At 44.7% G+C, this 119,547-nt stretch overlaps 3 protein-coding genes across 5 annotated transcripts; 2 read left to right on the forward strand and 1 right to left on the reverse strand.

Moving 5' to 3' along the window:
- Positions 1-7,318: 7,318 nt before the first annotated feature.
- On the reverse strand, positions 7,319-23,991 carry LOC119376561 (RNA-binding protein NOB1). The gene is made up of 8 exons (XM_037646353.2): positions 23,814-23,991; positions 23,589-23,721; positions 23,376-23,512; positions 23,242-23,307; positions 21,632-21,856; positions 19,632-19,729; positions 18,159-18,300; positions 7,319-7,610 (listed from the first exon to the last, which is right to left on the reverse strand). The coding sequence occupies exons 1-8, from the start codon at positions 23,898-23,900 to the stop codon at positions 7,341-7,343; spliced, it is 1,158 nt and encodes a 385-aa protein (XP_037502281.1). The 5' UTR covers positions 23,901-23,991; the 3' UTR covers positions 7,319-7,340.
- A 647-nt stretch (positions 23,992-24,638) lies between these two features.
- On the forward strand, positions 24,639-96,065 carry LOC119376571 (E3 ubiquitin-protein ligase wwp-1). 3 transcript variants are annotated; one of them, XM_037646366.2, is made up of 22 exons: positions 24,639-24,797; positions 28,212-28,288; positions 37,690-37,752; positions 37,829-37,970; positions 39,107-39,231; positions 43,398-43,550; positions 49,477-49,854; positions 62,840-63,131; positions 65,898-65,993; positions 69,768-69,933; positions 71,649-71,703; positions 71,863-71,947; positions 72,022-72,132; positions 80,344-80,425; positions 80,513-80,584; positions 81,844-81,932; positions 81,995-82,154; positions 82,252-82,385; positions 82,465-82,605; positions 82,672-82,792; positions 90,247-90,448; positions 95,143-96,065. In XM_037646366.2, the coding sequence occupies exons 3-22, from the start codon at positions 37,704-37,706 to the stop codon at positions 95,313-95,315; spliced, it is 2,826 nt and encodes a 941-aa protein (XP_037502294.1). In that variant the 5' UTR covers positions 24,639-24,797; positions 28,212-28,288; positions 37,690-37,703; the 3' UTR covers positions 95,316-96,065. The 3 variants fall into 3 exon arrangements, with proteins under 3 accessions (XP_037502294.1, XP_037502290.1, XP_037502318.1); XM_037646362.2 differs by having other exon boundaries at positions 24,643-24,797; positions 37,684-37,752; XM_037646390.2 differs by having other exon boundaries at positions 24,643-24,797; positions 37,684-37,752; positions 49,480-49,854.
- Positions 96,066-114,192: 18,127 nt separating this feature from the next.
- Positions 114,193-117,210, forward strand: LOC119376613 (coatomer subunit beta'). The gene has a single exon (XM_037646396.2). It carries the CDS (start codon positions 114,313-114,315, stop codon positions 117,094-117,096), a length of 2,784 nt encoding a protein of 927 aa, XP_037502324.1. The 5' UTR covers positions 114,193-114,312; the 3' UTR covers positions 117,097-117,210.
- The last annotated feature ends 2,337 nt before the right edge of the window (positions 117,211-119,547 follow it).

Genomic DNA, 119,547 nt, shown 5'->3' on the forward strand with positions numbered 1-119,547 from the left:
CAGAACTGAATAAGTAGTATTTTGAATTGTCCCGCAGGGTCCTCCATTTCTAGGCAAGACGTGTTCTTTTACTGTACGACAAGTAATACAGCTAAATTTAAAAATTGTCTTCAATCCTGTGTCATTGGAAAATACTTATTACTGTAATGCGCAGTATCAACCAAACCAAATTAAGCAATTACATGTTACGGATGCTCTATGTTGAGCAAAATTTCTCGCGCTGGTTTCCTTTGAGGCACAGAAAGCAAACTCGAACTCTAAAAAAAAGCCTCTGCAATAAGGAAGTTATTGGTACACACAGCACCAGATGGAGCATTGGAAATGACTAAGCATATCAGCTAACAACAGTGGACCGTTTTTTGTTTCAGTCGCAAAAAAAGAAGCAAAAAAAAAACAGGGTCCCTCATGCATGTGCCTAAGGCTTCTCCATGGTGAAAGCCACGATCAGAAGGCGAGTGTCCAGGCACGCTAGCAGAGCATAGCATAGCCTTGCATGGTACAGTAAAGCAAGGGGGGTGGGAAAAGAAGGTGAGTGTGAGGAGTAGAGAAGGTGGGGGCGGGAGGGGAGAGTAAAGCATAGCATAGAAAAAATAATAAGAGATAAATAGAAAGAAAAGCAGAGAAAACGAGAGAGAAAGAAAGAAGAAATAGAAATGCATACAAAAAGACAGAAAAACAAAAAAGAAAGACACGAAGAAAGAAAGAAAAAGAGAAATAAAGCCCAGCTCCGTGCTTCCTTCATGCTTGGCACCACTAGTGCGAAGCTGCCTTGATTTTTTCTCAGATGCATGTAACATGAAATTCTCCCTTCACTTAAAATGTTTGAACCATAGAGTGTTAAGTGACTCAAACTGTTATACATTGAAGTGGCAATATAGTTCGAGGTGACTTATTTTGTGTATTAAGTATAGTGTGAAAGAGCCAGGTTTGGTTTTAGCATCGAGTAACAAAGTTAAGAAACTTGGATGACAAGAAAGAGGCGCCTCCTTCCTGTCATCTCAGTTTCCTAACTTTGTTACTTGGCGCTACAACCAAACTCAGCGATGAAGCACACTAGCCTGCACCGGCACCCTTGTCCAGTTAAAGAACCCATGTCGCAGTGGTGACGACGTTGTCCATGAGAGAAAAATTCTGATGGATGCAAAAGGTTCGAGCTGGAATCAAACCCAGACGCTCTGCATGGCAGCTGATTATTCTGGCACAGAGCCACGCCAGTACTTGAAACTGCTTTGGAAAGAGACCCTGTACAGTCATCATGTCGGGTGAGAAGTCACCAGATGTAATAGTGCGTGACAGAAGCGAACAATCACACCAGGTGGTAACGAGTCAGTGGCTTAAAGCCGCTCACCCATTACAAAGGACTCATACATAATTAGTTATCATTATCATCAGTCACATCATCAACAAAGTGTGGCACTAAGTAGACGTGCATATTGCCTTACAGATGCATAGTGGATACTTTGCGACTTAGCAAAATGGTGAATGATGGCCTAAGGGGTACTTCACAACTGTACTTGCAATAGGCACCCAGGAGAGTTCACAATGCGCGCAGACTTTCTTTCCTATGTGGCATGGTTGAGGTGTCTAAGCAAGGTATGGTAAGTGAATGAGAAAGCATTGCAAATGGGCTGATAACACTATTGCATTCCACTCTTAAAGGTGAAGCTTAAGTTACTAAGGCTGCAACAGGGGCTAGTTGGTATGTCTTCACCTTGTGATGTGCTGCCAGCTATGACACGAACCGAAAAAACAAGATGATGTACATCACCCTGTGTTGTCTCTCGTTTTTTTCGGTCCGTGTCATACCTGGCAGTGCATCACATGATGATGAAGCTTAAGCGTCCTTCAAGATTTTTTCTACAGTACTTTATGCATTTGAGCAACAGTATCAATTTTATTTTTTTTTGTTGTGCTAAAATATATTTGTAGTTGGCCATATCAGGATTTTGAACAGTTTTGTGACATTTCAAAAAGATAATTTTTTTTTTATACAAGTACCTCACGTGTTCCACGTGGGAACAATGAGTGAGGGGGGAGGGGTACATTTTGTTTTGTTTTACAAAGAGCGATCAAGACAAATGCAAAGTGAAAAAATAATTAGTAAACAATATGCTTGTACATACGCAAAGTCTTGGCTGCGCAAATTGAAACAACCAAACGAAACGGCAAACAATAACATTATACAATTTGAACGGTAATACATAAATATATAATACAATTGATGAAATATTTTTCAATGAAAGCCACAAAGTAAATGGGGATCAAGCATTACACAATATTAAGGGCGACCTATCCAGATTAAGAATCAGAAACTAGCCACAGTACTTAGATAAGATACACACCTCTAAAGTTCAAGAGGCAGTTTTTCAAGCAGCCTCCTAAAGATCTCGGTCTCTTTGATGTTAGCTATATTCTCAGGAAGATTGTTCCACGGTACAATGGCACGTGGTAATGTAGATAAATTAAAGGCGTTAGTGTGACCGTATAGACGCTGAAAACTGAGGTTATGCTGCAAACGACGGGAACATAGATGAGGTTTGAGAAGTGGCAAAGAAGAACGATGCTTGCTGATGATGATGTGACTGTATGCCAGACACATATTCCAGCCTGGGTGGATGAAATTTCAGAACCTAAGCTTGCATTTGTCAGCCAGCCTGGCGTTTTCAATACTTTTACAGTTTTTATTTGTATTTGTGTTGACCACAAGGGGTTAGGTGTTAAATTAGAGCCAAATTTGCAGGACATAGCTGAGAGTGCTTTATCAACAGAAAAGTTATGAATAAATCAAATATTTACAGCTGAAATTTATAACTTTCATTTATCAGTAGGCCCGTTTGATTCACCTGCTTTTAGTGAACTAGTTCAGGCATTGCTACACTCTACCATTAGTTTCACAGGTCCAACTGCAGTGCCCATTGCACAGCACTGTTCACGTGAAAAGTGCAGTAATTGATGTACCTGCAGTGATGGAGTAGTAGACGAAGCTCCAAGAAATATGGGCGTGTTGCTGAATGTTGTACACGCAGCAAGTGTACTGTCATGCCGCAACGACAGCACTCATGTCCATATGAGAAGCCCTTGAAAGTGTCTCAAAACATGTGAAAGAAACGCTTCAACTAATTAAAAGTAGTTGCTTGCCACCTCTTCATAATACAAATATATTATGAAGAGGTGGCAACTTCTTTTCCATCTTGCGAGCTTACATTCCAGCATTGCAACTAGACAGTCACACTCCCTGTTTTCACTGTCTAAATCCAGAAGCACTATGGTGGCTTGAAGAAGTTTTGGCAAAGAGCCACTGCCCAGCAGTTTTCTTGCAGCATGGCAACCACGAAGCTGACAAAAATGGTCATGTACAAAAGAATTGCAGCACATGCCCAACAACACCAGCAAGAACAAGCACATAAGATGCAAACACAGAAGCAGAAGAACTGCACAACATATTGGCACTTTTGCATTAGTTTCTAGAAGATACTGATGTGCCGCATGAGGTTGCATCAATTCAAAAATAAGCATGCCAAATAAATGTTCAAACTCATGTATGTTGACCGGTGTCCAATGGCATAGGTTCCCCCTTTGCCCGGAGGGATGTGGGTGGGTCACCAGAACTAACTGTCCCCGTGAAGGGGGCATAGAAAATAACTCCATCATTGTTTCGGTCGAACTATGGAAGTACGTATGGTTCATTCCAGAAATGTAATTACATGTCTAGAACAAAATGCAGCTCTTAATTGAGGCTGCAGACGCATGCGGCCCGGGGCAGTCAACAACAGAAATCCCATACAAAAGTACAGCACTGTACTACATGTATCCACCCGCGGCTTACCGCCACATTCGATATATCTAATGCTGCACTGTGCCACTGCAGGCGTGCTTCTCCTAACTGGCGAACAAAAACTTGCACCATTGGAAATGTTCATGCTGACGAATCGACACTGTTTTTGACAGATGCTGTCAAACACGGCGTTGAATTTGAAGGGCAGTGCAAGCCATGAAGGAGGAAAATGAGCATGTCTCAAAATAGTAACGGCTATTGCAGCAGACAAAACAGCACTGTCCAATGCATACATTGCATACCCTGATCCAATGTATACATTACACAAGGCGTGGATGAACAATGAGTATTAAACAAACATTTATGTGTTTGACGCAGTCCTGGAGTAACAAATCAGTAAATTCCTGTGTTTAACAATCTCAAGAAACTCTCCCAGACATGTGGAGTTTTTAGATAAGCATCAGATAGCCATATTTTTCAGAGAACCTATATATCACCTTTGTGCCAAAAGACACAGGACCCAGGTGGGTGGCATTTGTACAGTAGGCATCAATCATCGGGGTCCTGGTCCAATCGTCACTTTTCCTGCTTGTGGTCTCACGTACACAATGAAACAACTCCACGCATTCATGAACTTAGCATGCAGCCATCCGTTATACTATTCCTCGCAGCCCACGGCATCAATTGAGTTACAACTGCGCAGACATTGCACATTCTCCAACAATGAAAAACCAATTTGTTGGCACAATAACAAGAAAGCTCTCCACAGCTTTTATGTACTTTTATGGGTTCTTATAAATTGCATTTTCGGCAGTTCCACATTAATTTTGCACAGCATGTACACATATTTGCAGAAAGGAAAATTCACGCCCTTGATTTAGCCTTACTTGCTCCCATAAGCTTCAACTATAGTTCTAACACAACACGCACTGTGTCCTGTTTAAGGACCCATGACGCCAAAGTTGAAACCTTGCGATGTTTGTGTTGTTTTATTGTCCTGTATACGTGGGCACTTCTGACTGATAATTAGTGGCGAACATTAGTTTTAAGATATTTTAATTGGTTTTGAAGTAAGCTTGAGTGCTCAATTGAGTTGGCTGCACCTCACGACATTGCCACTGCTATGACGTAGATCGAGGGCCCCTGTGGCATTCCAAGAGTAAAGCAAGTATTGTTGATGTCACAGATTTGTGGGATGCACGCAATACAAGGTTCGTACAGGTTTCAAAGGAGAAAATTCAAGGGTATTCAAGGAATTTCAAGGACCTGTCGCACATCTTTCAAGGACTTAAAAATGGCATCCCAATGAGGATTTTTAACAGCGAAGCTGTCCTAGCTCGGTGTATAATGTCTGTCGTGACCCAATACTATCACCATCACGAACTGGCCCGCACTCTCTTCAACCTCTTCTGCTTCGCTACCAGGACACATGCACCAATTTCTCCGGCGTGGCCTGTAATAACCCGGATGGGTGAGAGAACGAGTACAGAGAGAGAGAGAGAGAGAAAGAAAGAAATTCTTGCCAAAAACAAATTCTTCACGAGGCAGGTTTTGAATCCGCGTACCCTCGATCCGAAGGCAAGCGTCCTAACCACTTGGCTATACAGGCACGCTAGCAGAGCACAGCATAGCCTTGTATAGTATAGTGTAGCAAGGGGGTGGGAAAGGGAAGTGAGCATGAGGAGGAATGAGAGAGAAATGGAGAGAAAGAAATGCAGAAAGAGAAGATCAATGAAAGAGATAGAAAGAAAGGGATGAAAGAGGAAGAAAAATAAGAGAAAGATAAATAGAAAAATAGAAATAAACAGAAAAAAGACATAAAATACAGAGAGGAAGAAAGAAATGGAGAGGGAAATAAATAGAAATAAACAGAGAGAAGAAAAAAAGAAAGAAAACTAACAAAACAGCAAAGACCAGAACTACATAAATGCTTGTCAGCTCTGCTGTCTCTTTAGCATTGTGCCTTTAGTGCAAGCTACGCTATGCCTGTACACATAGAAGAATTATTGGTCGAAGCATTTAATGATGACGAAGATCTTCCAGAAGAATTCCCGGTGCTGCATAGATGATACGATGAAGATGACGAACATGATAAAGATGACTACTACTAGATTCATCCAGATTGTGTGAATAAAACGGGTCTGCCACTGACACTGTCTTGGCGATTCATTTTTAAAAAATGCGGGAAGTTTGCACTAAGTCGCGCAAAGCTTGGCACAGCGAAGATGGTCGATCCTCAAGCAAAACCTACTTGCAACATAGGAAAACAAAGTTTTCCGCAAATTTGCGGTGAAATCGGGATCGGGAAAATACAGGACTGTAGAAATCCTTTGAATTAAGTGGGATTTTGAAATAACAGAGCTCTAATTAATGAGGTTTTACTGTATTATTAGTAGAGGGCGGATTTTAGGTAAATGTCTATTTTGTTCCTTGCACTCCTATCGCGCCATTTTGATATATGAGCATGAATTAGAGGTTAAGAAGGGCTTTTATAGTGTTCTTATAGTGCCTATAAATGCCTGTTTTTGGCGTTCGTGCCTAAATGCTTACAAATGCCTATAAATGCCTATTTTCAAAATTGGCGCTTATATGACCGCTATTTAGCCTCAATTTATGCTCCCGGGTGCTGTTTGAGACCGTTATTCATGTTACCGTGTAAGATTGACTGTTGGGAACTATGGGGTTCAACCTAGTCCTCTAGTTCAACCAACCAACAACCGCTAGCAGCAGTGAAGCGGGACACGCCGGCGAGCATTCGCCGTGGACTGTGAACTTTAGACTGCGCTGGTCCCGAAATTCAGGGGTTTTCAAGGACAGAATACAAATCCCAGACCGTCAAGAGTCTTGAAACTGTACTTTTCAAATTCAAGGGTTTTCAAGGTTTTCAAGGACATGTACGAACTCTCTAATGCCACGACTGGCACCCGGCAAGGGCTACTGTTCCTCACCCCTCTAGCTCCGTTGTCGGACTGCTCTCAGAGCAGTTCTGGCTGCTTAGACCAGGAATGCTTTTTTTTCCTGAGGGGACATGCGCTTAACAAGCTTAACTCATATTGAAGTACCCACATCGTTTCAATCTTTAACGCAAGCGGGGCCCCGATTCGAAAACTGCACTTTTAAAGTGACCAAAGCTTCAGTGCACGTTATCTTAGGCACTCCCCCGCTGTGGGGCACTGGTTTCTTATGGTTTTAGGCAGGTGTTTCGAAGTGACACAAAACTGGTCGCAATTAACAATGCCAGCATTAATTATATGATACGATAGAGCATTTACGACTGAATTTTGGGATTACCAGACACAAAGCTACAAATTACAGTAAAAAGCTCAGAACAAAAGTCTCAGTGTCAGGGGTCTGTTTAGCTGAATTATCACATTGGCACACATTTATTTCGGACAGCAAAACTAGAATGCTGGTTGTGCTGCGTTAGCATGCATAGAATCACATCAAGAAACTTGTATAATCATCAGCTATATTTATTTTGTTACAATATAAGGAAGCCAAGTTGCGCTGTCAGACACCTAATTAAATTATTTCACCTCATTGTGGGCTGCTCTTATGAGTGTGTTCAATTCCTTCGTTTCTTATGATTTCCTGTGTTGCGCTTTACTTGGTTGGGGTTTCGAGATCCTTGAGAACCAGCTCGCATGTGGAGGTGAGCAGAACGGGAATACACATCATTAATTTTGAATGGTGAGTTTCTAGAGAGATAGTCTGCATCCAGTACATCAACCCGGCTCATGGCCATTTTTGATAACCGGTTCTGTGGGACTGGTTGGTCTTCACACAAAATGGGATCTGTTGAATGTTTCCCTCCTTTAGGCATGGGAAGGGAGTACTGCAAAAGGAGAGTGAAGCCAGTCAGGGAACCGACATCTCAACAAATGCAGCTGAAAAACAATGTACAATCACCAATAGCTCAAGTAATAAAGTTGTAGGTCAGAATGGAAAGACGTCATAGCATTCGTGACTGCATAGCAGGCATGAGGATGGCTTGTTCAAATGGGGCAAGAAGATAAGCATCATTGATGCACTATTCGTTTCTCTTGAGTGCTGCCTAAAGAGTGCATGCCATGGCACCCCCAACAATTCTTTTGTAATGCTTTGGTTGGCTATAGCTTATGACTGTTGGGTTCCCATTTTGCAAATGCAACATATTACCTCTGAAATTGCTAATTAAAACTTGGCAAAACATGATTGTTTGTTAGCCATATTTGGCACAATTCCATGTTTCCTAACCACTACAAACGTGATGATATTCATATGCAACATACTTTGAAAATCTGATGTAAATAAAAGTACAACCTCTATAAGCATGCTAATTCACCACCCCCGTTTGAGCTCGGATTTTGCAGCAATTCCATTTTCCATTCTTTACATTCTTCACAAATAACTTGCACAAAGCTTCACAGTGACGTTTGGTATGATGAGCTATTTAGTGGCACAGATCATTAGAAAGGAATAGAACTGAATGAAAAGAATCCTTATAAAATGTGGTGCCTGATTGAGAAAGATGGTATGCTGATGGTATGCTGGATGGTATGCTGGTAGTCTGATGTGGGAAAAAGTGAGCAGCACTAAAAATTTGTGCAAATTTTGGGCAGCTTTTATGTGCGGATCGGCGGCCAAGGTACAGAGGTCTGCTGAATATTTTCTTCAGGCTTAGTTGCAATAACTGGAGCAGAGCTGCTGTATGCTGGGCTTCCATACATAAGTGCAGACACACGTTTTTGCAGCTTAATGAATTGTGCCATCAATTTCAGGCATTTCGCTCCTTAATTCGAGGCACCGAAGCTGCAGTGCAACGAGTAGTGACACGGGAAACTGAAATGACAGTGCATGCCTTGCATTGGTTCCTGGCATAGCTATCTATTTACATGCATTATGTGCTCCAAGCCAAGGAGGTTAAAAAAAAACTTCTGGAGTGGAGGTCCCCTATACGCGCCCATGCGAGCGGGTGAAGCCTGGGAAACCGGTTGGCAGCCATTTTGCTCCGGGCAAGAGGCAGCGCAACTTGAGCGCGGACAGCGTAATTGTGAGCTTCCGTGGGGGCGTTTCAGCGTGAGAACTGGATAGTTAGTGTCACTTATTTGGCCGAATTTTTTTGTTGTCCTGCAGGATTGAAGAAGGCAGTTTTTTACACCATTATACATGGGCTGAAGCGTGCATGATAACACGTAGAATTCCCTTCCAGCATTCCCGAAATGAAGCACATGGAGGAGTTAATAAGTGGTACATAAAATTTTATTCACCCCCGGCTTTTACACAACTTCAAAAGAAAAAAGAAGAATATACAATGTGGTTTATACGTGAATCGATAAAGCAACAAATCCAAAATAACTTCAAAATGCATCATAATGCACACAGTCATGAAACCGTATGAAACACGCGCCCTTAACACTTTCGTGACCGCGGAAAAATCGGTTGTTTTTGGCTAGTCTAGGAAATATTTTTTTCCTGCCAAAGAATAATAATTGATGCTAAAGTGAAGGGTATGAAATGATGGAGGAAGAGCTGGTCTTTCCAACAATATTTATTTCAAACAACGGTTTTATTTCTAATAAAATAAAAAATTATCAAACAAAGAAAAATGCATCAAAAAGAAAGATTCATAAAAACATCGATGCTACTCCCCCTGCAAAGGTTAAACATTAAAAAAATCGAAATATACGTTTTGAACGCAAAGCCCTCGTAGAATAATAGTGGAAATATAAGTTCTGTAAGTACAAAGATTATTTACATAAATACAAGAATATAGGCACTAGTGCCTATCATGCCACCGCGCGATGCAGGTTCTCGACGCGATGAAACAAAGGCTGGCTGCGCATGTTTCGGGAAAAAAATTTTTTTTTCTGTTCAGCTTTCCTAGCATAGTTTGCAGTTCTGGTATTTTTCAATTTTCCTGTGTATTTGTTAAAATGAACAGTGTAGCCTGTTCCAAATCTGCAAAAATTCATAATTGTACTCTCATTTGACCTCTTTCTCGCTCATATACTGCCGAATACCATACCGACCTTCACATTTCACCATTTTCTCATTCACTGAAAGGTTCCGACGAGGTTAAAAGATAGCGTAGAAAAATCGTTCATGTGTTGCAATAGAGAGGACACGTGCTGAAGATTCTCGTGGGATGCGACGGTCGTCTTCTTCAGATCTGACACACTCAAGAAGCCTTGAACCTTTTCCGTGGCATCACTGACGGTAGACGAAGGCCTGGAAATACGTGTCGTCGACCCCAACACCAATGCAAGCGCGGGACTTCAACGATTACCATGTACACATGGAGTGAGACGAACTTGCTCATCTTCTCTTCAGTAACCTCCCTCCGTGGATCCGTCCCTTTCACTGTATGTTGGCTTCTCGAAAGTATCCATCCACGCATACTTATCTGTGTAGTTGCATGTCTCTCTGACGACTTCTGCGGTAAAAAACAACGCGAAGACGCTGCCGCGCAGCACACCGGAGCGTTGGGTCAAAGTCCGCTGCACGCCGTCTTCGCGTCTTCGCGAAGAGAACTGCACTCTTTCTGCAGCCGGCGCCAAATGCTCCCGCCCGAATGAAGTTAACACCTTGCAGATAAGAGCTGTTAAGGTTAGAACACACCGGATACGTTTACATCGACGCGCGGCAGCGATAAAACGACCCGAGGAGAAGACGAAACTTACCGGCAGATAGCTGCTGATGTTCCGGGGAGGTTTGACGCACTTTCGCCGTCCGTATGACTTCGCCTGGCGAATCGAAGTCGTCTTTCGTGTCTCTGCTGCTACCATCACCCAGAGATTCCCGCTCATATTAATTGGAATCCGTCGAAATTCGCCGTTTCCGTGGAGCACCCACGAGCGGCGACGACGCGAAGTCTGAAACAACGAGCGCTCACCTACCCGACTGCGAACGAGCTTTAAAAATCTCCCCGCGGTGGAAAAAACAAACTCGCAAACAAAACTGATAAAAAACATGTTATTTTATGCTTTGTATTGCGTTAGCTGTCCAGAACCGCTCAGAGAGTGCCAAAACTTGATCTTGAAGTCATCGATAACATACTATCCCGCGGTAAACACAGCAAAAGAAAAGATACAAAAGCAAAAACAAACTCGACAATCACGAAAAAACATATGAAACACGAGTGATACGAAAACAGATTAATTGACTAGCTTGCTGCAGCTCTTGTTTTACATGTCTATAAATTTTTTGTCCTTAACCCTTTAATGCTGAATTTGAAAGCGCCGAAGAAAAAAATTGTTTTTCATTTTTGCGCAACCTTAACTTAAATCAGCAGTTGTCGTTAATGAATACTTTTAGGTAGAATTCGCGACAACCTACAGGGGCGTAGCCCTTCAAACCCCCCCCGAAATTTTTCAATTTTTGAATGTGTACAGTAGAATCTCGATGATATCCCGCGGGGTCACGAAAAATATTCGTATTAGCCGAAATCGATCACCGAAACACATGTAAAACTAGCTAGTCAGAGGCAAACTCATTTTTAGGAACACATAAAAAAAACATTTATTTCTTGCAGAAAAATCTCTAATGTCTTTCTGCTTCTTTTTTTTCGCGAAGTCACTCAGCAGACTTCTTTGAAACGAAACGTGTCGTCGCTGATTTCATCAGCGGCCATAACTCCTACGTCGAAGCGTTTCAGCCGATCACCAAAATCGCTGGAAAACCTCGCATGTGGCCTCCTCAACAATATCCTCCACCGTGCGCGCACCACAAGTAGTTGTCATCCGCCGTGCAGAAGTCTTCAGCTGTACACCCAGCTGCAGTTCCCAACCCTCAATTGGCTCTTCCTGCTCGCATGAAGAAGCCGCATGCAGACAATCACGAAACTAACCATATGAACACGCACCCTTGAAATGAAGGTCCAGCGTCAACACAGCAAAAAGTCAAGAGATACGTCAAAGCGACAGAAATTCTTCGAACAGGGCCGCCGTCATCCACGCCTTTTTGTTTGCGCGATGACTAGCTTGCTGCAGCTCTTGTTTACACGCTTCGCCTTTTCGTCTATAAAGCCTCGTCTTTTCATAAAAAATAACAGTCCTTAACCCTTTAATGCCTGAATTATGAAAGCGCCGAAGAAAAAAATTTGTTTTTCATTTTTCAGCTTTAAATAGCAACCTTAACTTAAATCAGCAGTTGTATTATCCAAAATGCAACGTTAATGAATACTTTTAGGTATGTCGCGAATTCGCGACAACCGGTAGTACAGGGGCGTAGCCAAGGGGGGGGGGTTGGGGGGGGTTCAAACCCCCCCCCGAAATTTTTCAATTTTGCATGTGTATATATACACGCACACATACAAATGCACGCACGAACATACATAAAGTATGGTTGAACCCCCCCCCCGAAAAAAATTTCTGGCTACGCCCCTGCAATAGTAGCTCAATATGTTCAATGCAACGCAATTATGGCATCGCCGCATCAATGAAGCAGATCTCTTCAGGGCGACGGAACTTGGCGTTGTCATTGTTGTTAAATGTAAGTTTGACTTTATTTCCTCCTACCAATCACGTGACATCGTGTCGGCCATCCTGTGTGCCCTAGACTCCGCCGCCCAGTATAGCCAACTTCTTCAGAGCCGACAGAATGACATGAAGGTGACGGCACCGAGAAATAGATCTAGCTCACCACGAGACAGAGCCAGTCCTTTGTTCGGATTTTTCTGCGTCGCAAACAGGTTGCTCTGCTGAACGATGTGTTCGGTGAAGGTGTCATAAAAATTCCTTGAAATATTCAATAGCAGCTTGGACAGTGTCACATTGAGGATGAGCGGTTTTCCAGTGTGGCGCTTCCCGCTGTTCTTGAAAGTCTTTTTTTTCCACCGCACTGCATGTTTTAGAGAGGCACTAGCTTGGCTGGTCTACCACATCTTCGTCTTCATCCTCACTGCTCGATGAAGACACTCGTGCTTCTGCATGAGGATCGACATCGTCGTCTTCGCTGTCACTGAGACAGCTGTCGTCACTTTTATCTTCAGGTGGCAAGCGCATGCGAAGCCTTTTTTTCCCATAAAATCAGCGAAAGTCTATCATGAACTTGTCATACCGGCAGTCATCACTGACTGACTCAAATGCCGGATGTCGCGAATTCGCGACATACCACAGAAGCGAGGATCGCGCAGGAAATAACGTACTTCAAAACAACGTGACATGTCGTGTGCAACCTCTTGTATGCGTGCACGCCAAAAAAATTTTATAGGAGATGGAACTTACGTTCTCGGGCAGAAAACAACGAAGACGTGAGAGCTGTTGCACGTGCTTCGCGCTCTCCGGCAACAGATACAGAACACTGGGTTCCAGCTTGCAATACCTTACATGCAATGGCGCTAGATGTCTCGTGCTGAAAGCTATGTTCGCCGCGAATACGTGACAGCCACCGGTGAAGGCATCAACGCCTTTCGTGTGTTACTTACCTAATTGGCGTCTTTCGGTATGTCGCGAATTCGCGACAACCGGCAGTAAAGGGTTAATTGTCAGCCGCGTTCTTACTCCGCTCTGGGATTTTTAAATGCTAGGCGTTTCTTAGCGAACCTTTGGCACATTCGGCGTTTTTATCTACAAATCTACCTACCTAGCCACCTACGCCGAGGTGCTCTCATGATCGCCTCCTTAACTTGGTGCAGACCAAGATCGGCATGGGAGGGTAAGAGGATTTGACGGATATGGCTGTCGTATCATGACATGAATAACAGGAAAATCCTGTCGCGTAGGTCGTCAAACCCTTTCCTCCAGACACGTGGCACATAGCCGTTTACCACTGGCCGTGGTGTACGGGTACGCGCCACATGTGATTGACAGTTTATATCTACCCAGGAACGGCGAAAACAGACATTGGTACTTTAAATGCGAGAGCGTTAAGAAAAACCGACATCGGGAGCGTTGACCCGACGAATGGAAAGAATAAATATTAAGATCACAGCAGGAATGTAACCCAAGTATTCTGTGTGGCAATCAAGTATTCTACCACAGAGGTACGTCAGGTATATAGACTGGTTTGGAAAAAGAGCCTATGCAGGCGTAATTTCGGTGCAATGTCAAGTGTGGTTGTGGTGCTGGCTATCTAATTTTGCAAGAAAGCAATGCACAGTACGTATGTACTCCTACGATACAGGCGTCATATCAGATTAACGTCTGCGGTTCCAGTGTTGGCTCCGCTTTTATAGCAGTGTAATAAACATTACATTTGCATTCCTCTGTTTCAGCAAGCTATATTGAAGCATTGCTCGACCCAGAGGAATACATTAACGAAAGTTACGTATCATATCCACATGATTGTACCATAATGTGCACTTAGTTTCGATAATACTGACCTATGTACTCTTACGTGAGGGCTGGCGTTACGCTGCACCATAAGTTACCCTTTAAACGCCAGTGTTGTCGACGTGCCTGGTAAGCCCACGATGTGGACACAGCTACTACACTTACAAAAACACGTTGATCCACCTCGTAACACTTGGCTCACAGCCATAAAATACAGCATAGAAGTACTCGCTGACTGCTTCGCACGAAACAGATTTCCACAACGCGTGGGATCTGCTAATTTTCTTCTGGTTGATTTCTTTTGAAATGTGGTGAAGCCTGATTTTACAGCGAAAGCTGTTATCAGATCACAACGGCTGTGGGGTGGTTGTCCGTTGCCGCCGCCGGTGTCCGTAACTACTATCGCGAGAAATAAGAAAAATGAAATAAATAATAATGAACAGGCTCATATGGGATTTGAAGCCCGGTCCTCTCTATGGGAGTCGAGTATTCTACCACAGAGCCACGCTAGTGACTGGAACTCCTTTGCAAAAACATCCTTACAGGCGTCATGTCGGGCAAGGAATTGCGTTAAATGTGTAATATAGCGTGTCAGAAGAGTAAAATAACCACCAGGCGTCACATAATGCTAATTGCGCAACAAGTGACCGGATCGTTAATTGCTTCAAATCCATTACAAAAGGCTCGGCCATAATTCTTCATCCAGCAACCACAGGCAGCATCAACAAAGTTCACATAATGCCTTACAGATGTGTAGCGGGTACCTCGCTTATCCGCAGAAAGACGAATAATGGCATAGTGATTGCTTCCGTACTTCACAAAAATTATGAATTGCGGCGTAGTGGGTACCTTGCAAGTGTACTTGTATTAGTTCCCCCAAGAGAGTTAGAACGGGATCTAGAAAGGCTGCTCTTCCAGCTTTCGTTGTGACTGTGCTGCGCGCAGGCCCGGCGTTTTTTATGTACAGCTTGGCAGTCTTCGACAAATTGTAAATGTGGTTATCGAGTGGATCGCAGTCCAAAAAATGATACATCCACAACACTCGCTTGTCATCAAAAGAATGGAGAAATTTGCCATGGAACTTCCGCGTGGGCTCAAGCGACGACCCACACGTTTTCTGCCTGGAGCAATATGGTACTCCACTACAGAAGTTTTTTTTCAACCTCCTTGCTCCAAGCACATCACTGCGATTTCACCTTAGTGCATTACCATCATTTATACTGCTGCAATGCGCTGATTTCGATATTCATGTAGCTCCTAATTGGGGAAGTCCGAGTTGCCATGGGCAGTTCAAAGTGCCCTTCTTGGAATATTGCTTTCACATGACTTCCTGAGCCCCATACACTTCACTCATTCCTATTTTCTAGTTAAACACCTCATTTTTAATTCCAGTGAGGCCTCTATTAGCATATTTGGGCACATTTAACCCTTTGAGGGTCGAATTTTTTCGCGAAATACAGTAAAAAAATGTGTAATTTTTTTATTGCTGAAATAAATTCTTCAGACGATTCTATTTTAAAAAAATTGTCGAAAATTTTTTTCGTGACCATAAAGTGACAAAAAAAATAATTTTTGCTGTTACATACGCATGGTTTATTCGTAGGAAAATCAAGCAAAATCCTAAAAAAAACTTTAACAGTTTCTTATAAATAAAAATTCTGCATTGTATTAAACATAGCTCACAGACATACAAAAATAAGCGCACCAGAGTACTGTTCCGGTTAAAAATGTTCGTGCTCTAAAACTAAAATCTTTTCAACGTGTGATAGTCTTTGAAGCATGACTCGCCGCACACGCTTTTCACATGTCGCTCCTTGATCGTCATCGGAGTCTGAACTCGTCAAAAAATCCTCGTCTGACAAACTGAAATCCAATGAATGAGATTCTGATTTGGCACTTGGGGAATAGCCCGCATCGGAAGAACCGCTGCTCGACTCACCGGCAGCAGAGCAACCGGCACGCGCTTCCATAGCGTAACCGAAGTGCATCAGTGAGCGCACGGAAGAAAACTCTATGGTCGTGCGCCCATTCGGAAAGCAAAGCGAGTGAAAAAGCTACAGTAATCCTTCGTCTTATCGCGAACAAGGCGTAGTTAGTTTTTCCGAGACCTCAAAACAGGAAATGCAATCACGGCGGCGTCGTTTGTACTATAATTTAGCGCCGCACGGAAACAGATGTAATCGCGCCCCGGGGAGCAATAAACGAGAGAGTAACAAGCGGTCACCCTTTGAGAGATTAGAAACCAAAGAGCCATCAGCTTTGCGGGCGCAAGAAGCGAAAACCACCCAAAGGATGAAACCGAAACCTGCTGGACCGCACGTGCGCGTTCTGATGAGATTTCCAGTTGTTATTTCAATCCTTTTATGGTCCCTCTGGAGTTTATTCTGAAGAGCACCAAACGAGTAAAAACTTGTCTTCATTGAAAGTGGTAACATTCGTACACCATTGACACCCTTCACTGGACTAAACAGAATGTCGAAATACAACTTGTGTGCAGCTACAGAGTTCCATCGCAGGCGACGCACAGTTCCTTCGAAGCTTTCTCATTTACACTCCACATGTACTCATGCTGCCACAGTTAAAAAATGGCACATAAATAAATTGTTTGGATGAGTTCTAACAGTTGCCATATAAAAAAGTCATTTATGAGAACTAGGCATCTGTCAATGCCAGGTAACGAAGTCCACAAAGCATGTTTAGTCTACTGGCCCCGTTTGCTGGCGTGGCAGTGCATGTGTGCTGGCTTTTCATGAAATAAGCATTACAATATGCTACTCACAAGTCTTTGGCAAAGCACAAACACTGTCACAAATTACCGCACCTGAGTGCAGCAGAATGCAGGATTGAGTGGCGCAACACATGATGACTGCGTTAGCAAAACCTTGGCCACCTGGCTATTTACCTAGCTTCCACTTCCCTAAAAAACTTGGCCAAGTACAAATACTTGGCAATTGCACTCAGTGGCTCAGCAGCTCTAGTGCAATTCGAAGCCCTTTTGCGATTTTGAGGCAGCAAGTTGAAAACGTAGCAGTCTTCTGCGAATGGCGCAGCTGTACCACCCCTGAACATTATATCCTGTCCTATTACTCCTTTTTGTATTTAACCCAAAAGCGTCGCAAATACTTGAGTACAACACTATTCCTCATTTATGTTAATGACACACATTTAAACTGGCATGGAACCAGGTGTTACAGTGAGGCTCTTTGCAGACTGTGTAATATACACACTAGCTAATAAAGTGGCAGACCAAGTAAACCTCAAAGGGGCCCGCCAACACTTCTGAAGAACCTCTTTTTTTTTGGGTGTTTAGTGTAGACTGATGGCTGGGGATAATTTTAGCATAGGTCAAAGCATCGATATCTATTGATTTAGTATTTTTGCCTCTTTCCGCACACGCGGTAGGCTCTTGATTGTTGTTGAAGCGGTGCAAGTAATAGTCTTCGTTGAATGACCTTGTAGTTCGTCATGCAGCTCACCGAACAACCCGCGTAGGAGCGACCGTGTTTCACTGCCCTTGCCGCACCCCGAAATCCCTTCTCAGAATGAGAGGAGGGAATGACATGGAATGTAACTGTAAGGAACCGCAGACAAAGCCTCACCAGTCTCGCTTCAAAGCAGTTGCGCCCGCTCAAGTTCTGACAAGTCAGGCGTCAGGCATCACATTTGTTACTATGGCACGAACATCAACAATACGTTGGAAAGGACAAGCAACAATGGTGTGCCACCCCCTGGCTACACCACTGCTGTCCGTACTTCAGTCTACGCAACCCACGAGTAAAAAATGGGGCGTCGATGAGTGTAGGAGGGCCCCTTTAACAAATCCTTGGAGAATATTGGCAACCGGTGTAATAAATATGGCAGGCAAATTAACACTGATAAAGCAATGTGCATTATGATTAGTACTCATAGAAAGGCATCTCTCCATTTTGAGTACAGTACCCAGAAATTGAAACCCGACCTCATTTTTTTTTTTAGGTAGAACAACTGCTATGAGCAAGTGCTCGTGATAACTTTGTCATGTCACTGAAAATCTGGCTGCTAAATGTAACGCTGGCTCTGATGTAAGTGTTCGAGTCAAAATTACGGCAATATGACACGAACTGTAGACACTGGAAATGAAAGCATCTTACCCGTGTTCCACGAATATTTATAGGTCTTTTGTAGTTTATGTAGAGCTTTGTAGAGCCATCCTCTGCTACATCCACTGAGACGCGCTTCAGCGTCTTATTGCCACAAGCCGGACAAAACTGTTTGGTCATTACTTTTGTAATGCTGCAATAGGAAAGCATACAAGTCATCCATACAAGGCTGACTTCAAACAAACATGAATGGTCACCTTGAACACATTTGTACCTGGTGCGTCTTACGACTGTGGCACCCAAGATAACTTCCGATGAAATAGTAATTTCATTCATGTGTACACTCAAACCTCGTTATAATGAACACGGATATAACGAATTATCGGTTATAACGAAGTAAATGAAGAATAGTCTTGTCATAGCTACAGTGTTACAAATAAACATTTATAACGAATTTTTGGATATAACGAAGTTATTTTCGTGGCAGATGCGACTGTTATAATGATGTTTGAGTGTATGTAATAAAAGCTGCATACAGAACTATAGTTGGGTACACCTTAAGAAGGCAGCTGACGCCCTACCAAGATGACCGAAGCGCGCCAACTGATTGCCTCCGCGATGTGACCACATGACTGCGTTCATGTGCTACCATTTTGCAGCACACTCAGCCATGCGTTGAGCCAAAGAGCCTTACGCACGGACCGTCAACCTATCACTTATCAGGGACAACAGCAGTTCCTTTCCCTGTGCCACCATCACAAATGCTGACAATCTGTGAAGCCGACGCCAAGAGCCATGGTCACTCATTCCGCCACGGTCCGCGCACACGGCTCTTCTGCTCGAAGCATGGTTGAGAGTGCTGCAATACAGCAGCACAGTTCGCATTCAAGCGAGTGCCACCGCGAATGTTGGCACTTGCTTGTTGGAGGACCAGCAATGACTGAAAGTTGCATCTGTTGTGGCAAGGTGTGGTGGTTCTGCTGCAAGTTCTCATACACATGCCAGTGGCGGTCCATGGTACTGAATACGATACACTGACATCATCCTAGAGCTACCATGTTGGAGCACCACTACAGTGGGACATTGTGTCTTATGTCATGTGCAAGCCATCTTGTGCTTTACAAGCTAAAATGCTCCACCCACAGGAGCCGCTTGTCATCCACACCGCCACTCTACATGCGGCTTGTCGTGGTCATTGAGTCTCTGTTCATATGGGTCTGGTCACACTGCAACACACGTGCTTACTTTGCAAACTCATGTTTACTACAATTCATATTCCTCCTAAAGCTCCTAGCCTTCGTACAACATTCCAATTTGTCGTTGTTGCTTTCATAGCTTTACCCTTGCGGTGAAACAGTGTCTTAAAATACCTCCATATCTGTTTCGAGATGTAAAACTGAAGTGTGATGTCCTGCAAATGACAACGAGATAAGACCATACAAGCATGTACAAGCAGAGTGCTGCAAGAATGTTTTACGCCCGGGACAGCATGCAAAAGTATAATGAAAACATGCATTTGCTTACGTGAAGCATGCATGGCAGCGCAGGACGAATGTTCTTGCATGCCTGATAGCCATCCCATCAACAGAAACAGCTTTTAGACCCATCTGAATCAGAACATTCTTAAAAAAAAAAAAAAAAAAGAAAGATGTTGATGCCTTTAAGCAATGAAACCTGCACGAGCACAATTTTAATGACATGCAACGCCTGTACAAAATGTAAGACAGAAGACTGGGCGCACAATGATGACAGTATTATTTATAGAAGAATTGGGTAGCAATGCAAGGAATGGGACAAAATGGCAGAGAGACGAAGCGCTGTTACCCAATCCTTCTAGTATGCATCAACTAGCACAAGTTAACACCTTACTGACAGTGTTTTTTTTTTTCTCAAGAACATTAAGTTGCTCCCAATTGAACCAGACATGTTTGGCAGACACAATAATCGATCGTCCATCCATAACTAGAGGGCTTGTAAACAGTTCTATAATGTATGCCTCATCTTTACATTGACAACATTCGCATCCACATGAAATATTAATGCCTATGCAACATTATGTGTGGCTTTCAGTGATCAATGAGTGCTAGATGGCTTCCAAGTTGCAAAAAGCTGTTTTCGTCCTGCGTCTGTACATTAATATGCAAATCCAGTACCACCAAGGGGAATAAAATGTTAGGTTATTTAGAGCATCTTGACACCTGCCAGTGTTATTACTAGTTTAGGGCACCTTCACATAACGTAGAAAAGTGACCAGTCAGAAATGTTGGGTATGTACTCCTTCAAGAAAGAAAGTAATGCCAACAAAGGAAAAAAAGGTGTTTACCAGAGACAGAGACCTGGTACATATATCTGAATTTCTATGAATAACAAAACATGTTCTCTTTACTCCACAGTACAATTTGCTATGCAGTTTTCTCAGCTACCCATTTGTAAACAACCCATGTACAACTTTTGTGCAGTAACACGCAATGCTTCTTCGTACTCCCAGCGCTCATATGAATGGCCTTTTTAAGGCAAAAGCCTTAGATGCCTTATCAAACGCGAAAATTGACCATCGGCAGCGACAGCATGAGTGATGTAAAAAATAATCATCACATGACGACGCCACAGATCGTTAAAATTTGTGACATCATCATGGCATCATTATGACCTTATCACATGACATTGTCACTTGGTCAAAAGTGGGCTGATCACGGAGGCAGCGCAATACCAGGCGAGGTGCAAAAAGCTTGCAATGGCTCCGATCATGGAGGTAGTTCAAGACCACGTTAGGTGCAGAAAGCTTTCGGAGGGGGGCGGGGGAGGGTCACTACATCGACCGAGAAGAAAAAGAAGACAGCTTTCGCCTTCAAGTCATCTTAAGCAATGCATAAGAGGCCCTGCGAGTTTTTTTGCTAATAAAAAGAGCTATAAATGTAATGTCATTACTGACCATGAACCTGTAGTAGCTATGCACAACTCCCAGTGAATTAACTCATTAATTTGAACAGGTCAAACATTGGCTCACACAGAATACATAAGCAATGAAATCCTGGAAGAAGAGAGAGAGATGTGGATGAAGTAAGCTCAATTAAGAAACTGCAGTCATGCCAGCTTGAACAATCATCAAAACAATGACAGTGTTTTCACTTCACACAGCAGGAGGAGAAGAGAGAGAAAAAGAGAGAGAAAAAGAGAGAGGGGCAAGCTTTTGCTTTTGGAGGTAGGTCGCCAGACTTTATATAAATCTAATGTGCACACCTAAACATTTCATGTTTACCATTCAGCACTTAGCATGCAGAAATGATAATGGCATGGAGCGCTGGCAGAAAAGCACCACTGCACCCAAGGACCATGTCACTGAGTATTTTGTCTGGAATGGCTATCTGGTACAGCTCTAGTTGATGGTCACTGCTTTACTAAAAATGCATCCATTTCATGCAAATAATGAACTTAGCAGCAAAACCATATGCAACATTATAAAACAGTACCAAAGTACAGCAACATCTTAGTTGTAAGCATGCCAACAAGGTTATGTTCCATACCTGAACAGCAAAATCTGTTGATATACATGCAACTGGTATTGGCACCTCTTCCAAAGTTAACAAGCCCATTTCTTTCTTTATCTCTGTGATGTTGCTCGGCGTAATCCACTCATCATCGCTTGAGTCTTCTTCTGCTGAATCTATTCCATCCTCACTGCAGTTTTCCTCATTGCAGTCATCCGGAGATGCAGCAGGCTCCACAGGCTCAGACTTTTGTGCATCTGCCTGTAAATTATTGATACAACAATGTTAGAGCAATAGGTACACTTTCACAACATACAAGTGATATGATACACTGCCTTTTAAGATTCCCTTACCAAACTAGCCACTACAAATGTGCAAACCCACTGCATAGACCATGCAGAAGTGACTGCATCTGCACTGTATAACAATGACATACACTGCAAAAGTAGGTGACCATTAAAATAGTAGCATGTGTATCCTTCGTTTCAGAGTAGCTACTGCCTCCACGAGTAGAGATGACGTCACAAATGCCACCTTTGCACCACAAAACTTGCCCACAGCGTAAAAATAGCCAGCAGCCAACACAAGCATGCAAAACCAGGAATACTGCACAGACACACTGCCCATCAGGCATTGGAAACAGTGCCTGATGGGCAGTGTTTGAAGCATGAGCAGAGATTGAAGCATATTCATCGTTCAGCAAAGCATGAACACTGAATATGCTTCAATCTCTGCTGTTACTAAATCATTTTAAAAAATTCTCGTGGTAAAACATTACCTGGATGGTGCTTCACTATATAATATACCTGAAATTGCAGGTGGTGCCTGGTGAGGAGACCTTATAGATCCATTACTACCAGGAAGGTAAACAGTTCAAACTTATTCCATGCATTAAAATAAAATATGGTTGCTGCAGTGACTAAAAAAGGAGGTTCTAGAAATTTCGAAAGAGAATAATAGCACAATGGCAACATATTGTGGAGCATGAAAACGTCAAGGGTTCGAGCTGCACCCAGTTTCCCCTTGGAATGGCCAGGAAGAGTGCTCCTTGCAAGGTTTCAATGATCGAGCCAACGCGTCAGGATCCACTGCCAGCAAAATGTTGACTGCTCGTTTGTTACCCGTAACTATGGTGGCTTGGCTACTGTCACTGTGCTGAACCACCATAGCATTTTATGGTGAAAGTGCCGGCCAAGAAATTGATTGATCAATCATGCCTTGACAGATGAGACGCTATATACTGCAGTTCACCAAATCATATTAAAATAATATATATATATATATATATATATATATATATATATATATATATATAGGTTTCGAAAGAATGTTCCTGGCTATTGGTTTAATTATATGAAAGAAAACTAGTCACAGTGAAAAACATAACAACATTTATTCTGAGCTTTCGGCCGGGGACCGGCCGAAAGCTCAGAATAAATGTTATGTTTTTCACTGTGACTAGTTTTCTTTCATATATATATATATATATATATATATATATATATATATACTTATTTATGTGGCTGCAACACCACGAGTCTTATATTAAACCTAATTACAGTGAATATTTTGTAATAAATAAAATGCTTATCACGAACAGCAAACAAGTGTTACACTAGCATAGAACCTTAACAAATTATACTTACAACCGCGTGGGTGCCGAAGAAACCCGGAGAAGAAAGTGAATCTCTCGGGGCCCCAGTTCTCTGCACCTACACGAAAGGATATACATAAAAATTTGCCATTCTTACGAGCGGAAACTGGCTAACTGATGTGTTACCTCAATACTCTTCGGTTTCTCGGAAAGATGGTCTGTCCCCACGTGCTCCTTCTCCAACATGTACGTGAGAGCAAGCACCTTGATGTCAACTGCTGACAAACTTGGGTAGTCTCCAGTGAGCTTAGAAAACTCCGTCACTGCAGTAAGTAAAGTGTAATCGTGAGCACGCCAAGCCGCTGCATTGTAGAATTGTCAAGCGGTCTGCTAACTCACTGATCTTTATTGCTTCCGGCGATGGAACTCTGTAGTTCAACTTATACGGAAGAACTTGGAGCCTCTGTTTCGTCGCTTTGTCCTTTATTTCACTCACAACTTCGGCCAGTGTGTAGATATTTTCGCCGATTTCCTGGAAAATAAATTACAGTCATTACATACCACACAGTGATTACAAAACTGCCTCTAGCTACAATCGCAAACAACAATCAACTCTTTCCATACCTGCAGAGCCGCATTCTTTATAAAACCTCCTGAATCAACGACCAAATGTTTCACGCGTGCACTTGATGACAATTTGACAGGATCCATCACTGACACCGGAGCGTACACCGCTGGCAAAACACGCACAGACTGCACACGTGAAATACGCAAAACAGCTACTGACTTGCATCTGGCTTGGCTTAGGAAACTCTATGGCTGCTACTGACGAGGCGCCGCGTCACGGCCGGTGAACGTATATTCGAGTTTATGGCACGTTTATAGCCATATTATGTCGAAGTGGCCGAAGTGTAGCAGACGAGCTACTGCCGATCGCCTTTGCAGCTATGAACACAAATTTATTTGCCTGTCGGCAAGGGCTACATGTGTCGTATTTTAACCTCCTTGGTCGTTGTTGCGTAGAAGGCGCTCAACTTTACTGAAAAGAAATATTCTCTGCTGAACGGCCCGACGAGCAGTTGCAGCTTGGTCGGCGCGTTTTAGACATATCTTGATTATGCCACACAAGTAATGTTTTTATTATGTTTCTTGAAATCAACCTCGTTACGAGGTAATTTCATCGTTTGCAGAATGACAAAGTATCTCACAAGCAGCACATAAACTGTATTTCTTTTTCCTTCCACGAGCCCTGTCCGCCTTTTATAATTGCTGCCCATCTACAGAAAAAGCTTAGCGCTGTCAACGGGCCTTTTGATTTTCGGCGCTTTCACTCTACCAACGATGACAATTAACGCAACTATGAACGCAACAAAGCAAAATGTTGCATTGCAAGTAATTGCAAGCAACGCACATGACGAGATTTCGCGAGATGTTTTCCGAGAACAGGAAGCGCAGGAAGTCGAGAATAATCACGTGATAACAAATGGTGGGTTCTTATCGTCTTGCGAAGGGAGTTGCGATGATGTGACCATTTGTTCAGAATTTAAATGGTTCGGAGCTCGATCACACTGTTTAGGCCCATGTTTTCGAATTTCCCGAAAATGCAAGGTAAGATAACGGTCATGTTGCGGCTTTCGCTTCTGATCGGCGTTTCGCGCTGTCTTCTCATTCTGCGGAATCCAAGGTTACACTTTAACAATATATTTGCTTTTTTTTTATTGGCCGCAGTGGGTGTGAAATACCTTACGGGTTGTATGTATTTTGGATTTAGAAATGTTTTCGAGATCTTACGCGAACGTACGGTGAGGTGAATCGTCACAGTCGCGTAGCAGAACCAGGCAGAACTGTTCCAGATATATATATATATATGTATGTATATACGAGCTGATTGGGAGGAAGGGGAAGAGAACGCTTCGGGGAGGCCGCATAGCGCCGTTGTGTTTCCGCCTTGAGCCGTAAAAGCTAGTCAGCTAATCATTCAACCTTGCAGTTAGGGGCAACCGCAGCGATGTTCGCGCGCCCGTAGCACCACTTGCGCATCGGCCCTCAACACTTTCGTAGCTGCTCGCATTGCGGCCAGATTAGGCCTAAACGATGTCAGGATATTCTGCTCGGATTTCTTGATTTTTCATCTTATAGGTCGAAACGACATAACTGCTCGCCCACTGTGCTATACTGTCCGTGAACATAGAGTTAGTTATTGCACCCGGTGAAGCGCCAGATGCTGTGTCGTTGCCGTTGTACCTATAGAGCAAGTTTCAACGCCTGTCGCCGCGATGAGCAGCTGACCTGCACGGGTACGTTATCTGCTGGCAAACATCCTTCATGTAACTCTAGCCGACTGATCAAGGTTCGTCGTCGGCACGCATACATGACATTTTTCGCTGCATTGTAATCGTAACGCGTCAGCGTTGTAGCCACTTGTAGAAGTTTAGATATGCAGCTTCGTCGAATTCAGTTGTGTGATCTCTGTGCCGCATAAGATCTTATTGGTCCAAGCTATGCGAGTTGTGAAAAGGAAACCGTTATACATATAACGGTTTCCTCTTCTATGCTCTATGCGCTGCTATGTATGTGAAATCAATTAAGGTTTTCTTGATGTGAAACCAAACTTTTTTTTTTATGATAAAGGCTTATGGTTGTCACTAAGCGATAGAAATGCCAGAGCAACGTATGATCTAGAAAGCTTTATTTTCCTAAAGTGGAAACGTTAAACGTACTTTGCTGGAGAGGTATAACAGTGAAACAGTAATTCCTCTACTGAAACACTTACGCAGTGACATATGCAGTGGTCATGAAGTATAAACACGGCTGTCATTGTTTTTATGTACAACAGTGCATAACCAGAGAGGGGGGTTCGAGGAATCCAAATTCCTCTCGAAATGTTACTTGTTACTATTTGTATGTGTATGTATGCATGTGTACATGCAGACTACAGTGCTGATGCTCTGCTTCACAACAGCTTCCTAGGTACTATATGTTCAGTGCCTGCGATTTTTCTGTAATTGCGTGATTTTGAAATGTACAATACACTTTATCTGAAGGCAAATGTGGTGTATGCCATCGAAAAGTACGATATTTCAAGCAATGTGTGTGGAACGGCAGCTTTGTGTGTACATATATATATATATGTATATACCCCCCTTAATATGTTCGCCCCCTTCATGCGATTACCTGTGAATCCGTTTCAATAATAAGTTTTGTGCGTGTGTATTTTTATATATATATACATATATACAAAGATGCTTAGCCAGAGTGTAAAAAATATGCTGATGCACTCTATGACGACGCGACCAAATCCATGTGGTTGACTATTGCAGGAGTAAGTCGCACTATTTTTATGTTCTGCTTAATTGCTTAATTAGGCATGTTTAATTAACTAACTTTTGAAGCGATGAAGATGGCCAAACAATTCCAATCAGAAAGTTGTAGATCGGTTTGCAAAATACCCGATTAGACAGTTTCTAACTTTCTATCCATTAAGTAATAGTGTTTTTCTGCTAATTATAGTTGCCCGCAAAATAAAAAAAAAGAAAACACATTGCATGCCGCTTGCTCTCCTGTGTGCAGTGCTTGATTGCAGTGCTCCCTAACGTTCCGCTTGCAAACGACCATAGCATTTAGCCGGGTGTGCTACTGCGACAGGGTAGCGATGACGGTGGTGGCTGTTCGGTGAAGCATGATTTGCTAGCAGCAGCACAAGCGATAACCACTGTGTCTGCTTATCACTGTCATGATCTGCCGCAAGGGAAGCATATCGTTTGTATGCGGAACCTTAGAGAGCACTGCAATCACGGCACGCAAGCGGACATGTCACATGGTATTCTGTATTTTGCGCGCATCTGTAGTAAGCAGAAAAACACTAATATACTTAATAGATGTTAAATTAGAAACTGTCTAATTGGGCATTTTGTGAACTGATCTACAACTTTCTCATTGGAATTTTTCACCCAGCTTCGGCGTTTCAAAAGATAGTTAATTAAATATGCCTAATTATGCTGAACACAAAAAAGAGTGCGACTTACTCCATACAATAGTCAGCAACATGCATTTGGTCGCATCGGCATATTTTTGAACTCTAGGCAACGTGTGTGTGTGTGTGTGTGTGTGCGTGTGCGTGTGTGTGTGTGCGTGCGTGTGTGTGTGTGTGTGTGGTGTGTGTGTGTGTGTGTGTGTGTGTGTGTGTGTGTGACACTTCACACCCTGTTATGCATCAAGAACAGAACATTTATTACACTTTTTAAAAACCTTATATCTCCATCAATTAAGATGTGTCGCTAATCCTGTTGACCTCTTGGACTGACATGTCTAGAATTGTATATCAAGATTGCAGTGTAGAAACAGGTAAAAGCCTATTTCTGCACTAGAAAGCAGTTCAGGAGATAGTTCAGCCAGTATTGTCACGTCAGCCAAGCTTCTCGCTGTTAAAACTGGCAATTTTCATTCTTCAGTTGTTGCTTAGCTGACGAGCATCTCTGATAAAAGGGTGTGCCACGGTGCTTGTGTAGTGTGTATTACTGTCTAGTTTCCGACTACAACAAGCATGTCATTTCTGACAATTGTAGGAGCCGGTAATTTTCAAATAATATGTGTGTATAGATGCAGCTGCTTATTATTACTATATAGCAGAAAACATGATCATGCCGGGTAGTATATCCTAGGTGTGACCTGCCACCTAGAGGGCACCTTAAGGCAAAATAAAAATAGAAGCATTTTGAATTGTAGCAAAGATAGATTGGTGTATGCTCGAACCTGTGACAGAAAACCATTCTCTGTTCTCCTTTCTCCAAGCCTGTTCATTCATTCAACCTCTGCCACAGAGATGTGCACTTTCTTTTTGAGCCTCATAAGTATTTCTTTTTTTGTCAATACTTAGAAGGCTTGAACACTTTTGACTAGGCTTTTTTTAAGGCTTTTTGACCGACGGCATGACAGCAAAGCTGCAATCTTCATTGAAATGTGTCCAACAAACTAGCTCATATGGTTATTATTTTTCTTCATGCACTTTTTGCCCCCTTCTAGCTTGCTGGCCAGTATGAACTACAGCTGTACTCTACAGTTTCCTTTGGCAACACCCCTGCTTTACTGACGGAATTTAGGCAAGTAGTACTTTTCAGATTACCATTGTCTGTTTGACCATGCTAAGCTCACGAAGTAGAAAACAAGCTGTGTAGAGTTGTCCAATGTGGGCTATATGAGTGCTCCTAACAATTCAGGTGTTGACAAGGCGTGAGCTACATGTACATGTACTGTGACTTGACGTGTAGGCTGACGTCACTATTAAGGTTTGAAAACAAAAATGAACATTGTAAGCACTCTTCCACTTGGCTTGAGACGGATGTGTATGCTGGAAGTAGTAGTTCCACGTTCCTTCAACTGGTGTGCATTATTTTCCAAGGGCCAAAACTAGTCTACGTGATGGTTTCCCAGATGTTACTAAACGGTCTGTTCTTTTTACATGTACATAATGTATACGTGATGTGCATGCTTGTCTTAAAAAAGCAACTTTGTTAAACGAGGTACAAAGATTGATATTTTTATTTCTGTAATATTTCAATTGAAAAAATGTGCACCTGTCTGTAATTTGTGCTTTTATTTCTTAGATTGTTTTTGCTTGTCATGATATAGCTTGCACAAGGCTAAACTGGTTTTTACTGCAGCTGCCTTCTTGTAAAGATAAGGGAAGGGGGATGCTTTTCAGCCTGAGAATCACCATTTATGGTTTTTATGTTAAAGTTAAACATCCCTCTTGCAATTTTTACTGTTTCGTTCACTGTTTTTATTCGCCCAACGAGGGTGAACGACAGTGAAAGCATACATATTCAATAAAGCATTTAAAGGGACTGTCTACCGCTCGGAAAATTTTTTTTGATTGTGGTGAAAATGAGAAGATCGTTCGTCACATCGGCGGCAACGAGCGCGCTTTCGTCCCATAAAAAAAGAATTATAATTTTAATCTGATGTTGAAAACCGTGAAAGAATGACCGCTAGCGTCACCCAACAGCAAAGTGGTCGCAATTCCCGCAATCTATAGGTGTGACAGACTATCCACGCAGGTGGACTTATTTTGCTTAAAAACAAACATGTAGAACTTGAGAGTGTATTTTCCGCTCTTGAAACAGCTTTCGATTGCGTCAAAAAGTAATTTTTGCTGTTTTTTTATCTCGCGCGTTCAAAAAGACGCCTGGCGGCGCTGCCGACGCCGCCGCTTTCGAGTTCGTCTGCTTCAACACCCCGTGCTGGTTGTAGCGTTACGCTGCACTGTCGTTAGGATGTCTCGTGCGTGCTGCGCTGTGAAGGCATACGTTTATCATCGCTACATCAGTACAGGAGTTTCGTTACATCGTTTGCCTGCAACAGCATACGCACTCTATTGCTGTGGGCATTGCAGTGCAGCGTTTGCAACGACACCTGCGTGACAGGTTTGCATGAATTAGAACCCAGTCGTTCAGTGCCTACTTAACAGTCGACATTTCTAAGGCGCCTCGCTTGCGGTGACGGAGGCGTGTCAAAGTCTGGGTCATCGCTTGTGCTGGCGCTACTCGAAGAATCATCGCGGTCCGGTGCGTCGACATAGGGGTCTAAGTTGTGTTCCCTCATGCGTTCCAAATTCTCTTTTCTAATTCGCTTAGGTTTCCCAACGGCATGTCTCGTCTTTTGATACGGTCTGCGACAGCGCCAAAAGCGCTGTTTTGTTTTTCCCGGGTCGACTTGGCTTGGATTGCGGCAGCAGTGCTAAAATAAACGCATAGACTGCAATCATAGCAAAGCGAGTGTTCTGTAATCGTATATTAAGGCTTCATTTAACCAATGGCGCGCTTAAAATGACTGTTACATTCATTGCATTAGTGTTCAGCGAAAATAAAGAAATCCTACAGAAATATGACATGTGCTTTCGGTTTTAAGTTTTACCGGCACTACAATCGTCATCGCGTCCACCAACCAGTGTTATGGGGCGTATTCACACCAATGGAAGAAGACCGAACGCAGATCGAAAAATTCTGTTTTAAAATTTTCTACTCACTTTCCACAGAAACCACTGCAAGGTTGAACACTTCAGGCGGTATTCTTTCTATCGCGGTACAAAACTGAATAGCGATGAAGGATGGTAGACAGTCCCTTTAATTGAAAACATGTGCGGCTTTTCCGCCGCCATCTTGAATTTTGATCCGTGACGAAGCAAGCCCCCCCCCCCTTCAAATCTTGTCGGATTTTTTTTTCACCTTGGGGGGGGGGGGGGGGGGGGGGCTTGCTCAGGAAATTGCAGTATATTGAATTTTCGTCTCATCGTGGTTAAAGTGCAATGCAGACTTGTTGCATGATTAAATGCATCAGCCTTATTTCTTGTCATTTCCATTTACCATTGTCTCACAAAAGAATTCAAAATTTTATTTGAGCGAATAAAATCGTGACAGTTCATTGCTGGCACAGAAAATATTACATTAAATTCTGGGATTTTGTGTGTCAAATTCAAGGTATGCCATAGTGGAACGGCTTTGATGTAGTGCGAAAGGGCACATGGACACCAGAAGGCACATATGGACACCACACAGCGCTTCTAGCAACAACATGTTTATTTTGAAAATTCAGGCAGCTTTTATACCACCATTGCCAGGCAGACAGTTGAACACGTGGGAACGCTTGGAACACGCTCAAAAAAGGCCACTCTACCTAAGCGAAATCACGATGAGGAAACTACTGTAAGTCAGCGCATGCACAAGAACCCCAACTCGTTAGGGGACAGTGCATTCGATGCTTTACTAACACACAACTCACCAAGTCCATCGATAAGTTTGGCTTCAACAATCAGACAGGTGATCTCTTCTTTATATCGACCAGGCCAGGATCCAGCAGGGATGCAACAGCTGCACCAATTGTGCCAATTTGATACCATTCTTTATTTTTGTGCCAAGCTGAGCCAAAACGGTGAAATTTGTTAAAATTGTGCCGCGCTGCGCCAAAATGCCCGACCAGCTTAAAATTTTCTCAGTTGTGCAAATTTGAGCGAGAAATGGAGGCTTGCTTGGTCATCTGCAGTGTGGGCATCGTCATCCAGTACAGACGCGCAGACCCTAACCCTAACCCGCCGCGAAAGAAAAAGAAAAAAGTCAGTTTCACCGGAAGGACGAAGCAATGAATGCGATAGCAACAAATTGTAATGCTATACGAAGTGAGGCTGGCAGCAAACTCTTTTGTATCTGATCTCGCATAACTCTACAAAACGTTGGTGTATGAGAATACGGCGTTTCCAGGGAAAGATGCTCTTTCTGCACAGTGTCTTCGCATTGAGAGCGCAGCGCGTAGCAGGATATACGACCCGCCCGCTGATGGCTGCCGAGATAGCGCGCGCGCCAGCGATCGCGACCGTGCCCTTAGAATCAATGTAAGTCCAAAAGTTGTTGCTCAAGTGATGGCCCCTCCCCGCCCCCCTCTCGCGTCTTTTTATGCTCGTTCAAATCGGGCGGGCCGTTTCCTCTATGCTTCGATGGCAGGCTTCCCGAGCGGAGTGGTGTTATCGCATGCGCCCTCCGAGCGACGATGATGGGCTGCCTCGTTTGATATCTGCTTCAGCCGCGTTCGTCGCACACACTCGCGTGCTTTTGTACACGGTAGAACATACTATGCACAGGGATATGTTATCAATTTGGACTTTATAAGGGAGATGACGGCAAAAGAGTGTCCATATAGTTGCTATCGCAATAGAAAAGGACAGTAGTTCTCAAATTTCCTGATGCTTGTTTTATTGCGTGCAGAACGCTTTTTAAGCCACTTTTGCTGCAGTACACTGGTGTCCTGCGGAAAAGCATACTGAGATTTAGAAGGGGCTATTAGTACTAGCTGTCAGGGACACAGTACATTTTGTTCCTTAATTACTCATTCGTGCATGCACCGTGTAATTACGAGTACTAGTATGATCACTGTCATCTAAAAAATTATTGCCAATCATTTGGAGCTGCTGTGTATGGCGTTTCTGTGTCCTTGAGAAACAATAGACAAAAGCGTATGCCAGTTTTCTTTTTTCGCTACCCCCACTTGCTCCTTCTTTACGAATCTCCCAAATTTCCAGGTTGCCAGGTTCGCAGGTCCACATTAGCATTTTCAGTGCCTGTCGAATTATTTGACAGGTCCTGCAAATTCTAATGTGGACTTAGTCATTGTTTGCACTGACTTAGTCATTGTTCGCACTGTGGGTGGCTCAGCGCACTGCTTTTATTGAAATAGCAGTGTTCACGTGCACTGTGCACGAATTAGGTGATGTTGAATGGCTTTTACATATTTTTGTTTTCTTTTCTAAAAGTAAGCCTTCTTTGTTATACTGCTCCAGATTTGGGATTTCGGGCTAAAAAATTCAGTTTTTTTTTTTTTTGCACAACCTGCTCCAAATTTGGATTTTTATGCTCCAAAAGCAACCTTTTGCTGCTCCAAAAATTGCTCCAAATCGTATTTTGGCTGTTGCACACCTGGATCCAGGTCAGGATAGCCAGATTCTTTCAAGCATGAAATCTGGTTCTGGAAGCTATGCATCATTAGGTGGGCACAAGACTTGTGCAATGCGTTGCTGAGGCATGCCGTTGCGATACCTCCCTTGGTCAATTTGGAATGATTAGAATGAAACGGGAGCAAAGCTTTTCGAGCAGTAGTTCATAGCTCCAGCGTAGCTGGTTGTCAAAGCAAACGAGCCTTAAAGGGGTGGTGCCACTAAATTTGTGGCTTGCGCATCCTTTGCTGTACGCGTTTCCTATAGCTCCAGGAAGCATGATACACGCACCAAGATTCATCTATTCTCGCTAAATAATGTAATATCGCATTTGGATGTGGACAACTTTCGGTTTCGGTTTCTGGGCACCGAGGTTGGGCAGTGACGTAGAAGTGTAGGAGGCGTGGCCACGTGACCACACAAGGCTGTGACGCACTTAGCCAGGAAGCGATCGAAACTCGGCGAGTGATGTAGCAACCGATGCTTTGCCGGTGCTATAGTGAATTAGAATATATTCTAGTTCACTACAGCCTGTACGTACGTTGCGGAAGTGGCGGAGGTCCGGAGGTCACTCACGTTACTGCAGCAGACTTGGTGTGACGTCACTACAACTTTCGTTGACCATCCTACAGATCTACGTCAGTGTTGGCGCGCTAGCGATGGGTTTCGATCGGGAGAATGGGCATTTAGGTACACTTTGGAAGTGAATTAAAATATGTTCTAAACGTTTGCAGTGTCCGACCCTTCGTGTGGAATGTCCTTGCATACAGAGGAAACCCACAACAGGCTTGTTATAGCCTCGAAATTTGACGGCACCACCCCTTTTAAGTCTAAAAATCTAATACGCCCCTTGTTCGGCCATTCAACTGTCACTTCTAGGGGATCAAGACCATCGCGAAACACATCCAACACATTGGCACTCTCACTTTTCAAAGTTTTTCCAGGAGTGTGGTGTCCTTGTGCACCTTCTCGTGTCCGTGTGCCCTTTTGTGCTACATCAAAGCCGTTCAATGATTCACTTACAAGCCTACATTGCAACCCTCATCGCCATAGTGGAGTACTTGAGATTAATCTGGGCCCCCTTGGGTTCTTTAATTTGCACCTAAACCTAAGCACAGAGATGTTTTTACATTTTGGCTCTGTTGAAATGTGGCTGCCGTGGCCAGGTATTGAACATCTGGCCTTGCGCTTATCTACACCATAGCAGCTAAGCCTCCCCAGTAGGTTGGTTGTTGGCACATCTGTGGTGTCTTTTATTGCCAATTTCTCTGCAATTCGCTTCGTAGGTCATCATATGTTTCATGCACTACCTGTAACGCATAACGGTGGTTTATGGACATCACTGATTTTTTTGTAGATAGGGCCACCCTCGAAGAGATTTTAACATGAAATTGATGGCCCATTTTTGTTTGACCAGTAAGAATGACAAGGGCAAAGATTGCATCAACAAGGGGGAAAAATATAGATTCAAGAAGGATAAATTTAAGTAGTCTGCTATTTTTTCTTAGCTCTTATGGTTTCACTTCATATGGTCATCCATTATGTGTTGCCACATGTGCCACCCTCTAAAAGCAAAGAACCACATTGCTTGGCTATACTGTACATATGTCATTGGTTCCTTGGGCGTAATAATGGAAGGCAACTGCAGAGTTGGTCTGCCTCTTGGCACTGCTCAGCATACACTCTTAACCCTTTGCGGTCCAAAACCTTTACCCACTTTCCGGCTCTAGCGGTCCGAAACTATTTCGCCAGTTTCTGGCGCCGCGAATAAAAACACAAGCTGTGGAAGAGAAACGCACAGGATATTTATTTTGCTCCTGCATTCTGCAGGCAACTCTTTTAGTGATATTTGGGCAACGTATGATACCGCTCAAAGCATTCCCCTGTGTGCAGGCCAGGGTTATTACTGCAGGTTTCCACCGCCGCCGTCGTCGTCTTCGTCACTCACTTCTGTCGAATCACTGTCATCACTGTCTGGTGGAGGCACGTAATTCTCTTCCTCACTAAAGTCATCCTCGCTTTCGCTAAAAGCACCGCCGTAAAACGCACGCGGTGAAAACGTGGCCATGCTTCTCAGCGAACCGCGCGCGCGAGTGGGTACGCTCTAGGCCCCGTGCTGATCATAGTGCTGCACCCTAGTGTCAAAAAAGTAAAACCTCAACAAACAAAGCTCACTTATTCCTCAAGAGATGGCCCTTCATGTATACAAAAAATGCGCGCGACTCGCGGTGAGAAAACAGCGAAATTTAAACCACGAACCCCTTGTCGGGCGGGGCCCGACAGCGGACCGCTACGGCCGTGTTGCGTTGTCGGGCGCTGCCCGACAACGGACCGCAAAGGGTTAACACAGCCATAAGTGTGTATTAATAAACTCAAAGCCGAATGCAGAAAAGTATTCAGAGGGTTTTTTTTTTAAGGCTATACAGATTTTTTATAAAAATGCTATTACAGTCAGGCCCGTGTTGTCTTCGCTAACGAACTCTACGCCGAGGTGTAAAAACTTTGCTGCACCTAAAGTTGCATTAAAATGAGTAATTAACAAAAACTTGTTAATCGGCTTTTTTAATTATTAACTTTAGGGCCGTAGTTTCAAAATTCATGGCATGCCCATTTTTTAAAAAAATAACTAAATACACACGTAATTTGAGATAATACCCATCGAAATTCAAGGCCACGATCGAAGCGATACCCAAAGTGAGTGCACCGGCCGCGCAGGAAATCCGTCGTCTGGGTTACGTCAGGCCATGAGCTCATGTGATGAACTTTGAAAGAGGCGCGTCCCAGCAGAACGTGATCAGGAAAAACGGCAAGCCATCTCAAATACCCAATTGGACCGCTTATTTTTTGTTTGGTATGTAGTGCTTATCCATTTCTCTGTTAAACTCGAAAGAAGTGCAAAGGCTTGTCTGCGAGAAGTAGCGCCGCCGTGGCTGCCGTCTAGGTTTAGGCTGCACAGCACAAGGAAAGGTCGAAACTGTGGTTTTCTCGGGTACAGCGCAAAAGAAACGAATAAGCACTACACACCAAATGCAAAGAATAAACGCTCTATTTGGGTATTTTGTACGGCTTGCCATTTTTCCTGATCATGTTGTGCTGCGACACGCCTTTTTTCAAAGTTCGTCACATGAGCTACCGCTCTGATGTAACACTGATGACAGATTTCTCGCTTGCCTGGTGCGCTCCGTTTCGGTATTGCCTCAATCGGGGCCTTGAATTTCGAGGATTATTATCTCAAATTACTTGAGTTTCTTGCGATTTTTAAAAAATGGGCATGTCATAAGTTGTCACATCCTTCAACTCTTCCATATAAACAACAGCCCTCAAGTTAATTAAAAAAAATTTGTTAATTACTCATTTGAATGTAACTTTAGGTACGACAAGGTTTTTCCACCTCGGTGTAGAGTTCGCTTACGAAAACAATGGGCTGTCACACCATTTTTATAAAAAGTGCTGTCATAGCATTTTTATAAAAAGTCTGTATTGTCTAAAAAAAAAGACACCCTTTATAAAAGGTAATGATATACTACATCACGTCAGTTTGTTGAGAGTAAAATAAAAGTTTAAAGACATACCAATGCAGTTCTGTAAATTAGTTAAGGCTAAGACAAAAAGAAAAAGATCTGAAAGAAGTACTTTGCTTTTAATTGCGCTTAAAGGGACACTAAAGGGAAATAACAATTTATGTCAGAGTGAAAGCCCAATGTATGGCAACTTCTAAAATGGCAATATTATCAACAGCAGTGCCCTACTTACCGAGAAATTAAGCTAAATGTATCACATGATGAGCGCCACGAGTGGGACATTTTCGAAGTGATCCCGATGACGTATGGAAGTCGGCCTACAATAAAGCACTAGTAATCAAGCTAGCAGCAGTAAAAAAAGAACATTCCGAGCATCAAAAGACGTAATAAAACGCTGTTTGTTCGTTTCCGCTTGATTCATGGAAAACAAAACCTCCGTGGCGTTGCCATGGGGAACGGCGCGCGTGGTTGAAAGGTTCCGTTTTCGCCGAACTGCGCCTCGCCCGTCTCAGTGGTAGTTTCGGGATCGCGTACTGCCGTGTGTATTTTGTGCGCTCGTGAAAATCGCTCTGACAGAAAGTTCGTCAAAATGCCGCATGCGTGTGATATTGCCGGATGCCCGAACGGTGCACAACGCCAGTGCTGCAGCAAGGAAACCGGTGTGTCTTTTCACTGGGTGCCGCGGAATGAACCCTTACGCTCGAAGTGGCTTAGTGTCATGCCATTGTGCCAGTGTGCTAAGCAGTCAAAACCTCTGCGTGTGTGCTCGCTGCACTTTCGTACTGAGGATTACGAGACCAACCGCAACTTGAAGGCTTTGAATGTGCCCATCCAAGCAAGCCTTTGCCGCAGCGCCGTTGTTGCTACTATGGGTCCCGCTACTTCCGCTTGGCTGCTACTAGTGTCGGCGGTCGCGCAGTAAAAGCGGGCAACGTTGGGCATGGCAGCAGTGACGTATGAAAGTCGTATTTTCAGGCGGGAGATTTGAAGCGCGCTAACGCGATGCGGACCACTAAAAACGTGATTTTATTTCAAAATAAGCACTTCCTTGGCACAAAAGCAGCACTACGAGGTTTCTGGACCACTATTTCAACAATCAACGTTGACTTAATATTTGCCTTTAGTGTCCCTTTAAGGAAACATATCAGTGGCAGGCTTTCAGGAGCATTCAGAGTTGGCTATTGCGTTTTTCTATAGTTAATGGTAAAAAAATTTTGTAAGTCTGTTTGGCTGGTGATTTAGTGGGAATTAATGAATGGTTATATCTGACTTATGGCACTGTGGGAGGGCAGCAACACCACCACCTCTTAGGCTTGAAATGAAACATGGATGATACTGCTATTGTCTGCAACTGAAACAAACAACTTTGTGCCAGGAACAGGCTTCAACAGCCACCACATAATAAACATGCACTTTTTGGGCAAACATGAGTATATATTACCTAAACCTCATGACATGTGCTTTTGCTTCCTTCAATGATTTTTTTTTTTTCCAGTCGTAGGTGGAAATTGGAAAATGTCAGAAGGCTCTTCAAGTGGGTCTCTTTTTGAACTTAATGTGACAGGCAAGTTTTTGGTTTCATTGTTGGCTTGTTCTGTTCCTCCGCTTACTGACGCTTTTTCTTTAATTGTGCCATGCAGTTGTTTCAGCAAAGTTGAATTCATCTGGAATACTGTTCAAGCCAGACCCTTATGTTGAGCTCAGTGTTGATGGTGGAGTTCCTGTCAAAACAGAGTACAGCAAAAGTACCTGCAATCCCAAATGGGACGAGCAATTTCCGGTGTAAGTACTTCTTTCTTGGAATTTTCTCTCCATTTTTACATTTTTCCTGGTATACAGTGTGGCGATTGGTGTACCAGGTATGCTGTGGTAAAGTTATGCATATTTGATGAAATGCTAAGTATGATCAGTGTACAAAGCCAGTGTTGAATATACTACTCAACTTACTACAGCACTGGGCCATAGTGTGTGCTAATGCATCGGTAATATTTGGTACCACAAGACTGCCATAAAAAATTTCGATGACAATTTTTTAGTTTTGTTTTTCACATGCTTTTGAACTGGTCACATAAATATTTGTGGTGCTTTCAGGGAATTGAAGCTCCTTAGCTTATTCATTAGAGGTTCAAATTCTCAAGACAGTGCTTAGAGGCAGCATACAAAAAAAAAAGCTGCACACGTAGCACAATGTGTGCGTTGCTTTTTTTTTTTTTTTTTTTCACGGTGCTCTTTCCTCAGAATTGGAACTCTGCTGTACCAAGTGACCAAAGTTTCTACTGAACCGATGTAATCACTGAAACAATAAAAATGAGACAGATTATTCATTGATATTAATTTGAAGCCATTATGGACATGTCTTGATTTATTGGAACCTAACTACGGCTGTGCAGCTGTGCTTTACTTTAGCCCTTTTAACACCCAAATTCTTGTGTGAAGATTGTACAAATTTTTCTCTTTTTTCTTTCTCTAATTTTTTCATTCTGATTCTGAAAATGTATATTTTTTTATTCCTTACTGGTTACAATATACACACAAATTTAAAAAAAAAACTGCTCATAATGGGAGCTTTCCTCAATGCATGCCATAGTAATAGGATACAACATACTGAAAAATCCTGGTTTGCACTAACTGCTAGCTGCTACATCTTGGTAGCATTTCTAAGTGGTAGTCGTACATTTTTACATTGTATATTTCACCATGCATGCTTTTAACATTTCCTTAATTTTTGTACTGAAGCTAACTTGTCTTTTCTGCACTGAAGTGGGTGATGTGTGTCCATGCTAATTTAAGTCTGGTAAACAGCAGAGTGAGGTCTTTTATTTTTATTTTTTTATTATTATTTTGCTTCACCTTACGATTTTTCGGGCACTTAAAATATAAAGTAGAATTCCACATGTACTTCTGCTTCATTTCTACAGGTTGGTGACCCCATATTCGAAGCTCCATTTTCGTGTTTTCAACCACAACTCCCTAATGAAAGATGCACTCCTTGGTGAAGGCTGTCTTGAACTCTACCATGTATTGGAAAAGGCTGATGGAAAATGTAAGTTATCTAATTATATGTTCCATTATTTTCTGTTTCCTGTTATTATGGATCACTGTGATGCATTTCACACAAGATTTTTTTCAACCCTTTGAGGGTCGATTTTTTTCACGAAATGCGTCTTCCCAGTGTGTGTTTTTTTTATTGCTGAATTAAATGAATCTGTTTAAGAAAAAAATTGTCTAAAATTTTTGGGGGGGGGGGGGACTGTAAAGTGACGAAAAAATAATTTGTGTTGTTACATACACATGGTTTATTAGTAACAGCAAGAAGAATTCTATAAAAAAAAAACCTTTACGACTTAAAAAATTATGCGTTGAAATAAACACCTGGTAGTTCCATAGGTCGGCAATATAATTTCCCATAGGTCGGCAATATAATTGGAGCTCACTCAGACTCACTCAAGAAATATATTTTGCTCTGAAGGCTCGCTCGGACTCGGACTTGCCAAAAGTTTCCTCAACCGGACTCACTCGGACTCGGACTCGCTAAACTTTTTTTCAGCCGGACTCACTCAGACTCAAGCTCACCAACATATTATTCAGCCGGACTCACTCAGACTCATACTCACGGCTTCATCTGAGTCTGAGTGAGTTGACTCATGAGTCCGTTGGCAAAAAATTAGCTTTTTCGATCATGATGTCAGTGCTCTTTAACGCCCATATCTCCCATAATCAGTGCTCTACCATATGCCTTTTGATCTTGTACCTTCAAATACGAGTTATCATCGTATATCATGTCTCGATCCAGTAAGGACATTTTTTTATGAAATACGCGACTAACACGAAATATTTTTATCAAGAACTTCCCATGAAAGAGTTTGCGGGGGGAGGTCATGGCACCCCTTCTCCTAACTCACGCTTCTGATCAATAAATATTGAGGTGGCGCATGAATGCTAGTGTGCTGAGATTTGTGTGAATAGACTTGAGTATAAACGTAAGCCGTTATAAGGCAGATAGTAATGCTGAAGATGAGTAGATGGGACCATAAGTCGGCAACAAAAAGTGGAGCTCACTCGGACTCGCTCAAGAAATATATTTTGTGCTTAGGGCTCGCTCGGACTTAGACTCACCAATATTTTCCTCAACTGGACTCACTTGGACTCACTCGCTAAAAATTTTCCTCAACCAGACTCACTCGGACTCAGACTCGCTAAAATTTTCCTCAACCGGACTGACTCGCTCGGACTCAAACTCACCAAAATATTACTCACCTGGACTCACTCAGACTCACGGCCTCATCTGAGTCTGAGTGAGCCTGAGTGAATCGACTCATGAGTGAGTTCGCCGACCTATGGGTAGTTCACAGACATACAAGAAAAAGTGCACTAAGGGGCATTAAGTGGAAACACGGGGGGTGGAGAAAAGCCATTTTTGATCCAGTCAGCATCGTCTCGCCACGCACGCTTTTGAGATGTCGCTCGCTCAGCAACATCTGAGTCTTGACTCGTAAGTAGCTCCTCATATGACGGGCTGACATTTACTGAAGCAGATTCTGATTCAGCAGTCAAGTGGCGATTCAGAGGAATCGCCATTAGACTCGCTTGCGGCAGAGAAACCGGTGCACGCTTCCATAGTGCAAGCAAACTGTGTGGGTTAGTGGACTGAAGAAAACTGTGTAGTTGTGAGCGTGTCCAGAACGCAAAAAGAAGTCCGAAGCCTATAATAATCATTAGTCTTATCGCCAACGAGACTGAAGCGGTTTTTTGTGAGTCCCTAAAACAGGAAATGCAGCCACAGCGGCATCGTTCGTGTCAGTCAGCGCCTGCACGGAAACAGGCGGAATCGCGTACTAGGGGTCAATAAATGAGAAAGTAACAAATCTGTCGCCTTTTGAAAGAATATAAACTGAAAAGCCATGAGTTTTGCGGGCGCAACATGCGGGAACCGACCAAAGAATGCAAACGAAACTAGCCGGTGCACTGCTATAGTAAAACAAATAGGGAGACACATCGGCGCAAGAAAAAAATTCCATGTATTCCCGCAGTATGGCAGCACATGCCGAGCAAGAGAAATTATCGAAAAAGGCACGCGTTTTAAACATATAGACAATGACGTACATGTACGTTTCTGATCCTCAAAGGGCTAAAATCCTCAAAAGGTCGTCGCCGTCTTCACCGGTTTCCACAAGTTCTGCCGTCACGAAGCATGCCTTCCGGAAGCAGTTGGCCACTGTGTCCGTCTTCACGTCTCGCCAGGCACCTGTCACCATTTGAATGGCACCGAGCAAGTCAACCTTCAGCTCGGTGCCCATGCGGAGGTTGACCAGCAGCCTATGAAGGAGTCGAGCAGTTGCAGCTTCGCTGTCGTGTTGGCCAGCAGAAACTTCAGCTCGATGTTTTTGAGCTTGCAAGGGAGCACGCACACAAAAGAGGAATGCGGTAGTATGCGACAACTCACGGAAGTGAACTCCGCCAACAAAGCGCTCGCGATCAGTCGCGATGGCGGCGATGGCTACCTGGGCGCCCAGGCTACCTGCGAGGGCAGCAGCAATGTACAAAAGGCACGAGCTGTGGATGGCTGAGCAAATACGAAAGTGGCGGGCTGTGGTTGGCTGACTCACAAAACAGCAACAAAAAAAAAAGAAAAAGCGAAAGGAGGAGGCCGCCGGCTCCTTCTTTCCTGCTCTCCGAGCCGAGGGTAACGCGGAGCAAGCATGAGAAAGAGAGAGAGAAACAAAAGGAAAAAAAAAGTCGTTCCACAAGTTTGAGAATGCGCCCAACAGGAGTACAGTCCGAGCCCTCTCGCCCTCATGTTTTTCAATCGTTTCGGGTGTCGGCTGAGGCGCGGTGCCGCGAAGTTCGCGGGGCGCAGCAAGTGCCGAAGCGCACCTTCCAGCTCGCGCAGGGTTCGATATATCCGATGGCGGGTAGAAATACCGTTCGATATAGATGTGCGAATTCCTATACTTTTAGAAAGGATTTTCAAGGGGATAATTTACGACTTTGATATAGCCGGAAATTTGATATATGTAGGTTCGATATATCCGTCTTCGACTGTATTACCGTCCAGTGCTCAGTTATGCTGTGTTCCCGAATGTTGGCAGTGCTTTTCTGTATTCCCTGAGAAATATGCGGATGTGTGCGTTACCTTTCTGCTTTGTTTCTACCTTATCGCCTACACGCCCTTGAGAAAGGAGCAGTTTTTTTTTTAAACCAAGCTTTATTCAATGGTTCTTTTGTATGGCATAAGTTTCACCTTTGCGTCTGATAATTAGATGCGATAGAATAACGTTCAAGAACGGTATCTAAACTATTAAATGTTTGGCAAATGAAACATCTCTTTGCGAGCATTGAATTGCATCCTGCTGCCTCAATTCCAACTGAGAGAGTCGTTCCCACTTTCAGATTTGTTTCGGCACGGGAATCACACTTACTTCATAAGCATGTCGAGGAGTGAATTTTTCTGCAGGATAATTTTCAATGAGTGCATTACCAGAAGTCTCAACATTCTGCAGCCTTGTGAAATACTTTAATCAATTTATTTTAAAAGAGTCTGTTTTGCAACTTTTTAACGCTATGTACATATTCGATTTCATATTCAAAGACAGTTTTGTGCATCAGTTGTGTTCTATTCGTATTCGAAATTTTTGATATTCTCACTCTACTAGTTTTAGCCATTGGTATGTTTAGAGTGGGTGTATTAACGAGGTTGTACTGTATACGTAAGCACTTTCTCACTTGTGGCCTTTGTTCCTGGACACAGCCGCAATAAATGACATGCAAGTGGTGCAGAAATGAGGGGCAGGGCAGTCTCTAGTCGGATACAACTTTAGAAGTCCGCGGCATATCCTCCTCAAAGGCGGATGCACACAAGCCCGCACCAGTGGATGCGCACTTCAGACTGGCGTCATGGGCCGGTCGGCCGGTGACTCCGCTTTCAGAGAACATTGCCGAGTGCATGGGTGGGACTATTTAGTCGCGGGGGCAATCGGATGCTGCGCTTCAGTCATCTGGGCGGGACCTCTCCAGACTTCTTAAGTTGTATCCAGCTATAGGAACCTTACAGGGTGTTACATCTTTACAGAAAGTTTCACATCTCTTGATTCAGTATGTTAAACTATCATTTTGGTGTGGCTTCATAAGCGCCTTTAAGTTACCATTAAATAGTTGCCATTAAATGCAAAAACTTGACACTCCCATTTGCTTTCTTTTTTACCTCTTTAGTGGACAAAGTACCACAACCATTGGAATTGAGCTGTGGCAGCAAACCTGGCCGTAGTTACAGCTACTTGCTGACCATTCTGGATGGAATGAATATTGACATGAGCTGGTATCCGCCGAAGGAAGGAATGGCCACAGCACACCCTAGAAGAGAAGGTAACATCCAAAACATAATTTACTGCGTGTAATGCTGAGTGCTGCTCTGGACTATGTATTTTGACAAAAACCTTGTTCTATGCTGTCATTCATAGAGCATGGAACATGGTTGACCGTAACCTACTGTTATTTATATGTGTAGTGACTTCATACTTAACCCATGCAGTTTTTAAGTGCCTTTTCGTTACTCCTGCGGATTGTGCTGAAGATTTCTGGTTGGGGTGCCTCTATACACCAGAGCATGCCTGTCTCGCAACCAGGCTGCTGGTGAGCCGCACGGATACTCTCGTACCCAGACCATATTGTGCTGGGCTGCCAAGGCGCGCATGTGTTGCACCAAGTAAACATGGCAAGCTGCAGCCCTGAGGCTTCGAAGGAGCACTGACATAAATATTTTGCATCTTGTTTTTTCTGTTGCAATACGCAGCTAACGACTCACTTATCACGGTGTTAGTCATTTGCTCGAGCACGTGACGGTTAATTATTAGAGCTGTGCAAATAGCAAAATTTTGGGTGCGAAGCGAATTCGAATATTGAAGTATGAGTGCTAATCGAATCGAATATTTTTCAAATATTTCTCGTATATTTTTCTAATACTTCGAGGCGAAATTGCAGAAAAAAATGTTGTAGAGGATTCCTAAGCATATTCTTATGAGATAGCAACATGAAAGTGTTTCTTTTTGCGAGGTTGATGAAGCGCTGGCAGGATGGTGTTTCATAGTTGTCTTACCAAGAATGAGGCAATGTAGAGGCCAAATTTTATTTATGTACATGATTTCGTGCAACCAAAAGTGTTGCCGACAGCACTTTACACGTGATAGGCAAAGATGCCATTTCCTCTGCCTCTCCTCCTCTTTCAACTTCTGTGGAAGCCTATCTGATGTGGCAAACGAGGGTGTGCTCCCTTCAAGTCCGGAGTTTAGTGATGCAGAACTATCGATGGTACTATCGATACTATCGATAGCTGAGTCACTATCGATGGTATTATATCAACAGTGCGAACTCATTGTAGAATAAACTTGGTTCCCCACGCGCGTGGTACATAGTGGACCCAGAGGAGCAGGCTGAAGGGCAAGAAAGTTGGCATGCTTCGCCGATACATGACCATAAAGTCGTACTATTCAGCTGTAGCGGAAAGGAAGCCGTTAAATGGGATGGAACTGCGCGGCTTCAAATTTATGTTGCATTTTATCATTTCAAAATAAAAAAAAATATCAAGAACTACGTTTTTTTTTTTTTTGGTTAATGTAACTGGTGCTCTTGAATATGAATTTATTGATGGGCATATGCCGCCATTTCCACAGCGGAAATAATTTCTCTCACCAAAAATTTGCTCATCACTTAAAGGGACACTAAAGGCAAATAACAATTTATGTCAGAGTGAAAGCCCAATGTATGACAACTTCTAAAACGGCAATATTATCAACAGCAGTGCCCTACTTACCGAGAAATTAAGCTAAATGTATCACATGATGAGCGCCACGAGTGGGACATTTTCGAAGTGATCCCGATGACGTAGGGAAGTCGGCCTACAATAAATCACTAGTAATCAAACTAGCAGCAGTAAAAAAAGAACATTCCGAGCATCAAAAGACGTAATAAAATGCTGTTTGTTCGTTTCCGCTTGATTCATGGAAAACAAAACCTCCGTGGCGTTGTCATGGGGAACGGCGCGCGTGGTTCAAAGGTTCCGTTTTCACCGAACTGTGCCTCGCCCGTCTCAGCGGTAGTTTCGGGATCGCGTACTGCCGTGCGTGTTTTGCGTGCTCGTGAAAGTCGCTCTGACAGAAAGTTCGACAAAATGCCGCATGCGTGTGATATTGCCGGATGCCCGAATTGTGCACAACGCCAGTGCTGCAGCAAGGAAACCGGTGTGTCTTTTCACTGGGTGCCGCGGAATGAACCCTTACGCTCGAAGTGGCTTAGTGTCATGACATTGCGCCAGTGTGCTAAACAGTCGAAACCTCTGCGTGTGTGCTCGCTGCACTTTCGTACTGAGGATTACGAGACCAACCGCAAATTGGTGACGGCTTTGAATGTGCCCATCCGAGCAAGTCTTTGCCGCAGCGCCGTTGTTGCTACTGTGGGTCCCGCTACTTCCGCTCGGCTGCTACTAGTGTCGGCGGCCGCGCAGTAAAAGCGGGCAACGTTGGGCACGGCAGCAGTGACGTATGAGAGTCGTATTTTCAGGCGGGAGATTTGAAGCGCGCTAACACGATGCGGACCACTAAAAACGTGATTTTATTTCAAAATAAGCACTTCCTTGGCACAAAAGCAGCGCTACGAGGTTTCTGGACCGCTATTTCAACAATCAACATCGACTTAATATTTGCCTTTAGTGTCCCTTTAATTGAGCCCCCACCTCTGCCACATCTTTCATCTCCATGTTGGAACCAGCATTTTCTTAAGTTAATACATTTGCGACCATAGCGGAGCTTGAGAGGCAGCTTTACCGCAATGCAGGGTGTCATGAGGTGTAGCCTATTGAAAATCTGGGGACCACTTCCAATCGGACGTTGACTGTGTCTTGGCTAAGTTCAACCGTAACAGAGCTTGAAAGGCAGCTTTGCCGCTGTACGAGAGTGTAATGACTGTGAAGCATATTGAAAATCTGAAGGGGTCACTTTCAATCAGACGTTGACTGTATTTGTCTTTGGGAAGTTCAAATTGTTCGAACAGTAAATTCCAGTGCAAATCGAATCGAATAGCAAACACTATTAGAAAAATATTCGAAATTTCGAATATTCGCACATCCCCTATTAATTATTTTACAGTGCCTAGTCGCAGTTTCAGTTTCAGAGAGCGCCGAGTGAGGCAGGACCCAGAGCGGTTTTCGTGTAAACATAGCCGGCTTCGTAAGCACACAAAACTGCGTGCACATGAGCACCGCGTTGACAACTCTTTTCAACGAAGGCTTCGTGGGTGCAGCTGTACCCGTCCACGCCACCTGTACCCAAAAGTACCCGTTCACGCCACCTCCGCTTATAACAGCTCGTCTGGGTGCTAGTTCGTCGTCTTTGGATGCCAAGACAAGCAGTGCAGCAGGAGGATATAGCGCTGTTTGCAACGATCACAACGCTCTACGGGAATTGTGCCAGTGCACTGTTTTCAGCTTTGCCTCTGGTGGATGATTGTAATTCACAGGGAACAACTAGAAGCCGATTGAAAATGCACGAGGAAGTGCGCTAACTGCGTGTATTCTAGTGTGATGCCTACATAAATTTCCATGACACAGAGCTGGGTTGAAGGCAGATGCAAGCTTTGTGTGGGGGTGCACTTAGTGCCCGCTACCTTTCAGCGTCTCCTTTGACAAAAATGTAGTGCAAGGTTGTGCCTTCAAGCACAAGCAAGCAGCGTGCTTTGCCACATTAAACGTAGTATCAAGCTTTAGTGCTTTCGAGTGCATTCAAGCCTTCAAGATTACAAGCTTTCATCTTCAAAAGGTCGTAAATGGTATGGTGTTCCTGAAGAGCTGGCCAGAATATCGTGCCTTCATTGCATTGTTTGATCTCCCCAAACTTCTTTAGACACAAGGCATCTGCACAGAATACATATAGCATTGGCACATAAGTAAACAGTACTCTCACCAATGTCCTTTACGTCGCAGACGCAGGTGTAGCACTAGCTCAAACAGCTAAATTTTTAGCATATGATTGCACAGCACACCTATAATAAGAGACAGCGGGATTCGGCCCATTTTAATATCGAAATAACTAAGAGTAGCACAGTTTCGCTTGTAAAGCATTATCGTTTACAGGATTATAATTGCACAGATAGTGTCCAAAACGGATCAATCAACGATCTGCAGGGGATACTGTCTGATTGCTTGCTTGTGTGAGCAAGACACATGATTGTAAAAGCACTCATGAAACAAAAATTACATTCCGCTAAACTACCCCCGAAGCATACGCTAATTATTACAGGATGCATGTTGGAATTTATGAGTTTGCACAAAACTTTGTGCGCAACTTGTAATATGCTGCAACAAAACACAGTGATCCATCTGGCTCTCACGTCAACTGTGCCAAAGTGCACCAAATTGGATTTACTGCACCATCCTGATAAAATCTGTTAATTGCACCAAACTGCGCCATAGTCTCCGGTTTGGCGCTGTCTGTCACCCGCTATATCATTGATTCGCTGCGATTTAGACTTGTGAGCTAATTCAAGCCCAAATGAATGGTGTGCGTTTCCTTTTCTAGGAGGTGAAGGCATATGAAACATAACTTGCTAGTCAATTAGTAACCAAGAATAAAAACGCTTTAAAATTCCTGATGCTTACCTTATCCCCACGTGCTCTATCCTTCTCTGGCCGTACATGCTGCATGCGATGCCTTCAGCACAATAATCGTAAAGTGGCACCGTGCTTTTGCATATTTACTGCTGTTACTTTTGGTGGCACAGGCTCTCCGTGTAAAGTACCACAAGGAAGCAGTATACTCATTCGTGATGCTTACATGATGTGCTAAGGGATGCAGCTGAAAGACGACCCTCAGATGCCGCGCGCTCGATCGGTGACACATTCCTTGTAGCGAAGTTCACCTCTCCCGAGGAGATGAACGTATGAAACCGATCCAGCAGTTGGCTTCGAGGCACAATTGGCACTAGTCACATTTAATCAAGCTGCAAATGAAAAAAGCAACAATAAGTGCATCCAGAGTGTTTGTAATGCACTTTTATTATAACAGTCTATTTCTAAACAAACAATCTGGAACTTTGTCAGCGGCACTGCGGTATGCCGACAAATGCGTGTCTAAGTGTGAAAAAACACGAATCAACATACGATCTTGCCACCTGTGTGGCTGCCACATCTTTCCGAAACACTAAGGAAGTGCGCGGCGCCGTGAAGGGCACTTGTGGTGCCTAGGGATGCGGTGGATACTCATCAAAAATTATTTCTTAAAACAAAAACCACTCTGATTAAACATTCACAAATGAGTCGACCTTGTATACTCTTCCATATGAGTGCAAGCATGCATTTTTACTTGGACCGCATCACCAATCTGCATGTGCCTGAACATGAGTCATTTCACATATTTTTCTATGTTTGTGCGCCTTCCTCTTCAAAACTGCACAGTCATCGACCTCCATAATTTCTTTACATGTTTATTGGCAACTGTCCAGCCATGTGATGTACGTAGTTGTGTTGGGTTTATAGGCTTCATAGAATTTTTTTTAATTGTCAAAATGGCCTCAGTATTGCCATATCACTTTCCCACAAAGCATATTTGAAAGAATAAGAAAGTGCCATTCCTTTTCTAGCAACTAGCAGAGATTTAAGGTGATCTGTGCAGTGTTGTATTTTTGAGGGATCTTTTTGAGCAACCTATGTTTAGCCCCTGCAGCAACATTCAAATCACTCCTAAGGACAGAAAATTTTTTTCCTTGCAAAGGTACTGTAGGAGGGCAAATACTGCACTAAAATGATTGCCCATAAAAGAACAAAATCTGAGTGTGTCTAGCGCAATGTCTGGGATGTTTGGCATGGAATGACCCTACTCAATTTAGCCAAAGTGAAATTCTACCTTTTACGGCTTCTCATTCAGTTATTCCAAAAATGTCAAAGCAACACACAGGCAAGCATTGTCTAACGAGGGTTTGATATGTTAAAATATATAATTTCTTCTTTTTCTAATGTCTTTGGAAACTTTTTTTTGGCAGTGATATGAAAGTTGATATCAAAGTTTCTGTTAGGTAGATAATGGATGGCACTTTTGGTCATTCAGAAAGTAAAGGATAAATATTGATCTTTGTATTTTTTCATTATGTTATGGTTGTATATCATTAGGTATCGTAAATTTAATGCAGACCAGTGAACAGACTGAACGTTATCCATCTGGCTCAGGGTCCCACTATGGTGAGACCCTGAGCTTACTCGGAGAGGGAACTTATAGTGCCTTATGTATTTGTATACCACTTCATGCAGCAGCACCCAAAAGCTCATCATCTGGGTCCATCCATCAACAACACAATGGATCCGTGTCCGGCCATATGACCGTTGTAAATGACCAAGCTGAGCTTGGTAGCCGGCAGTGGGGCACACCTGCTGGAGCACGGATCCGAGTGCGCAAGAGCCATAACAGCAGTGAGGCCCCTGTGACCACAGCTGCGGCAGCACCTTTGTCTTCGTCTGCAGCAGAGGCAGCAGGTAATGGGCCCACTTCTTCTGACCAGCCGTTGCGCCAAAGCACCCAAAGTTCTGCAAGCAGCAGTGGAAACTCCAGGCCAGAGGGAACGTCTCAAGGGGCCCATTTTGCCATGCCCAGCTCTTCATCGGCAGCTGTGGAGGAGTCGCCCCAGCTAGGTATACCTCTCAATCATCTCTCTGCATCAAAAAGGGCATCATGTGGGGCTTTTCACAAACCTGCTGTGCTGTAGTGCAAATTAGGTTGACTAATTCAACCAGATTTAGTGCACAGATTTGATTCTACTTGGCCAGCTCACCTGAGGCTTGTGGTCATTTTGCCAGTAATGTGCTAGAAAAGAAGCTGAGAGTGACTACAGAGAGAATGCCTAAAGAAATTGTAATGTTGTGCAGTCAAATCCCACTATGACGAACAATCAGTGGGATTTGACCAAATCCCATTCTGACTGCTTACAAACGCTACTGACGCTGATCCATCTAAACATGGTCTCCGAGTTTACATCGGGGTTGGAGTGACATTGGTGGCCACAAGATGGCCAAGCCCAGCATGTAGAGTTCATTGACCTAAGCCCCTCATGCATCTACATAAAATGGAGCCTGGTGGATAAGCAGCAAAGGCAAGCTGGGTTGTGTGCCATATGCTACTTGTCCACAATGGACAATTTTTTTTGCTTCTTGTCTTTCTTTGACCTGATGTGTTGCCAGTTTTGCGGCAATGTGGACGACGATCCAAGCACAAAACGATGTGTTAAGCTGCCGCGCCGGGTGCTCAGAAGTCACATTACCCTTCGACAAAGGTTCTTTTACTGCTTCAATCAAATTTCACGACATATGTGGCGTTATGGCTACAGCCGATCGAAAGAGAACGGTGTGTTTTCTCACTGCGTTCCAACAAAACATAAAGCTGGGTAAGGAGTTGGTTTGGTTTATCACTTTAACCATTTATATTTTCGTGCCTCCATGTCTTACGTAGTTTTAGAAAGAAGAACTATGTGCTTGTTTTCATCTGCACCTCTTCAACAAACCCAGCCAGTGATAACTGATCGCATAGGTTATGCTTTACTGCCATTAGAACACACACGCACAAAAAAAGGCACAACCCTCATTTTTAAAAAATAACTCAATGCAAGGGGCATAAACCCAACTAGCAGTTCTTTTTCTTTAAAAAAAAAAAGTTACTAAGTGTTAGATTGAAAGATGCAGACGATAAGGTGCAAAGTTGCTGTTAACCTTTATTTATTTTTTCACATGTATGTTCACTGCATTTAGGCCAACTATTCTCTTTGAGACCGGTTTTGAGGAACCTGTTAGTGTGTTTGCAAGGCACAGACTAAGACAAAATTGCTGTTATTTTGTGACAAAATATGGCAGGTAACAATGCAAGTGTTACATTGAAAGGTCATGGCTATAAAATGTGGCCATTTTGCAAAATTTGAGCACGAAGCAGCTGCAAAAAGCAAAAAATCTTTTTTTTTTATGATTTTAAGGGGGGACGCGGGTCTTAGAATAGTAAAAAATGGACAGAAAATCAGTTTTGAGAAAAACGCATTTTAGGCATGTTTGCACCCCTAAGCAGCTGCCCTCAAAATATTATCGCCGATTTCGCCCGGGAAATGGGTTAAAACTTATTTTTAAGACGCCACGGGAGCCGCAATATGCATCTCAACAGGCAAAATTTGTTCAAACTTCCCGCGCGCGCAGCAGCTGGCGGATTGCCGCCTTCTTTGGCTTGTTTTGAAGCTGTTTTCTTTGTGTACATTTTGCGGCATTTCAAAATGGCGTCGCTGCAACATAACGGCCACTATCGGCGCTTTTCCGAAGGGTGGTTGTAAAACGCTCATTGGCCAGAGCGCGCGCGCGCGCGAGGCGAACCCCTTCTCTCGCGCCTCCCATTGGCTGGCGCAGCCTGAGGCGGCCATTTTGTTTTTGTATTTTTGTTCTGCGCTCACGGCTGCCGTGTTGCCGGTGGCGTAATTTTGTTTCCTCGAGGGATCGTGCACGCGAGAAAAAAAACTAAGGAGTGCGAGGAGGAAACTGGCACCGGCCGACGGCTGTTCCACCGCCGGACTTCACCCCCAGGAGACCGGATTCCTCCTCGCGCTCCTCCGTTTGCGAGGAGGAAACCGCTCTGAAGAACGCCTGTTCCGCTTCTCGGCATCTTCTCTCTTCGTCGCGCCTGTCGACATCCAATCACTTCCTTTCCTCTTTCTTTCTACTTTTCTTTTATCCCCCCTTACCCCACCCCTATAAGGCACTGCGCCGTGTCGCCTAAAGGCAGACAGAAATTAGGTGCCTTTTTCCTTTTCCTCCCGAACCACCAAGAAGGGAGACGTGTGTGGCAGTTTTTTTGTTTCTTTTTTTATGAGGGGGAGAGGAGGCGCTGGCGCTCGGCGCCCGCTCCCTGTCCGACCAAGTTTGATTGGTTTGGCGCGAGTGAGCTGCGTGAGTCCTGTTAGCTTTTGAGCGCGTAGTGCGAATCTGCATGTCGACGATGAGCAGTACTGTTGATGTTCAAGAGCCTATTCTCAGAAGGCACTTGCAGGACTTAAAGCATGAAGATGGCATTTGGTCTGTGTACCTAAAATCGGAAAGGGTTATTCACGTGTGTCAGGTACTAAAGTGCTCGTGAGATAAAGATCAGGCTGTGCTTAGAGTATATGTTACTTTCGTGTGGGGGTATCAATGGGAACCAACTCGCAGGGATAATTTGTTTCTCCCTTCAGTATCTGCTGGGATAATACATTTGTTTGTACACTAGCTTATGCCTCGGTTTGTAGTAGGCGCGTTGCTTATAAATGTACCGTGCTTGTAATCAGCCAAGCCATTTAAAAAATACGGCTTTATTGCTAAATTCGAGGCTCTAACTTACTAATGTTTGAAGTTTGAAAAACAGCGCATAGACAAAAACGTGCTCTATTTACGGAAAAAGACGCAATTCCATTCCCATTCCATTCCGTACAAAAGGCGCTTAATTCCATTCCCATTCCATTCCACCAAGCGTTGTCCCCATGCCATTCCCATTCCATTACAAGGTCGCGAAAATGCGGAATGATTCCGGATTCATTCCAATTCCGGAGTGGCAACTCCGCAACACTGGTAGATATCAAGCTAGAGGAGGCAGGCCCAACAACCTAATCTCAAATGACATGCTTACTTCTCATACGTTAATGACTGATAGCCTTCAAATTCATTAGGCTGCAGTCTACAGATACAAATCTGAGTGTATATGAAGTGCACTTAATGCTGATAAATTGAGACTTATTTCCTGTTCAGCATTTCAGCTGGTTGGTTAGCTTTGGAAATTATCAATAATTGCGAAATCTACAAACACTGCTACGATGAACACGAGTGGTTGCATGTTGTACACGAGCTCACATTATCAAGCACAGAATATAATTGTGAGAAGTACAGGGATCATATAATCGGCGCTCAACAGGATGGATACATAACCTCTAGATCCTGAGCCGACCATGCCAAAAGAAAATACAAAAAAGCCTAGCCGTAATGGGCGTAGTTCCAGGAGTTCATTCCGGGTGGGAAGGTTGTCTGACTCCTCTTTACGTATGTTCTTGCATATGCTTGTATGACTTCTAGAATGGGCGCTCGTAGGTCAACATTGCCGCTCATTAGTACGCCGGAGAAACGTCAAGAGTGTAGTCCTTACGAAGCAGCCGTGCACGCGCATGCGCGCACACACGCACACAATGCGATAGCTTCTCCTAGGAACGAGCATTCCCCCTTCTGATGGTGTGTAAAACACGCACACACACACACACACACACACACACACACACACACACATACACACACAAACAGAAAATACGCAGTACCAGGTAGTACGTGGTTGCAACGTCTGACCCGGGACGAAGAGCCGCTTTAAACACACTTATATTCATTAATTCCTTATTTGCCCCGTTTCTCGCAGCTGCGTATGCGAAGTAGTAGTTGAATTAGAGAAGCGAGTTGGACTAGTTGGTGCGTATTAACTGCGGACGTATCTACTAGCGCGAAAAACACAAAGGACGAGGTAAATACGGCAGGTTAGTGCTGCGTCCTGTCTGCCGTGTTTACCTCGTCCTTTGTGTGTTTTTCGCGCTAGTAGATATGTCCGTAGTTAGTAGCTGAACACCAAACTCTAGATGCGCGGGTACGCCGACAACGCAGAACAGCCGTCCGCCCGTCGCGGTTTCCTCCTCGCACTCCTCCATTCTCTTTCTCGCGTGCGCGATCCCCTGAGGAAAGAAAATTACGCTTGCCGGTGTCGTGTGCTCGTGTGTTGTTACAAGTGTCATCTTCCTCTGCTTACGCTCGCGTTCGTGCGGCCCGCCGACACTTATTTTGTGCTGGCACATCCGGAGATTCTCGTGTAAAGAAGACGCGCCAAGCGTACGAGGGCGCGATGCAGAAACTACTTGTCGCTACCGGAGTGTCGAGTCTACGTCGAGTCTACGAGAACCGCCCGGTTCCCCTTGGTCAAGCTGGAGCCATCGGATCATTAGGCAACGCTTCAGTGGCATTCGAAACCGCGTTCGTATGGCATACTATGCGGGACTGCCGAGTGCGCGGGAAATACGGCAACGGGAGGAGTGCTTGGCATCGCAGCGCGCAACGAAGCAGCGGAAGTTCAAGCCGTTGGATGTTGGTGAACGGCGGCAAGGAAAATGGCACAGAATTTATCCGCGTGGACTTATCCGTGATAAAAATGTTCTTTGGGCTTGTGCTTCGTTCCGAGTTCGGCTCAAGCAGTGACCTTTTTCAAGGCAGAGGGTATAGGCTGCTTTCAAAGCCTGTGCTTCATTATCATAGGTGCGACTCGCGCGAGAAGCGTTTCTCGTAGAAGGTAGCTGGTGATCGTGGTGCTAAGATAATTAATGTCATTTGAAGTGAAATGCATTAAATTAGGGCCACAAATACTGTCGACAAGGGTGCAACGGTAGTCGCTTCAACCACGACCTGACAGAGCAACACCGAAATTGCAGAGACGCTGTGTTACACTTTGGGAAATTGATTTGTGCTCCACAGCCTTGAGAAGGTTAAAAACTGACATTGGAAGTTGCAAAAGGAGCATTTATACAGTAGTGACACCAAGCACAGACTCAAAATTACACAGACCAGCAGGGGACCCCGAGTACAGCCCTTGCCTGCTGTTGAGCGAAGTGCTATTGCTGGACAATAACTGATTTTTGGTTTAATAAATAACCCACGTGCTTTTTAGACTTAATCTCTCTGTCTATTTTATTTGCCTGTTGCAAAGCCACATTCATAGACAAATTTTGTATTTCTTTAGCTTGCAAGGAATTGGTACAGGCCTATGAATTGCTAAAGGTGGAGTTTATCACTCTGGTACTGGGTGCACTATGTGGCTTTATAAGAATTTGCCAGTACATTGGCAGGTCATGGTCACATATTTGGTATGGCTGTTCTCGTGAAGAAGAAACCTATCAAATGATATAACCACTAGTGCTGTGGCTGCGCTTCCACAAAAGTTACAGTTGTCTGAAACTTCAAATGCGTTTTTCTCAGTTTGATATTTTTGCTCAACGCACTCAGCCTTACGGGGTTTTTTTCCATGTTGTTGCTGAGTAAAAATCACAAATTTGGTACAATTTTACTCGTATTGAAACGATCTAGGGGGTGATGCTATTTGCATTACTCTAGCACCATTTTAAAAATTTTAATTAAAGATACTAATGAGAGTGAATCAGAAAAAATAACCACCAGTGAATGTTCATCTGTTTTCTGACCTTCACAGTACTCTCAAGGGAATAAAAATAGCATCACCCCCTACAGCATGATCTGGGCATTGGGCCCATGCACTTACATATTGGTTTTAGTAGGTCGAAATTGCCTAAAAGCCCCGTAAGAAGCAGGCACTAATTATTTTTTCGAACCTCGAGATCTTTTGAACTAGTGCAGCTATTAAAAAACTAATTACAGATTTGAAATAAGCAGAAAAAACTGGTCAAGACAGTGAAGTTTGGTTCATATTGACTCAAAAATAAAGAAAAAATTTTAGGACCCACGTCCCCCCTTAAAGGGGCCCTGCAACACTTTTCGAGCATGCTCAAAAAGCGCTGCCGATCGGTAGTCGAGGCTCCCGAGAACACGCGAGCCAAATATTACAGCGATGCGCACGGCCTGGAATTTACAATAAATTCTCAAAGTCAGCTGAAAATCGCTCCCTCTTCTCTCGACAAATGATGTATTAGTCCGCAAAATATGACGCGATTGTCGGCAGTTCCACCATTGGCTGATGTTATAATCACGATAACACCCTCATTATTACTTTCGTTGTTAATTTTGAGTTCAATAAGTAGATAATATGTATGTTTATATTCTGTTATCGCGTTAAAAACACCGAACAAACATTAAAGGCCAACTCCGGCGATTTTTTGGCCATGTCAAAGTAATGGTGCTTTTATGTTCCTGAGGCGCTCCTGTTGCGGGCCCGATAGCAGGAATACTCGGCAAATTGGAGAATAATTTTAAATAAGCAAAAAAGCGCAACACCGAAACCGAAACCCAACCAAGTGTACTGTCTACGTATGACGTAGACGTTGTTACGAACGAACCGGAAGTCGTGCAAGGCAGGCCGGTCACGCCGGCGCGGAGTATGAAAACTGTGACAGTCGGGACGACCAGCGAAGCGCCGGCCAAACCAACGCTGTCTGTCGCCTTGTGCACAGCAGACGCTCGCTGTAGCGGCCGAAGCGCCGAAGTTAGCGGTGCCCTCGGCTGCGTCACTTCCGCTGCCTTACCAATACAGACGTCACAGACGCAATGTTGCCAATAATTGTGGGAAGCCAGGAGGGAGTTTGCAGACAATCTTTAAAATTCATTTGCAAACAATCTGCGCATGTCTCAAGCCTGTAATTTGGCATAAATGACGGAAACGTGCAAAGGAACGTACCCAGCGAATCTCATTGAGATCCATCGACCTCGAAAAATCGCCGGAGTTGGCCTTTAATATTAGCACTTCCGGTCTCACCGACAGCTCGTCTGCTCGTAGTTGCGTGGTTCCGTTTTCTTCGCCATGCGCAGTGCCGAAAACGTGATTATTTCTGTGCTTTTGACCATCGCCGGTTGCCGTTGAGAGTGGCAGCCGTTCGCGTGTTGCCTCGTCAGCTGAGAACTGCATCGTCGGCACGTTCTCACGACCGACCGAGGCACGGGCGCAGCGTGTCTCCGATAACAATGCTGGCGTCCGGTAATGGCGGCGCTTCGGGGTCGTCTGCCAGTGCCGTCTTACGAGGCGGTGTGTCGGAGTATGAGCCGAAACCGATCTCAGCTGTCATTCGTTCCAAACGAGCGCGCAGGTTTGCTTCCATGGTTGGCAGAGCGATGAAAACACTACGGCGTTCGAGGTGCACACCCAACATTACCAAACCGACGCGCAGTTTTCAAGCACGCGCGATATCGGCTCCGCTCGACGAGAACGACGCAAGCCGACCGGAAGTGGCGGCACAGACCACGTGGTTGCGCCCAGACGTCAGAGAGAAAAAAATGAAGAAAAAAACTGCGCCGGCGCTCTTGGGCGGAGCCTCGCTCCTCTGCACTGCCTCCCTCGACTCGCTGCCTAGCTTTCCGCGCGCTCGCAGCGTTGAGTTGAGGGAGAAAGCTGCGGAACGTGATCGCTATAATTTGGTAACACCACTTAGACTTGACGGATTCGAAAAGTTTTTGCGGCATATGACTCGTGAAGAGTCATACGTCAATAATGAGACTATTCCAATATAACTAAGAAAGGTGTTGCAGGGCCCCTTTAAGAGAATAATTCCAGTCTCCACGACACTTATTTATTAACATGACATAAAAAAGGATCGTCTTGCATGATTTTTGAAGCCTCGAAGTCTGATGAGCGAATATTTGCACATGTAGGGAAAAACAAAGAAGCTTGCACAGCAGTTGCTAACCTAAAACAGCAAGGAAACACTTCATGATGATTGTTTCGCTCACAATGGCCATTAAGATAGCAGTAGCAGACTACATGGAATCGGCAGGCCTGAGGGTGCCGGCGCGGCAAATTTACTATCAGTGTTCCGCGGCCAGCCATTGCTAAGGGTGCATGTGATCTTCTGAAAAGGTCCAGTGTTGATGTAGCACAAAAATGGAAAAAAATAGGCAAAATTACATCTGAAGTCTTTTGCATAGGTAATATTTAGGCATGGGCAAATATTCAAGCGCTTCGAATATTTGAACGAGTATTACAGCGTTCGAATTCGCTTTGACACAAATTTAAATTTTCCAAAATTTCGAGGTATTGGAAACGAACGAATTGCATTTTTATTTTTTGTTTACCACATGTGACCCCACCTGAAAATGTGGTTTCACTGCAGCATAAGGCTGCTATGCCGTGAAACCGCCTATCCAGGAGAAATCCGCACTGCCACGAAACCACACTTCAAAGGGGCCCTGCAGCACTTTTTCAGCATGGCCAGAAAATGCTGCCGATCAGTAATCAAGGCTTCTGAGAACATGCGAGCCAAACATTATAGCGCAGCACGCAGCTTGGAATTTACAATTAATTCTCAGTCAGCTAGAAATTGTGTGATCCGGAGCGCGCGCGCGCTCCGGATCACACTGAAAGTAAGCTGCGAGTCTGAAGGAAAAGAAAAAAGAAAAAGTGCTCAAGGTCGTAACGTGCCTGTGGTGTAACTTCTTTCCTCCATGCCATCCTTTGTTGTGACAAAGGTGCTTAGCTTCCAGCGCGCTCGTCGGGATGAGAGGAGAGAGAAAGCAATTACAGCATGCGACAAACCTCAATAACTCCGCTCGTACTTTACGGATTCTAAAACTTTTTGCGGCTGTCGATTCTTGAGGCAATAAACTCCTTTAGTGAAGGCGTTCAATGGTTCCTTGAAAAAGTGTTGCAGGACTCCTTTAAGGTGAAGTATACCTATTGCCTGCACCTCGATTATTTTTTTTTTTTTCGTTATAAGTTTAAAAGCGCGTTGTACGGGCTTGGATGCGACAAGTGTAGCAAATTTTAGAACATAACTTATTAGGGGCGAAGCTCCTTAGGGCCTAGCCTTGTCGGCATCCGTCACGATACACAAAACTGAAACCAAAACTGAACACCTGCACAGCGAAAAACGGAATCCAGAGCTCAAGACGATATACGAATTATAAATTGCAATTACGATTACGATTATGAAGTCTCAGATAAGTCATATGCAGCGCTCAAAACACTCCTGAAATATCTTAATGAAAATGAAATCGAATAATAATTAAAGGCACTATGTTCCCGAAATCAACAAATCTGGCTATCACAATTCTAAAGGATGTGCACAGCGGGATGTGGAAGGTGTCGTGCCTGACAGTTTGACCAATGGCTCTCTATTTCACAGACCACAAAGCAGTAATAATGAAGGGATAACAGAATCCAGAACTCAAGATGATATACGAATTATAACAAGATGATTAAAATAGAAGAGCATTAAAGTGGAACCAAATAAATACATTTGTATATATATATTAGTGATGCAGAACTATCGGTAAATTGACTATCGATAGTATCGATAGTTTTATTGAAACTATCAATAGTGTAGACAAACTATCGATAGTGCAATCGGTAGTACCATGGTTAATATTACTAGCGATATTACTGCCACGCGTGCATATTGATTTGTTTTGGTGTATTCGGGTTTCACCCACAAAGACTGTTAGGAACGCTTCACGCAGACCGAGCCGTAATGTTAGCGAAGCTTCACGATTGTTTGAGATCATTCTATTTAGATTACGCGCCGAACGGAGATAGTCAAGTTTATTCGAGAGCTTACGAGAGCACCAGCGATAACGCTGGAAGATTCAATGGCTGTATAAAAGACGAAGCGTTCCACCGATGATCAGATTACGCGACGGCCGACGACTGTTCTCGCCGCTATCAGTGCGCAGCTTGTACCACTTGTATTTTGAGTTTTGATTTTCTGGGCACAAGATCGCCCAAATAAACAGCTCCTGATTCCCTAGTCGTGTTGCACCATTCTTCACCGTGACAACCACGTGACAATACTATCGATAGTGGTTTGAATAATGATGCTGTTGCGGGCCGGCCATATTGCCAAAATATTTGCGATAGCCTACTATCACCTTCTTTTAATTTATGGGCAATTCTTGTCGAAAGAAATAAATTATTTCCGCAGTGAAAAAACGGGCTATGTCCATCAATAAATAATTAAATTCACATCCAAAAGCAGCCAGTTGCATCTTGCAATTGGCAAACTTCGTTCATGATACTTTTTTTATTTTGAAATCATAAAATGCAATATAAATTTAAAGCCGCACAGTTCCACTGCATGTACCACCTTCCTTCCCGCTACAGCTGAATAGCTTGACTTTATGACCATGTGTCAGTGAAGCACTCAGATGAAGAACACAAGCATGTCAACTTCAGCCTGCTCCTCCGGCTCCACTATGTACCACGCGTGGAGGGAACCAAGTTTATTCTGCAATGAATTTGTGATGTGATTTTATACTATCGATGGTACCATCGAATTTTTTACTATCGATAGCACTATCGATAGTATTGTTTACCATCGATAGTTCGATAGTGACTCGGCTATCGATAGTTCTGCATCACTAATATATATACACTTTATGTCACTCAATTACATTTGCAGTGGCAACGCGTGGGTGACATACGATGACATACCGGTACGATACCCAGTGCTTTGCCACTCGTCATGATTCACATTAGTGGAGATGCGGTGATTTTTTTTACCAGTTATAACTTACCTCCTAGTTCTGTTCAAATCCTGCTACTATTCAAACTTGCGTCCCCTTTGCTTTAAACCGAAAAAGTTACTTTCTCAGAAGCCCTGTTCAAATTCTTAAAAAATATTGTGCAAGTTGGTGGGTCAAGACAAAAATGCTCATTTTTCTTTATAATAAAATATGTTTGCTATTTGAACTATTCAATTAGAAATTATTCGACCAAATTACTATTAGCTTCACATTCACTTTTAACCTCAAAATTTATTATTTAATTTATTAAACAAAGACAAGTCCTCTGATCGAAACATTGGCCCCAGCAACATTTTCTGTTCAACTCGTTATCCGCACTTAAATTGTGAGGCATGCCATCTGGGGTGAAATGCTAAAGGTGTTTTTAGCTTTTTACAGCCATGAAAATCACCACTGTGTCCATGAATCAACACCCTTACGCTTAGCACTGCTGAGCCATGGCTGCTAAGCCACCATGGGGAGTCTTTTTGATGAGTTGGTGTAGGCTCTTCTTATTGTGCTCTACACCAGTTTAGTTAAGGGGGGACGTGGCAATGGGAATGGTAAATTTGGTCAAAATTTTTCAATTTTTTTCTGCAATCCTGAGACCATACTTTACGTCGTAGTAAAATATTAGACCAAATAAACAGTATAAGTTGAAAAAAAGGCGTTTTACTGGTGTGCTGTCATCAAAAACTATCAGAAAATTGGGCTTTAGAAAATGCAAATCGGCAGTTTTCCCTTGACACAGTGCTACCGTATTGGCATCATCATAAAGAGGACAGGTAGAGCTCAAGATAGCCACAAAGCTGGATTTTTCCAATGAAAAATAAAACCAGCTTCCTTCTGAGTTCCATTTTCTTAGCTTTTAGCTCCAGTTTCTTTGAGCTCCATTTTCTCAGCTTTCATTTTTTGAACAGTTGCTGTGTAGTCATCCCTGTGCCATTTCACAATAAATACAGATATAACCATTCCGTTTTCTACGCTTAGATCCTGAGACATTGGTGAGTGCCGTAAAGCTGTCCATATTTGTCTGCACGTCATACAGATTTTTATAATTGGCTTTTTGTAAAAGTTGTTAGTAAAACAATATGTACAAGAAATTTCAGAAATTTTTGTGTGTGCTTATTTAAATATTAAAAAATAAACGAATAGCTTTAAGGCACAGAATGGGCCCTTGTGAATATCCTTATGCAAAAACCTTGACGAACTTATGTCTAATTCGTTAATTAATTTTGGGATGACAATAAGAGTCTATCAAGTGTTGTAACTCAAGAACTACAATAGATAGCTCAAAACCGATTTCAGTTATGATATCAGCACAACATATCACATCTGCATGCCAAATTTCATCACTTTATCTCTGTAAATAACAAAGATAGTTTTCATTGCCACGTCCCCCCTTAACAGACGCTTATTCTCTCAGTACTGCAGGGCTATTGCAGTAGTATTGGAAATATTAAGTGAAAGCACACTTGCTTTGCATCTTAGCTTTTTTTCTTTTAAGGGGGTATGGTAGGATAAATTGACCAAAAAAAAACTGATTTTTCTTATTGCTTACTAAAAAATAATACACTCTGAGATGCAAAACCGTGCATTGGCGAGCGCTTAGGAGCGTTTGAAGCCATTAAAAGATGGCGTGAAAAACTGTGCCTCCTGATGGACATGAGGGTTTGGTGACGTGTTGTTTTCCATCATTTCTCCTGGTTGTATGCATTTTTTATAATAAATATGGCTTCATCGGTTAAATATATTGATTTCCAGCCGTTTTAATAAGTTTTAATCGCAAACCTTGCCACTAGGGATGCTTTTGTAGAGTGTTTTTTTTTCCTAACTTGATGTACCTTTTCTGGTAAACAATCATAGTGATTGCACTGAAATTTTCTCAGCTTATACTTAAATCCCTTCCAAATACCCTGAACCCAAAACTGTGAAAAACTGTGCGAGATGTAATTAAGAAAAAAAAAGGATAATTGGCGACCCCTCTTCCGGCATGTGTCAAGTGAGGGGAATATTTTTTTTTCTTGTAAGATAAATGTAGGAACCCAATTCTTTAGCTAGAGATTAATGCCACTACTATGTGGAATTAGTGTGCAAAATTTCACGGTCATTCCGTTTGTTTCTGAAAATTGTACATTTGATTTTACACCCCTTCTAAAATATGGTACTCAAAGACAAAAAAATCCTACAGGGTAAAAATTACACAACTTGAAGGCCAAAATCTTCCTTGTTGAACATGCAAAATTTCACAATAAAATATAAACCAGTTCCTGAGATATAAAGCTGAAACCAAGGCAACCCATTTACCCACCATGCCCCCTTAATAAGTGCAGTACAATACACTTTGTGGCAGTTCGGCACGTGTATTTCACGTTTGACTCTACTGTTTTATGTATATCTTGCTCTCATAATCTGCATGCAGGTGTAGGCACTGGTAGCCAGGCCTCACCATGGTCCTCGACCTCTACCATGGTTATCCGCATGGACAATAGTGGCGGGGAAGCAGGAAGCTGGTGGGCTGCTGCAGAAACGTCTTCCGAAGGAGCTTCAGGTCAGCAGAGTCGCCTGCGCAGGACCGGTGTTCCTGCCTCACCCTGTGGTCGTGCAAGCCGCACGACTCCAGCTGCAGGTGCAGCTGCAGGGACGGGCCCTGCAGGCACTCCACCCGCTGCAGCTTCAGGGGCTTCTACTGACGAGGAGCAGTTGCCCCCTGGGTCAGTGCAGTACTGTGTGAACACATATTCACAAGTCACACATTTGCGCAAACAGTTCGTATCTAAACAAAAACAGTATCAACCTTTGCTCCACGTGTAGTAAAATTCCTCCACTTCGTTTTCCACATCTCAGAATGCATTTATGTGTTTTTTATTCAAAACTAATTTTACTTGATACATCGAAGTATGAAAGTAAAAGCACCGACGTTGCTGTCACTACAGTGATGCTTCTGGCAGGCTGTGTGCTGTTTCTTGTGCATAAATGATTAGGATTATGGCTGTGAGTAGTTTTTTGTGTTCAAACACATCTAAGGTACAGTGAGACTTGCTTTTGAATAAACAGCGACTGAATATTTTGGCTTCAAAATATGCCATCTTTTTCTATCGTGTACACTTTAGAAATTAATACAGTCGATGACAGATTTTTCAGACCCTCGGGGGACCGCAGAAATGTCAGGAAAAATCAGGCAGTCCAAACAAGCAAATGTGCACCCAAAAAGCTCAGTTTATTGCTTAATATTGTGATAGAGGGCAGCAAAAGGGATTGACCCTCTTCTGAACCATGCTTCGCTTCCATGCGAGCAGGTCTGCCTGAATTTCGGCGAGAGTTGTCGTGTCGCTGTAAGCCGACGAAAGAGTTGCGACCGCTTGCATCAGCTCAGCTTGCATCAGCTGTGCTGTTGCTGGTGAGTCGTTGCCGTCGTCGCTCTCAGACTCCGCAAGCACTTGGCGAATGATTTCTTAATCCGTGAGGCCACCGCACAGCTCCAACTCGCTGTCCATTTCCGCAAACTCGGAAAACAAAGAGTCAAGGGAATCTCGACGCCTGCAGTGTGAAGGTCGTTGATGAGCTGCTCACTTCTAGACACCTGCTTGATGACGCTGTCCTCGTCCAAGGCAGCCGACTCACTATTCAGCACAAATCCCATGTGGCGGAAGCAGTTGCGCAGCGGTGTTGATGCCATCGACTTCCACGCATCGGCGAGCATGCATTAATAAGCCACCAATCATTTCATCTCCTTTTATGCTTTTGCATTTGTCACAAATAGTCTCCAAGATACAATACCAAACTCAATTGCTGCAATAGCTGCAATTGGAATCGCTGGTATAGTAACCAGTAATTGCACTTAATGCAGCCACAAACATTTAGTGGCTTGGCTCGGCATGCAATTTTGGCGACTGCATTGACCAGGCTTTGCTAGTTTCAGTTCTGAGGAGATAATGTTAACATGGCTGATGACCAACAACTGACATGAAAGCCAAAACATTCCCAGTCCTTGTAGGCATAGTCTGAACGTCGAAAAAAGTATTCTAACATGCAAGAAGTTTTGGGAATGGAAGAGGGTGTTGGTGGTGGTAAAAAAAATACACAGCAAGAATGTCTAGTGCGGTTGGTATTTTTTGTTGCAGATGGTACAGTATTTTATATTTTTTTGTAATTATAAAGTGGAAGCCCAGTCATGCATCCCCCCAGTATGAATGTCCTGGTTTTTTACGTATTCGTCCACTCCTGGCTAATTCCCCATCGAGATAAACTCAAAAATTTTCACTTATAGGAGACAAGTTTGCATACTTCCCTTCCATATCATGAACTGCACAAAACTGTAAACCCAATGGCGGGGGCTCATGAGAAGCACACCACTGGACTCCAGCAGCATCCTGTACACATGGTTTCCATCCTTTTCAAGATCTCCCTTCATCTGGTTTCCTTTGTCCCCCACATTTGTAATATACCTGGCTTCTACTGAAAGCATGGACACCATCGGAAGGGCTCTTTTCTATAGCAAAAAGAATGCCCTGAAAATTCAGGCAGCGTTTTCAGAATAGATGCTTTTGCTTTAGCTTGCATCTTGTCTCACACACTGCAACTAAGGCAGCGAGAAACTCCTTCTTGAACTACATAAAAATGTGAAATGTATTGGGAGGAAGGAAATGAAGGCTTTGATTGAGATTGGGATTCATCTTCAAATAACTAAGGAAGGCATGGACAACAAGGAAACATGCATGGAGAACATTCAATCTCAGTTGGTCTTAGCTAGCACTGTTTTTGTGTGCTTCTCTGTCATAGTTGTCTTTCCCTGCAATGAAAAATTATTTCCAGATGTACTGGGACATTTGTACATGGTCTGATGTAGCATTTTCGATGGAGGCGAAAATGTTTGAGGTTCGTGTACTCAGATTTAGGTGCACGTTAAAGAATCTCAGGTGGTCGAAATTTCCGGAGCCCTCCACTACGACGTCTCTCATAATCATATCGTGGTTTTGGGACGTTAAACCCCAGATATTATTATTACATGGCCTGATGTAACACGACTAAAGGAACTTTGGGCTCGCAACATAAAAATGAAGAGGATTAAGTGAATTCCATCTTCTGTGATTTTCCAATAAACTCACATACGTGCATATTTCACTGGAGAACATGGCTTTAATGCTCTACCCAGACTCAAATGTTTGAGTTCAAAAATGTGTGATTGGTTGCTGTTCCAAACTGAATTAGACCAGTTGCATTACTGGTTCATACATGAAGTTGATGTGTGCAGCTGTTCTGAGAAAATTGTCCTGACCGCTCGTGTCGTCACATCCTTGGTCTGTGTCCTCGTCTTTTTTGCGCTGTAAGCTGATCGAAAATGACCGGGTGTTTTGTGGCGTAGACTGATCACATCACTGGTTCATGTATGCAGCCACATATTCTGAAGAAATTTTCTAAAAAGTGCACGTTGTATTTTTGCTTTGGTGCCTTCAAGTCATTTTGTTCTGTCTTCTTAGGTGGGAGGTGAGGTACGACCAGTTTAATCGCAAGTACTATGTGGACCACAACACACGAAGCACAACATGGGAACGACCGCAGCCTTTGCCTCCTGGGTTAGTTCAGCTGCACATTTGCAGTTTCTTTTGTCCAAGGGGATTGTACTGCTGGCTTTGAAAAAGCCAACATGCTAGGATAACTGTGAGTTACCATCCTGTTTGCAATTATAGCCAAGTGGTTAGAGAAGTGCACTATATCAAATGTAGTAAACCAGAAGAAGGGCAACGTATTGTCTGTAGACAGCAATAAAAAGCCATATGCGATTAACCATGGACCTATGTGCAAGCTTATAGGTATTCAACACCAGGGAATAGCGGTACATTTCTACGAATGAAAACTCACACGCATGGTTCGAAAACTCCGTGAAGTCAGCCATGCTGCTGTTCGCCCAGGACTCTCTCTCTTCTTATTCTTCTTCGGGGTAATTCGGGGCTAGGGGTAATTTTTTCACCAGTTTCAGAGCCAAATTAGATATAATTCTTTGTTTATGGAACAAAGGCACTCATTGCCACCAATGTGACAAACGCTCTCATTTTCACCACAATCAAAAAAAATTTCCGAGTGGTAAACAGTCCCTGTCTGCTCAGTCTGCTGCCTGCTGGGCAACATTACCAATACAAGTTAGTTTATAGTGTGGTCATTCCTGTTGCTGCTATTGAGATACAGTAGAATCTCGATGATACGATCACGGCTAATACGAATTTCGGGATGATACGAATTTTTCTGTGGTCCCGGCCAAGGCCCATTAATTTACAACGTGCTTGAGTACGGTTGTTACGAACTGATTTTTGACCCGCGTCGTTTGATACGAATAAACGCCGCCCCACCCAACGCAACGTTGGCCCCACCGACGGCCGCGGAAGATAGCAGCGTGCACTTACGGCGCTGGAATGCGTGCGGCGCCGCCGGTTTGGCACGTTGCCAGCGCCGCCGGCGAGCAGCGCGCGACAGCCTCCAAAATCTGCGCGTATCGGAGGCCGGAGTGTGCCTTTTGCTTTCTCTTGAAGATTACAGATGGCGCTGGCCACGTTTTTTTTTTTCTTTTCTTGGTGCGGAGGCAGGCCGGCAGGCGGAGACGGTAGAGGCACGGCCCGCGGGAGCTTCTTTCTTCTATGCGTGCCGTCGGACGGAGTGGTTGTCGTTGCTGTGCTCGAGCCCGCGTTCTTGCTTTGTTGTGATTGTGCCTTTTTTGCCGAGTGGCAGCAAGCTATGTCTCGCAAGCGGAAAGCCCTCTCCTTTAAGGAGAAACTGGACATTCTTCGAAAGGTCGATGAGGATCCCAAAAGAAAACGGACGGAGTTGGCTAAGGAGCTAGGCCTCGCAACGTCGACATTAAGCACAATTGTTGGACAGCGGGACTCAATAATGAAGATTGTGCTTTCATTCAACGTCAACGCGAGGCAAGCGAAGACAGCCCAACACGTGAAGCTTGAAGAAGCTCTTCTGACCTGGTTTAAGGAGGTTACTGCAGCTGGTGTGAACATCGATGGCAAAGTGTTGCGTGAGAAAGCCGACGAGATCGCACTTGCTCTGCGCATCGACGGATTTCAGGCCTCAGGTGGGTGGCTGCACCGTTTCAAGACGAGACGCGGTCTCGTTTACAAAAGCGTCTGTGGGGAAGCGAAGAAGGCTGACGAGACCGTTGTTAGCGACTGGCTCGCGAAGCTGCAGTCACTCATCTCTGGGTATGAGCCTCGTGATGTTTTTAACGCAGACGAGGCTGGCCTGTTTTTTAACCTTCAGCCTGAGAAGAGCCTTTGCTTAAAAGGCGAAGCGTGCCAAGGAGGCAAGAAAAGCAAAGAGCGAATAACGGTGCTTTTGTGCTGTAACGCCGACGGGTCGGAGAAACTTAAGCTGACGGTAATTGGCAAATCCCAAAAGCCTCGGTGTTTCAAGCGCGAGAGCCATTTGCCGTGCGTCTATCGCGCAAACAAAAAGGCGTGGATGACGGCGGCCCTGTTCGAAGAATTTCTGTCGCTCCTTGACAGAAGGATGGCCTGCAAGAATCGGAAGATTGTTTTGATTCTTGACCAGTGCGCCGCCCACCCGAGGCAAGTAACGCTTCAAAACGTCAAACTGATCTTTTTGCCCGCGAACACGACGACGCACCTGCAACCGCTTGACGCTGGAATAATAAAAACCTCAAGCATCATTTCAAGGGCCTTCTTGTGCGCCGCCTACTTGCCAATATTGACAGAAAACACGAAGGCGACCTGCGGATAAGCCTCCTGGACGCCATCCATTTTATCGCTATGGCTTGGGATCGAGTAACGCCGACTACCATAGCAAACTGCTTTGCGAAATGCGGCTTCTTCAGGAGTTCCGAAGAGGTGCCCTCAGAGCAGGAAGAGCCAATTGAGGGTTGGGAACTGCTTGATGCTGGGTGTACAGCTGAAGACTTCTGCACGGCGGATGACAACCTCGCCACTTGTGGTGCGCGCACGGTGGAGGATATTGTTGAGGAGGCCACATGCGAGGTTGCCGATTCCAGCGATGATGGCGACAACATAGACGAGGGCGATGGTGAAGGACTACCACCGGCGGCTGAAACGCTGCACGCGCTCGACGTCCTGAGGCGTGCTATGGCCGCTGATGAAATCAGCGACGACACGTGCACGCGTTTTACGGATTTCAAAGAAGTCTGCTGAGTGACTTCGCGAAAAAAAAGAAGCAGAAAGACATTAGAGATTTTTTCTGCAAGAAATAAATGTTTTTTTATGTGTTCCTAAAAATGAGTTTGCCTCTGACTGTTAATTTAGCTAGTTTTACATGTGTTTCGGTGATACGAATTTCGGCTAATACGAATATTTTTCGTGACCCCGCGGGATTCGTATCATCGAGATTCTACTGTATATAAACAGTTTTGTCTTTTAGAACGTAGTGTTGCCCTTAAGGGGAGACCCTGCTTCTGAAACATGTTTCTTGTTTTTGAGCGTATCATTATGAAACTTTCACAGCTTATGTATTTTTACGTGCTGATCTCAAACATGCAATTATTGTTCTAATACAATATGTAGTTTTGAAACTATTAAATAGTTTTTGTATTGTTAGGAGCAGGCTTTATTTCTAAACTGTGAGAGTTACCAAGCAAATCAGCCTATCACAATAACCTGGAATAAATGCTGTTTGCAATAAGACAAGAATGGATGTTCTAGGCCCATTTGAACAAAAGTTATGGTATGTTGAACATTCCCAGCTTGATCCCAGTTTGACCGAGCTCGAAATCGCTGACTTGCCGTGTGTTCAACGTACTATAACTTTTGTTCAATTGGGTCTAGAACATCCATTCTTGTTTTATTGCAAACAGTATTCATTCCAGCTTATTGTGATATGCTGATTTGCTTTATAACTCTTACAGTTTATAAATAAATCTTGCTCCCAACAATATACATGAAATATTTGATATTTTGAAAACAGCATAGTGTACTAGAAAAATAATTGCATATTTGAAATCAGGACATAAAAATACATAAGCTGCGAAAGTTTCATAAAAATGTACTCAAAAACAAAGAAATATGTCTCCGAAGAAGGTTCCCCCTTTAAAAACGATGTACTAGGACAGTTAAAAATCCATATAGGTCCTATATCTTTTATTAATGGATTTACACATCATGGCTAGTACTAATATAAATTTCCATTAGAATATTTTATATTGCAATTTCGTTTTGGAATATGCTGCACCGAATACTATATACATAGTTTTTGCTGTGCAGTACAAGAGGGGTGTAAGGGAGTGAGTGAATATTTCCTAGCAGCATTGTATATTGAGCACTAGTTTCTTAGCTGTCTAACAACTGAATTTGCTTCTGGGACTTTCTTTAATCATGCAGTTGGGAGATGAGACGTGACAACAGGGGACGAGTGTATTACGTAGATCACAATACAAGGACGACTACATGGCAGAGGCCAACAGCTGAGAGTGTGCGTAACTATCAGCACTGGCAGTCAACACAGGCTCAAGCCATGCAGCAGTGCCAGCAGCGCTTCCTGTACCATGTGAGTACCCATCTTTCTTGCATGCCTCTTATATCTTGAAGCAATAGTGTTAAGGGCCCTGTGTCACAGAAAATCCGGTGTCTGCAGTGTTGTCTGTGAATGAAAAATTGTCTTGATGGAAGCAAACAATAAAAATCCAAAACAGGTCAAAGAATGCTCGGTATGATGCCAAATTTCTCGGGGCAGCTCTGCGAACAAAGTAAAGATATTCATTTGAAAATGAAATTGGGTAAATTTGGATGTGGATGGGAATCAAACCCAGGGCTTCTGGATCCAAGACGAGCACGCTTCCCAAAAGCCATGACGGCTTGGTGGGTCAAGGTGAATAAAGGGGGACCTAGTTTGTTGTGGTTTGTTGTCTTCAACTTTATGAAGTGTGTTAGAGACGTGTAATAATGAACACATGAGTAATTATGAGTGTCATAATAGGAATGAGGTATTTATGTGAAATTAAAGGCGATGTGGTAGTCCATTATACTTGAATAATCGGATGCGTTTGCATTGCATAAGAATGTGATTTTGGAGGAAAGGAAAGGCGAAGGAACCATCTCGTTTCTCGGTGGACACCTCAGCCGTGCTGTGAGGGAATTAACATCTGTGCGCATGACATTGTGACAGGAGCAGAAAGTTTGCTTTGTTCACAGTGGCTGCTAGGATAGTGAGGACATCGACGCTGTGGCATAAGTGCTGCAGTGCACGCTCACTCTTGAGACAATCGTGCCCCCACCTGGGAGTATTGTGGGGGGCAGAGCGGGTTGAGAGATGCAGGCCACAGCTGGCATGGTTGGCACGCTTGTTTCCGGGAGCCTTAAAGGTCACTACCTCTAGCTCATGGTGCGGCTGCTAGACGCGGCAGTTTATGAACAATGCATTAAATTCATTATTTTCCTCTAGCTTCTGCCTGAAAACAAGGTTGTGTTACCACTTTCAGTGCCCAAGCTTTCAATTGGGCAGAAAATCTCAGTCGCAACAGTTTTGTTCAGTATCTCTTTAAAGGGGTCATGAAGCACCCCTTGGGCTTGTTGAAAAAACACATCCTGCGGAAAGCTGACACGGCTATGAGCTGCTCTGCCAAGTATTACAGTCGTGCGCGCCGCGTAAAGGCCACAAGCGGAGCGCGAAGTTGCCGTTTCCCCAGGCGCCCTCTTTTCAAACAGAGGCCGGTTCTCACTCTCGTCAGGTGGGCGGGCCGTCTGCACATTGACGTCGCGGATCTGCCAGTTTACTTCGCAAGAGACATGGCATGCTTACTGGCCGATAGCCGACGTAATTTGAGAGCGGCGTTCGGATCAGATGCGCTTCTTGCCGCGGGGTGCCGCCACTTGCAGGCGCCGCACTCTTCAGTTCACGGTAGCCGCACTCGCGGAAGTGAATCACAGCGGGAGAGCGATCGCGTTTCATGACACGCGCTGACGTAACTTCTTTCCCCCGTGCCATCCCTCCCTGTCTAGCTTCCAGTGCGCTCGTCGGCACGAGAAAAGAGTGAAAGCGCTGGGAGCGTGCGCCAAACCCCCGTAACTCCGCTGATTCTTGACGGATTCGAGAAATTTTTGCGGCAATCGATTCAGGAGGCAGTAAACTCCGATACTGAGGTCATTAGATCATTACTTGGAAAAGTGGTTCATGACCCCTTTAAGCTTAGTGTTTGAAGATTAAGTGTTCCCTGCTCTGACCATTATGTCCACTTGCCTCTTTCCCTCTCTCTCCTTTTTTAGACACCAGTCCAGGTAGATGATGACGATCCACTGGGTCCTCTGCCTGAAGGTTGGGGTATGTAAAGATCTTTGTAACGCACCCTCCTTGTTATGTGTACAATAAACAGTTTCTTTGTTTTAACAGAGAGCGTAATTTGACGTAATTTGACGTAAAGATCTTTGTAACGCACCCTCCTTGTTATGTGTACAATAAACAGTTTCTTTGTTTTAACAGAAAAAAGAATTGACCCAAACAATCGTGTGTACTTTGTGAACCACAAGAACAAAACGACCCAATGGGAAGACCCACGCACTCAAGGGTGAGAGATATTTTCTAGGTTCTGGTTGAAGGCTTTTCATAGTGACTGACATTTAATATTCACTCATTATGTAGGAAGGAAGAGCCTCTCCCTCCAGGTTGGGAAATCAAGTACACAGCAAACAGAGTACGCTACTTTGTGGACCACAATTCCAAGACAACAACATTCAAGGACCCTCGTCCATCGTATGTTGAATGTTTTACATGCATGTCTCTTGCCAGCTTGTTCCTGTTTCTGTGCAAAAAGCTTTTAAAATGCGTCCTGTGGCAGCTTTCTAATGCTGCCACTTATAGGTTATGAGTGCCCTGGCATGGGCGTGCACCATGAGTATTAAATATGCACCTGTTTGACAACTACTGTATCATTCCATTTTTAAGAAATAATGGACTGCAAATTTGACATGTTGTTTTAACAACTAATACCTCGAACAGGCTAGCTGGTTGACACATATTATCACTGTGGGAGAAGTTCTTGGTCAGGGGTTCTCTAATTTACTCATTTTTAGGAAACCCTCCGCCCTTCCTACCTATGTGCTTTTGGCATATGCAGGGGTGCAACGGCTGCGCCAATTGTGCCAATTTGATACAAATCCTTATTTTTGCGCCAAGCTGAACCAAAACTGTGAAATTTGTTGAAATTGCGCCACGCTGCGCCAAAATGCTGATGGCTGCCGAGAGCAATCGCGACCGCGCCCTTAGAATCAGTTCAATTTTGCTGTTCGGGCGACAGCCCCCCTCGCGTCTTTTCATGCTCGTTCAAGACGAGCGAGATGTTTCCTCTCTGCTTTGACGGCAGGCCTCCCGAGCGAAGTGGTGTTATCGCATGCGCCCTCCGAGCGACGGAGATGGGCTGGCTCGTTTGATCTCTGCTTCAGCCGCATTCGTCACCGGCACTCGCGCACTTTTACCCGCGGTGGAACATACTATGCGCGGGTGGGGGGGGATGTTATCATTTTGGACTTCATACGGGACATGACGGCAAAAACCCGTCGAGAGTGTCCATATAATTGCTCTCGCAATAAAAAAGGACAGTGGTTCTCAAATTTCCTGATGCTTGTTTTGCGTGCAGAACGCTTTTTAAGCCCCTTTTGCCGCAATGCACTGGTGTCATGCGGAAAAGCGTATTGAGATTTAGTAGGGGCTATTAGTACTAGCTCTCAGGGACACGGCACATTTTGTTCCTTAATTACTCATTCGTGCATGCGCCGTGTAATTACGAGTCCTAGTATGATCGCTGATGTCTAAAAAATTATTGGCAATCATTTGGAGCTGCTATGTATGGCGTTTCTGCGGCCTTGAGAAACAAATAGACAAAAACGTACGCCAGTTTTATTTTTTCGCCACCCCCACTTGCTCCTGCTTTACAAAACTCCCGAATTTCGAGTTTGCCAGATTCGCAGGTCCACATTAGTATTTACAGTGCCTTTCGAATTATTTGACAGACCCTGCAAATGCTGATGTGGACTTAGTCATTGTTCGCACTGTGGGGTGGCTCAACACACTGCTTTTATTGAAATAGCAGTGTTCACGTGCACTGTGCACGAATTAGCTGATGTCGAATGGTTTGTATGTATTTCTGTTTTCTTTTCTAAAAGTAAGCCTTCTTTGTTATACTGCTCCAAATTTAGGATTTCGTGCTAAAAAAAATCAGTTTTTTTTTTTTTTTGTAACTTGCTATAAATTTGGATTTTTGTGCTCCAAAAGCAACATTTTGCTGCTCCAAAAATTGCACCAAATCCCATTTCGGCTGTTGCACCCCTGCATATGGAGAACAGGAAAGGGGGGGGGGCGCAACAACACTGTCGCTTTAAATTCGCTGCCAACACTTTGGTACATGATCTTTAACATCACAGGCCATAGCTCGTGATGGGGAATTTGCAATAATGCGCAAGATAGACTGGAGATTTTTTTTTCTCGGCTGTGCACTCTGCGTAACAAAACGCATAACAAAACTAGAGGTGTGCGAATATTGGACTTTCGAATTCTAATCGAATGATACCTAATCGAATCATTTGATTCGACTTTCGAATAGCTAGTATTTGAAGTTTCGAATAATTTGACATGACGAATATCTAAAACGCGACGAAGGCCACTGGTGCAACTTGGTTAGGGTGGGGTGGCTATACTAACGCTAACGTCTTTACAGTAACCCCCGAATGCAGAGATGTTACTTGTCTCGTACTTGACTCAAGACAGCTTTGCCGCTCGCCATAAATCGTTCTCGAACTTGCGGACGACTTGCGGGCGACTTAGCTCGGTCGAAGTCAGGACGAGTTTCAAGTCTGCTGCGGGGCTAGCTTGAAACAGTCTTGATGCGTTATTCCAACATGGCCGCCTCTCGAATGGACGTCGCGCGGAGGTTGTCCGCTTTTGAGTTTGCTTGCCACGCTATGGACGTAGCATATTTCCTGAGGCAAATTGCCTGCCGAAGATTCCGCGACCCGCCTTACGTGACCAAGGAAATCTGATGGAGTTGTACGACGAGGAACGATTCCACGCTCGCTACAGGTTCACCAAGAACGCCGTGCGGCAGCTTCTGGCTATGTTGCCGCTCCAAGAAAGCGGGGACAACCGAGGACAGCCTGTGCCAACGTTTATAGAGCCTGTGCCTCCCATGTTGCGGCTACTGATGACGCTCAGGTTTTACGGCGCTGACACATTCCAGACAGTCACCGGCGATCTCGTCCGCATTCCACAGTCGACAGTGTGCCGCGCAGTCGGAAAAGTGACCCTGCTCATCGCAAAGCACTTTCACTCAATGCTGGTGCGCTTCCCGCAGCCGGCGGGATTTCCTAAAGTTATGCGGGACTTTTATGAAGTCGCCGAATTCCTTGGCGTTACAGGATGTGTTGACTGCGCACACGTGCGCATTAATAGCCCCGGTGTATTTACGCTCACCAATCACTCATCTCCCGAATACAAAACATGTGGAAGGTCACAAGAATAATAGCTCAACTGAACCAGTCATGCAAAAAAATGTTGTTCTTACCAGTTTTGTGGCGCTCTCACTTTTCTCTTGCAGCTTCCTCTTTTCATTTCTGTTTGAGGTTATTCCAGCATTTCTTGAGCTGCAGGTGGTGGCGCCTCGTAATCCCGTGGTTGGCATTGTGGCGCTTGGCTATTTCTTTCCACGTTTCATATTTTTTCGCCACTGACGCAACATCAGTTTTTTACACTCGATAATGTGCTCGAACTGCCTCACAAGATCGATCAGCACACTTTTTTCGTCCTCGGTGAAGCGCGGGGCCGCCTTGCGCTGAGGTGTCTCTTTGGACGACAACGTGCCTTGCTGCGACATCTCAGCGAATGGCACTTTCTCCTTGATTCGACGACTTCGCTTTGCAAAGTGACGTGGGGGACGTAGCATGAGCCGAAAAATGTTTTCATAGTACACAACATTTTACGTCGTTTTTGTCTAGTTCGGTGCAGCTGTGTGGGATTGAGAAACTTGGCAGGCATCAGTTTGCAGCACAACGATACGAAAAATTCCTTAAGCTTTTCTCAGAAAAAAAGAGCTTCCCCTAGGTCGGGTTTAATCCACGGACCAGCAAAAATTTTTTGGTGACAAGGCGAAGTTTTCCTTGGGACTTCCTCGTAGCTTTGTATTACAAACAGGTGCTCTCGTACAAACAGGTGGATGAGCTCTTCGTTCACCTCGCAGGATGCACATGACAGGCCTGTGTCTTTTTCGTTGTTCGCGACAAAGCTTCCAGAAGATCACATATCTTGACCATGTGCGTCCCCCCCCCCCCTACCCTCACCAACATGCAGCGCGGCAAAATTCCGCCGAGGCCCATTCCCGACCCCCGCTTCTTCAACGAAAGTAGACAAATAATTAGCATTTCCAGTTCTATTCTTTAGTTTTTTTTTCTTGGGTGGCAGCACCCACATGGGCCTGAACAAGGGCTTTGTACACCTTGTTCCCAGAAGTTGTTGCATTTTTTATTTATTCATATATAACTGCGACCCAGCTCGCTACAAGCATGTCCATAGGCGAATAGAAAGGCTAGTACCTTGAAAATTCGCGATACCTCGCTTAAAACTTGCGAGCCAGGGCAGCGCATATACACTCCGCGTTCGATAAGAAAAAAAAAAAAAAAACTACGAAAGAACACAACGCAAACCATGCCTTGTTTCGCATCTTTATGGGAAGTTCTATTAGCGCGCAGGCCAAAACAAGCAAGCTTGGAGTAACGCGCCGCGCTTGGGCGGCCACTGAAACCAGTGGGCAACGGACGCTTTACACAAGCAACACTGTACATCGCTGCGGCGGCGGGAGCCACGTGCCGCTCGTTAACAGTAAAATGACAAAAATATGCTTGTAGCACTTTGATCTCATAGTTCTTTTGAAATATACGAACTTTTCTTGCTTTAACACGTGCCTTACGCCAACAACTTCATTATTAACCTCGGTACCAGGCGAGCAACGTGTTTCTGCATTGAAGCTCGTTCTTGACTTGACCAAGCAAGACAGCTTGAGCGTCTATGAAACGCGAAGGCCGACTTGGGGGTTTTCAAGTCCGCTGCTTGCTTCGGGCCGACTTGCTCAAGTCAAGTTGAAGGCACGAGCCAAGTAACATCTCTGCATTCGGGGGTAAGCGTTTTGTTAAAACTTGCACCTATATCCTGGTTCAAAAATAGAGCACATGTTTATTTTAAAGGGGACTGTGTCATTGGCGCGCGCCAAAAAAAAAAAAGACGAGAAAACTGTCAAGCCCTTCACAACTTCGCTTCCGAAATGAAAGCATGGACTTCTTGTGTATTTCGGTCTCGCATGCTGCAAACGCTGTAAAACATCCCGACTTTGGCCCGTGAAACCTTCTGTGATTGTCTCCATATGTGAAAATTTTTTCGCGCTGTGCAGTCGCCGCTGCTGCACCGCACCACTCGTTCATCAACTCTCATCGTTGCGGCACGCAGTTAAAATGCTGCTGTGAACGGGCGCCCGAAGAATTTTTGGCCCGGAGCATTCATGACGATGAAACTGCACATTACCGTATTTCTTTCTTTCAATTTTTAATAAATTTTTTTGTATTCGATATTCGGTATTTTTGGCCACTAATCGGCGCTACTCGATTCGAATTCGATTCAAGGTAAAATTTCAATATTCGCACACCCCTAGTAAAAACCAGAAGAATTTTCGAGATAAGCAGGTTTTCGAGAGAAACAAAGTTGCGCAAATTCCATTGAGAAGTCCACTTCTATTTAAAAGCGTTATCACTACTGACCGGTGCTACTTTTATGCCATGGAAGTGCTTATTTTGAAATAAAATCACCTTTTAGTGGTCCGCATTGCGTTAGCGCACTCGAATCACCCCCCTGAAATCAGACTTTCATACGTCACTGCTGCCGTGTCCAACGTTGCCCGCCTTTACTTGCGCGGCCGCCGACACTAGTAGCAGTAGAGCGAAAGTAGCGGGACCCACAGCAGCAACAACGGCCATCGAAGCCATCGAAGCTTGCTGCAATCGCCGCAATGGATGTGGACGGAGAACTTGACAACGAGACATTGGCTCGCGACGCTGGGCTCCAATTCAGCGACTAAGCCACTTTGAGTGTAAGGGTTCATTTCGCAGCACCCAGTGAAAAGACACATCAGTTCCCTTGCTGCAGCACTGGCGTTGTGCACCATTCAGGCATCCGGCAACATCACATGCATGCGGCATTTTGTCGAACTTTCTGTCAGAGCGACTTTCACGAGCGTGCAAAACACACGCGCCAGTACACGATCCCGAAACTACCACTGATACGCGACCGCGTGAGCGAAGCAGGGTGACGGGCGAAGCGCAGTTCGGCGGAAACGGAACCTTTGAACCACGGGCGTCATTCCCCATGGCAACGCCACAGAGGTTCTTTTTTCCATGAATCAAACGGAAATGAACAAACAGCATTTTATTACGTCTTTTGATGCACGGAAGGTTCTTTTTTTTATTGCTGCTAGTTTGATCACTAGTGGTTTATTGTAGGCAGACTCTAATACGTCATCAGGATCACTTCGAAAATGTCCCACTCGTGGCGCTCATCGTGTGATACATTTAGCTTAATTTCTCGGTAAGTAGGGCACTGCTGTTGATAATATTGCCAGTTTAGACGTTGTCATACATTGAGCTTTCACTCTGACATAAATTGTTATTTGCGTTTAGTGTCCCTTTAACTTATCGCATGTGCTGATTGTCCCCGCTGCTGCACTCAACTTTATTTCGCATCAAGCGAAGCATGTTTCTTGTTTTGGCTGATGTCATCACCCTTTGAGTAGCTGCGTCGACACTCTCGCAATCACCGTGTGTGACACCACGTTGTTTCACTTAAGAAAATGATCAAACCAGCCAATGTTGCAGGTGAGATCAGTGTAACCCACTGCTAAGTCCTGAGAATCTGCCTTCTCTGTCAATGTTGTTGTGACTGGAAGGCTAGGCTCCTCTCGCATAATGCAGCCACACAATCAGCGCCGTTGACGTCCGGAAACTTCAAGCCTCGAATTCGCTTCTTTGATTAGGACTACCTTTCTTTGCAGCATCAGTGACTTTCTTTGCTTTGGCGGCGTTATCCTCACCACACCGCACAGCCGACGAAAAAATATGCGTGACGTTCCTTGTGTAAATAAAACAATACTGAAATCGCATCTCTTACAGTAAACAAAACGAAGTGTTCGAACTGTGCTATTAGCCACCATAGTGCTATTTTGCAGGGCCTGCCTCTGTGCATGTCTGTAGTGTCACATGACGTGACACAGGGTTGCTCGACAAAGTTATGCCGCTAGGTTCCGACTTCACATTCAGGAACCGTGTCCGCTTTGTCGTAAGCACGGCAGCCTCGCGTGAACCTTGTGAAACGGTTCAGCGGTGAAGTTTTTGTTTCACTCTCAGTTAAGGTTTTGAGATAACCGAAAGTGGGCACGGAAATACTTCGAGATAAAGGGAAATAAATTCATTGCACCTATGAGAAATCATTCGGTACCGCTTAAAATTTCAACTTACCCGATTTTTCGAGATACGCGAGTTCAAGTTAACGAGGTATTACTGTATACAGTGTTACACAGCACACTATTGGCCATCTTTATTGAAAGAAAGTGTTGGGCATACGGATGCGTGTTTTATTTCTTTAAAAAAATTAAAATAACAAAACTTTCTGAAATGCCAGTTGCGCTGCAGAATGGGTCACAAGACTAATCCTAAATTCTCATAAAACCTGCCGCCAGGATGAAGTGCATCTAGTGCATATCCTGCACTAGATGCACATTTTTGATTACAGAACTGGCGTAGTGCCATGGCAAACCAGCATGTGCAGAGAGAGCATGTATAGAAGACTGATTCACTGTATGAGCCACAAATAAAATGTTTCCCGCACATGCATTGCAAACAGCACTCATGAGCATAAGTCGAAAGCACTCGGTGAGTGGCCAACTTGGGTCTACAAATCGCACAAATTTCAAGGTGTGCATTATGACAAGGAGTAACCGCTGCTGCCACACGGGTCTCTCGCTGCTCATAGACTCCTGATGGTCGGACGCGGCATGCAATGTCTTCATTGTATCCAACATGGAACCCAGTTTGAGAAACCCTGTTTAATGGGCACTTGCAACTTGGGGCTAAGTAGGCTGCAGCTGGTGAAGCTGTGCTCTCTGGTGTGCTGAAGGAGTGGGAGTGAGTGGTAGCACTGGTTTCTGCAAACGCTCTTTTCCTGGGACCACGGAGAACTGGATTAGATCAGCAGGATTACATAATTTTTTTCAGTACTGCTTTCAAATTTGCCTGCCATCAGACTAACATGTGACCTACATCTTCTGTGCAGGTTATGTTCCAGGCCAAATCCTTTTCACAATTGCACAGTCCACCTCATAGTGTGCCACAGTGCATGCAACAAATGCCCAGTGTTGTGCAAATGTCAAAGTAAATATTTTTGCACCAAGTGAAATCAGCTTATGTGTCAGGGGCGGCGCCAGTGGGGGGTACGGGGGGCTGAAGCCCCCCCAAAATTCCCGCCTGCCCCTACTTTGTCCCCCCCAAGAGCAAGCATAGTCAAAACACAATGCATATGTTCCCAACCTCCCTGCCCCCCTGGAGGAACTCACTTGTAGTGGCTGCCCCCCCACCACCAGTAACAAAATCCTGGCGCCGCCCCTGTTATGTGTTGGGAAGATTATGAAAAGAGCTTGCTCTAATTTAAAAAAAGAAGAATCTTGCTATTTCATGTTGTTCGCAGCACCAAATCTCACATGTGCTAGGCACAGCTTTGTAATGTAGATATTATAGGCCTTCTGACTGCCTTCTACATTTTGTCTGCTCTTTACAGATTTTTTTTTTACTATATATGAATGCAGTGTTTTTGTTTTTATTGCCTGCTACAATTGTCCCACCAGGTCATGCTTAATGTGTGAACATTCTTTTCTTCTTGTAGTCCAAAGGGAGCCTATGGAGTGCCATTAGCTTATGAACGAAATTTCAAGTGGAAGCTTACGCAGTTCCGTTACTTGTGCCACGTAAGTTTCTGTCCAGCTTTCCTATTATCTCATTAACAAATCAGAGTAACTGAAGCACACCTTCCACTTTGTTCCATTCTTCCACAGTGCAATTCTTTGCCCAGCCACATCAAGATAACAGTCTCCCGAGGAAACATATTTGAAGATTCTTTTGGCCAAGTGAGTTTCATTGCTTATTTCTTCACGGCTTATGTCGTAATAGCTGTCAGACTGATGTGTGCCATTCTGCCAGATTAAATATTCGTGTTTTCACTGCCATAGTTATGCCTTTCATCTCAAGTACTGTGAGGTGATACATTCCGTAGGTGAGGTCGTTAAGAATAGTATTAATGAGCAGTAATGGAGTGAATTCTACATTCAAACACTTAGGTCAGCAAACTCACTCATGAGTCGACTCACTCAGACTCAGATCGAGCCATGAGTGCAATTGATTTCACCCATAGTTCATGACTTAAACAAAATGCACAATCTGAAAGTCGGTTAATATTACACATTAGTGCTATCTACATTGTTGCTAGTGGTGCTGTGGAGAAGTTTGAATAATTGTGCAGGTGTAAATAACCGATCAGCGACTGTATTTGACATTTTTGAGTATGTCTGGGTTCCTTCATTTGTGGCTTTTATATTTTTAATATAGTTGGTAGGTGTTATTGAAAAAATCTGCCTTCTTAGTGGCAACTGAAAGGGCAGCACTTTTCTGGTAATTTTTAGAAAGAATTAATATGTGCAGTGTTGTATTCTTGGACCCAATTAGAATCCCTCAAGGTCACATTTAATGACAAAGCGAGCTGCTAACAGGTCATGTGACGAACTGCTCTCTATATGCACATTTCAAAGAAACCTCATAAAAAGCACTACTAATAGAGACATGCTTGGCATTCTCTTCTTTATTTAACAAAGGAAGATATGTATAGTTGTGTGCAGTGAATCACGTCAGTACAGTAGGATGACACTCATTGAAAGGATGGTTGTCAAGTGTTACCAGACATATTGTATATTTACATCATTATCTCCAATAATTCATTATATTCATGTTTGTTATATCAAGGTTGGACTGTATGTAAGCTCTCATGCATTATTATGAACAGGAGCAGTACACCCTATCGCAAAGTACCTAATTAAAGGCTAACTGTTCACTGTGCATAATGGCAGACTGACCTTTATTCGGATAGGCTGTTTATGCTGATTCAGTGGCTAGCTGTATGGAAACACACTATTAAGTTAAGTCACAGTCACATACTTCTCTTTTTACTTTCATACCACATATGTGGCAAATCTAGTGTACTCCATGTTGTAAAACATGTTTTTTCTCATAGTACGGAAATTATTGTTAAAAAAATACGGTCAGATATCTGTGAAAATTGCATGCCAAATTGCTTTGTCACTGCCATGTACTTACTAGCAATCATATTTCATAGATTATGCGGGTTCCACCGCATGAACTGCGAAGAAGGCTCTTCATCACATTCAAGGGGGAAGAAGGCCTTGATTATGGAGGAATAGCCAGGTGAATTTTGTTACAAACATTGTATTTTCTGAGAAATCAAAACTTGTGTTTTCTGTTTGCAGAGAGTGGTTTTTCCTGCTGTCACATGAGGTCCTCAACCCCATGTACTGCTTGTTTGAATATGCGGGAAAGAACAACTACAGCCTGCAGATTAACCCTGCAAGCTCTGTGAACCCTGACCATCTGCTGTACTTCCGGTTCATCGGGAGGTTTATTGCCATGGTAAATATTGAAATAGTACTTTAAAAAAGCAGGAAAGTAAAATCGATATGTATCTTATGCAGTAGCTAACACCTTCGTTACCTGTACTTCCTGACAGGCTCTTTTCCATGGGAAATTTATATACAGTGGATTCACACTTCCCTTCTACAAGCGTATGCTTGGCAAAAAGCTCACCATGAAGGACATTGAGTCCATAGACAATGAGTTTTATAATTCTCTCATCTGGATCAAGTGAGTGCTTTAGTGGTCGCTCAGGCTTCTGAACACGTTTTTAACATGTTTCTATCTCTCTCTTTGTGATCGTTTTCAGAGAAAACAATATTGAAGAGTGTTCACTTGAACTGTACTTCAGTGTTGACTTTGAGGTGCTAGGGCAAATCCAGTCACATGAACTGAAGCCCGGTGGAGGAGAAATTAGAGTTACTGAAGAGAACAAAGATGAGTACCTGAGGTAGGTGTTACTTGTGGGCCATCTAATATGAGGTTGGTGCATTCAAGAATTCTCACCTCTGAACAGGCTGATGACAGATTGGCGGTTCTCACGAGGCCAGGAAGAGCAGACAAAGTCATTTTTGGATGGCTTTAATGAAGTCCTGCCTTTGGAATGGCTTCATTACTTCGATGAACGGGAACTTGAGGTATGCCACTCCTTTTTCACTTTATTTGAATTGTGCCTAACGATTGCAGAAAAAAAAATGTGCAAATTCTAATTGTATCTTGTATGCAACAGCATTAAGCAATTCTTTCGTGTGAATAAGGCAGAACTGGTACTGTCCAGTATGCTCTTTTCTTAAAGGGACACTAAAGGCAAATAACAATTTATGTGAGAGTGAAAGCTCAATGTATGACAACGTCTAAAATGGCAATATTATCAACAGCAGTGCCCAACTTACCAAGAAATTAAGCTAAATGTATTACACGATGAGCGCCGCTTGCGGGACATTTTGGAAATGATCCCGATGACGTGAAAGTTCGACTACAATTAATCACTCGTAATCAAATTAGCTGCAATAAAAAAAAGAACCTTCCGTACATCAAGAGACGTAATAAAATGCTGCTTGTTCGTTTCTATTTGATTCATGGAAAAAAGAACCTCTTTGGCATTGCCATGGGAAACGGTGTGTGTGGTTCAAAGGTTCCCTTTTCGCCGAACTGAGCTTCGCCCGGCGCCCTGTTTTGCTTACGCGGTCGCGTCTCAGTGGTAGTTTCAGTATTGCGTGCTGCCGCGCGTGTTTTGCGTGCTCGTGAAAGTTGCTCTGACAGAAAGTTCGACAAAATGCCGCATGCATGTGATGTTGCCGGATGCCCGTATAGTGCACGCCGCCACGCAGTAAAGACGGGCCACGTTGGGCACCGCAACAGTGACGTGAGAAAGACTGCTTTCAGGCGGGTGATTTGAAGTGTGCTAACGCGATGCGGACCACTAAAACGTGATTTTATTTGCAAAATAAGCACTACCTTGGCAAAAGGTAGCACTACCAGGTTTCTGGACCGCTATTTCAACAATCAGAGTCGACTTAATATTTGTCTTTAGTGTCCCTTTAAGTGCCTTTCTGTTCATAATTTCTGTGCACATATATTTCTTCCTCTTATGGAATATTAGCAGTTAACCTGATACACATGAGCTCAAGTAGCATGAGACATAGTAAATAAGTTGGAGTTTCTCGAATTAGCTGCAATGAAGATATTAGGAAACTTGCTATGTTTTTGCACCACATAACATAATGAAAAGCCTCATTTCTGTTATTTCACTTCTTGCGTGATGAGTAGTGCACACAATCTTTGGTGGGTCATTTTCTGAAACCATTGTTTTTGGTGTTCTATGGCGTACAGTGAGATATCGTAGTTTAGTGATGGCCATTATTTGCTACCTTCTTAAGACCATGATTAGGCTTTTAGATGGAACTTGGAAAGTGGATTATAATGTTCTTGCTGAAGTCGCACATACCTTCACTAGTTGGTTGCCTTGATACACAGTTTGAAGGGGCCAATGTTACTCGCACGGATGTTCCTTTCCTTGCGGCATGGTTGAGGAGTTCACTGACACGAGAAGCCAGGCGATGCGAATGGGTCCCAATTATGCCATCGTGTTCTACTTTTGAAGGCAAAGCTCACGTGTCCTCCAACGTTATTCCTTTTTTGAGCTAATGACATTTACGCAACTCATCTCTTCTGTGCACTTTATAATGAAGTTAATGCAGATATCATTGGGCGTGTACTCCTTCTGCACTTGTCAGGTAATTTTAAAGCAAAAACCCCAATAATTTTTTAAGATGACCTGACCAGTTCCTGACAACATTCATCCTTGGAAAGATCAATGATGCTGAAGTTCAGGCAGATGTAACATTCTGGTTTCAGTCACTGGTGAGAGATTGGCTTGGCACCAGCATGATAAACTAAGTGCATTTAAATTAATGATTTCTTAAGAAGGTGGTCCATTTCTGGAAAAGCATCCTATGCATCACTCTGGCATTATGTACTTTTTTTTTTATCTGATCCTCTTGCCTTGTTTAAAAAGCAAAACTTGCATTGTGGACGCCACTTTATGGTTTACAATTAAGTCTATTCTGCCAGTAAGCACTGCCAGACATTCAAGGGGGAAAAAAATTAGTCATTTTTTTTTCTTGTTTGTATGTGTCAGCTTTCTCTTCATTTATTCCTGGTATATAAGTTGACAATTTTAAGGAGCTTACAATGCAGTTAATTGTGTACTCGAGTTTGAAGGGACACTAAAGGCAAATAATTTATGCCAGAGTGAAAGGTCAATGTGTAAAACGTCTAAAACGTCAATATTGTCAACAGCAGTGCTCTACTAATCGAGAAATTAAGGTAAATGTAGGACACGATGTGCGCCACGAGTGGGACATTTTGGAAATGATTCCGATGGCGTCAAGAGTCCCGAGTAAAATTAACCACTAGTAATCAAACTAGCTGTGATAAAAAAAAGAACCTTTCGTGCATCACAAAATGTAATAAAATGCTGCTTGTTCGTTTCTGTTTGATTTATGGAAAAAAGAACCTTTTCGCGTTACCATGGGAAACTGCATGAGTGGTTCAAAAGTTCCATTTTTGCCTAGCTGCGCGTCTCAGTGGTAGTTTCGGTATCATGTACTGCTGCGTGTGCTTGGCTCTCGCTATTTTTGCACTGTTGATACTCTACTTCTGCTGCTGGCCAAGCTAAGCTCCTTTAAAGTGAACTGTACAGTTTTGGAGTGGCCCACGGCTGCATCTTGGCAAGGTTGATGGCTGCTGTTGCGCCAGAAACCGCAGTGTCGTCGGCCGGGCAGTAAAGGCGGGCAACATTGGGCATGGCAACTGCTACGTCAGAAGGCCCGCGCGTGCGGGTGATTTGAAGTATGCTAACGCCGTGCGGACCACTACAACATAATTTTCTTTCAAAATAAGCATTCCCTTGGCACGAAACCAGCACTGCGAGGTTTCTGGAACGCCATTTCAACAGTCCATGTCGACTTAATATTTGCCATTAGTGTCCCTTTAAACTGAATAAGTGAAAGAGTTGAGCCTTGCATCCTTTTCTTTGTTTGCTTTTTTGTTTTTCAGTTGGTTAGTGAACTGGTCGATTTGAAGTAATACAATGCTGCTGCTGCTGCTGCTGATGATGATGAAGCATAATAAGTAACTTCGATTGTTAGTACAGCTCCTTGAAATCCTTGAAAACCATCGAACTAAAAAAAAAAAACGAATTCTGGGTCCTTTGAAACTCCTTCAAAACTAATGAGCTCCTTCTTACATTCCTTGAAAATTAGTGTTCACCGGTTAACTGCAAATAGTCAGGAGTTGGCGAAGCAGTCAACAGATCAAGCAGTGGGCGCCTGTTGTGTATTGCTCAACACAAAGGGGGAAGGGAAACAAATGATAAGGCAAGGCAGCAAAGAAAGCTTCATTGGAACAGGCGTGGGCGACCATGACGTCCCTCCCTCCTGCTGATGGAGAGTGGGCACAAAGGAGCTGCCAGACAACTGTGGTGCTTCTCCCGTGTTCACCGGTCACATTTTCTTTCCCTTTGTAGGGAATATAAGCATCTAGCAGCTGGCTGATTATTTAGCAAAACTTGAAACAAATATTTAGCGGATAGCACTTCTTTAGCAAATTTTAGCATCTGTCAGTAGATTTTCAGGACGATATCGAAATGATCGCTTCCAGCGCACATGAAATGTGACCACTAGGTTATGTCAGACCAGAACTGCCCGTGACAAGAAAGTGACCGAATTTGAATGAAGGCTCGTCGCGGCCGTATCTTTTCGTGAAAAGCGGCAAGTCATCTCACTTGCGCCAGCAGATCGCCTTACCTTTGTGTGTGGTGTCTGGTGCTTATTTGTTTCTTTTGAGCTGCGCGCAAGAAAACCACTAAAATTGGATGCTCCAGCTTCGCCTCAAAGGTAGACCGCGATAGTATAATCGGGCCCCATTCGCATCGCTCACTTGCGCCAGCAGATCGCCTTACCTCTGTGTGTGGTGTCTGGTGCTTATTTGTTTCTTTTGAGCTGCGCGCAAGAAAACCACTAAAATTGGATGCTCCAGCTTCGCCTCAAAGGTAGACCACGATAGTATAATTGGGCCCCGTTCGCATCGCGTTCTCAATCGGTAGCCTCGCTTCGCTTCTCAGCGGACACCTCAACCATGCCTTAAAGGGGCCCTGCAATACTTTATGAGCATGGTCAGAAAACGCTGCCGATCGGTAGGCGATGCTCACAAGAACACGAAAGCCAAACATTAAAGCATAGCGCATCACGCATCTTGGAATTTACAATTAATTTTCGAAGTCAGCGAAAAATCTCTCCCTCTTCTCTCTACAAATGATGCCATATACCCAAATTACTGCACCATATACCCAAAGTCACCGCCGTTGGCTGATTTGTGCAACGTAGGCCGCATAGTTACGGTGGCTGCCAGGGGATGCCACCACATGCCCGCGCGCGCTCGCAACCACACTTCTTGCGGACAGGTGAAATAGTTTTTCGTGCCTGTTTATAATCTAAGAAAGAAACGGATCAGCACCAAACATCGCACACAAAGAATAAGCTGTGTACTTGCGTATTTCAGAATTCAAGCTGATTTTCCTGACCAGATTCTGCTTCAGTGCGCCTTGGTTCAAATTTCGTCGCCTCCTTGCCGCAGTTAGTTCCGGTCTGACGTAACAGTGAGGCCGCATCTTCTGCGCACCGGGTGCAGTCAGTTTTGATATCGCCCTTGAAGGGCCCCTAAACCACCCAGCGGTCGAAATTTAGTTGAGGTGAGGAAGTTGTGCTCGAGTTTACAACGAACACGTAGCCGTGAGAATTTTTCTAAACGGTGCCGTAATAGTGGAGTTATACGCGTTTGATGATCGAAACGCGACGATTGCTTCTTTCCCTCTTTCCTACGCTACCCTTTTCCAAAACCGCTTTGCCCTCCTCAGCTGAGTGCCCCTCCTCATCTCGCATGGCATACGTCACTGCTGACGCGCTGTTCGAGACAGCGTCTACATTCGGTTGCCGCGACTCCGACGCTCCATCTCGCCGTCAACTCTGTGTGATATCTGGGTGCACTGTTCGTTGACTAACCGCTGTTGCTGCCGTGCCGGCCCGTGCCCCTATGAATCGTGCCGGTATGGACCCTGTGTTGCGCGCACGCCTTCAAAGGATCGCCAACGTGATGGACCCGTACGGGGACACGCCGTGCCAGACCACCTCGGCTCGAGATGAGGAGCCGAGCTCGAGTTCCCGGAGCTCATCAAACCGCAAGGCGTGGATGTGTAATTACGCTACCGACTTGGCGGTCACATTAGGGCCCGCTCACGCTAGCAGCACGGCAGCTCGCCGTTTGACGTTCTGAGGCTGCCCTGTGCAAGCGATTTCGTTCGCGCACGTCAGCCGTTCTTTGCCGTTCGCAGAATAGGTCCGAGACCCATTTTCGTGCCGTTCTCCGTCTGCCGGAGAGCGACGTGGCCAATCAGTGACGGAGGAGCGGTTACCATGACTACGGCGCGCCGCATCATCTGCTTTCGGCTCTCCACGTCGTGTGCGTCTGTGGCGGGACGCTTCGAGCTGCTTGCTTTTTTTTCCGCGCTTTTCACGCTAAAAGTGCGGATGTCGTCCGTGTCATTGCCAGGCATGGTTCCAGCAGTCAATAAAGCGTTTTAGTCTGTCCGGCATCAAAGTAAGCGTCGCGTAAAACCAAATAAAATGTCCCCAAGCTGGCGCCAGGTCAAGTGGCGCCAGCTGTGGAGTATTAGAAACAACTAACAAACGCGTAATCTATGTCCTCCGAGCATTCGGAAGCGCCCTTCTCGACTCGCTAAGCCTACAGCACCGATTATTTGAGTATGGCTCTCTAAAACGGGGCTGAATAGGTACGAATACTTTGCTGTCGAAGCTTAAGGACATGAATCTAAAGCAAATGGAAGCATCAGTTCGGAGCTTACATGCTACAGAGCACACGGCGGCCACTTGATAGATTCGAGGTGGACGACAACCGCTTTTGGCACTGCGGCCATGTTTTTCGGAGGCCGCAGATGTCGATTCGCAAGCGGCAACACATAGCAACACGACCAAGAACAGCAAGATGCGCGCGAACAGCTGTTTGCAGAGTAACCGGAAGTCCTCGGTTGTCGTTCGGCCAATCGCAAGCATCGAAAGTGATAACGTCATCGAGTTTCACTGGTGATGTCACACATGTCAGTGGCGGGAATGGCGAGGACCGGAAAGGAGAAGCTCTTGTTTTTTCGAAATTGTGGCGCACCCGCGACCTGTAGCGCTGCGGCGTGTGGCATCGTTGATCGCGACGGCATTCTGCACGCGATGCGCTTGTTTACTTGAAATGTTTGGGAAAATGTCGGAGGGGGTTTAGGGGCCCTTTAAAATTTAATGATTGATACCTCGAATTACATACAACTTTCGTGATTTCTAAAAAATGGGCTAACAAAATTGGCATGCACTACACCTTCCTAATATAAACAACTAACCTCAAGTCAATAATTAAAAAGTTAATTTATGCGTTTTTGTTAGTTAGTCACATCACTGTCATGGTTAGCTGTAGCAAAGTATTTCCACCTCGACGGAGAGTTCGTGTAGGAAAATGAGAGGATCCTGACTCATAAAGTTTTTATAACAAAATTTTTTTTCTTTCAGGCTGCCTTATGGTCATTTTCTAACGTTCTTTGCAATTCTCTTGTTGAGACATTAGACAGTTATAGTTTAGCGTTAGCGTGATAGCGGGGGTTAAGGGAATAGCGTTACCGTGCCGCAAACGTTGGTTGCGGAAAGCGTGTTTTAGTTTAGCGGGATAGCGTTTACGTGCCCAAGCCGGGACGGTGGCGCCACCTAGCGAAGGGTGAATGCGGTAAAAAAAGTGAAAAGAACAAAACCGAGAATGCTTGCCTGTATCCCCGCACGCAGCAATATTACTCCTTTTTTTAGTGAAAATAAAAGTAAATAAATATGAACTAAGCACCAAAAGCGAAAATTTTCATGTTGCAGACTTGTTTACACCGATCTTCCGGATAGGCCGAGGGACTTTCGAAATGGGAAGCGATCTCAAAAACTACGCTAAGTTATCCGTAATACCGTGTCGTCGAAGCTACCTGAAGGCAAGCGAAGCCATTTCGCACAGTCATTTGCAACGAAAGAAGTGGATCCGTCCACATCTACGCTAAATTCAGTTCGAAGCGGGCGTCGAAAACCGCCGCCATGTTTTACGTACACTACGTTAACCACGCAAACACGCTAACGCTAAATCTGAAAAATAGCGTGCGTACGGTAAACACTACGGGTCGCGTACGGTACTGCGCATGCGCATTTCGGTCCCGCTATTCCGGTAAGCCCACTATTCCGTTAAGCCCACTAAACTATAACTGTCTATTGTCGTCATTAAATTATCAGTACTAACTACCCACTTTCAAAAAGCCTCGTGAATAAGTTATTGCTTGTTACAGATTTTGAATGATTATTCACAGTGGGTGGTAGCATGTGATTTCTGTAATTAAGGGAACGATTTCTAATGGTACACTCAGTTCATCTGGACATTGTGAACTCCTTGTGAATTTAGTAGACTGTCCTGCATTATTTTTTTTTATTCTCCATTCACCCCATAGTTGATGCTCTGTGGAATGCAAGAAATTGACATTGATGACTGGCAGCGAAACAGCATCTACCGGCACTACACTCGTAACAGTAAACAGGTTATCTGGTTCTGGCAGTTTATCCGAGATATGGACAATGAAAAACGAGCACGTCTACTACAGTTTGTCACAGGCACTTGCCGTGTACCTGTTGGTGGATTTGCTGAGCTTATGGGTGAGTCTTGTAATAAAACTTCTTTATTTACTACTGAAAATAACTTGATTGTAAATGACATGAGCAATTGGTGCTGGAGTACATAGGCATGGTAAGGCCTTGTGCATTGTAGGTTTGATTAATGATCCTATGTTATAGGCACATGCTAAACCCCAGGAGGCTTAGTTTGGACTCGTCCATTACGAAATCGTGCATAGCATCATGCATTTTCTTTGGGGGGGGGGGGGGGGGGGGGGGGGGGAGTGTTAACCTTCATAATTTGATAGTGTGTGAACCATATTTGCACTGCCCGCTGTGTTTCTTAGCCCAGTCGTACTACATCTTAAAACATTTCGCTACTTAAAAGGCTGAAAAAGTACTACATGTAACGCTACATGTAACCAGGGGTGTAGCCAGGGGATTGCACATTGGGTACATGCCCCATTCCATAGAACTTTTTGGCAACATTCTCATGTTGTCCTTCTCCACAGCAGCGTGGTAAGGCTCTTATGTTTGTTACACGGTCATGTATTTACTAGAAATATTGAGATGTCACCACCACTTATTCTGTGACATGCGACAACACGGCAATGGTCATAACACCTCGGAATGGTGATCTTGTCGGGAGCGGGCAGTGCGCTGCAGCTGGTTTTTTTATTGAACTGACTGCACAATGATAAAAAGGCTCATTCCTTCACTGAATGCAACCATGCAAGGCCAGGAACATGAATTCATTCCTTTTGGGCATGTGATTACCTCAGCACTCCAAGCACAGTGTTGTGTGCACAGTGGTAACAATTTCTACCTCTTGGCTGCAACTGGTCACGTTTACATGTATAACATCTGAACACCTTAACTCTAAAGCAGGTACAATAGGCTCTCGATAATTCAAACTCGAAAGGTCCCCAGGATTTTGTTTTGAATTATCAAAAGCTCTTGTAAACATGACTCAGGGTAACATACAAACTAGAATTGCAGTGTTTGTTTCTCAGCGCCGCAGCAACATCATGAACAGCTCTGCATGATTGCCAGTAAAGTTTTTAGACAGCAGCGGTCATACTGGTACTTGCAGTGATTCCACTCCTGCGCCAACTGCGCCAAAGTGCGCCAAATTGTATTTACTGCGCCATCCTGATAATATCGACGAAAATTGCGCCAAACTGCGCCAAAGTCTCGGGTTTTGGGGCGTCTGTCACCGGCAATCGCACCGCCGGCGCGTCAGAACATGTCCAGCTTGATCTTGGAGCTGCCATAGTCACAACCATGGACCAAGACTTATTGCGCTGAATAAATAGCGCTCGCGCGTGCGTCCCGAGTAAGTCACGATGCCATGCACGGTGCCGACGCAGCTTCTGTTCTGCAAGTCGGCTCGACAGCAATATGCGCTCTCCACAGAGGCTCGTGACGTCTATAGGCCTATCGGTAGTGAGAAAGTGCGACGGCGATTCATCGGCGAACGTCGTCTGTTCCAGAAACGCTGCTGATAGCTCGTTTCAAGCGTCGCACGGCACGTAAGGAAAGCAATGTTCAGTAATGACTACATGCGTGCCGCTAAAATGTCTGTCACTTCTGTTTCTGGACATCGCGGAATGAAATCGGGGATATGGAACAATATCGAATTTTCCTTGCTTCGCGTTTATGAAAGAGCACGCGAACGGTGGGAACGCGTTGACACTTCTCCTCAGATATACTTTATCCATGGATCTTCATCCAGAAGAGCTCTTTCGTAATTTCTTCCACAACACGTCCGAAGTTTGTAATCACTCTGCGGTAAATACCCCCTAAAAGGCCCTGCCCTTTTGAGCTCACGTGCTAGGGTTCGAATTCAAAGTTTTTGCTAGCTCTTTTTTAAAATGTCATCTCATTAATAAAAGCATATCTCCTGGTCGGAGCAGCCGCAAATGGGCAGCTGTCAGTAGCGGGCCCATCGCTGACGGCCTACAGTGAAGTGGCTACGCCATGTTAAACGTCCACCCCTCGCTTTCCAGGGTCACTAGCGGACGGATAAAAAAGAACTCACAGTTTCGCTTAAGGGCGAAGCAATGAATGCGATACCAACTAATTGTATTGTTAAGCGAAGTAAGGCTAGCAGCTAGATCGCTTGGATCCGATCTCGCGTAACTCAACAAAACGCTGGTTTAACGGAATATGGCTGCTCCAGAAAGCGAAGAGTTTTCGTGCTCTGAGTTCTCTAAACGCGTAGTAAGCGTTGAGAGCACAGCAAGTTTACGAGCCGTCTCCTGATGCCTCGAGATAGCGCGCGCGCAAGCGACTGCGCCTTTCGAACGATGCGGTCCCCCCGCTCCCCTGGCGTCCCTTCATGCTCCTTACGAAAGACGGGCGGTGCGTTTCCTCTCTGTTCGATGAGCAATCCACGGCAGGCCCGCACGCGGGAAGATGTTATCTCATGCACTCTCCGTGCGACGGAGACAGACGGCCGGCTAGTTTAATCTCCGCTTGAGCCGCGTTCGTCGCCAGCGCTCGCGAGCTTTTACCCGCGGCTAGAATGCGCGTGGTGATGTTATTAATTTGGACTTTATACGAAAAATTACGGCGACGGCAAAAATCCGCCGAGAGTGCCCATATAATCGCTATCACACTAAAAATGAAAAAAAAAATTTGAGGAGCCATTTAACTATGTGAAGTGGATGATAAGCGAAGCTGTTTCGCGCATGGCACAGAGGTGACATGGTGGAGGACAGTTTGGTATGTAAGGCCAGGTTGTTAACGGCCAGGCTGTTAACGTTCAGTACGCAATATTAATGGGAAAGCCTTAGATGCTTTATCAAACACGAAAATTGACCGTCGGCGGCGTCAATCGATTGATGCAAAAAATAATCATCATGTGATGGCGTTATCATCACGTCATAGATTGTGACGTTATCATGGCGTCATATATTGTGATGTAACGTGATGATGTCATCGCAGGACATCGTCGCTTTACACTGCTTCCGTGATCGGTGCGCCGATCATGGAGCTAGCGCAAAACCAGGTGAGGTGCAGAAAGCTTGCAGAGAGGATCAACCCGTCGATCGAGAAGAAAAATAACGTGGCTTTCGCCTCGGAGTCTTCTTAGGGGAATGCATTAGGGATAGTGTGGCTCTTTGCCATTGAGGCACTGCTGTACATCACGGCGTTTGTCTACCACGTCTGCTGATAACCACATACATGTATTTAGAGTGTTATTTCATAAAGTGCAATTTTATTGATCCGGTATTCTGTTTATTTGCTAGTGTCGAAAATAGTCGACGAAGAGGTTAATCCAGAACACTCAACTGCATGAGTGAGTGAGTGAATAAACTTTATTAAAAGTCCGGGCGAGGCGGGGGGAAGAGGGGATTAACCCCTGTATGAGTCCTTATTTTTTCATTAGCCAGTGAAGTATAGAGCTCTCCTGAGATGATTTTTTCCACGAGATTTGCAATGAATCGAAATATTTCTAGGCTTCATAAGAGCCCCATAATAATTACTAAGGTGCTTGAATGTTAATGCAATATGCTTCTGTAGTGTACTCCAGGATGTAAAATTTGCTGCTCCAGAGTGCTCCCAGATGTAAAATTATCTGCTCCAAAGTGCTCCAAGATTACAATTTTTCTGCTCCAAAGTGCTCCAAAACGGAAATTTTGCTGCTCCGAAAATTGCTCCAAATCAAAAGTCCTCGGTAGCATCACTGTACTTGTTATTATACAGTGCATGCATGCGTGTATGGACAAAACAGGCTGTGTCCCGTAACAGCTAGAAGTCCCTTCTTAATCTTAGGTGATTTCCCGTATTACACCAGTGTACAGCATCAAAAGTGACTGTAGAAAGGGTTTGGCACGCAATAGACCATGGCCAGACTGTCGGTTTTTTCTTTCTTCCTCAGTGAGCATGCGATTGTTGATGTGCGCGGTTTGGTTAGTTTGGTTGCTCATTTCTGGAGAAGGTGGCCTCTTCTTTAACTCCCTTTTTTCATTCCCCTAAAGACACTGAACAGTGCTCCCCTATGGGTTGCAGAAATAAGTGTCTTTCCTCTCCTCAAACTACTGCTGCTACTACTGTAGTCGTCACTTGTGAATAGGTCTTCTGATAAACACATGTAATTAAAGTAGTGCTTTAACATAACTAAATTATTCATTTGTGCATTTCAGACAAACAAATAAATGCATATCCCAAAGCGCAGTGTTCATGTAATACAGTAGCTGTCCTCAATGTGGGAGTTTGCGTAAAATTTGGTTGTTGTAAACTTGAACTTTTTTTTTAACTTCTGGCAACGTTCACCAAAATTTGAGGCAAATCTAACATTGTTACTTGTCCAAGATATATGTCGCCTTTACTATGATGTCTCTCTCAGAGGCCTTTGTTGCTTTGGGATGTTAAACCCATTATTCACAATCATTCCTATGGCTGCCTAAATTAAGCATATCTGCATTTCATGTCCACTTCTATAGTGACATCGGTTTGCCTCTACCTTTATTTCAGCTGCAATGCCAACCCTTACTAATAGTGTTTCAAAAGATATGACGATAAAAATGTTTGTGTTTGACACAATCTTAGATTTGACAGCTTCACTTAAGTGAAAGTTTGGGAGATAAAAGGGCATGATTCTAATCTTGATCCAGAGTAATAATTATTTTTAACTAAAAATTTGCAGTTAACACTTGGGTGCAAATTGAACCAGGTTTATGTTGTACGTAAGTGGAAAGACCATGTTGCTTTGTCGTTTGCTTATTCAGGGAGCAATGGGCCACAGCGTTTCTGCATCGAGAAAGTGGGCAAAGAGACGTGGCTTCCTCGAAGTCACACATGTTTCAACCGGCTGGACTTGCCACCCTACAAGAGCTATGAGCAGCTGGTGGAAAAGCTGACCTATGCCATAGAAGAGACAGAAGGCTTTGCTCAGGAATGATGCCTTCTCTGCCCCGTACATCTGCTCGTGGGGCAGCAAGAGTTTAAAGAGAAGCACTTGGGGACCCTGTCAGGCTGAAGGAGATAACCTGGAGAATGTTGATAAGGAGCTTAGATCTCTCCAATGCCAGCTGTCCAGGGCATTTAGGTTATGTGCTACCTTCAAGGCAGCAAGCTACATTGCCTGACAAAGTGCAATGAGCCCTTCTTTTTTTAATTGAGAAAAGAGATGAAAGGTAACTTCAGATGCGTTTTTGTTGCCTTTGTTCTGCTTGCTTGACATTGTTTATGCACTGCTCGTTTTCTGCATTCAGGCCTAAAGGGTGCAACTTGTTTGGCTTGAATTCCTGTATGTTTTGGTACTGTGATAAGCGACAACACCACACCGGTAATTGTAGTGGTGCAACGATTTTCTTGAGCAGTCAGCTGCTTTGACCTGTGTCTGCTTTTATGTTTTAGTCAGCTCTGGTGCTGCTTTACAGCGGCATCCAGTGTAATTGAAGTTGGTTCCTTTGTTGAATGGTCTCTCTTAGTGACATTTTGCCACTCTGGGTAGCTAATGTGAGACTTCTGCATGGCTGTGGGCGTTTGTAAAGCCATGGTCCTCATTAACTTTAAGGAATATATATTTATTCTCTGCGTATGCTCACTTGGCAAAAATGATGAGAACTGGTCTGGTAAAGTATCTGGCTTTTTATTCATTGGTGCGTGTCAAATGTGCATCCCACTCGGTGAAAAAAAGAAGAAAAGTAGTGTGGGCTAGAATTGAACAAAACTGGTGTTTCCTTGCCAGGGGGATCTACAGAGGCAGCATGCTGGCATGAAGGGGCTGTTTTCTCAGGTGCATCAGAGGACCATTGAACACCGAGTTTTTAGAAAGAAAAAAGCATATATATATATATATATATATATATATATATATATATATATATATATATACAGCCACTGGTCTCCAAAAAAGACTTTCTCAGGTTCTAAAAAGCTTGTGAAGTGAATATCGTTTTGGTTCTCTCTGCATCTACCGTTGTCTGGGTGCAACTGAACTTTTAGCTGGGTATATCTTAAAATGGAGCTGCAATGTTCTGTACATATGTTTTATTAAATGCACTGAATCCTGTATTGGCCCGAAGGAAATCCCTATAGGGACTACAACGAAGATTGTCATGGGGTTGCATTCCAGGCTTTCTGGGGAAAATGTAAATACCATGTAAAGAAAAAAAAAGTACAGAGGAAATGAAGGGGGCCTACTCGGCATACTCTTGTTCTGATGTAGAGTTTAGCCAATGTTGGCATGTTCCAGCAGTAGCCTAGTCTGCTGCACAGGTGAAATTCTGCTTATTGTAATAAATTTTTGGAGCTAGTGAAATTGACCTCGGTCAGAGCGTGCTTTATCGAATTTAGTACAGCTTGCGAGTTTTGTTGCTATGTGAACACTGTTGGTTGATGTGTGGCAGCAGTCTTCATCTCCTAATCTTGCCTGTGCTTTAAGTCATTTTTAGTGGTTTCTACTGGTGTATTGAGAAATCTTTTATTTTTACTTCTCAGTCAGTGTTTTCTGTAGGCTGTGGTTGTGAAAAGGCTTTTTTCTGAAGTGTTGGTCCACTGTAATGCATTACTTGGTTGTATGTGTAAATAATTGTTTAAAACCTTTCCCGTTTACAGTGCTGCTCATCTTGGCGTATCTGGGTCTTGTGACACTTTGCTGTATTGCTCCTTTTATTTTAAAATGAACGTATAGGTACTGAGAGTGTACAAGACAGCTGAGGGTGCATATGCCAGTGTTTTTGTCGCCATGTAGAACCACCACCTGCAGAAACGATCTGCCTGTAATTATTGTTTTAGACATAGCATCCTATAATGAACCATTATTTCCTGAAAGTCATTGCCAAGATGTCAAACACCAAGGTTACTTTGTGTAGTATGTTACTATGGAGAGAGTATATAAATATAAATATATATATATATATATATATATAATATACAACAAAGAACTTTGCAAAATTGGCAATATATCAAGTTTGACTGTACATACATATGAATTAAACCAGGGTGCAAAGTCAACTGTTGTGTTTTCTAATTGTTTTCTTCGCTGTGGACAACTTCACATTCACATATTTCTTTCACTAAAGGCACATAACTGCAAAAAGGCTGGCAGGCCATTGCCAGGCTTGCCTTTGCATTTGTTGTGACTATGCACGATTCAGCATTATTAATCTACATTCACAGACATTACACTTAAAGGGGTGGTGCCACCATGTTTGTGGCTTGCGCGTTCTTTGCTGTAAGCGTTTCCTACAGCTCCAGGAAGCATGATGCACGCACCAAGATTCATGTATTCGCGCTAAATAATTGAATATCGCCTTTTGATGTGGACAACTTTCGGTTTCGGTTTCTGGGCGCCGAGGTTGGGCAGTGACGTAGAAGTGTAGGAGGCTTGGTCACGTGACCACACAAGGCTGTGACGCACTTAGCCAGCAAGCGATCGAAACTCGGCGAGTGATGTAGCAACCGATGCTTTGCCGGTATTATAGTGAACTAGAATATATTCTAGTTCACTACAGCCGGTACGTACGTTGCGGAGGTCCAGAGGTCGCTCACGTCACTACAGCAGGTCTGGTGTGACGTCACTACAACTTTCGTTGCCCATCCTACAGATCTACGTCAGTGTTGGCGCGCTGGCGATGGGTTTTGATCGGGAGAATGGGCATTTAGGTACACTTTGGAAGTGAACTAAAATATATTCCAAACGTTTGCTGTGTCCGACCCTTCGTTTGGAGTGTCCTTGCATACAGAGGAAACCCACAACAGGCTTGTTATAGCCTCGAAATTTCATGGCACCACCCCTTTAAAGCGTGGGCAAGTTTTCACTGGTGTCTACTAAACATTAGTTGTTGTTTTTTCATTCAATTTCTTTGCAGTTTATAGTGTAATCGGTCATATCCTGGCGCTGCTACTGCTCTTTGCAAACATCGCTTTCCTTGTTAAACCCTTACTGCAAGAAATTTGTCTTTTGAAAGGATAATCTTGGTTTAATGAACACAAACCCTTGTTTAAAATGAACACAGATGGTTGTATATCTTATATTATGCAGAAAGATGTTTGACTTCGAAAGCCTAAAATAATATTGCAGCCATTGGACAAGTCTTTGCAGTATAAATTGCGCATTTTCTCATAGTTTGGGATAGCTTCTTTCAGATATGTAAAAGGAAAGCAGTACAGTTGCTGCAAGAAGTAATCGTGTGAGAGCATATCTTAGCGTACCCCTTTTGCAATTTTAATAGAGCAGTGAACAGTGACAGGTGTTTGCCTGCCATATATACAACTAAGGCGTGTTTCAGCAGTACACTACAGTTGGGCTCAATGGATGACACCATGGAGCCGGACGTGGTACTTTTGTTGCATTGCAGGCTTGTAGGTACCGTATGGTACCTTGTAATCATACTTGCATACTATATGTAGACAGGACAAAGGCAAGGCACAGACGCATGGCAATACAGTAGTGCGGTGATCCGTTAGGATGAAGACCAACTGTTCAGAGGTAGCCTCATCACATCTGGTTTTGGCTGGGCCAAGTCGGCAAGAGGTTAAAGTGGCATATTGTGCTTTTTGGTACATAGTTCTGACTGCAGTGCAAATAGCACACGGACGGAACTAAAACAACAAAGTTGTGCTAGAGGTTGTTATAAATTGTAGCTGATGATGCATCCATTCTCATATATGCTTCATTTAAGGCTGTTTTGTTCTTGCACCACAACTCTATCAAAAGATGTATCTACCTAGTCTTCTTTTTCACGATTTAATCTGCACTTTGTGGTTCAAAATGTGCTCACTCTCAATTCCTGCGTATATGCAGTAAAAAATAATGCACTATATAATTGTGCGCTTGCGGACTACCTGCTTCTCACATTAAAACTTCGTACTACTGGACTGTTGCACCACATCGTCTACATATGACACGTTAGTGGTGATTAGCTGCATATTGACTGAGTGAAAAAGGCTGGGCAGCTAATTGACAAACAAAATTAAGATTGCTAAAGGTGCACTGAAAATGCCTGTATCGCAACCAATAATAATTTTTCAGGTGGAAATAATCGAAATAGCAGCATATGCCGTTCATGCAAGCTCCACCAGCGGAAGTAATCCTACTCTTGGTCACTTTAGGTGGTTGTCGTGCAGGCAATGCTCACAAGGTTGAGCTGCTGATAGCGTCGCAAAAAGTTTGCTTTGTGACAAACGAAGAACCCTGCATGAAGCAAATAAATTAATACCGGGAAGATGAACTGAAAACTTTCTGGGTTGGTTCAGGTGCAATTACGATGTGAAAATTCTAATGGTTTGAACTAGTTCGGAACTTACTGCAAGTGTTAAACATTTACCCTTTTAGAAAAGTGCACAATTCGGGGTGTCTTTCAGTAGGAGTGTCAGTTGGGTGAGTTGGTATGGATGCATTGTTAAGAAAATGGTGCAACAGAGAAAAAAACGAAAGACATTTTTTTTTTTTAACCACACGAATACAAGCGCCATGTTTGCACACAAGGCATTTGTGTTTGTGTGATTAAAAAGTATTTTTGTGTTTTCTGTTGCGCCGTTTTAACGCGATAGCATTAAAGAGCTTATTTCGCAGAAATTCCGGTGTCGGTGTCGTTGGTTGTGAGCAAAAAATCAGCGTTGTCCGTGAGCGAAAAATTTAGATGCAAATACCGGATGCAGATGATTCTTGGGAGCAGCCAGAGCGGCGCGTCCCCTCAAATAAAAATCTTCGGTTTGATTGAGAATCGAACCCAGGTCTTCTGCGTGGCTAGCAGGTGTTCTGTCACATGGCCACGCCAGTGCTGGAAACTGTTTCGGAAAAAAACCTATATATGAATGTGATGTAGTGTGAGAAGTCTCCTTAACGCATCTAATATTGCATGGCAGAAGCGTAAAACTTCACCAGTCGTCAGAACATATTGTGCAACGAGTGGGTGGTTTAAAGGCCTACCCATGACAAAACGCTCGGGCATAATTTATCATCATCAGCAACAGCATCAACAAAGTGGGCAGATGCGCAGGTGCGCGCGTTTCCTTACGGACTCACAGTGGGTTTGCCAATTGCCAAAAGGAAGAATTATGGCTTAGTGGGCACTTCCCAACTGTACTTTCAGTAGGCATTCTAGGGTAGCTTGAAATGGCCGCTTTACGCACGCACAGACGTTGCTTTCCTTGCAGCTCATTATTGTTATCAAGCAGGAACAATAGAGCACTACTTCACAGAATGTCGCAGATATGGAAATATAAGGCAAAGATTTCTGAAACCACCTTTTCAAAAACTTGGCCTTGAGCTTTCCATGTCGCCATTACTCTCCCTCGGCACTGGGGCAATGCAACAGGGGCATATGTGATGCCATACTCAATTATATAAAAGACACAAAGAGACTGCCATGTTAATATTATAGGTAGATATACACCATTTCATTCATTCACTTATATAGTCTGTATTTATTTATATATTTATTTAATTCTATTATTTAACACTCGTTTAACATTTCATAAAGAAATCAAAATTAAAGGGGTCATGAAGCACCCCTTGGGCTTGAAAAAAGACATCCTGCGGAAAGCTGACACGGCTATGAACTGCTCTGCAAAATATTACAGTCGTGCGCGCCGCGTAAAGGCCACAAGCGGAGCGCGAAGTTGCTGTTTCCTCAGGCGCCCTCTTTTCAAACAGGCCGGTTCTCACTCTCGTCGGTGGGCGGGGCGTCTGCACGTTGACGTCGCGGATCTGCAAGCTTACGTCGCACGAGATATAGCGTGCTTATTGGCCGATAACCGGATGAGATGCGCTTCTTGCCACGGGGTGCCGCCACTTGCCCGCGCCGCACTCCTCAGTCTGCTAAATTTACACGGTAGCCGCACTCGCGCACGCGAATCACAGCGGGAGAGCGATTGCGTTTCACGACGCGCGCTGACGTAACTTCTTTCCCCCATGCCATCCCTCCCTGTCTAGCTTCCAGTGCGCTCATCGGCACGAGAAGAGAGAGAAAGCGCTGAGAGAGTGCGCCAAACCCCCGTAACTCCGCTCATTGACGGATTCGAGAAATTTTTGCGGCAATCGATTTGGGAGGCAGTAAACTCCGATACTAAGGTCATTAGATCATTACTTGGAAAAGTGGTTCATGACCCCTTTAACACTAACATTCTTGCTTTACTATAATATTTTTCGCGTATTCCCTTTTTTTTTCTCTTTTTTTTTTTCCACAAATTCTACTGCCGCACGCTTCGTGGCCGATCCCCCGAAGTGGGTTGAGCCATTCCCCTAGGACCCAACCAACCAACAGTTGAGCTAGGTGTCCCGCCGAGAGCTTGAGAAGGCCCCATTACGCTGTCGCGTTCTACTCTTGGAGGCGAAGCTCAGGAGTCCCCCAAATTTTTCTTGTCAATGTGTCTTTCATTCCCACTATAATAATCATGTGGCTTGCTTGCATTTTACTTTCTTGGAAGACTGCTCCTGCCACTTAACTGTCAAGAATGCTATGTCACGCTGGCAGCGCGTGCGCCATTCGTGACCTAGAAGTACCGGGCGCGCGGCGATTGAATGCAAGGAAAGGCACGCAAGTAGATGACGGTTATCATTGTGGTACAGAGAATTCCCGAGTGTGCATTTTGCTTTAATAAAAACAGTTCGCACCATTTGGGGAGTCTTATTGTCCACTCAACGTTCGCCACGTTCCTGTCAAGAATGCCATGTCACTTTTAAAGCGCGCACACCGTTCGTGACCTAGCTGGAAGCACTGGGCGTGCGGTGATAACGCAAGGAAGAGGCATGCGAGTTAGATCACGCGATTATTTGTGAAACAGAAATACTTCATAAATATACACTTTCTTTTTTGAGTAACAAAGGACGTGCTTGGGGCGGCTCCCGTACCTCTCCTTGAGCTGTCGCCGCGCTAGAGCCGCGCGGCCGAAATTTCCAGGTGACGAATGGCGTGCGCGCTGTCAGTGACACACACATTCCTGAAAGCGGTAATTGCGTGGAGTTTCTGCGAAAGTAAACTCAAGCAAATGCAGATGACGTTTATCGCTGTGACTCTTAAGAAAAAAAATTTAGTATTTGGAGAGTATTTTGCATCATCCACCTCGCGTACTTTCCTTGCGTTATCACCGAGGTCCCGGCACTTCCCGGTCACGAACGGCGCGCGCGTAATCACCGTGATATAGCATTCTGGAAAGGAAAGTGACGAGAGCCGGGTCGGCCGGGTTTTCAAGAAAGGAAACGCGAGCAAGCCAGATGACGATTATCGTTGTGTGGCAGAAATACTCCCCTAATACTCGACTTTTTCCTGCCACGCAACATAAATCGTCATGAATGGCTTGCTCGCGTTTCCTTTCTCAAAACTGTGCCCTCGCTTCTGTACTATCAAAAATGCACTTTGTAACGCTACTTGCCGAACGCCGTTCGTGACCGGGAAGTGCAATGCGCGCCAGATGAATGATGATCATTAAACTCACAGAATAGACCGAGTAAAAAGGGCGTCATTTTGTCCCACAACAATAATCGTCATGTGGCTTGCTTACGTTTCCTTCAGCGCTGGTTTCCTTTCTTTAAAAGTCGGCGCTGGCCACTTTCCTATCAAGAATGCTATGTCACGCTGATAGCGCACATGCCGTTCGTGACCAGAAAGTGCCGGGCGCGCGGCGATAATGCAAGGAAGGCAAAATAAATTATTATCGTTAACTCTAAGTGCAGATGACGATTATTGTTGTGTAGCAAAAATACTCCCCAATTACTCGCTTTTTTCTTAGAGTGCATAAGTTTCCTTGCATAATCGCCGCGCGCTTAACACTTCGAGGTCACGAACGGCGTATATGCTATGTCGATCAGCATGCATGAGTCAGCATGACATATATATACACTCTATAATAATAATTGTTGGGATTTTACGTCCCAAAGCCACGATATGATTATGAGAGACACCGTAGTCGAGGGCTCCGGAAATTTCGACCACCTGGGGTTCTTTATCGTGCACCTAAATCTAAGCACACGAGCCTCTAGCATTTTTACCTCCATCGAAAATGCGGCTGCCGCAGCCAGGACTCGGTCCCGCGACCTGCGGGTGAGCAGTAAAGCACCATAACCACGACTACCGTGGCGGGTATTACACTAAGAAAACTTGCGCGCAGTTCGCACTAAGTCGCGCAAAGCTTGGCACAGAAGCACGGGCCCGTCGCGGCTTGTACCCCTCGTCGACCGACACGTCTAGCCATAGGCGTGCGCAGGTTTCTCCATCGGGGGGGGGGGGGGGGGCGAAGGTTCATCGCAGCCCCCCCCCCCCCTTGTGCGCGCACCTGTGCGTCTAGCTTCGAGATGCGCGGCTTAATTCCTCCTCAGGAGTACGCAGCCAGGCTCGGAGTGGCTGTCGGAGGTTGCGCGCGATGTCTCCGTCTGTGGGCGTGGCTTAGCTACTGCGCATGCGCGGCTTGGCCAGGTGGTGCGGCATCTGGTCGCTAGACGACGCGTTGGTTGCTTTCTCTTTAATTCTTTCTTTTTTAACACGAAAGTGTTTTGTGCCGGGGTCCACCAAGACTTCAGTGACGTATTTCCGTCACGGAAATGATATCGAAAAAATATACACGATCAGATGGCAAAGAACGGGCATCGAACCCACGACCGCTCGGTCCGCAACAACAGATGCCGGGCACGCTATCTACTGCGCCACGGTCTTTTTTTTTTTTTTTTGTCTTTATTGCAGGGCTTCAGTTTTCAACAGTGAGAAGAGAGTACATCCTGCCTACAATTGTTTCATGTGCAACAGTAATTCCATGCGAGGTACCCAATCGGGTACATCCTTTTGCATTTTTTTGCAATTCCAGAAACGAAGTCAGCGCTTCACAAAAGTATTGGCCTCGAGGCCCACCACTGGAAACGCCGGCGCCACCGTCGGCGTGACGTGCTTGGCAGGATCACGTGGTCTCAGCGGCCGCGTCGGCTGCTTGTGGAGCGCTGCCGCGTGCTTTGAAAACGAGTTTCAAGTACTACATGCGCTGCGGTCTGTTCAAATACGGAGGTTTTCTCGCATTTTCTACTCAATTGAAACCATTTTAATAGAGTGGCTGCCTCTGAAGGCGACAAACATGGGGCTCTACCGCTCAGTGCCGCAGTGCCGGGCTTACGCAACAGAGCCCGGTGTCAGCCTGCAGCGGTAACCGCGGGACAAGAAACTGCGTGAAGCATGGGTTGTAAAGCTAAGAACCGGCAAGTAGCCATCGGCTGCGAGTCTTGTGTGCAACAAGCACTTCCGCGACGAACACTTTCGTTACTGCGTCGGGTCTGCGATGTTCGGTGAGTAGCAGACAGCGCGCACTGAGACGATGGCTCACGCGCGCTTCCCGCCGCAGCTTCCCGATGCTTATCTGCCACAGCATGGAGAAGGCGCTACCTTTTACCACGTGCGATACCATCTCAGAACCCTCCCGTGCGACCTCTTGATCGTCGGCCCCGTGCTCAGCATCCACAAAATCGGCTGCAGATATGCAAGTCATTGTTTAGATACGTTGAATTAAAAAACTCACAGGGTCCATTATGCATTCGCCAAAGGTGACTGGAAGGCGAAAGCCAGCTTCTTCTTCTTGTCAGTCGATGTATTGATTCTCCCGCGCCCGCCTCCAAAAGCGTTCTGCACCTAACGCGCTTTTGCACGGCCTCCGTGACCGATCACGGAGGCAATGCAAAGCGACCATGACGTTGAATACGTCATCACGTGACGTCACGTTATGTGCCGTCATAATGACGCTACATATTTTGGCGATCTGTGACGTCATGATGACGTCATATAACGCCATCACTGATCACGGAGGCAATGCAAAGGGACCATGCCGTGTGAATACGTCATCATGTGACATCATGTTATGTCACGTCATGGTGATGTCATAATGAAGTTACAAATTTAGGAGGTCTGTGACGTCATGATTACGTCATATGTTGACCTCATCACGTGACGATTATTTTTTGCGTCACTCGTCTTGACGCCGCGACGGTCAATCTTCCCGTTTGAAGAGGCATCTGGCTTTCGCCTCTACGCGACGTTTGCTGGTGGACGGACTATCTTGTGCTTTCAGTTCGTCGAAGATGATCATTTTGGCAGTAAAGAACACACTTCCTTTCGAAAGTTTTTACAGAAATGCGCTGGAGGGCTTCCGCGAGGTGATTTTGTAGAGCGCCGACAGCAAAACCTATGGGGCGCGCGCCGGCGGCATCCTGCCTAGCACGCAATCGAGGCGCGTCCGATAGAGGGCGACTCCGTAACTCCTCGCCGCCAATTCTATGGCTCGCCGAGCATCAACGTCAGCGTTACGTACAGCCATTCGGGACCTCCAAATGCTATAAAGCGCCAGTAATATCATAGGGAAATCCATCATCATTTTCAATCATCAGATACCTTATGCCCTGTGCGTCCAATGGGAAATCTTTCTTTAGTGTCCTTTGCAGGACGTCCCAGAAGAACACCCCGTCCCAGCATTCCAGAAGACATGCTCAATGGTTTCTGGTTTGCGACATAAAAAGCACTGCATGGTCACCCCACGGAACGAACAACCCCTTTTCAGACAACCACGTCTTAACTGGCAAGACCCCAGCATGAAGCTTAAAGAAGAAAGTTTTTACCCCCGGACGCACAGGCATGCCTTTTACGCGTTTTAGCACTTTGCTCCACGTTCCGCCACAGTACTGAGAACGGTACAAAGGAATGGGGAGAACAACATCACATAAATCTTTATATAACTTTTTACGGGAAACAGTGCCTAAATATTCAATAGAAAATCGTGCCTTGAGGAAGCGAAATGTCTCGATAATCTCTTTAAAGTAACCCTGTGTTTGACCTTTCAATCTAATAGAAGACACGACAAACTCAGGCAAAGCATTGGCCAACCGCACTTGGCAGACCGTGCGCAAAAACGGGTCTTGAACATCACGAAGGTACAAGAAGCGATTTACGAGCTGTCGCACGGTCACAGACTCTAGAGTCTTTACAAACGTGCCTTTTATATCTACCACTCTCCCGGTCGGCGGGGTGGTGTTGCCATTTGGGAGCGGTAAAGTAAAGTAATTCGTAATTACTGTGGCTTTCGCGATAAGCACCTGCGACACGTTGCACGTCCGTCCCATGATTCGGCGCGTTTTCAATAGAAGTTCAATTTTGTCAACGCCTTACACCGCGATGTGGCGATCTTAGCGCAAGCGTCGTAAAAGCGTCGGCTTCGCTCATAGCATCACGCTAATCAAAACCGAAAATAGCTCTGCGACGCGCGCCTGCCTCACGTGGCTGTAACACCGCGTTCCCCATGGCGTTCCCCACTCACGCGCTCACCCCGAGAAAAATCGCGGCCGGGCTACCGGGGCGCGAGTTTGTAATATGCAGAGCGCTCAACGCATGGCAACGGCAGGGGCGCGCTATTGGCTGCGCGCACACAGAGACGCCGCTGCGGAGTTCCGCCTAGCAACGGCCGCGCCGCGCTCTCCTTCTCGGGGTGCCTTCCGCGGGAATTTTAAATGGTGAACGCGGCCGCTGGGCCCCGTAGAATTTTCGTCGCCGCTTGTGAAGTGCTACTGCTCTCGCGTTGACCGAATACGCCGTCGGCGCCGTATGGTTAGACTGTGCTTTGTGTATTTTGTTTTGTTATAACGGTGAACACGTTCACCCATGAACATTTGTGTTGTCGCCACTGTCTTTTGTGCCTTGATGCTGCAGCAAGACGCGATCGGCCGTTGTGTTCCACTGTGCGTTTCTTTTTTTCTTTTTTTAACAGTGAACACGCTCGCCCTTGAATATGTGTGCTGTCTGCTGTGTCTTTTGAGCCATCGCGTTGTCGCAAGACATAATCGTTGTTTTGTTGGACTGATTGCTTTTGTTTATTTTTTAACGCTGAACACGCTTTCACGTGAATATATGTGTTGTCGCCAGTGTTTTTTGCGATCTCGCGTTGTCGCAAGACGTGATCACCGTGGGTTCGAGTGTGCCTTGTGTTTTCTTATTTTTTTTTGCGTCTGATCTTGCCAACGCATTTCGTAGCCCTGCAACGCCGGTGTTGTACGGCTATGCCCACGGAAAGCAGCGCATGTGAGACGTCGGCGCGCCGTGCAATCGAATGCGTTGAAGACAATGACAGTTCGTCGCCTGACGTTGACGTGCCGCTGCCGTTGCCATGCGTTGAGCGCCCTGCATATTACAAACTCGCGACGTGGTTCGGGCGAACATCACTGATGTACAAGACGCCTGCAGCTGTGTAAAAGATTACGGCTTGAAGACTAAACAGATCGTGGGTTGTAGACTTCGTGAAGTCAACAGCAAGGTGTGAAAGGTAATACAAAAATGGTGTTTCATAACTTCAAAATTAACTTGCGGCATCTTCTGTGGTGATTTAAATTCATGCTTTGGGGATAATGTCCAATGATGAGCCGTCTCAATGAGGTCGTATTATGTGTGCACTTGAGCCGTCTCAATTAGGTCGTATTAGCTGTGCTCGTTTTACTGCCCTAATTGAATTTTGTTTGTATTTCTTTTTTAGTAAATTTGCAATGTCAATCTGGCTCCCAATCTCTGGCCGATGCAACCTTGGGTCCTTGCTGGTTATTGTTTGTAATTTATCTATATTCTGTCAGTCGCGGTGCTGGCAATTCTTTCCAACTGAGCTTCAGTCAATCCTTCTAAGGTGTTATGCATGCCCAGGTGCGTTAATCTCTCTATGCTGGTGCTTTCGGGCAAGCCTAGGGCCTGCTTAAAAGCTTTCCTTACGAAAATATTGATTTTGTCCTTTTCTGTCTTGTTCCATTTAAGCCTAAGAATACTAGCCTCCTTCATTCCGTGATATACTTGTTTGTGATTTTCCTGATCAGCCAGTTGCCTTAGTGACCTTAGTCACTATTTTTATAAGAGTATTGCTGTTAGTTCGCTTCGACTCAATGTTGAGTACAAGGACCCTAACTTGTTCAATGAAGGGGACCTTTTCGTGCAAGTCTGTATCTCCTCGCACTCTCTCTCCTTCATGTATCTCTTGGGCCACCTCCTGTTAAGTATGGGCCTGTAAAGTTCTGATTTCTCTGGTGAAAATTCAAGCCTAGTGCCTGTGAGGTAGACTTCCACTTTATCTACCACTTCCTGTAACTTCTGTTCTATTTACCCATCACTGCCTTGCGAGATCCATATGGCAACATCATCCGTGTATACGGAGCGATTGATTCCTTCGATGTCTTCACGTTTTTTCTGACAGTCCTGTCGTAATGAGATTAAGAGCATGAGCAATATCATGGAGCCCTGAGGTGTAACTAAACTGTCCATGCCCCTCACCTCAGACTCGAGTTCCCCCATGTTGAAGGTTGTGGTGTCGTGCCAAGCACCACCGCGGGTTCGAGCACTGGGAGCTTCATGCAGGCTGCCGCGTCCTCGTTCATCCCGCGCCCGTGTACCGTTCGAACTGCTGCGCGCGAGAACTCGGCCCGTCACCGCGAAGGGACCGCGAGCCGACGCGTGCAGCGAGGGAGACCCTAGGCGACACTCTCCAAATCAGTGATTTATTACGGGGGATTTTAATACAAGAGAACAATGATTCGTTACAACCAATCGCACGTAAGATAGTTACACAGGATACCAATTAGCTAATACAATTGTTACCAAATGTGGCCGCAAATGGCACACCCACAAAACGAACAAACAAAGAAAGAACCAGGTTTGGAGAGCCGACCTACCCTTCGGCCAGCGCTCCCGCGATCTCGCACCCCAGAGCAGAAGAAAACAGAACAGACATAGCAACACTTAAAAGGAACATACGGTGCACGATCGCGAGGCGCTGCCTCGGGACCTCGAGACCGCGGAGGGTAGCGCGCGCCCGCTGAGGCCGGAGCCCCGACAAAACGACGTAACCGCAGGCCGGCGGCGAAGAACAAAGAACAAAGGATCGCCGCCGGCCAGAGCGGCCAAAACGCGTACGCACCCTTCGAGGTCCCCAAGTGGTCTCCCCCAACCTGGTCGCGCGCCCGCCGCTTCTAGGCGAGCGCGAGCAAGGTCCAGATCCCGCCAAAACTGGGCCAATGGGACACCGTGTTTAACCTTTGAGGGCGGGGTGGCAGCAAAGTGACGGCGATTTATGACCAGCTGCCACCCGTCCGGTCGAGGGGAGAGGGACACGAGAATTCTCCAAGGGAAGATGGCGTCGAGCCACTGGCGCGGACGCCTGAATTCCCACAAGGTAACCTTCTATACGTTAGGAAGTATCGGATGTAATTGTATGATATTTCTCCTAGGTTTAAGTTGGTGACCTAAGTGAGGTTTAAGTTGGTGACCTAAGTGAAATGTGCAGGTTTGTGGAATACTTTCGTGAGATCCAACCATAATGTAGATCAGGTTCACATTGCGCTCTGATTGCTCTCATTATTTTCCCATCCTATGGTACCTACGCCATAACATATGAAAATAACTAGAACACAATTACTTATGTGGCTGCGGCACTTTTTCGATTTTGTTTTGCCAACCGCACGCCACGTATAAGGGGGGCCAAGTGCACACATAATACGACCTAATTGAGAACGGCTGATCATTGGACATTATCCCCAAAGCATGAAGTTAAATTACCACAGAAGATTCCGCAAGTTATTTTTGAAGTTATGAAACACCATTTTTGTATTACCTTTCACACCTTGATGTTGACTTCACGAAGTCTACAACCCACGATGTGTTTGTCTTCAAGCCGTAATCTTCTACACAGCCGCGAAAAAAATAATAAAAAAAAACACAAGGCACACTCGAACCCACGGCGATCACGTCTTGCGACAACGCGAGATCGCAAAAAACACTGGCGACAACACATATATTCACGTGAAAGCGTGTTCAGCGTTAAAAAAATAAACAAAAGCAATCAGCCCAACACAACAACGATTATGTCTTGCGACAACGCAAGGGCTCAAAAGGCACAGCAGACAGCACAGATATTCAAGGGCGAGCGTGTTCACTGTTAAAAAAAGAAAAAAAGCATAAACGCACAGTGGAACACAACGGCCGATCGCGTCTTGCTGCAGCACCAAGGCACAAAAGACAGTGGCGACAACACAAATGTTCATGGGCGAACGTGTTCACCGTTATAACAAAACAAAATGCACAAAACACAGTCGAACCTTACGGCGACGACGGCGTCTTCGGTCAACGCGAGAGCAGTAGCAGTTCACAAGCGGCAACGAAAATTCCACGGGGCCCGGCGGCCGCGTTCACCGTTTAAAATTCCCGCGAAAGGCACCCCGAGAAGGAGAGCGCGTCGTGTCGTCGTGGCGGCCGTTGCTAGGCGGAACTCCGCAGCGGCGTCCCTGTGTGTGCGCAGCCAATAGCGCGCCGCTGCTGTTGCCATCCGTTGAGCGCTCTGCATATTACAAACTCGCTACCGGGGCGGCACGACGCGCGTTGCGTTCAATCACATTTTAACATGCCGCGGGATGGCGACCAAGTTCTGCGTCCAATATGCGACGCTCTTCTGGCTATCACACCTCGTTCTCTGATTAAGCTTTCACCGTTACCTACTACAGCTACCACAAGGGTTTGTTTAATCATTTAGCATGGACGTTAGTCGTCGGAATGGAGATGTACCACCAATCATCAAAGTGGGTACATCCACGTCACGGTGTAAGAATATACTCAGGTGATGACACTCTTCCCCCAACGCATGGGAAACTGCAATCCACGCGCGTCCAGATAATGTTCGGGTTCTTATCAGATGACCTGCAGTTTCATCGGCGCCGTCTTGGAGGGCGCTACGAAAAGCGGGGCAGTCGTCTCCATAGCAACGCGCATGCTGCTGATAACGTGCATTTTTCTGTGCCATTTTGCTGGATAATGTGCATCCGCCAAGCGGCGTCGAGGGGCGAAATCGAGAGAGCAACAGGAGAGGGCACGGCGAGCGCGGCGGCGATGACGCAGCACAACCGTGATTCGGCTACTCGCGGGCGCATCTCCGCCTCAAGCCATTAGATGGCGCACCGCTCAACGGACCGACGACCGAACATTTTCTGGCCGCCTAGGCGCGCGCAGTGTCAACACCTGAATATTCTTACACCGTGATCCACGTTAAACGGTGCTATAGCTGCATCAATATACATTGATGCATCAATATACAATATGCAAATTCTCTTATATCAATGTACATTAAACAATCAGTTACTTCTGTAAGGGCACGCTTTACTTTCGTGTTATTCCGATTCCTATGACAAAGGGATCAACCATGTTTTTTTCTCCTTCTTGCTCTCTTTCGTTGATGTTCTCTCTGTCTCTTTTTCTCTCTGCATTTCTTTCTTTCTCATTCTTTCTGTGCTACGCTTTACTCTTTCCACTCCTCCTCGCGCTCACTTCTCTTCCCCGCCCCCTTGCTTTTCACAGGAGAGAAAAACGCCGCCATGCTGGGCTGCGCGCGGGAGTGCTGACGAAAGCCTCGGCATTGCTTTTTTGGGGGGTCACGCCTATTTTGCGCAGCCCAGAGAGGATTATGGTGGCGCCCAGGAAGCCGTCTGTCAAAAGGACTATAACAGGGCTATGCTATATATATGTTCTGCCAGCGTGCCTGGATAGCCGAGTGCTTTGTACGCTCGCCTTCGGATTGAAGGCATGCTGCACGCACGCGCGCGTTCGAGATCAGCCTCGTGAACAATTTTTTCTCAGCAAGAACTTTTTTTCTTTCTTTCCGTCTCTTTCTCTCTCTCTGTTCTCGTTCTCTGGGTTATTAATTCTGTAGCACATACCCGTTCATGATGATGATAGTTTTCGGGCACGGTCACACACTTTACGCCGAGCTCAGCTTCGCTGCTAAAAATCGAGTATTTGGGGAGTATTTCTGCTACACAACGATAATCGTCATCCACCTCGCGTACTTTCCTCGCGTTATCACCGCGGTCCCGGCACTTCCCGGTCACGAACGGTGCGCGCGTTATCAGCGTGACATAGCATTCTTGATAGGAAAGTGACGAGAGCCGGGTTTTCAAGAAAGGAAACGCGAGCAAGCCAGATGACAATTATTGTTGTGTAGCAGAAATACTCCCCAAATACTCGATTTTCTTTATTCCTTGCGTTATCACCGCGGTCCCGGCACTTTCCGGTCACGAACGGCGTGGCATAGCACTGCAGTCTCGATAAGAAAGTGGCGAGAGCCGGGTTTTCAAGAAATTTAGGAAACGTAAGCAAGCCAGATGATCATAGGCGTGCGCAGGGGGGGGGGGGGGGGGCAAGGGGGCGGGAAGGGGGGGGCGCAAAGTCAGCCCTATACATTGTAGGGGGGGGCGAGAAGAGGGGCGCAAAGGCAGCCGCATACATTGACATAATAGGGAGGGGGGCGCTGCGACGAACCTTCGCCCCCCCCCCCCCCCCTGAAGGGGAACCCTGCGCACGCTTATGCAGATGATTATTATTAAGTGGTAAAAATACTCCTCAAATACTCGATTTTAGAGTGTGAAAAGATCGAGTAAAAAGTGTGTCTTTTCGTTACGCAAGACTCCTCCGTGTTACGCAACGATAATCATCATATCTACGTACCTTACGTTGCTTAAGCGAGCACCCGCAAAGGGTTTTGGGGCCCCAAATGTTTTACGTGTCTTTCCTTACAATAGGGAGTTTTCGAATAGGGGCCCCAAATGTTTGGGGCCCCAAAACCCTTCGCGGGTGCTCGCTTTGGGTCCAGCTGGAGCTAAGAGTTTTCGCATTGGTCTGCGGTGCTTTAGACACTCCCTTAATTCTAGGTCACTGTAGTCTCAATTGGCCAAGAGCCGCCGCTTCAGTGGGTGCCGTCACGTTTGCTTGACGCAAAGTCTTTGGGGGAGGCTTTGGGGCTCCCGCTAAATTTGAGAAATAGCGTCCCCAAAGCAAACCCCAAACGCTGTTTGGGTCTCGCGCATGCGCAGTGGCCTCGACGCTATTTTCCTGGGGCCCCAAAGAAATAGCGTCGAGGCCACTGTCTCTGTCTCTCTTTTTTTTTCTGCCGCAGACCCTATTCGAAAGACCCAAAGCGAGCACACTCAAGACCTAGGCTTAGGGAATTTTCGAATAGGGGCCCCATTAAAGAACCACAGGTGGTCGAAATTTCCGGAGCCCTCCACTACGGCGTCCCTCATAATCATATCGTGGTTTTGAGACGTTAAATTCCAGTTATTAGGAAGTTTTCGAATAGGGGCCCCAATTGGGAAATAGCGTTTTGGGTCCCTAAAACGATTGGGTCCCCAAAGCATTTTGCGTGTGCTCGCTTTGGGTCAAGCAGGAGCTACAGTGTTTTCGAACAGGGTCTGCCGTCGCTTCAGTGAGTGCCGTAATGTTTGTTTGACGCAAAGCTTTTGGGGCAGGCGTTGGGGCTATCGCTAAATTCGAGAAATAGCGTCCCCAATGCAAAACCCAAACGCTGTTTGTGTCTCGCGCATGCGCAGTGGCCTTGACGCTATTTCTTTGGGGCCCCCCAATTCGAAAACTCCCTAATAGGGAGTTTTCGAAAACTCCCTATTATCGCCGCGCGCCCGGCACTTCCAGGCCACGAACGGCATATGAGCGTTATCAGCGTGACACAGCATTCTTGGAAGGAAAGTGGCGAGCGCCGATTCATCAAGAAAGGAAACGCAGGCAAGCCAGCGATTATCGTGGGACAAAAAGACAACCTTTTTACTCGCTCTTTGGGTGCAAAAACGCCCTCTGGGTTTGTTTTCGGTTTTGGCTTAAGCGGTGAGAATTTTAAATTTAAGATGCAGTAATTGGAACAGGATTTAATTGTTAAATAAATATACTTGTGACTATGGGAGTAAAGAAAAACTAAAATTATAAATGTGCACATCCTACTATACGGCAGCGTCATCTATGTGCGCGAACATTATAAAGAAAGTACGGTGTCGTCTAAGCCACATCAGGCAGCCGCCGAAGCAGCTTGCGGTGTCGACGCCGTCGTGCCACGTAACACCGAAGGGAGTAGACGTACGGTTTTTGACGTTTCTATGTGGTTTGTCTGAAGACGCGTCCAAGATGCCTCTCAAGTTAGACGTCAAGAGAAAGCTTTTGGCTAGGTCTGATCGCGTCAAATGCGTCGACCTGCACCCAACCGAGCCGTGGATGCTGGCCAGCCTCTACAACGGTAATGTTCATGTTTGGAACTGTGAAAGCCAGCAGCTTGTCAAAACGTTTGAAGTCTGTGACCTACCAGTTAGAGCTGCGAAGTTTGTTCCTCGAAAGAACTGGGTCATCACTGGTTCTGATGATATGCAAGTCCGAGTGTTCAACTACAACACATTGGAACGGGTGCACATGTTCGAGGCTCATTCCGACTACATCCGTTCCATCGTCGTCCACCCAACCCAGCCTTTCATTCTAACGTCCAGTGACGATATGCTGATTAAACTTTGGAACTGGGAGAAACAATGGGCATGCACCCAGGTGTTCGAAGGTCACACCCATTACGTCATGCAAATTGTCATCAACCCGAAGGATAACAACACCTTCGCTAGCGCATCCTTGGACCGAACAGTCAAAGTGTGGCAGCTCGGCTCCGTGACGCCCAACTTCACCCTCGAAGGCCACGAAAAAGGGGTGAACTGCGTCGACTACTACCACGGAGGTGACAAGCCGTACCTCATCTCGGGGGCCGACGACCGCCTTGTCAAGATCTGGGACTACCAGAACAAGACATGCGTGCAGACTCTCGAGGGTCATGCACAGAACATCACTGCTGTCTGCTTTCACCCTGAACTTCCAATCATCATGTCCGGCTCTGAAGATGGCACAGTGCGTATTTGGCATGCCAACACCTACCGGCTTGAGAGCACACTCAACTACGGCTTGGAGCGAGTGTGGACAATCTGCTCTCTTCAAGGCTCGAACAACATGGCACTGGGTTACGACGAAGGAAGCATCATTATCAAGCTGGGACGGGAAGAGCCAGCCATGTCCATGGACAATTCTGGCAAGATAATTTGGGCAAAGCACTCAGAGATTCAGCAGGCTAACCTGAAGGCCATGGCAGACACGGAGATCAAGGATGGAGAACGACTACCCTTGCAAGTCAAGGACATGGGCAGCTGTGAGATTTACCCGCAGACCATCTCACACAACCCAAATGGACGCTTTGTTGTTGTGTGCGGTGATGGCGAATACATAATCTATACAGCTATGGCACTGCGCAACAAGAGTTTTGGCTCGGCCCAAGAGTTTGTCTGGGCACTAGACTCTTCTGAATATGCTGTCAGAGAGAATGGATCCACTGTAAAAATTTTCAAGAACTTCAAGGAACGCAAAGCCTTCAAGCCAGAGTTTGGTGCAGAGGGCATTTTCGGTGGCTTTATGTTGGGTGTGAGATCAGTAAGTGGACTTGCATTCTATGACTGGGAGTCATTAGAACTTGTTCGTCGCATCGACATTCAACCAAAACATGTGTACTGGTCTGAGAACGGTGAGCTCGTGAGTATCGCCACTGAAGATTCCTTCTACATTTTAAAGTATGACCAGGATGCTGTTACCAAGGCCCATGAAGCAAAAGAAGGAGTAACAGAAGATGGCATTGAGGAAGCCTTTGATGTTCTTGGTGAAGTACAAGAATCTGTGAAGACAGGTCTGTGGGTAGGTGACTGCTTCATCTACACGAACAGTGTGAACCGGCTGAACTATTACGTCGGTGGTGAGATAGTCACTATAGCCCACCTTGACCGCACAATGTATGTGCTTGGTTACATCTCAAAAGAAAGTCGGCTTTTTTTGGGTGACAAGGAGCTCAATGTAGTCTCCTACTCTTTGTTGCTGTCTGTTCTTGAGTATCAGACAGCAGTCATGCGTCGAGATTTTGAAACTGCTGACAAAGTCCTTCCCACAATTCCAAAGGAACAAAGGACTCGGGTAGCTCATTTCCTGGAGAAACAGGGCTTCAAGGCACAGGCACTGGCAGTTTCCACAGACCCCGAGCACAGATTTGAGTTGTGCTTGCAGCTTGGCGATACTAAGACTGCTCACCAGCTAGCAGTAGAAGCTCAAAGTGAGCAAAAATGGAAGCAGCTGGCTGAACTGGCCCTTGCACATGGTGACTTTGCTCTTGCTCAAGAATGCTTGCACAATGCTATGGATTTCGCTGGCCTGCTTCTCTTGGCTACATCTGCAAGCAATGCAGACATGATTTCAAAGCTAGCGACCAGTGCAGAGGCTGTTGGCAAGAACAATGTTGCATTCCTTGCCAAGTTCTTACTGGGTGACGCAGAAAAAGCATTTGAGGTTCTCCTGGCCACAAAACGATATCCAGAGGCTGCCTTCTTTGCAAAATGCTATGTGCCTAGCCAGACGTCACGTGCTGTGAAACTATGGAAAGAAGAGCTTGCCAAGGTCAGTGAGAAGTCTGCTCAGGCTCTGGCAGATCCCGAGGACTACGAGAACCTTTTCCCGGGACTTCAGGAGTCCATAAAGACTGAAGAGTTTCTCAAGCAGCAGCACCTTGCAGGCAGAAAGCCTGCAACTGAATTTCCAAATATAGTGCCCCATCAAGACCGGAATCCCGTAGAAGAGATGAAAACAGCTGAAATGGCTGGTACCTTTGTGTACACTGTGCATGCTGCTGGAGAAGCTTGTCCAGCACAACCTACCATGTGCCCTGGAAAGCTGCCACAGGGAAGTACTTCTGCAAAGGAGGACGAGGAGGATCAGAGCGGCCAGAATGAAGAATATGTGGACTTAGACCAGCTGGAACAAGAGCTGGAGCAGGATATTGAGAACTTGGCACTTGATGAAAATGTAGATTATAAACTGCAGGAAGACCTCCTCAGTGATGACTGAGCACCTCCATACACATTTCTCAGCTCCTTCTGTCCTGTGTTTGTATTAACCTTTTGGCATGGTCATGTAAATTTACTCTACAAGTGCTATTTCAATAAATGTACTGACAATGAACATGCATTCTTAATGGAAAGGTGCACGTATTTTGCAGGCAATGAGCTTGCTAAATGCCTGCACTTATTCCAAACCATCAAAACGGTTGACACTGAATGTTTTAATGCTGTATCTTCTGAAACTGTGTTGGGCTGCATGTATCTTGGTGAATTTTATAACTAATTTGCCTCATTAGTGGCTGTTGTGCATGTATTGAGCATTTCTGTCTCCTAATGCCTTGATGCAGGGACTCTGGAACCTCCCCCCTTTGTTTTTCGAAACTTCAGCTTCCTTATACTTGCACGAGACAGACCCATTGCCCGCACTAATTACGACATCACAGCTCAAAGAAATATCTACCGCTTAAACCAAGCACAAGGATCCACGCAGTAACTCCAAGCATTACCTTCTTGCCTTGACGGTTGCAGTGTGTTGGCCGTGAACACACATCTTCATTCTGTCTATTGTGCAAGGGTGCTTAGTTGGGCTGTATGGTTTACATATGTCGCTACAAAACAGCACAAATGGGGCAGGTGAAAGAATAGAAAGGGTGCTGCCTGCCAATTCTTTCACCTGTGCTGCTGTTTGCATTGTCTATTTTAACCACACATCTATTTGTTAACTATTCTCTAATCCTAGAAATCGAGTTCCTAGAAGGAAGCAGTTATGGGTTCTAAATCATTCGTCCAGGATTTCGTTCCAAGTTGTTTTTTCTGGGTAAGTGGTTTTATGTTTTGTTTCCTGTCGTAACTCAGTGGTACCAAGTCTTCAATGGAATACGAACTTCAGCAATGCAGGGAATCTGACTAAAAGTCAAGACTCTGCAGATGTTTTCAGCACCCCCTCTTGAAGGAAATTTGCAAATCCTTTGCCATGAGGCTGTATATATTTTATGCAAGTGTTTGTATTAAACGGCTGTATTCAGCTATTCACTTAATGCACCTACCTGAATGCGCAGGCAATGTCATTTCTATGTCGTTCTTTGAAGAAGCAAAGGTGGAAAGCTCAAATTGATAGGAGGCCCAAGAACTTCCCATTACTTTGTAGCTAAGTGTATGTTGTTGCTACCCACAGCCCCTAGCTTGGTGGCCATGTTTGCTGCCAGGCATGAAGTTCAATTTCCAGCATCTGTGGCTGCATTGTGGTAGGGGCGAAATGCTCACTTGGTGCCAAACTTTGGGTGTACATCACTTAAGGAACCTTCCCTGATTAAAATTTCCGGAGTCCGTCATCATGGTATGCTGCAGAAAGACTGGCTTTCGGACGTGAAATGCCACAATTGAATTTTTTCACCTCATGGAATTTAACAATTGCCAACACCAGATAAGGCGAAAGTTGGGCTAGTTGTTATAGAGAATAATAGGTCATGGTTACTCGCGAAAAAGGAGACTGGGATGAAAAGAAACGCGGGAACACTAGCGTGTTCCAGTGTTTCTTCTCGTCACCGTCTCCGTTTTCACTAGTAATCATGACCTATCATTCCCAACACCAGATCCCAAGGTGCCACATTTTGTATTCTAGTACTGTAAAACACAGTATTAGCTATTGAATGTAACTCATTGTCATTATCTGCCTATTTTGTGTCTACAGCAGAACAAAGGCTTCTGCTAACCATCTCCAATACAACAAAGAAAAAAACCGTTGGTCTCATTGTCTAAGGTTTACCACTCTTCAGACCTCAGTTCCAATCATATGAAAAGACACTACTTTGCACAGGCAAAGCCTATTGCAATAATACCGTATATACACGTGCAATGGTCGCACCCATGTAAAAGCCACACCAAGAACTTTGTTACAAAAGTCTCCCCAAAAATATATTTTAAAAATCACCCTTGTATTAGCGGCATCAATGATTTTTGAGAAGGTTAGCTGTGTTATCTGCTGTGAGGTGCCTGAATTCTGAAGCTTTTGTTCTGAAACATCCGACTGGCTGCTCACAAGTTGAAGACTTTGCTCCAAAGAAGGTGAACTCAGAAAAACGAATGCACAGAGACGCTCTTTTCGAGGCTAGCACAGCATGTTCCTGGAGATAGAAGACACTTCTGCAGTGTGTAACAGAGAGCCGGAGTGACGGCTATGCTATTTCAATGGAAACGCTGTGCGTGAAAGTGTTCGGCATCACACGAGACAAAGGCATTTCGGTTAGAGCATTTAAAGCCAGCAATGGATGGATCTGGCACTTATGAAGCGAAAGAACCCTTCTCTCCGCCGTCGTACGACACACTAATGTCAGCATTGAAGCGAAAAAAAAAAAAAAAAATCTTTTTTTTCTCTTCTCCCTGTACAAGCGAGTACTGCAGTTCAACAAAGGCAAGTATAGCAGATAATATTTAAGGAAAAAACATGTTGCGCATCTTT

Source organism: Rhipicephalus sanguineus, chromosome 1, assembly GCF_013339695.2.
Source record: "Rhipicephalus sanguineus isolate Rsan-2018 chromosome 1, BIME_Rsan_1.4, whole genome shotgun sequence".
NCBI classification, from domain to species: Eukaryota; Metazoa; Arthropoda; class Arachnida; order Ixodida; family Ixodidae; genus Rhipicephalus; species Rhipicephalus sanguineus.

Excerpts from the sequence above, each read along its gene's own strand:
- LOC119376561 (XM_037646353.2), bottom strand. The coding sequence starts at position 23,900 with ATGGATCCTGTCAAATTGTCATCAAGTGCACGCGTGAAACATTTGGTC. Across the intron at positions 23,513-23,588 it reads GCCGGAAGCAATAAAGATCA|TGACGGAGTTTTCTAAGCTC; the intron begins GTGAGTTAGCAG and ends TACTTACTGCAG. Across the intron at positions 19,730-21,631 it reads CAACAGATTTTGCTGTTCAG|AATGTTCTGATTCAGATGGG; the intron begins GTATGGAACATA and ends TTTTTTTTTAAG.
- LOC119376571 (XM_037646366.2), top strand. The coding sequence starts at position 37,704 with ATGTCAGAAGGCTCTTCAAGTGGGTCTCTTTTTGAACTTAATGTGACA. Across the intron at positions 37,971-39,106 it reads TGGGACGAGCAATTTCCGGT|GTTGGTGACCCCATATTCGA; the intron begins GTAAGTACTTCT and ends TCATTTCTACAG. Across the intron at positions 90,449-95,142 it reads TGGATTTGCTGAGCTTATGG|GGAGCAATGGGCCACAGCGT; the intron begins GTGAGTCTTGTA and ends TTGCTTATTCAG.
- LOC119376613 (XM_037646396.2), top strand. The coding sequence starts at position 114,313 with ATGCCTCTCAAGTTAGACGTCAAGAGAAAGCTTTTGGCTAGGTCTGAT.